Below are 112,036 nucleotides of genomic sequence, written 5' to 3' on the forward strand. Positions count from 1 at the left end.
CAGCTGTGCACCACAGACTTCCCGTAGTGGAGGATGAGGCTGCTGGGGACCAATAGCTGCCTTTTTTGGGGGTCAAAAACAACCCCTCTCCCCCTTAGTCTGGCAGTGGACTAGACTGAACAACTCTTATGTCCCCCACCACCTCCACATAAACGATGCACTCTTGGTGGTCTGTTTGGAGGGCTGACAGACTCGACGTTGAGGTGCAGGTGGATGCCGGTGCAGCGACAACCCATCCCGGCATGCCACTCGGAGCCTTTACCTCCATGCTGTGCGGTGACTTTGTGTGCAGCTTTATATGACAATTGGGGGCAGATTCACCACCGGATATATTCATTATTTTTGAATGAATATCCTTGATTTTCTATAATGGCTGAGACTAAAGCAGGTGTCATTTCTAGCCAATAGTAATAACAGCTGTTGCAAACACATCGGACGAGCTGTAGCAAGCTGATTGTTAAAATGTTGTCTTTCCGTTTTATGCTGGCCCGTTATAAAAAGAGGAGCTTGTAAAAATGCCTTCGATGTGAAGTTGATGGATACACGTTGTGCTAAAAACATGATGCTAAAAGCTTCATATTCCAGCAGTGAGTTAGTCCGACATGCAAGAAAGTCCAGCCGAACCCTGTTTAGCCGCCAAGCGTAGGCTCTGTGTTTACATACTTTGACAAGCAAGACAGAAGGTAGACATTTTATTGTTTGTATTTCCATCAGTATGCTTCACTTTAACATTAAAACAGAAAAAAAAACAAAAAAACTTTTTTTTGAGTGAATCCCGTGTTGTTGAATCAGGTGCTAGTTTGGATAGCCTCTTGGCGGTAGTTAGTGTAGTGTGGACCAATACAGAGCTGCTAGTTTGACTCCAACCTCTGACCGCATCCGCTGGTGTCCACAAAAGAGGAAAAAGGATGTGCTACTCTGAGCGGAGATATTATTTTTTGAATCATTTTGAATTTTTGAATCCCACGAAGTATGAAATGCTCCTTGGCTTTGAAAGTAGTGCAATTTTTTGATGGTGAACCAATTAGCTTAACATTTGCAGTTTAAGTGAATAAACCCATTGAAGTATATTTGGTTGCTGAAAGGTTGTATAAAAGACCCCATCGTCCTCCAAACTCTCCGTTATCCCTCTTAATGCAGCCCGTTGCACACTGACACTGATTTCCTTTCTAAATGAACTTAACTGACCGTCAGATTTATGCTGACCATGAACTTCTGTTTTTGTCTTCTAAAAATGTCTTATTTTCATCCGTCCCCTTTCTAGTGATTTTACACAGAGGATGAGACCATTTCAAATATTTAATTTCCAAAAGTTGCTTCTCCGTCAAAAAAAAAGAAAGACCTTCACTACTCTTTTCTTGGACAGTGTCATTTAATGAGAGGCACTTACATAAGACTCGAGCACAATTAGGTGTTTCATGACAACCCTGGGACTAAAATTAATCTCTCAAACGAAATTGGTCTCAGGACTCAATATGTCACCCACTGGGACGCGACATTTCTATTCATTGACCCTCCGTGAATTAAAGCTCATTTCCTGAAAGTGTAGCTTTGCGGAGGCTCCCGCTGCAGGGATGCAGGCTTTCAACCGTACCAGCTCAGAAAACCTTCCCCTCTTCCCATTTGATTCAAGGATTAGATCTGATTACAGATTTGAGCTGGACTACCTCTGCGACAGCCGTGCAATCTCCTTTTCTCTGAGTCTTCTTGTTAAATTTACATAAAGTTGATGGGATTTTTGGATCAAGATTCCCCTCATTCTCCCGTCTTTCACGAGCACGAGGATGTGTTACAGCACAGTTAAAAAGAAAAACAACTGCAGTCATACAACCGGGAAGTTATTTGTTGATTGATATATTATCATCAACAACCGCTGCTTCAGTGAAATGGTCAATGATTGGCATTGTTAGCTTTTAAAAATCCTTTAAAATGACATTCAGCTATTGTCATTGGCTTGTACCTATCTACAAACAATACACTGGTTCACTCAACACATCTTGTCTCAAATGTCATGTTAATACTGAATAAAAATTACTACTGTTCAACAACAAGACGAAGACATGTTTTTTCTTTTTCGCTTTGGTGGAAGTGTATTGTGTAAGTGTGTATGTAAACATAGTTTTGACAGCAGCTCTCAAATGAAGAGAACCATGTGCCACACAAGCAAAGAAATAATACAACCGAACTCCTTACGCACCCAGAGTCCACATCTACTGAAGGACAGGTCGGCAGCGATAGAAAACAAGTAATACATAGTTTTGTTTTACGTAGTCATGAAAATATCTGTTTTTATACAAAATTAAATACAGTTACAGTATGTTACAACTTTTTTTTTTTTTTTTTTCTTGCCCATACAGGTGAGCTCAAGCATGACTACAAAGCCTCTGGAGAAAGAAAAAGTACTAGATTTCGGTATTCGTAAGGGGGCTTATACATGTGCAGCATTTGGCAAAAACAACAGACACCCTTCAGCAAAGTAAAAATCACCAGGGTCACCAAAAAGCACAGGAGGGAGTACGTGAGGTAAAAAGGGACGAGTGACGGAGAGGAGAGAGAAGAATGTCACAAGTAAGGAAGGAGGCAGTGAGGCAAGATGTTTTTAAGATGTCCCCGTCCACACTATTATTTTTTAATCACTTCAGATGATACTTGGAAAGATCATGTGTCTAGTTTTGTACAGGTTGCGCTCAGAATGTGGGTAGCTCTAATCTGAGTGGAGTCTCCAGTCTGCCTTTTATTAGGGGTATGACGTAATCACGAAGCACGGGCTCCGACTGTTTCCTCTGTGAAGTTATAAGACAGCAGTGACTTCACCACATCTCTCATAAATCCTTCTATCATTCAGTATAACACAACGAGTGCACCACCTGTTGCACGAGTAACACTGTGACCCACCACTGTGGCCACGGATATACAAAAGAGTCGCTTATATTGTACGCCGAGCACATTGTCCACACATTCTTTATTCTTCATGTCCTTAAGTTTGAGAGTTCGGTCTCAGCATTTTTGTGGTCTCAGGGTTTTGGTTGAGGATTTTGGTTCAGGTCTCTCAGCAAAGGGAAACAATCAATAGCGGGAGCACTGCAAGGGTAAGAGCGAGCCCGCGAGCCGCGGGGGGATGATGGAGCGAGGCCCGTCCAGACAATTGGTCATCACACTCCCCGGGACCCTGGCAGCGAGCTCTCTCGCACAGGACGCCCGTGAAGCCGGGGGAGCAGTGGCACCGCTGATGGTGGTGGCACGTGCCGCCGTTCTGACAGCGCAGCATCGCGTTGTCACACACCCGAGCTGAGGAGACGAAAGCAGAAAGGGCAGAGGGGGGTTGAGGAGAGGGGGAGGGCGGGGGAGGGGGGGGGTCGAGACAGGAAGGCGTGATTAATAGATCACTCAATGATAGGTCGGCACAGAACATCAACAGGCAGGTTCACAGGGCACAAGCTGCCTCTTCCTGTCCTGTCTGCATCGCTCTGTGTCCTTAGAGCACAGCTGACACGTTAGAGAGGGCGAAGCCAAGGACTTCAGAAAGTGTGCAAAAAGGAAGAGCAGACAGCAGGGCACATATTAAATGAACAGTGGAGCACAGCCAGCCGCCTGTGAAGACACTAATACTGAATGACTGTTTATGACAAAAGAACACGGACATTTTATGGATATTTTTAGGCGCACCAAAGGGACTTTGTGGGGAAAATAATCCTGGCAAAACAAAAGAGCAAACAAACCATGGCACTGATGAGGTGAAATTAATGATTAGCGAATCAAAGGTTTGTTGCCACAGTATTGTGAAGCAGCTCCCTGTGTGATGAGAACAGGAGAACAGAGTGAAGAAATGGGATGGATACCTGGCTCTGTCACACCGCCACAACCTTTGATATGCAAATAAGCATTTCCAAGGAATTCACCAATTGCTGTTATTTTCTTCTCTGCGGGTAACCTTACAAACAATACAACACTGCTGTTAGAAAAAAAAAAAAAAGATTTAATTTCCATGACTGCATTGTTTTAGTGGCCATCAAACATTCCTTCCTTTTTTGAGTAAGATTACGACTACATACGCAGATATTCACGTTTCTAGACAAAAACTCACGACTCAATTATCCCAGGAAGCTTCTCTGCTGGCAGAGGTGAAATCCTGGAAGAGGTAATATTTGCCAAGAGATTTCAATGTAATTGGATCTCTCTTCCCGCATAAATAGTAATCACATTTTGGGGTTTTCAGTAATGTGGCTCATGCATCAGAATAAACTCAACAAATAATCATTGCTCATGCCAAAACTGATTAAGAAGGCGTTGGTATTGCATTTAACTTCACGATATTCCCACCCACTTCACAGACACCTCTGCCATTATGTGCTTTAAAATGGAAATTCCACTTGTGGACGCAGGGTTTTATTCTCAGCATGCGATTGTTCAGCAACTTTTTAATGAAGTGCTGTAAATTATGTGCTTTCTTCGTCTACTTTCGGTAATCCTGAGAGATTTGCTATGATACCCTTGGTGTGTTCAACTATTTTTTATATGTATATAGAAATTTCAACAATGATAGCATCATAAGAGCAAATACAGCAGCTATTCCAGTCAGTCAAACTCCTTACTTAAAATGCAGGTGGTCTTTTAGCTGTGTTGCATGATATATTTCTGCCGGCATGTGGAAATAGTGAATCCGTAGCAAAAACTGTTCAAAATCAGAGACTGACATCAAACCCTGACATTTACCACTCATGGTTCAGATAGATACAAAAAAAAAAATTCTGCAACATAAATTCTGAGTCATTGCCAGAAATATATAATGATCCTCATAATTAGATAAAAAACAAAACAAAAAATACAGCCAGATATGCAAATAATGAAGAAGCTGTTAATTTATTTTCATCTTTCTTTAAAAAGGCCAAATCAATACTGAACAAAACAAAGAATTATGGTGCCGACAGAAGATGTATTGATATTGAGAATTTTGGACATTTTTGTAATGAGTGGGGCTTTGAAAGAGGCTAGATTAGTATATTATTATTAGGTGTATTAAGCATCAGACTTTAAAATTCTCTTATTCCCCTTGAAAAAAGCCATGACCAGGATGTACCTGCCCATTATCGTCGCTGATTTATGCAGGATTTTACAAGAAGGCATAATTTGCAACTACTGAAATTAATATATACCTCATATAAAAATCACCGGGGAAAGACACAGAGGTTTGTCAGTCTCTGAACACTCTGCCCCCCCACAGAGGACGGTCTCACTCCTCAGAGGACCGTCTCACTCCGCAAACTCCACTGGATGTTCTCCAATTAGTGATGACATTTTTCAAAGAGAACTGATTGGTCAGTAGTCGGTAATTTCGTATGTTTTAATCTGATATCTCCAACATAACCTGCTCCGAACCAGGTAAAATTTGCAGCATAGATTACCATGGTGATCTAGCTATATTAAAAGAGAGCCACCTTCGTGACACTGACAACCCCGGCTTTAGTCTCAACAAACGTCTCTAAGCCACTAATCTCGCTTCGTAGGACACCCCTCTGGTCTAGAAGTATCTGTACTTTAATTTTGCATGCATGAAAATGGACTCCTGAATTATGGAGAGATGCTGCCCTGTCCTCAGTGGGTTCAAACATTAATGGCCTTCTGGTGACGCCCGAATCAGCGATGTCTAATCACGTTTTGTTTTTTTTACATTTTAATTTTTCCAGCTAATGAAAACACCTGCTCTGTTTGTTTTGGAAAAGACTTCCATGGGATCAGCTGAGTCTCAAATTGTCAAGTCTAAACATTAACACTGTAGCCTGTGGCCGAAGGATAATCTGTGTCCTCCAGCAGGCCCTCAGGACCATTGTCTTTCTAAAAGCATCTGTAGCCCAATTAGTTTGCTTATGCAGAGGCTTAAGCCTGCGGTGCCTTTGTGGAGCCACATGGTGGGCTATCTGAACAAAATGCAGTGGAAAATAAATCAATTATTTTGTATCACTTAGACACTGGGTATGTGTGAAATAATAAGAGGTCTGTCAGTTGACATGTTGGGTTATCATCTATTATAAATTAAATGCTTTGCATTCTTGTGTATGATTCTTCTTTCTTTCTTTTTTTTGGCACTTTGCGTCCCCATTTGTTTGTTTTCAATAATGACGTCTTTTTTTTTTTGTCATTTAAACATTCCACCCAGTGTGTCATACATTGATGTCCTTCTAGTTAAACTGTGACACTTCAAACTGGCTATCCACTAGTGTCCGACTGTGAGTATATACACCGAACGGGTTGATTGGCTGAGTGGCTGCAGGTGAGCAGATTAGGGAACTGGGAGCAGGTGAGGTGGGTGTGGCTGACAGAAGACAAAAAAGAATTGAAGGGCACAAAAAAGGCAAAGAAAAGAAAAAGAAAAGTCAAGGTAAAGTAAAAACAAAAGAACACAAAACTGAGGTCAGGATATTGTGCTGTCTTTTGAACTTTATACCGTATGGTGGGCAACACTGATTTTCTACATGCTGAGTAATTATCAATATAAGACATTTAAACCAATTTTTTAAAATTTAATTTCAATCTAGATTATTATCCTGTATTAAAAAGATAAAAGTGTGCACGACAAGGTGTAAAATCCAACCACAGTGAGGAAGCAGAGCCTAGAGATGTCTGGCCATGGTGACATGTTGTGCGCTGAAACTCAAAGCTGTAAAGAACAGAATCGCTCCTCTAATGTGAGCAGAGCGCAACGCCATGCCAGTAATGACCACTGCAGACAATTAAAAACAAGATTTCAGGCATTGTTTTTGCTCCGACTTCAATTTTTTAAATATTTTCTCGCATTGCCATAACTGTTCGTATCGCTTCATCTGGCTCCGCCATCGCTGCTATTGTTAGAACTACATGTAGAAACAAACGGTTGACTTTGCACTTAGCCACTCCCACCAGTCGCTAATTGGTTCGCCAGTCAGAGTGGCTGAGCAGACCTTAATGCCAAACAGGGTTTCCAGACTTTACTTACAGTGACGACTGAAGCTATGAGCAATAGGTGGGTGGAGCCAGGCTAGGTGGGAAAAAAAACTAAAACCAGCTTCAGTCTACAAATTTGTCTTTGCTTGTGACATCACTCAATGTTGGTACTGGCAACAAGTGAGGACACAGCAATTCCAGTTGTGGCTAAAGCACCCAAACACTCTCCCTTAGACATATGTGCACATCACACCTCTGTCAGATGTGTGACACTTTAGCAGTATAACTGTTATGAAAGATCCATACCTGCGCCTTGGTGTTGCACGAAGCAACGTGGAGATTCTCCACAGCAACAGCGCAACGGTGACAGGAAGGACAAACAGCTGAATTATATGTCATTCTGGTGTTTGTGTGACTGGAGGCATGATGCAATTGAAAAGTATATATTTGAAATGATATTTTTTTCTCCTGCACTGTAACACATTCAGTAACCCACCACTACATTTTTGTGCCAATTGGGACATATTCAATCTGCTATGATACTGAAATTTTGGCTGTAGTCGTCCTTCTTTTGTGTTGTTTTTTTTTCAGAGGATATGGTAGTCTGTTTATGTACTAAACGTACTCGGGCAGCTCTCTAATCCTCTCATCTCTGTCAACTCTCGATATCCTCAGATACTCCGTGACCGAAGTCTTTGAGATACAGAAAAATTGCAGCGTGATAACAAGTTGAAAGTCATAAATCAATGTCTTGGATCATAGCTCCTGTCACTCTTTTTTGTGGAAGATCTAGATCTTACATGGTGGAAGTGAGCTCTATTGAATGGTCAACCTTTTTAAATACAACACTTCATATCATCAGATCTGACATTAATGAATCGAATTTTGTTCATGAAGCCTGGAAGGCAGTATTAACGATCCATTATTTTAAGAAAGAACCTGCAGAGATATCATTTAACATTGCATTTAAAAAAAAAAATATATATATATAATCAAATCATATTTGTAGTGATACATTTAATATTTAAAAAAAGGCCCGTATAACTATAGATTCACCAACGCAATTAACTATAACTGGAGACAGTTTTCAGATACAGGATCTGCTAATTATATGCTCTGAGACAGAATACTGTTGCTCCAATTACACTCAATCAATATCTTTTACCATGATGTCAGTGTAAGCTGAAACTTGTGTTCAGCCATGCCTCCTGTTATCATATTAACACGAAGGCTGCATCGTTAGTCAATGATTCATGGCTCTGAAGTTCAATATAAACTGTCAGCTGTGGAGTAGCACTTGACAGCGGTGGGGATATAATACCACATCTGAAGAAAGTGTCTGAGTTTCTTTTTAATCAATTATTGCATTTGTTAATGTTCATCAAGTCAGAACTGGAAGATTTTAAAGTTGGCTTTAAAGAACTGCTTTAAATTTTAAAGTTGAAATGAGAAGACTGACACCACCCTCATGTGCCAACAGGATGTTAGCGTAGTGTAGTAAAAGACTGAAGAAGGGGAAAGAAGCTAACCTGGCTTTGTTTTAAGCTAAACATCTATTACTTAATAAGCTTACAGGTTAACATGAGTAATCTTGTTTGTTTAATTGGTTGTGGTTTTACATGGTATAACTATTTGTTGGCAAACGATGGCACACAATAGAATTTCCCGAGTTTCCCCTGGGTTCTTCGCTATTTCACAACTTTTATTTGTCAAGTTAGAGCTTGTAATGACCCACAATGTGCTAATTTCTGATTACTAAAATTAAGCAAGGCAGTGAATAAACATTTTACAAAAATGTCTGAACTAAACTCACTAAAAAAAACCCCTGCTTTTTATAGTCCTTTAAAAAGACGTATCCATTATTTAAAACCTCACTAGTTTACTGGAAATGTTCTTCTACACTTCCCGGCAATCTTGATCCTCGTCCAGGTTGAGATTTTAGTAAGGTATAACAATAAAAGCTGAAACATATGGAATGATTGTGTTTAAGCAACAGAAATTAACTAGCTACTGTTCAAGTAAAAACATTTTTGCCTCTCAGTTCCACAACTATGAGGATTTGCCACTTTTTCTCCGGCTTATTTAATTGTAGTCTGTTGGTCAGCTGAACTTAAAGATGTCCCCCAGTTTTTGAGGGGGGCTTTATTATTGTTATGAAATTGTTAATGTCAACCTATCAATTGAGTACTATAAAAATATATTATTTACATGAATTGATAATAGGATTAATTCAGTTGCAGCCCCGCATGGTGCATCAGTGCATGCTAAATAAGTTCCTCATAATAATTTCAGAGACACTGCTGTTGCAAAATAAATTGTCAGTTCTGCACTAAAGGATTTTATTATAAAAACATCTGCTCACGTTGGGTGTTTGGAACAAGTGACGCAGGAGGAGAAAATGCAGTAAACCTGCATGAAAAGCTTTTATGAAATTAGTACCGTATATTACATTAGATTGACTGTGTGATTTGACACTGATGGAGATTACACCAGGGAAGCAGAATTAGTAGTGATTCACTATAGTGCAGTAACCGGCATCTCTTCACTTCCGATCGCAGAAAACATTGAAGCATTTTCGTCGGTGCATCTCACTTGCAGCTTTGTGACTCCAGAAAAGAAAGGGAAACACTCTCCCTTGATTGTGGAAATCCTCAAAGTCGTCTTTTAATTTTTTCTCTCCTGTCTGTGAGAGCAGTGGTGCAGATGTGACTTAACACTCACTACACAGGATATCTGGGCCTGAGGATTAGCTGGAGATAGCTGGAGATCAATCTACATAAACCCCCCTGGAGCCTCTTCTCTCCTTCTCCTCTTTCCTTTTTTTTTTTTTCTTTCCTTCCTTGTGAAAATGGCAGAAAGGGTGCACCCCCAGAGAGCATTCTGGGTAATTAAAAAGAGGGCATGATCAAAGAGGTTAGGAGGCTATGGACTCAGTGAACATGAGGCATGTGGTCCATTCCCTACAGTGTTCTCACAACAAAAGGTCTGCCTTGTAAGGACCAGCGTGTGTTTGTGTGCATGCAGGATAAAAGCAGCTGGGCTTTGGGAAACCAACCTACTGCAATTTGCATAATCTACATTACACTTTTTTTTTTTCTTCTTTCGCCAAATGGCCGATCAATAAGCAGTCAATTCTTTCTATGTATTAGGAATGTCATGCTGAAGTTACAAAGCCTATAATCCTACCTTGGTTACGATTTGCAACACCAAGAGATGAAGCATTTGCTCGATCTGTGTAAAAATGGGAAAGGTTATATATTACACTGGGTTGTCATATAATTCATGCTGTGATGTAGTTAAAGGACGGGGACAGCATGCATAGATTCTAGTTTTTTACAGTAATGACTTGACCTGGCTCGATTTATCTCAGAATTATTGAAAACGTCCTCTCATATATTTGGAGTAACGTAGAAGAGTGTGCATGCAGCTTAGATGAATTTTCCACAAGACAAAAGGCAGAGACGTGTATGTATGGTGGCTGCTGTTGTTATTTAGTGTGCGGAGTCACCTTCAGGCATCAACATGCATAAGGATGCGTGGCTGGCAACCACGCCTTCACAAAAAAAAAAAAAAAAAAAAAGGTTTTATTTTCTTTGGCTTGGGGCAAATATCTGTCTGTGTGCTTAGAGCAAATATTCTAGTGTGGAAAGGAGAAATCATTCTCTGTCGTGCTGTTACACTGGCCACACATGCAGGCCTCCTGCAGTAGTTGATGAACTATTAAGTCACAACAAATGAATATACAAATAAATGTTTTAGAACAGTTACAAAAAAATAGACTTAATATTTCTGAACCATTTTGCAAACTATGTTGCAGAGTTTTAACAGTTTCTTCCTACAAGAAATATTAGAAATGGCCTGCCTTAAAATCAATTTCCATTCATTTCTATACAAGATGAAAGCCAAAAATGTCTTTCAAACTAGTTTATAATAAAATTAAACACACAATTTTTCAAGCTTTGTTGTAATGAAGAACTGCTCATTGATTTAGTGCCATTTGGAAATAAATAAAGATTGTTTTCCGTTTGTTTTCCAGAATGGCAAGAAGCTATAAAACAGGACAGCATGGCATGCAAAACAATTAGCAAGAGTGAGAAATATAAATGATTTGTAGTAACTTGGCTAAACAATAAAATTTGGATGTAGTCTCCGAAATTTTGTTTGTGAGATACAAAAAAATAGACTAGTTTGAAATGCAGTTTATTTTATTTCTTGAATTTCTTAAGAACAATTGTCACGATTAGAAATGCACTGGAGAAAAGTAAGGTTTCCTGTCACCATGCATTGCTTGACTGCAATATGATTGAATGTCTTGTTAGGATGGATTTCCTTTTTCATTGTGAAAAACATGCTGATCAATGGTAATGGAAATGTACAGCACAATTTGTCACACCAACATCATCAGTCAAACAAGAGTTAGTCATGACTGAGGGAGGAAACCATTAGTCGGCATGCCAATTAAAAAGCTTGATCAACTTACGCACTGGTCCGTGATTACTGGGAATACCTGCGGAAAGAGCAGAGAAATCACGTTTTATCAAAGCACTGACTCATTCCTGAAACTGATGTCATGACTTTGTGTGGGGAAAATTTATTTGACTGTGTTGATTGCCCAGCAACACTTATCCAATTGGTCTCCACTGTTTCCGCTGATTAGCAGCAGTAATGGCTCGGCAGAGAACCAGACCACTGCACTGGTCCAACACCCTCCTTCTTCTGATGATAATACCAGGTCTGCCAAAATGTCAACACAATCAAAACTCTAAATATGGAAAAAAAAAAAAATACTATCATCTGTGTTTTCATTCGTGCCTGGAATAAACAGGTTGTATTCCTTGTCTGTTCACTACTGGTCGTTTTTCTGTACCGTCTTTGAGTCTTAAAGTCAAAGAGGCAACTGTAACTGCAAAAAAAAAGTGTTGTGATGGACTTGGATATTCGTGTGTTTGGGATCTCAAGTAGAAAACTGATATGAAGCCAACCAAAGAAATTGAAGAGTAGCAAAAGTATATATTCATGTCAAAAATTGTAACACAATTGGACTACAAGAAATCTCACATATCTGTAAATTAAAGACAATAGACTGAAAGGAAAAGTAAAACATAGATTTCCAAGCATTGATTCAGCCAGCAGCCTCTGTCTGAATCGCATGTGTTGTCGGTGTCTGGCTGCGGATCCACTGTCTTTGTGTGATGTTAATGTCATCAGCAGGCGAATCCTACCCTGCAATTAGTGCAATTTCTGATCCCTTTCACAAGCTTTATCACTTTGTCTTCAGTGATTACATTCCGCTGTTTTTTTTTTATAAAATATTGTTTGCACCCATTCATCACTTCATTACCCGTCGGGGGCCGTTGCACAACAACTGTTGGCAAGCGCACGAAACACCGCAGCAGCAGGAAAAGTGCAGATTTAAACTCCAATTGGCCAGAGAGCGAGCAGGCCGCAATTTCTAACCAACAGTTGTTCTATGTGAGAAATGGAGGGCAAACAATGTTGCCCTTTGAAGCCCAAATACATTCTACAGTCTGATCAAACCCTCAGCCACAACGCCTCTTAACCTGTGAACCTGCTTTGGAACACAAGATGAGTTGACGCTCCCTGCGAAGTGGACTGTCAACATAATTTTTGAAGTGATTCCTCTTCGGCTCGGCAGGCAACCTCCTGATATTTCTCCTCCCTTTTTGGGGGAAAAATCTGGGATTTGAATCACTCTCAGTTACTCTCTGCAGCTGACAGCTTTGAGCCCATAGCAACACCGGGCTCCATTTTGGGCTCTAATTTATGAGATGAAGGGTCACGTATGTCCATATATCTGCATGTACTGGGATTTGAATATGTAATAGACCCTGTCCTGTTCCTACCTGCGAGATAAATGACTTCCATGATTAAAGAGGAAGACTTGATGACAGATGAAAGCTATTAAACCATAATTACATTTTGCACTTTCAGCATATTTGTCTTAATATGAGGCCAGTATGTTTAATATCCTCATAGGAAATATGAGCTTCACATAATAGATAAAGGCATGTTATGGGACCCAAGCTTTACTTATGAGAGAAATAAGAATAATTCAAGACAAAAGTGTGCTCGTTCAACACCTGGGGGACCAATAACGTTACGTCACTTCCATGTGCAACATTATTACATTTTATGCCACTGCCAAACAACTGCTAATATTGCCTTTGATATGGCTAGACCTTGGTTTCATCAGTTCAGTGCAGATGCGGCCAACTGTTGGATTTTTTAATAATGGCCTGTCAATCTGACAGCGAGCACCACATTGCAGGGAGACTCATAACGCAGCAGAGGTACGGGGGTAAATCCAGCAATATCACCTTAGAGTTCACAAACGCTTCCACAAACAGACTCCCACACAAAATCAAACGTGTTGCATGTGCATCCACGTGCACACACACCCACGCAGCCTTTGCGCACATACATGCGCTTACAACATATACAACACATATATTCATACAAAATGACAGGTTAATACTCCGATTCTTCAGCAACAGATAGCCCTAAGACGAGCAAGAAAAGCTGCGTTACCTCACACATTTTCCAACACAAAAACAGTGGATCAATAGCAATATCATATCTCTGTAAAAATCTAATCTAAGCACCATATCTGAGAATTCTAGTCAGGCAATCAAACCGAGCATCTGAAAAACCTGCCGTCAATCCCAGCAGACTGCCACCATGAGAGTATCTGACTGCAAAGCTGAATCAGTGTGAATGGGAAGGGGGGGTGGGACCAGAGGGCTAGATCTTCCACCATCTGGCCTCGCCTGGCCGTCTACCACCACATCCCTGAGTGGCTGTATTAGATTTATTGAGGCAATGAGCCCCCTGCCTCAGGCATGGGATTTGATAAATGTGACTCAACTCCCGTCCAAGATTATAATGGGGATAATGCAAAAGAGCACCTTCTGCCTCAGAGATACCATATTCACTTGTCACGGAGTTGAGATAGCGATACCAAATTCAATGTTAAAGCAGGAGCGCTGGTTTACGTTCATTTAATACTGTGTGAATAAAACATCAGACAGTTGACCAGTGAATTTCCGAAATTTCCAAAAACAAGCAGGCAGAAGCACACATGTGCAACAAGTCCTTATGTCTACCTAACAATAAAAGGTCATTTGTCCGTGATTCATAACTGTTAAAATTCCTTGTTGGGGTTTTACAAAACTGCCTCGGTTTACCACTTTTTTTTAAAGCCTTTGATAGAAACTTGCAACTTCATTACAGCTGCATTTTCACTGCTGAAGATTGTCCGATATGATGTGACCTACAAGCCCTCTTATACAAGGGTGGATCAATAAGTTCCGAGACTGCTACTGTTGTGCGCGCATGCTGAACAGGACCGCGACATGCACAGAGCAGGAGGAAGATGTAACCCTAATGAGTAAGTGGTACAAATTTCGTCATTTGATCAAAATCGGCACCAGAGTTACGCATGTTTTAGTGAACGCTCTCTGTCTCTGTGGACATGAGCGGAGGGCGCAAATTTGAGTCAAACTCAGGAAATCGTCAACGGAGACCCTTAAAATGCTTCGGGAAGCCTGTGGCAATGAGGCAATGAGCCTGGAGAGGGGTTTTGAGGGACATTTGCGTTTCCGAGAGGCGAAACGTCACCGTCCAAAATGTGCATCAGGTCAGGCGCTAATACCTGGCAGGTTTTCTGTGACATTCGTGGGGTTGTGAACCGTGAATTTGTTACCCGGGGTCAGACTGTCAACAACGAGTTCTACTGTGATGTTCTGAGGCATCGGAAGAAAAACATTCAGTGCAAATGACCTGAACAATTGCACTTGGGTTCTCCAACATGACAATGTGCCGGCTCACAAGTGTCTCGGTCACAACAGAACGGTCGTTGCTCCCACTTCTACACGCCGGATTTGGCTCCCTGCGACTGCTTTCTGTTTTCAACAACTTGTCACAAACTTTGATGTGCGCTCTTTGCTAAAGTTTAAGGTGCGTAAAACACCGCAGACGCACGCGGACCACTGCGCACAACAGCATATGTAACTCGTTGGCTGATTCTGATAAAGAGACAAAATTTGTACCACTTACTAATCAGAGTTACACCTTCTACCTGCTCCGTGCACGTCACGGGGATGTGCACCGTGCAACAGCAGCAGTCTTGGATCTTATTGATCCACCCTGGTACAGTAGGTATTTTGCTAAGTCTACCATCCATAAAATCAAAACAGGATCTGGAAGACAGGCATCCTGGAGGCAAAGGGATGAATTGAAAAAGTGGTAGAAAAATCAAGGTTAAAGAGGGAGAAAAAAAAGGTATGATGTTTCATTATTGCAGGCGTCATCAGATATCAGTGAAAGCAGTAACAAGACTGGAAATGATTTTTTTTTTTCAGAAGCCATCGATAACACTTTGTAAATCATTTGCATGGCAAGTCCTTATCTACAGAGCATTAAAAACACTCGTGTACTTACATATATTTGCAGTTCCTTTGGGTATAGGGAGGTAGGAGCCCACACTCCAGGCTCTTCCGTGGTAGTGCCTCTTACAGCGGCTGCAGTCTGGCCCTGTGGTGTTGTGTTCACACTCACAGCCCAACTTCCCCTTGTCAAACACACAGCTGTTGGCATGCAGGTTGCACTTGCACCTGAGACAGAAGGATAACAACAAAAGACAGAGAAATAGGCATCATTCTGCAACCCATTGAGTCAACAGCTCCTGGAGGAAACACACAAAGTCCGCCCTTGTAGCAAAGTTTTTTTGTGCCTTTCAAATTATTTTAACAGGGGTAAATTGAAATCCTGGTGAGTTATCTGACCCGGATCGTTCCTCCACAAAGCTTCATTATGCTCTCCTTTTAAAAAAACAAGGGCTCATTTGTTGCTGCCCCTGCTGAGAGAACAACGATGCAAGTAAGGTCACTTTTGCCACTCCGAGAGCTAAATGAAAGGCACTCTGTAAGATTCATTAATTGAGCACAAAACAGGGATCTGATGGAGATGATAGAGTAAAAAGAAGCTGCGTAGCTTCAGAATTCTCTTTTTTATTTCTCTTCAAAGTTACTCTGTTATTTGGCATTGGTTCCTTCAGGCAGGAAACCGTACCAGTTGGCGGCGCTGGTTTATTCGACCGAACTGCGGCGGAGCTGACAGATGCTCCTGAAGGGAAAAGAGAGAAGGCTTGATGGCTTTCAACACTCAACTAAAGCCCTTTTGACCACATGGAACAAGCGCTCTTCCAAGCTCACGAGAAAAAAGAACAAATTGGTTGCAGTTTGAGTCTCTAACGTGAATGAGCGGAGAGTGAATTGCATGTACTCAGAATATAACCTTTTTCATTCCAGCGACAGTTGTGTTTACTCCCAGTGAAGAGCTCTACCACTGGTAGAACAGGCTGTTTGTTTGTCATATGAGATATTACGGTTTCATATTCCATTTGTATTCCAAATATAAATCACTGTATTTGATTTTACTCCCAAGAGGGTAAAAGGTTACAACTAGTGACCTCAGCTTCTTGCAAGGTGCTGTGTGTGTGTGTGTGTGTGTGTGTGTGTGTGTGTGTGTGTGTGTGTGTGTGTAGGGGGGGGTTGATGCAGAAACAGTTGGGAAGGAGACCATCGAGTGGATCTGACACACTAGACCTCCCCAGAGGTTCGGGCGGCTCATGGTTTCACATCGTGCCTATGTTTGTTTTTACAAAGTGCTTCCGAGGGAAGATTTCTCCCATTTGAGACCGAGGAGCCGGGTATCTGTTGTCCACAATCGCTGGTGAACATGAGACAGAGAAATGACAGCGGCAGTCAGAAATACATCCATTCTAATTGACTTCCTGGCCTTACTTTGACATCTCACATTAATGACAGATAACTGCGGGAAACAAGGGGAAACTAGAGCCTGTTCTGTACTGCTGATAAGCAGCTCTAGAAAGTCAGAGAATAAAGTCTAAAGTAGATTTCTCCTACTTTGAGTACAAAGACACTGGGGGCTCTTTTTTAATGATCTAATGTACACGACCTAAAGAACATGGCACAAGAGCATTAAGGGTGTGTCCCAATCCTCTTTTGCTAATTTAATGCCATATAATCTGAGCTCAAAGTAAGGCACATCATTTAAACGGGTGCTACTTTGTGCCCATAATTAAGGTGTGTTTTTGGCATAACATTAAATTAACCAATCAGATTGTCACTTCTCATTCCCTTCAAGAGCCAGGTGTGTTTGCACGCAGCAGCAACCAACAGTGGCGTCACCCGTTGGTTTGTGAACTGCCATTATGTAGCTTTGCCTTCGAAGTTTGCCGAGTTGCCATTTTGCTAGAATGGAATGATTTGGAGCAAGAAGTGACCATATTTGGACGAGCTATGAGTGGCCCACCGATATCGGAAAGCTGACTAAACCAAAGGCCTGTCAATCGAACAGACACGCCCCCCCCCCCCCTCTCCCCCCAAAACACAGTTTTCTGTGGCGTAATTTGTAATTAATGACAGACTACCAGAAAACTAATTAGGAGTGACTTAAGCAAATGACACCAAAATGACTGTTGGAAAAACATTTTTGACTTTGTATTTCATGAGAGAAGTTGCATTTGAGTCTATTAAACTGGAGGCTTTTGGAGCCAACATAGCAGCACCCGGTGGTATTGCAGTTTGAGGCACTTCCGCCTTGGCCTCATTTTTCCTACCTAAAAGCTACACCTTTTATATACAGTCTATGTTCTGCACAGCAGACTGCTACTCTGATGGCGGATTTTCCAAGTAGGAGGAAAGAACGCTTCGTTGAGGGTACGATAGAGCCCTTTATTTTAATTGCACTATTTAGTGTTTATACACCTATAAAATGATTGAACTGTTGATGAAGACAATTTTTCATAAATCTTTCAAATAGATTGTGTGATATACAGTTTAATTATACCAAACGGATGCACTTGCAAATCCGTTGTAAATTTAAATTAGGGTTTAAAATAGTTAATGATTTCACAAGGAAACATTGTGGCTCGTTTGAATAGAGTAGAGCCCAAGGTATCTCTCCGAAAGCTGGCCCTTCACCTGCAAGCTTTGAGGCTGGAACCAATCAGCTCCCAGGAACACATTCACAAAAGACCCATTCAATCTGAGTTGTGGCATAAAGGAAGTAAAAAGGATTTCTGAAGGAGCATTGAAATCAATATGACAGTCGTGAAACTTTTACACACCGATTCTGATCCTAACTTTAAAAAAAAAAAAAAAAAAAAAAATTATAGCACCTCTCACAAGAAGATTTAGACACGTTTGAATGAACACAATGGCCATAAAACTGATTCAAACCTCCTGTGCTCATGCAGAAATTGTACTACATTGCTGCCAGAAAAGATGAATTGTCATTTTCAATGAGATGAATTTACACAGCAACAAAAGTTGATAAGGACGACATTAAAGTTGATAAAGCTAAAGTTGAAAATAACTCCTAAATGCTATCTATAACCACTCCCTCCCTATATCCCATCCCATCCTCAGGTTAAGTGCTGTCTCACAATATTAGCAGCCATAATGGATGAGACCGAAAACTGGCCCACATTCACAGCAACTAAATACTAGTGCCTCTTACCACGCATTCCCCATAGTCCTTAACTTTTTAATCAATTAAAGTCCCTGCTCCATAAAATTAATGACTGGGTGTAGCTCTTCTGCCGTGCAGACAGCAGCAGCTCCCCGAACTCAAGAGCGATGAGATTTGACCTTCCACTTAATTAAAAAACAGCAAAATCTGGATCATCAGGCCTTATCGGTGCGGCGAGCAGGCTGATAGAGTGGAGGATGTGGACTCAGGGGAGCTCTGGGATGTGATGCTTTTGCCGTTGGCACTGTCATATTGAAATCAGAGAGGTTTTCTGTAACCGGTTCCTGTCACAAGAGGGAAGAGATTCCCGGTATGTGCAGACTTTTGAACCAACACCATTACAAAGACACATTTCATGAAGTTTTAATGACTTTTTTTCCCCCATGTACAGCCCAACAGCAATTGGTATTATTCATTATCCAAACAAGTGACCCACCCTTCAGGAGACACTAGGGATCATCCAGCCCCACTGTCCTTCCCATAAACTGCATTTATTCAGCCAGGGGAAAAAAATGTGCTCTTAGACACAATGAAATGAATGCTGTTTTTGCTGTATGAGAAAAGACTGTTTATGAAAAAAAATGGATGTAGCCTCGGTGATGTCACCCATAAGTGCCCTGGAAAGCAGTTTCCAAACTTAGCTGTGGGCGGCTCTGGCCGTCCCCATCTTGGCATTGCCTGACTCAGCATTTCTCCCTGCTAATCCAAAAATGGGCAAAGACTAGGTGCGTGGAAAGAGCTGAGGCAGAACCAATTAAGACAGCACCCACCTGTCACTCAAAGCAGCCACGTCCTTAATTATGCGGGACTTTAAGCCTTAATACAATGTAAATAGATGAATTTGATAAAAAAAGTCCCCCCCCCGCCACAGTTGTACAGTTGTCACAAACAGGAAAGTTAGTCATAGAGGCCAAAACCTTTTGTCGCACTGAGCTGTCAACATTTTATGTTGTTTTGTGTTTGGTATTGTTTCTGCCGAACAACTGAGCATTCTAACATGGGGGTCTCTTGTCCTTTAGTTCTCTGTGTGGAAAGTCTAACTACATACACTGCAACTTATCAACTAACTACCAACTGCTTTAAATGGTTCTTTTTTTTTTATATGAATAAGCCTCCAGTCCAGTCTGCTGCAGATGGTGCCCACTGAAAGACTGAGTTTCCATAACTTGCATGACGTGCCAGTAAGAGTTCAGCAGCAGTGAAAACCTTTCTAAAGGAAGCTGATATTGTGTCTTTCAGACTCTTTCATTCTTTCTCGCCTGCTTGAAGTTTCCTTGCCATTACAGAAAATCAATCAATCATTCAATCAACTTCAATCTTAAAATTTTTCAAAAGTAAACATACATAGAATTTTAGTGATCTGTACTTTTTGTCAGATGTTGGGCGCTGACTCAGTTAGTACCCTGAGACAGATCTCTGATTTATTCTGTTGAGCCATTTTTCTCACCTGAGATGATAAAAAAAATTATGATTTTATACAGCTAGTGTCTTCTATTATTCCTCAAATTCATTTTCCACTCTGATTTCTGTGTACAAATCTGGGCGGCACTTAGGTGCAGACGTTAGCACTGTTCTGCCTCACAGCAAGAAGGTTCTAGGTAAATTCATCTGGGGCTTTTCTGTGCGGAGTTCGCATGAGCTGCCAGTGTCCGTGGGGGTTTTCTCCGGGTGCTCCGGTCCCCCCCATGCCCAAAACCTATAGAATACATACTTTTTTTTTACCACGACTGATGTGTGTGCCAAGTTTCAGGAGTTGTTTTAGGCCTCAAAAATTCCCTTTTTTTGTAATAATAATAATAATTCCTTGCATTATAATAGGACCTTTCCACCACTTGATGTTGGGGACTATAAAATTGAAATGTATCAGTTTTATCAATCAATTATTATTCATCAATTTGAATAATCCAACCCTTGGTGCCCAGTCTAATTATCATGAACATTTAGTTATAAATCACCTTCTTTAATCCTCACACTGAAAAAATACGTCATGATGTACTGTTTCTGACTCATGCTGCATCTGGAGAACAATGGAGATACTGGTCTATATTATGACCAAATTGCAGCCTGTGGATGCTACAAATGTAAAAATAAACTAATCTGTACAGTGAAGTAAGGTGAGATTTGGGTCTAGTTTGTGTTGATATTCTGGATCAGACAGCAGCAGTGCCCTTTGTCTTCTCCTCTGGCTGCTGCTTAACCTTGGCTTCTCCTAGCTGCTTGGCACTGTGTTGACAGGCTCGCTATGTCTAACACAGCTTTTCTTCCTTGTGACAGCTCCGAGCATCACTGATTCAAGACAAGAGAGGAGCACAGAACTCATTAAATAAAAAGCCTAAGCCTTTTTTTTTGCAACTATCAAGTTGAAATTTCCTGTGTTCTTAAAGAAAAATAACCTCATGCCATTTATTATTTAAGTTTTTCTTGACATAAAATATTGCAATTGGCTGTGGTAAGACAAGAAACTCCAAAAAAATATATTTTTAAATTTAAAAAGAAACCCAAAACAAAAAAAACAAACAAAAAAAGAAGCTTGGCTGAGGTGGAAAAGTTGATCATTTAGAACAAACAGACAATGAATACAGTACAATGAAAATAGACTTCATCTTTACAATCATACATGAAGCATGTGGCTGAAACACCAACGATGAGACTGTAAAGTATCTCTACTTAATACATAAAATAAACATACAATATTTCAATCTTGTTTTCCACCTGGTTTCAAGGTTTGACTGGCACTCATTATTATGTAATCTTTTTACGTTTGTCTGAAATTGTTTAACGGCACTCGACTGGAAAATTAGAGCAGCAGAATGCTTGCAAGTGTGATGGAGAATTTTCTATTGCCAGTTTCAGTTCAAATTTGTGTAACAATAACTTGGAAAGCTGTCGAGCTATGGCTTACCGGACCACTACTACTGCTACTAAATCTCTGCTCTGAAAAAGTTCTCGAGGTGCATTGAATTTGGTGACCTTTTACAAATCCCAACATAGCTATGCTAATTTAGGTCCAGTCAATCAACTGAAAACAGCTGTGTGGGTGTGCAGCAACTGATGTTCATAATTATGGGCTTTAAAGAAGAATACAATTATTGAATGATCTTGTTCTGATTTTAAGTTTAAATAAAAATGTTTTCACATCTTTGTTATATAAAAGCATTGTTCTAACAGTGTGTAACAATTGCTGACTAACATGCTGACTATACGGTATGTGCCTTGTGTGTCATGTGGTTCGACAGGGGTTCTTTTGCTGCGTTCAAATTGGATCGTATTTAACGTGCACATGAGAAGATTCAATGTGGTGGACGTTTATGGAAATGACGGAGGCAATGAAGACTCATTTTTAGTTGGAAGCTAGTAAATTCTCATTTTAGTCATGCAGAGTTTCTCTTCATAACTTGGATAATAGCCAACATCTGAGGAAAACTTTGATCTTCCCAACGGCCTCATCTTTTCCCTCTGTGACTTTGCATTTCCTTCATTGCGTTACCCGCCTGTTAGCTTGCTAAATTGTTAGCCCCATGGGGCTTCTAGACGCCGTCCATGTTGCCGGTTTTTTTTATGACTTGGCCACTTGAACGCCAAGCATACGGTGCACACTCCCATGTTGTAGCCACAAACTAACGAAGTTCCATTTGAACGCAGCAATTGTCTTTGGGGGAAAACGATGTAATTGCACCTGTAGGGTATAAATGCTGAAGCTTCCACAGAGCAAGGCCATACACTAAGGTTGGGCTGGTAGTAAGATGTTTGCCTGTCTGTTTGTCTCCACTGCTATGAAGATAATATGAATTACATATTATCTACCTTTGGGAAAAAACACAAAATGTTTTCTGAAATGAAAATGCATCCATTGTCAAAAACCTGCAAATGTTAATGTCGACACTACTTTCTGAAAAATGTCTAAAATGTCTCCACAGTATCTCCGAATGGAAAGCCTTTTCATTCTTTTTTCATTAGAGATTTAACCCATGGCCGCCGCTCGGACTGATAAGACTGAGCAAACCAGTCTCCCTCAGCTTTATATCTCACCTGTTCCCTCACTCAAGTCACTCATGGTCAGAAGCTGTAATGTGCCTCCATGCTGTATAAATACATACTGAGGCTTCCTGAAAGTTTCCTCGACAAGACACATGGAGAGCCTCACATATTCTAACCAGTGATAGCTATGACAGATATGGAGAGATCAAGGCTGATAAGGGAAACTTTGGCCTTGCTGGAAGTTTCTAGAATGTCAATTTTGTTTCCTGGACAACCCTGAATAACCTGCCAAGACCTTACAGGGAGACAGAGGCTGTTTGATGTCTTTTGTATGAAAGGAAATAACATTGTGATACATGTGAGCTACAGGAGTACCAAAATGGAAGAATTTAATTTAAAACTAGGACTGTCAGCTGCCATTGCATTCACTAGAAGTGGGATTCTGTCCCTTACCGCGCTGTCATTCAGTAAAACAAGCTTCAAGGCAGTTCCAATCTACTATAGGAAAAAAAAATTGTTTGTTTCTGCCTGAGAACAATACTGCTAAGGTATGGACAAGTCCTCCAACCCACACGACCATGTAGGCAGTTGTTCCTACCCTAACAAAAAGCAAAGGGAGCTAAACTAATCCCCTTTGTTTGTGTTTTTTTGTGTGTCCGCACAGAGGGAACTTAGCACCTTCTAAGTTCCTTTTATTTAGTTTTGTGCGTTTTTTGCTCCTACCCCAGAGGAGCTACTTTCCCAGTTACAACAGGAACTGTGGTGATGTAAGTGTACGGTGATTGGTCGAACATGTGAGCCAATGGAGCACAGGCAACTGCCATTTTTTAAAACTCAATGACAACTACAGCTACAATCGAAGCCCTATACACAACAGCTAAGGAAAGACATAAAAATTGCAGCCCATGTGACATAGAATTGGACTGACGATGACGGTCTTATTGATCCTGTACGCATTGGAGGAGATACAGCAGGATTTCTGAATCATCGAAAATAATTATTAAAATCTTCGCAAGCATGTCTGCCCAACTTGTTGCGTTAGGAGGACACCACACCACGAAGCAGTGCCGTGAATTTTCAATGTTATTTTGAGGGTTCCAGTGTGTTTACACTTTTGGAATAAACAAAATTATGAATGTAAAATCAAATATCATGTGATTGCATGATCATAATGATGGTATACTTGTAAACATTTCCCTAATTTGATGTGTTTGGGGTTCATAACATCGAATTGAATACCGTACCTAAACTTAAAGTGAGTGCATCCAGGCTATTTTAGAAAACTCTATCACACACAGCTGCTTGGATAGGGGAAAGAAAAGTCTCCTGGGTCAACAACAGGAATCTGAGCAGGAACAAAGCAAATCCAGCTCACATAATGAGCTTGACAGCACTTCTTTACATTGACTCCTTTCACATTTCAGGTGGCATTGACGTTTTTTCCTGAGGAGAGGAGAGAAACACAGTCACCTCATTACAGCAGCCTGTGTCACCGTGAAATTGAAGAGTCCGATTAGGCTTGTTTTCATCGCTCTGCGCTGTGGCCAATTTTGTCATTCTTCGTGGTGTAATGTAATACATATCAAGCAAATTGTTTGTGTCCCCCATCGAAAATATAAGGTACCCCCGCCAGGGCTCCCCAAATTGTTGGAGAAATATTAGGAATGGATCACAAGTTAATTCCCCCTGCTCCAATTTTCTGCCGAGGTGAAATGAAATGTGAATTTGCATGGCTTGGGCCACTGCCCCTGAAAGCCTGTGATTTGTTTCAATGACAGGGCCTATTATTGAGGTTGTGCATTGATGTAGGCATACAGTATGGTAATGTCTACCCCCCCCTAATCCCACCTCAGTCCTCATGGTGGAGGGTTGTATCATTCATGATGTGATGTAAGCGGCTGAGACAAGGAGGAAGCCTTGAAGAAATCGGCAAGGGGAAGATTTATTAATATGGAAATCAGAGGATGTCTGCATGCTCTACAGTGTATGTGTGTGTGTGAGCATGGGAGCATGCATGTGTTGCTTTCTGCTTGCAGTCACCTACAGTATCAAGAGTGGAAGTACAAATAAGACAGAAATATTTTCAGAAAAGTAGTTCGAACACTTGGAAGGGGGGGGAAACAAACTTTGCATCTGCAGCTGTAGAAAAAAACCTCACATAAACCCCCACACACATGTATACAGCACTCAGACTCAGGGAGCCACAACAACCTTGTCTGTTCCATTACTGGAAAAGCTTGATCATACACTGAATGTAGCAAAAGGACATGCTGATGATTTTACTATTCATGCCTACTGCCCCTCCAGAGACAGCTTATGTTGATGTACTTTCTCTGGCACCCATATATTATTTACAAAGAAAGGCTAGGCCTTAATGAGTACTAATTAAACACTGGAGACTGGGAGATGACTGGCAGAAAACATCGCAGCATGTGACAGACATCTGGTGGAAGATAAGTGAGCAGGCGTCGGCAGAGTGGGAGCGAACCTTACGGTGGAAGCGGAGTAATGCTGGGGTTGTGTGAACCTGCACTTGAACCTGACTTTCAAACTCTGTCAATCAAGCTGGCTACAGCTGTCATGGTTCACAGGGCACAGGCTTAGAGGATTGGAAGTGTATGTGTGTATATGTGTTTGTGTGTGTGTGTGTGTGTGCCTGTGTGTGTACTTAGCGTATGTGAGAAACTGGAAAAGAGCCAGTCAGTTTGTGTGTATACAATTTGCGTTAGCTTGTGTAGTTATGTGAAGGGCAAGTTTGCAATATAGCCGTTTACAGTGGCAACGAGACAGATTGGCTTTGTGTTTACTTTGACTTTCTGCCATTTCAATCTCTTCCCAACTCGTACATTTTTCTCAACTGCTAATTGATGGACAGTGTAAATCAACCATTTAGTCGGATCTTCATCCAACAGAACCACCAGGACGTTTTATACTGGCCAACAAAAAATCCACTTATATTCAGTCATGTGTAGAAAGCGGCCACTGCAATTATTGTGATCATCTTTTAAAAATAAAATGACAGAGATTCAGTTTTAAAAAATTCACCTTTCATATTTTACAGAATGAAGTTTTTTGATTCCCACATTCCCATAAAATCGACTTTGTCCAAAATGATGCTAGTTAACTATTCACATGTCTCAGCAGTTTTATATTTTAGCTAAGGCTCAATGTGGCTCAAGATGTCCGGTTACAATGTCCTTTTTATTTTTTTATTTAATTTTTTTATAATCTGTAGAGGTAAAAGATTGCTCAAAGCTCTTTACTGTACTGCACTTCTTAACCATGTACTGTATACATGGTTAACTGTCTGGGTGTGGTTTAAATACAATTACGAGCACACCTGTTTATTTAAGTCTTTGCCAGTGGCTGTATGAGGGAGCTGCAGGCATCCCCTCACTAAAAAGGTGCACAGCTCATACGCACACAACATACACACTCTCAGATATCAATTATTTAGTCCAGTTATTCTTTAGTGATTCTTGTTAATGTCCTAATCTGTTAAAGATGGATCCTTTTTAGCTGATGCATTAGTTGGATTGTTTTCAGTTCATGGTTTGTTTGCCATGCGTTCTAGTTCGTTTCTGATCACTCTCTCTGAGGTGACTCCCTGTGATCAGAATCACCATGGAGGTTTTCTCATTAGTGTTATTAACAAGGACCTAGTGTGTCCAATCAGCCTCGTTACAGGCAAACCAAATGAACTGAGGAGAGGGGGGAGGTTTGAAAGGAGTTGGGTTATGTTTGGTTTATTTTTTTTGCTTGTTTTGGGTGTAATAAATTAGTCTGAGTAAAATATAAATATTTATATGATCTTTTGGTAGAACTTTGTAAAAGTAAAAATCAGCTATAAATTAATTGCAGCACTCGTCGTAGATACCACCCCTTTGGGTTTTTTTTCGTAATAGTAGATGTTTGTGCCTTTATAAACTGGATGGTTATCAGTTGTTGTTTTTTGGGCCTGGTTGTGGGTAGAGGGGAATCTATGTTGAGCAATGCTGCAAGTGTATCTAGTAAGAATTCAGTAAAGACACAGTGCTCTCCCAAACTCTGGATGCTGTGCTTCTTCTTGCTGGTTGTACATCTAAGTAGCTGCTGCCATCCTCAGCTAAGTGAGGGCCATTTTACAATCGAAACCTTACAGGTTGATTGAAATAAACAGCAGGCTCTTACAAAGAAAAAGCTTCCATTGGAGGCACACATCCCAAAAAGAAGGGAAAGAGAAATTATGAGAGGATGAGGACGCATGCAAAAATTCTTTAGGCAAAAGTATTTAAGTTTTATACACAGTAGTTGGAAAATAAATCAGTAATATCCCACCCCTATTTAAGGTGACAAACTATTACACAACCTACAGATTTACCATAATATCAGCACAAATTACTGCTTTGGGCTCCAACTGAATTCGCTCTTGGCAGAGCAAATGTGTCGAGCACTTCCAAATCAGACACACTGGGATGTTATGGGTGTGCACAACCTACTACAGTATTTGTCAGCAACACAGGCATAAAATGCAGCGATTGCAAGACGGACTGAACTGAGAGCCAACAAATATTTTTCCATCAAGCTACTCAACAACATCCTTTACAAACACTAAAGAATATCGATCGGCTTCCTTCTCCTTAATTCTGTCCTGCATTATAAACTTGCAAGCTTGAGAGGGAGAAGAGACCTGCAAAGACAGTGAGAAGGCGATCTCTTCAGGATGGGAGCAAATGTCAGTGGTTAAAAACAAGCGAGGAAAATGTCCTGGCACACAGGAGACAATGTGGCAAAATGCCATCACACTGCTTTTTCTTGAATTTCTGTGCACGGCCCTTGGAGAACACAAACTGTAGATATCCTCGGGGTTTAGATCTTCTGTGCGCGGTTCAGTGAGGTGCGATGGCCCTCATGTGAACGCACTGCGGAGGAGCTACAAATTCAGACTCCTTTTTAAGTGGGAGATACAGTTGAAGTGTGCGATACGGTACTTTTTATGAGCTCGTGATTCCCACCGGGGGAAGGAGATACAAAGTTTGTCTGTGGCTCCAGGGGGAACTTCGGGGAGCATAAAATAACAGGGAAATGTTTCAAACCTTATCTAAAACTATTATTCTTTTGGTATCCAAATTGGCTTTTGAATATTTCCCGTGTATGCCTAAGAGGGAAGGTTCAGAACAAAATGTTTTGTTGTTGATCTTTGAAATTTTGCTTTTGTTTAACATTTGTCGGCTTAGAAAGTCAGTGGGGACTAAAACATCTTTTTAATTTCTACAAGCCTGCAGTTATTACATTACATTACATTTCATTTAGCTGATGCTTTTATCCAAACCGACTTACAATGAGTGCATTTCAACCATGAGGGTGCAAAACCCAGAACAACAAGAATCAAGAAAATACAATTTCTTCAAGAAAGCCAAACTACAAAGTTCTATTAGCAAGTGCCATTTTAAGTGCTATTGAAGTTCAACTATTCAATTTATCCGAACATTAGATACTCTTACAACCCAATGTGTTACAAAGCAGCATTTTTGTACTGGATTGCACAAGACAAACTCTGTATATTTTCTACGGATGCTTCGAGAAAGACTGTAGAGATGTTAGATTATACAACTCCAGACCCCAATCCTGGAGATGAATCACTGTCTTTGCAAATGGTAATTCTGAAATAAGCTGCACCCACTGTTCAAACTATTGCCTCTGGTGGGAAATGTTCAGTATTCACTAACTGGATATTGATGCATCATTGGTTAAAATATTTTAATAATATTGGAATAAAAATCAAATAGTTCCAAGTGAATTTCAAATAGTAGTTTTGCTTAAAAAGCCCATTCCTACTTTTTCTATCTTGGTGTGGACTTAACATTTAATGCACACTAACCCATGGCATGTGTCACTGTGAGGACCAAAATTGAGGTCCACACAACTTTATAAAGGCTTAAACATTTAGGGTAAGGGTTAAGGTTAGGCAATCAGTTCTGATAGTTGTTGGGGTGGGGGGGCTAAGGAATGCATTACCTCAATGGAAAATCCCAATGTGCGTAGTGAAACAATTCTGTGTGTGTGTGTGTGTGTGTGTGTGTACTCTATAGCAATATACCACATTTACAAATAATTGACTCTTAACCTGAACCCAAACTAATTCCAATGCTTTAATAAAAAAATAAAAAAGCAGTTACATTAGAGATTGTGATGTAGCTGCTTTTTTTTTTTTTTTTTTTTTTACACTCAATGCGTTTGTATGGTGCTACAGAGATTTCCTGTCAACTTACAAATTACTAAACTCTGAACCATGTTGGTTTTCCTTCCACAGTCAGTCATCAGCCTGTGCCCAGTCTTCATACCACACCCACCTCACCTGCTCCCAATTATTCAATCAGCCCACCTGTTTCGACTCATCATCATCATCATTATCATCATCATCATGTAACACACCAGCTCTTCACATCCACTCTTTTTCCATGTTGTTTTCACATCTTCAGCCAATTTTTCAAGTCTTGTTCTGACTGGATTTGTTCACTTTGAACTGCCAAACTTGCCATACTGCCTAAAGCTCCTGTGTGTGTGTCTGTGTGTGTGTGAGTGCGTGCCACTGCAAACTATTCCACCTGCTTTCCTAGTTTCAGTCTGCATTTGGATTCCTCCTCCCTACTTTCCCGACACCCCACTGCGACAGGAACACGACTTTGAAAAACACCAGTTTGAAACAAACTGGGATTGGTGGTGAATTTACAAATAGCTATAACCCATTTTTGAATCCCGTTCAGGAATAAGAATTTACTCAATGAGTAAGAACATGATGCCTGTGCATCACTACAGTTGCTCACAAAGGTTATATAATGGGACGCAATATCAGATTTTCTGAGCTGCTAAAATTAGTTAGCATTTACAGAGAAGATACTCAAATTAATTCATACGGCAGCTAAAGTGGTGACGCTTTCTTTGACATGAAAAACATGCTTGCATTTACAGGACAATTGGAAAGGGGAAATCCTTTCAATTTTGCTTTAAAAGGTAAACTCACTCTATTTATGCATTGCTTTTGTACCGCAGCAATTTACAATGTGCCTATGCTTACACACTTATAGCAGTGGAGGCGCAGTAAGCCATTATGGGCAATAGGGGTTTAGTGTGTTGCTCAAAGACTCTTGACCATGGGCAGAAGGACGTGAACATTTCTAGATCACCTTTTGAAGAAATTGACATGTATTTCATATTTTCTATTAATTTGAAATTTGAAATCAGTTCTGCTGCACTTTTTGTGGTTCTGTTTCATTAAAAAGGAAGTTTTAATCAGCAAACAGTGATCTTGAATTGCAGTCCACGCCATGAAGGACCTGTGGACATGGTGGCTCTTTCACGTTACTTAGACACAATGCTTTTGTATACTGGTCAAAAAGGAAATTGAAAGAGAAACGGTGACCTAAAAAAAAAAAAAAACAAGAGAAAAGGTTAGGAGAAAAATAGGGAATGACACGGGGAATGAGAGAAAAAGCACATTAGCACTTATGGATTAGCTGCCTCTTATTCCCAGGCCCCACTGCAGCCCTGCAGATGTGCAGCGCTGACCGCGCAACCAGCCGGTAGCGGTCATGTCTTAATTAACAAGCAGACATCTGATCAATAAGTGAGGAGCGATGGAAAGGGAGACGTGAAAGGTGGGACAGCCTGCACGGTTCAAGGTTTTTATTTTCTGTTGATGGGAATAACATTAGAAATCAATAGCACAGCTAGCTCCGCCACATGCTCTGACTTTTTACTCAGGAGAGGTGAAAAAGATATTCCCCTTTCAATCCTTTTGTTATTTCTTCTTTTTACCCATCACTTTTCTGTCACATAAATCATTGCACAGGAAGGGGTGTGTGTGTGTGTGTCTGAGTCTGAGCCCTGTGAAGTGATTCTTCTAAACTTGTGTATTGTAATAATTCAGATTGTTGAAGGAAATCTAGGCAGGTCTTTTTATGCTGTCCTCGATGCCAAGTTTGATTCATTACAGCTTCGTATGCACAACTTGTTAAAAATCACAAATTAACCACCCTGTAGATGCTTTTTCTTTAACATATTTACAGTTTTGTTTGCATTCATTAGATTACTTGCAATAGTCGTGGTATCCACTGAAGCTGTAGCAGTACGGTTTTATGAAAATTAATGTACATTCAATTAAAGCCAGGAGTATACCAAGATTTATACATGGGCATGAAAAAAAAATCAGATGTAAAAAGGAGAAAAAGGGATTCGATGCTTACTTTAAATGTAATGTCAACAATGTCACAATGTTGCAGCATTGTATGAATTGAGTTTGACAGGCTTTGGTCTTGGGAGTATCTTTACTAGAGCATAACTGCTTTTGGTTTTATAGACATACTGAGCAGGTGCATGGGTGTTTGAGCATCTGAGATGTGAATGGAGTATTTAGAGAAGTCTGAAGCCTGAGCTTTTACATTACTTTTACATATGTTTACCTCATTATTTTAAACTTTATCCACTTTAATATGAGCATCAGACATTGTAAAAGCATTGAAAAGCATAATAGGTCCTCACTCAGTTACACCATGTTTGGTGCGTGTGCACTCTTCTGGCCTAAAAACTGCACAGCACCTGTTACTGAGACAACAAGCTGCTGTTTTAAATGGTTATTCTCTAAAAATGTGAAACATTAATTAGCATGTTGCAAAATTTTTTACAAACAATGCAAAGTAAATCATCCATCTCACATTATTTTACCCAGATCATTTGTTTTCTTTTAGTTTTGTAAAGCACGTCTTGAAACAAATCTGGTTAAAAACTGTGATTTTATTTTGTTGTAATTATTAAACTATGACTTTTGAATGAGGAAAAAAAAAATCATTCACTCGTCATTGTGGAAGGATTATTTAACAATTCTCCAGCATCCATCCAATCAGAGCACTGACATCACATTCATATCTGCAGGTAACCTGACAGTGGAAATAGTAAGTTGTGTGTGAGGGGAAGTTTATCAGTATTTCTGGAGTATTCTGGGAATTCTCAGACAGGATGGCCATTCTGTGATAAGGCTTTCACATTTGGTTGTAGCCAGAAGGCTGCCGAGGCTGGTGGAAACTCTAATCAGTCTCTCCCCACCTGCCTCCATCACCTTCTTTCAAGTGAGTTACTGATCCACCTCTGGACAGAAATCGTATGTTTATTTTCTTTTCTTTCTTACTGCAAACTTTTGGTCTAAAATTGAATTTGATGCCGAGGGGCAGGACGGAAAATTGGGCAAAATAGCTTATTTTCCCCACATCCAACCTTTTGCTACTCTTTCTAATGAATGGCAAAATAAGATATTTATGGGAGATGCTATTCTGTGCTGGGTAGCAGGCCTTGCAATTTAGAACTCATCAATTCATGTTTACAGCACAAGCGTGAATATTGGGAGATGGTGTCTGACAGCAGCACGTGTATATCTCACATATAGGGCAGAATTGGGAATATCTCACTCTACCATTGTGAAAAAAATAGCTATGACATGTGATCAAAGACAGCAAGCATCATGAAGCCTTGTTAAATTTTTTGCAGAGGGTGCCAGCTCATCCTCAGCGAGTAATTTGTTCAGATTTTCCAACCAGCAACCAAAATACCGGAGATCTTTGAAAGTGTGTGTTATTTAAAGCAAAAAGTGAAGCTTGCTCAAAAAGTAAACTTGAGAGATTAAACCATAAATCTACTCTTTATTAAAAAGGGCAGGGCTAAATTTGGAACCGCAGCCTAGCAATTCTGAATGTCTTCACGTTTCACTGATGTGTCCCTGATGATTACCATTTAATCAGCTGCAAATGCTCTTAATTACAAGATTAGTCTCCTACCAATTAGCCAACGTGCTAATGGTTCTAATCTGCCACTGAAATTGACTGAATTCCAATTAGGAACTAACTGTTTCAATTCACCTAAGGCCCATCTGATGGGTCATTACCAACCTAGTTACCCTCATATAAACCAACTGCAGCAAGCAACACAGGTCCCATTTGGAGAGCAGCTGTGGAGGCTTTACGACCATCATGTGAGCAATTTCCATGCGTCATGAAATGACAATGTTTCCATTCCTTGAAAATCACAGAGGCATTCTGATGACTCACTGATGAAACACTGCAACACTGCAAGCTGTGTTAATTCACAGGCACCGGAAATGCCTATTTGTGCCTATGTTGCAAAAAAAAAAGTAGGTTTTAAAATTTGAAGTTCAATAAAATGTGAGCTTTTACTTCAAATGGGGATGGAAGATTATTGAGATTGAAACACATTAAATGTAATTTTGTTCTGGAAAAATGCATCTGGCCAGTGAGAAGTGGCAGAGACAACGTTGTTGACTAGTTAGTGAAGCATTTAGCAGTTAAACACATCATTTTAAACTGAATGCTAATGTATCTAAGCATCTGTTTGGGAAATGTTTTCTGATGACTCTGCCAAAAGGACCTTATAAGCTGATGGTACACTGTGAGTAGCATTTGCAGCTTTGTCCTCTATCCTTAAGCAACAAAAAAACAACAATAAAAAAAACAACTAAAAAACGAACACTTGATGCATTTTTAATGGAATGAAAGTCACATACTAATTCTATATGACTTCGGGCTGCCGTATATTTTGGAGCTTTGGCACAAAATTATAAAAGGTCAAATACAATTTTATTTAAAAGTTGTATAGCTAGAAGCTGAGTTTGTCAGTTTGGAAATTTGGCTGATGGACAGACAAGAAGCAGACTGCTAGATACTTCTGCTTGAGATCTGGAAGACTAATATAGGAGATTTTAGATTGTGTTTTTAAATTGTGGATCCTTGTCTGAAACTGAACGGGAAACTGTATTTATAAATTAAAAGATGAATACATTTAATATTGATTAAAATTTACAGAAATATTTATAATCATGAAAATTTTTGGTAATTAAAAGTAAATATATTTGGTTGCTTGTAAAGCAATGCTGAAAGGGAAGTCAAAACAAAGTAAATTCAATCCTTGGTTTACTCCCTGATTGTGATATTATACAGTATAATGGGATTATGAGACATCTGTGGAATCTTGATGCGTCTGCAATAAAAAATGTAGAGGAACACGCATTAAAACTGTTCCCTTCACTGGAAGCAATCTCAGCTCCCTGTCCTTGTCAAGTTAGCCTTTATAATAAATAATTTAGAAGACTAAAGTTCAGTATCACCTCAGGCTGCTCATTTTTCACCCAATTCGGACTAATTTTGAAAACATTTTGGACTGGATTGAACTTTTTTTTTGTCATCCAAACATTTTGTGCGAAGAAACACAGCCAAGTTGTGAATGGTAAAATGCAGAGAGGTATGAGGTCTCTGTTTTAAAAATTCAACCGTCTCTCATCGTTGTACAAACTCCCTTTAATTAGGAAGCCTCCCTATCAAAATGCATCCAGACTTCTGTTGATTCATTTCATTCATATATGGGCAGTAAAAGCAAGAGTTTTTTGTTTGTCTCATGCATGCATGCAAAGATGCATGTCCTCGCAGGCACTGGCGATGCCAATGGCTTCACAGTCAGGTGGCGGTATTGTAAAAAAAAAAAAAAAAAGGCAGAGAAGACATACACTGCAAGCTAGTAAACATGCATTTGTTATATTTGTTAGATGTGAGGTTGCACTCATTTTTTTTTTTTGTTGAGTGAATTGATTCTTTGTGAAATAATACATCTGTATTATTTTTGATTGATGATGACTGGTAGAAGACAATAATAAGGGCCATCTTGTGGAAAACAGAAAGCAATTATGTTTGATTTTGTAAAACTTTGCACCAAAATGGAATGGTCAAAAAACCTCCAAGATCATAATCTTATTTAGTTGTTGGTTGGTTGGATTATAGATGCAGCTAACCAGGTGCCAAATAGAGTCAATAGTCAGCATCTTTACAATCGTACTGATCACCTCAGCAGCTGATTCCACTTTGATCCACCTCTCTACTTCATGTTCTAATGCACTCTTTAGTATATGGCACCCCCACTTAATACTGATATTCTTTTATAATTTTAACACAATTCTATTGGTTCATCATCAATACTGATCTGATTTCACACAAATGGAAGGTATGTGGTGGAATCTGTTGTGTATTGACACCTAATCACAGAACTCTCCTTTTGAACAAAGACTAGTTTAGCTTACAGGAAGTTGGCGTTTCTTTTTGTGACAGAACTCCATTGTGGTTTTAAGGAGTGCATAGATCCAAAAAATGTGTCTCCTGCCAGGTTTTATGCTATTCCACAGAATGACAGTTGAATATATTGAAAAAATGAGCCAACAACTTTGAAATATATATTAAAAAAATCTGCTGTGTAAATGTTTTATATGGGAGGGAATTGGAAGCCAAAATCGAGATCTCAAGGATACACACGATGCATTTTGGGAGAAACAAAATAACTTTTGTTTGTTTACCAAGAAACTCAGCAGGCCGGCTTTAAATAGGTTGTGAACAGCATGCTTCTTTTTACTTAATAATTTAAGTCTTAATCTACAAACTGAAGATACTTAAACTGAGCTCAACATAAATATTTATAAAACATTTATAAAGTATTCAGACCCCTTTAATTTTATACATTTTATAGTCTTGTAGATTTAAATTTACATGGGGTAAAAGTGACATATTTTCCCATCAATCAAACTCAATAGCCCATTCACACTGCATGTCAGGATGGAAAAATAAGCTACAAAATCCCAGAAATTCTCTGTAGACCTTCATTATAGAATTATGATGAAGTATAGATCAGGGCAAAGGGATAAAACCATTTCTAAAGCTTCAGTGCAGGAACATAGTGGCATCAACAACTGTGAAATTTGGAACCAGCAGAACTCTTTGTAGAGTTTGCCATCCGACCAAACTCGGAAAACGAGCTGGTAGGTCCTTGTTCAGGGACCATCTCAGTTGCACTTCATCAATCAAATCTCTATAGAGCAGCTGTACTAAAGTCACTCTGAGTATCAGACATGTGACAGACCACTTATAGTTTGAAAAACAGCATTTAAAGGACTCTGAGAGCATGAGGAAAAAGATGACCTAATGCAACAGAAGTTGAACCCTTTGGGCAGAACTCCAAGCACTGTGTCTGTCTCATCATCTGGCTAATACCATCCCTACAGTGTTAACATGGTGGTGGCAGCATCATGCAGAGGGAGTGCTGCTCAGTGGCAGAGACAGGGATGAAGGTCAGACTTGAGGGGCACATGAATACAGAGAAGTCCTTGAAGGAACCCAGAGACTGGGGGGGACCGTTCACCTTTCAGCATGACGGTGAACCAAAGCAAACAGCTGGAACAACTGTGGAGAGGCTTCAGGACAAACTTTGAGTGGCCCAGCCAAAGCTCAGACTTTCAGAGACTCACCTAAAGCTGTAATGGCTGCCAATTTGTAAAAATGTCCCAAAAAACCATGTTTTTTTTACTATCATTATGGGTTATTAAGTGTGGAATTGGGGGGGGAATGACCGTTTTATCTATTTAAACTGAAATCTTCAACAAAAAAGTGCAAAAAATGAAGTCCTTGATTTAGTTCAAGCAAAAAATGCAAATGCAAGCAATGACAAATGTAAATTGATCTTACCTGCCCTGCACTTTGATGTCAGAGATTGCGTAGAAGTATCTGGACAGGTTGTTCTCATCCACCATGGTGGCTCCAGTGGCTGGCTTCAGCAGCCTAATCCTCAGATCAGTGATCGTGAAGAAGTCCCTCAGGTTCTTGGTGGTATCCAGCTGTCCATATAGCGAGGCCATGTTGTGTAGTCGAGGCCCGGCAAACAGAGCAAAGCGGTCCTTTATCTCAAAACGTACCGTCTTGTCGTTCTTCCACACGTAGCCTCGGGAGTAGTCCTCGGTGCAAATGATGTCCAGCAGGGTGCGCTGGGTGAGGTCGCTCACTGTCTTGGGTTCCATAGTGAAAGCATCTAGGCAGTCAGTGGCGTAAAACTGGTAAGGGGTCCAGGTCCGGCCGTAGTCGAGAGACTTTTCCAGGACCATCTGCTCCGGGCGGCCTGACTCGAAGGTGAGCACGATGTCGTCAGTTAACTCGATTGTTTTGTTCCATGACAGCGTGATGTTGACCTGCAGAGGCTTTGGGTATTTCTTCCATGACGTCGATTGCCAAAACGTTGTGGGGTTGCGACCCTCAAAGTCAAACATCAACTCAGGGGGATGAGCCAGCTCCTCTGTGGCAGCGTCACATTCATTGTTGCACATATAAGGATTCTCCTACAGGAAAACACAATTAGATACCAGTAAGACACACTGTAACCATAATATTACACTATATTGTTAATTAGAAATGTAATAGTTGATTTCACCTTGGGTTAGATTTTAGCATTTATAACATCAAAATAAATATGCATCCAGTGAGGCAGTACATAATGCATTTTTTTATATAACAAACAGTAGTGCGCACCACAAAAAATGATAATGGCATCTGCAACAATTTAAGAAATGTACAAAGGGAAGTAGAAACGAGAAAAAAAATAAGATTAATGAAATGCAAAACCAATAATAAAGTTACGCCTACAGGAATCAAACCTGAAAACTGGCTCATTAAATTAAGCTTTTTCAGTTTGCTGATAACTGTGTTAATGTGTGTTCAAATTGCTTTTTGTGTTAGACTGCTTGAGATTTTTCTTTTGGATCGTATGGAAAAGCTGCTTCCCGTACTAATTGAGGAGTAAGTAAACCTATAGCAAACTAACTGACACAAGTTTGATCAGCATTAATCAGAGTGGTAGTAATAAAATAATAAAAAAAAAAAAAATCAAGTCAAAGGTTGAAAATATCTGACATTTTATTTTGTCAGTTTATCTTTGTCCAGAATTTCTTGTACAATCAACCTGATAGAGTTAAGATGTTTACTCTGGTTTTAAGAAGGAAAGCTTAGCAAGTAAAATCTCAAAAAAGGGAGTCAAATATTTATTTTTGTATGAAATATTCAGTGGCAAAGTGGAATCCTTGAAGACTTGTTAGATACAAAGTAACTTGCAGCTACCATAAAAACACTGATGCCTCTGGCAGGTGGGGCTGTTGGTCCACTTTATATGGGTTTCTCTGCTTATTCTTCTTAAAGCTGTCTGCCTGTGTATTATCTGCAGCCATCTTCGTTCAAACCTGGACCAAAAAAAGCTTTATAAAAAAAATAATAAAAAAAAAGGCTCATTTTACGCCGATACTATTGTGCCTCTATTGGTTTATGCACGACGTTCATCACGTTTATTGGGCCGAAACCAGCGCAAACAATTCGGTTTGGAATGACGCTTTCCCGACTTCTGCCAAGACAAGGTAAGCGACGAATTCATGTTATTTTTTTGAGACAAACAAATGTGTGTTTGTTATGAACGCTAGGCTAGTTTAAGTAAATGGGGCTGGATATCGAACCGTCGGAGCTTACTTTTTTTGAGCACTGGTGTTTCTGTTTAATTATAGAAGTGACTTCTGAGTTAGCCGGTGGATGACGGCCAAATGGTTGCTTGTAGTGACGGCGGTTGTTGAAAACACGAACAGGACTCCAAGGAATAAGGCCCAAAATCAAACGCCAACGAGGCAAATAAGTATTTAAATACCATAGTAAATTTACGGAACTTCATTAGTGCAATGTTTTTTCTCCCGCACCCATTTCTGGACCCTCAAAGTCTCGTGGTTTTTCCAAACACTAAAACAAACTCGCAGCACCCCGTCGTTGACAAAAGAAATGACCAACAAGTTACAACCTAGCCTGTACAAAACAAAACATCAGTATATGCGAAACATTACACAAAGTGTCCTACAATCGTTAACATTTAACTTAAATCACTTTTACATACATACTCATCTGTGTTAAATATATACACTAACCATTGAAGGAAGTTCCTTGTCATTGACGTCTGAATTACTTAACTTCACATTTAAATTCTGGAATTAAAATGAAGAAAATAAGCGTTCTTTAATAAAAGGCTACAGACAGAGGAGGAAAGAAAGAGGTGACGTATTATTTATAGGTTATTCTTTAGACAAGGACAGTAACTTGGCAACTGAGTTTGAGTTGATTCCCGTGCGAAAATAAACACTTTTATTTGTCACCACCTTTTATTTGTTTCATCTTCTCCATCCTGCCAGATACTTGAGCTGTCAAATTGCGATATATATTATTTGTTTTACTTGTACCTGCTCGTTTTCCAGGCTTTACCACCTTTGTTGGGAAAACCCTGCTTTTCCATCGCCTCGTGGGCTTGTTATCCCATCATGATTCCAACACTGTCCTCGAGAGCCTTTCTCTTAACATTCAGGCCAATGTGTATTTTATAATCTGCGCAAGCAATGTTGTTTCTCGAGCTGCAGGGGAGACAGTGACCCTCTCATTTGAGATTACACTGTGGAGCCCATATTCTCGTTCAGCGCCATTCCTGCACACACTGCCACCGGAATTGCACGTGTAATTGATATTCCTGTGTGGTATTTCAGCAGAGATGGGAGTGGAATCCCGATGAGTGTTTCTTATGAAACACGCAAAGGGACATGCATTTTTCATGGGCCTGTGTCTGCTCTGTACCATAGACATGCAGTGAGTCAGAATGTTTGCGCGAGCATGTTTGTGGGGAGGTAGAGAGGAGCTCTTGATGTGTTTGTGTTTGTTTGTGAGAGGGATAGAGAGCTCTGAATGTGTTTGCTTGTGTGTGTGCACATGGTGTGTGTGTGTGTGTGTGTGTGTGTGTGTGTGTGTGTGTGTGCGTGCGTGCGTGCGTGCGTGCGTGCGCAAGTGTGAGTGGATGGCAAAGAGTGACAGAGACAGACACAGACAGAGACACAGACAGAGACAGAGACAGAGAGAGAGCTGAATCGGGGCCAGAGAGCACAAGCCACACTCCAATTGACATTCCTCTCACCTCTGTTCCAGGAACAATGAGGTTAAGTGCTGATGAGATTCAGATCAACTGTAAAGCGGTTCGATAATCAGCAATCATCTGACACTCCACACGGAAAATTGTCTAAAGGTGAGATCAGTTCTATCTGCAACATTAGTCACTTATCGGGTGCATTCAACCCAGACTGCCACTTTGTTGAGTGAAGATCACTCACAGGAATACTGATAAGCGGACGCCATTGTATTTCATTTGAAAAGACCAATAGCTGCTTTTTGTCTTTGAGTAAGTACCCTAAATTCATCTTGCCCAAAGGAATAAAATGTATTTGATGCTTTATCTTCTTCACTGGAAGATGTATGGGTGACTTCCCTGTTTTTCGATACAGATCTCCAGAGGCCATTTTATCTACTGTGGGACCGCGATATACTATCATTGACTTGCTCCTCAGCTAAAAGCGATAGCCATTCCATGAGGTAGAACAAGACTGAGGGATTGTGGGTCACTGGGCCTGCTCAGCTGGCTCAAAGGAGCGTTGCATGATCCAATTAAGAGGGTAATAAGGGTTATGGTGCTGAGACAAGAGTGTGAGAATAAGAGCGAGTGGGAGGGAGAGAGAGAATGTAAGCTTTTTCGCTGTGTTTTTAAGGGAAGCTCTCAGTTGCTAAAAGTATCTTCCTCTCACGCCCATGCACACCCACACTCATGCAAAGCTAACACGAAGCTTGAAAGGCCACACTGTAGCCTCAAACCAGAAGCGCAGAAAAAGAGATTTGAAAGCGAGAGTTAAGGGGTAATAGGGCTGCCTGAGTTCTGCCACAGGGACACTAAATTGTACTTGAGTCAACTGTTTACCAGCGATGTGTGCTGAGGCTCGTTAGATTCCCTACTTGTGCTTGAACAGCCTTGGAGGTCTGCTTAGAGCTCAGACCTTGATGGTACACGCAGACAGATGGAAGGAGAGCCACTCGTTGTAAGAGAGTGATTTCCCCGTTGACATTCAAAAGCGTGAATTTTCACTTATATTTGTTTCATTTGTTCTCACGCTTTGGTTCGGGGAGCAGCGGGGTGGCTGCCTTCGCATCTTCCGAAATGGGAGCCTTGCTCACAGATGATATGACGAACTTTGACCGTAAAGTCCGTGGCTAATGAGAAAAAACTATTTCCTGACAGAACAGTGAGAAGCAGAGTAAAGAGATGCTTTAAAGACAGAACGAATTGCCTCATCACGCCAGCAGAAGAGTTCAGAGACTAGTGGAAAGCAGCCATCGATTCAATCCATGATCATTTTCTTGGTGCCTGCCTCGACTTCAGGCCTTCAGGGAAGTGATCATTCTGATCAAGGAGCCCGTTCGCATATGGAAGCTGGCTGGGGACAAACCTTTCATAAAAGCGCCGTCTATCATTAATGACACTCATTTTTACAATTGAATATTAAGTTACATGTACGGTATTTATTTTCTCCCAGTCAACCCCACCACATTGGAAGAGAATAGAGAAAGGTCAGGACCTTTTAATCGGATTTCCGGTGGTGTTTATTTAACAACAAAAACAGTGCCTTATGAATATCAATACCTTCTCTGGCCATTTAAGACCAAGGATTTCAGTACTATGCCAGGGGGCAACTATTGAAAACCAAAAAACCCTCTCAACTTTATCCTTTTAACTGTGATCGTTGGCTGCGGAAGAGGGAAATAATCTGCAGAGGATTTGAAAGAAACACGACTTTTGCATCAAAATGAGATATCGACCAACGGAAAAATGGGACCTCGCCTAGTAAATGAATTGCTGCAATTAAAATATGATTTAGCATAAATTATTATTGAAGGCATATCTCCACCACCTCAGTTTTTGTTGATGGCATTTTGCCAATATGTGTATGCTTACACGTACAATTTATTTTTGGCATTGTTGTTAACATATAACATATTGTTACCTCACGTATTATTTGAGCCTCGCTCCGTCTGCAGACCTTATTTTGTGCTGCTTCATGAAATACTGAATCTCTCAAGAAACTACCTTACACAGTTTGAACATGACATTTCTGGTAACCCTTTTTCCACAACATTCCTGTTTTCACGTCACATATTCTTATTATCACTATATTCTCTTTTAAATTTCACTTTTTATTTGTATGTTCAATGGTCCACATCAGTTCATGCCATAGATGGTGAGCTGTCGGGATTTCACACCTATTGACATACACTGCAAGATCTTCTAATGGCCTGTCTCTTATTGGTATTGCTGTCATCTCTATTGCTGCCATAGCTGCTGTGTAACAGAGACTAGCTGGTTTCCATCAATGCCATATGATCTGTCCGGGGGCAGTGAGTTAGTGCAGGAGGCCACAGCAGCAAGTCTGCGGCTGGTCACAGCTAATGATGTCCTGAACTCTGCAGCCTATAAGGTCAATCCAATACCATGGAGTCACACAGTGGGAGAGGAAGAGAACAGGGAAGACAGAGAGTTGAGCGGGGAATGCCCAATGGCATTTGCTGGAATATAAAGATAACAGGACACCCAGCTCTTCTGATTTTCATAAAGGTTTAGTGGATATTTAGATGTCATTTCATCGTTGTATTCAACTGTTTCAATTATAGGAATCAGTAAACTGTAACAGAGTAAGCAACACAGGACTGAATATCTTTTACACATTAACTATATCCATAAAATCTTTGACACCTAAATCTGCACAAAGTATGGGAACATCTATGTTTGTTTTTTGAGTTTTTTTTTTTTTTTTTTTTCCCCCTCGGAGCTACATGACAAGAGTAAACATCGGAAATTGTGGGAAAATATATTTATACAAAAATCCATGCAAATACTTAACACACTAACTTGCGTGCACACACAAACACATGGTCACATGATGTGGCGTGAGCGAGGCAGATGTTTAAATGAATGACACATGGCCTGTGAGATTGACAAACCGTAACCTCCTGTTGATGTGCTTTTTGACAGAAGATGCGGCTCGGCAGATACATTCTCTGGCCAATGACAGCTGCTGTTGAATGATGGGCGCAGGCAGGCCAACCAATCAGTTTGGCTGACAGATTCCTGGACCCGGAGCTCAGATCACAGATTGACCTGACTACGGTTATCTACTCCAGCCGCCTTCTTTAAGGCAAGCTTGTTTTTTTCAGATTTGTGACATTTGAGCTTTAAATGTGAGATGCGCTTGCTGCTTTGTTTCTCCAGAAATTGCTTTGAGACCAACAACTTTGTTTTGTAAATGCGTACAAAATTAATCTACCTTGACTTTTATTTGAGTGACACACCCTTTTCAGGAAAAAGGAAGAAATATTGTGCTATCGGTTGCCAAACAGTCCTGGGGGAAATCTATTTTGTTTATTTCTGGTGTGAAAAGAAGCCCACGGCATAAAGAGATCATTCAGTGCATAAATTGTACAGCAGTCTATTTGCAGCCACATGAACGTGAAGATGATATTTATACAATTTAGTTTTTTGGTTAGTTGAAGCAATCTTCGGAAATAAAACTGTAGGTCAATCATTGCTTATTCAGTTTTGGATGGTGAGTTTCCCCCACCCTCTATGCTTAAATACACAATATTACATATAACATACCTACATGCACACAAGGTAAATGGAAAATATTTGTGTCTTGAGCCTTTGGCTTTTTTTGAGGGAAATTTCTCCCTGGGGAAAAAAACACACCGATTTAATCAAGCTGTACCACTGTAAGAGCAAAAATAATTAACCTTAGTCATTGGGAGAATTTAGTTTCTCCCTGTCTCTATTTCCAAAGAGAAATAAAACAAAAACTCCAGAGAAAATTGAAGGTTTTTACCTCAAAAATTTAGTAATATCTGTATAACAATGAATTAGATTCTCTGAACTTTGACCTGTTATTCTGCCAAATTTAATGCAACAGAAATGAAGCACAATGTTGCAAGAACCAGATGAACAAAAGAGCCAACAGTGTATTCAGATTATCTAGTAAGGCTGAAAGGAAGTCGGTTGTGACAGAGGTTTAACATGGACACCGCCCGTGTCCATTTTCTCCTCCAAATATGTTTGGCTTACCCGTGAGCTTGTTCTTGAAATATATGATCAGGTCACTTCTTGGTGCTTTGGATTTTGTTGAAGCATAGTTCCCACATTCCAAATTTTCAGTTCTTAAACTAGTGAGCACAATGCTGTGATTCGCAAGAGGCTTCAGCCAATTTCATATACATACCATTTGAAGTAAAGCTACTCTGTGAAGCCTGCAGTAAAATCACTGACCTGTGCGCCAGTTTGTGCTGAACACTCAGAAACTTCCTTGACTCAGAGCCTCTGTGGCTGTGAGAGAAGTCTCTCCCACTGGACCTGAGGTGTTGCTGGATTAATCAGCCCATCATCCTGCTCGCCCTTACACCTCCTAACCGGCAGCATGACACCTGCAGACCTGTCGCTGGCCCAAACCCCCTCTATCACACCTCCGGATGTCCATTCCCATTCATGGGGTGCAGAGGAGGAGCAATTTTGACAGATGACAGTTTGGTGATATCACTCGGCGGTGATTCACCGTTCGGGGAGTTGATCCCAAGAAAACCAAAAAAATGATGACTTGAGTTGAAGCACCACTTGATGAAATCTAAAGATGCCCAGCAAAGACCTCAATAAATATTTAACTTTCAGGCAAACTCTTTGTCCTGCACTCACGCAGTACCGCAATGTAACTGAAGATGGATGGTACATTCGTGGGGATGCACAGAGGACAGGCCAAAAGTAGGAAATCCGCTTAGATCTGGGTCAACTTTTTAGAAGATGGAATGCTCAAGTGTATAGTGAGGACCGAGACCGGGTGTTGATCCTTTCAGGGCTTGGTATAAGCTGGACCGAACAGACCGCTGAGATGAGCCATGGTGAGATATTGGTAGTCAGAGCGTTGGCAGAAACTCAATAGAGCTTTAATGACCTGCAGTCAGGGCCAGCAGTGGCTTACAAACAGAGCCAGGCTTTTCATTCTTCTGACCTTCAGAGGAATGAAGGACAGGCGGATTGCACATCTGACCTGTGAGTGCTCCATCATATCATATCCCAGGTTGGAAGGTTATGAACATCAGAGACCTGACAACACACAATGGCATTCAATATCATGCATGTCCAAAAAACACAATTCTTTACATGATAGTTATCTTCGTTTCCTTTTTATCTAGGATATCAAGCTGACTTCTATCATGCTTTTCTTCAAATTATACTTGAATTACATATAAGTTAAATTGCAGCTTAACATTTTGCACAACATGCTGCTGTGTTTAAGAAATACACATAGCTTTTATATTATGTTACCTTTTTCTAAATGAAATACACTGCACATGCATTTTTCTCAATCATTTTGATATGTTAATTCAAATAAGGACTGTTTAAAGCGTTCCGTATGCCATTTTCCTAGTATTTGACTCGTAAAGTTTGGGGACTTGCAATACGCCTTTTAGTTCTAAGAATCTGTCTTTTATGATCTTGCTCTCTATGATCTTGTTTTTGCGTGGCGTGGGGGAGGTATCGGTTGTTCGTCGGATTTCCTCTGGGTCGGGCGGGACCTCGTTCCTTCGCCCAGCTCAGTCCCCCTGTAGACGGCGGCCGCTGTTTTGGGCCTCGCGAGATCAGACCACTCTAGTCCTGCCTGGGACGTCAGTGAAGAGCAGTCGGCTTTGCCCTGCTCACTTTTTGTGTGCCTCTGACACCCGGCTCTTTTTTCCTCCTCTGTAGGGGAGCAGGCGGAAATCGGGGGGGATTAGACCTATTGTCTGCAGTTGTCCATTATTACGTACGAGACAAAAGTAATGAGTAACGAGCTCATCTGAACATTAGTAATTGCGTTGGTCATTTTTAATTTGTTACATTACCAGTTACCCCCAAATAGTAGAATTACAGTAACACGGGCTGTGAGAACACGAAACATCATGTATTTACATTTGCTGTCAGGTGTCTGTTGTTGAGCTATTAAGAAGAACTGGCAGCTTATCTCATTTGTTTTTAATTTGTCTGTGATGAATGAGGCCATTTTATTGAATATACTTGAAAAGTTTAGGCGCCACTGACATGGGAGGGTTTTGTCATCCTGTCAACAGTAGCTTATAAAACGCGTGCATTATTATTGTTTGTGGCAACTAGGCGTCTCTGATATCCTGTATGAGGCTGCACACGGCGGACAAAATGAAACGATGCGCATCACATGGTTACCTAAACAGCACATCAGAGGGTGCAGAGGTGCTGGCTATTACTTGCTATTGGCACAGTCGTCTGATCAAAATGCAAACACGAACTTCTCCCGGCGCTCGTGTTTCAATTTGCCACATGCCAAACACCCCGCCCTTTGGAACACAGCCCTCGCCAAAGCAGTCCCTTTGAGGGCTGCAGCACAGCCAGTTTGGCCTTTTGAAGTACACTGCTTGGCAAATCAACCGCGCCGCGATCCAGGGCTGCAGCCTTGATTGGGATTCACAGGGCGTCGGCAGACGAGGGGAAACGCACTCCACATTAATTAACACCTGGCCTCATTATCTGTCCCATGTGGCAAAGCTCCACTGGGGTAAATTTAACACCGCCTTATGATCATGGGGGGAGGGTGGTGGTGAGCTTTCATGTGTGCACTCTTGATTGTGTATACGAAAATGTCTATGTTTATGTATGGAGCGCCGAATCAAAGTGATTTGTACACGTGCATTTGCTGTTTTTGTGGGTATGTCTAGCGGTGTGTGCACACACCTGTATATTTATCTGGGTATTGGTGTGTGTGTGTGTGTGTGTGGTAGCAGGTTCCTGCTTCTGTCAGCTGGGTTGTGTGTGGGATTAGATTCCCTCTGATGTCAGGATTCAATAAAAAGCTTTAACATTGCTATAATGAGAGGATGTTTAATTCTCTTTGGTAGCTCTCTCTCTCTCTCTCTCTCTCTCTCTCTCTCTCTCTCTCTCTCTTTGCTGCGCTCTGTATTCCAAAGCAGCCGCTGGATAAAACAGTGCCCGCTCTGCTTGTGTGGTAAAACTTTGTTTTCCTCCTCAAGAGACTTTGGACAGAATACTTAACACATGCTGATCTTTGTGTGTGAAACAAACATATGGATTTTACAGGCTTTGTTTTGTTTTGTTCTGCAGAGAGCATGGCAAGGTGGTTGGAGGTTCGAGTCTCACTGGCTTCAGCTATGCAAAAAGTATTTATGCTTATTCAGTGAAGAACTTTGGTCTGACCCATATGAAAAAAAACTAGACTTTAAACTGAAGTTATGATTTAATACTACTGCATAGTCTAAGTATTTTGTAATTCCATTTTTTAAACAACATTGTATTTATGCAGCACATGTGCTTTGTTCCTCTCAGTTTGGTCCGTTTATGTTCTCCATGTCTTGTGTTTATGTCTTATTTTTAATATGACGGTGGTTACCTGCTTCTTTATCAGCCCGTTAAGTAGCTGTTATCAGTTCTCATCTGGACCATAGATATGGCTGTTATCAATGAGAGAGTACCAGCGACAGGCATATCGGACCTTTGTTGTCATGGTAATAATACATATTTAGATGACGTTGTGATACAGTCACAGTTGGTTCGGTTTACGAAAACATTATGGTTTGGGTTAAAATAGGTAAATGTTGACTTCTGTTTTCACTTGAGACGAGGACGGCGGTCTCCTGAGGAAAAGTGTTGTGTTCGATCCATCCAAACACCCCTAAACCTCCCTTTTTTTTGACTTTCTCACTATCTGTTCTTATCACCCCCAAAATTATGCATCAGACTGGGCAGTTGGATCTGTTGTAATTTGGTTTGAGTTAAAACATGAACTTTGTTAAGATTAGAGGATCTTTGTTGTCATGGTTATACACACTGTATAATACAATGAGGTTATGGAGCCTTCATCGTTAAAAAAACCAATGCTTACTATCAGTTCTCATAAACCCGTCCAATGTTTTGTCGACCCATTAACCCACCCTGATCTCCCTTGATGACCTTTGTTGCTCTAACAACATCACATGACTGCCTCCTTCGCTCCAATCAAAATTGCTACGGCATCTAGAGGGATTTGTAACTTTGAACGTAACATTTTGAGGTTGTATCTTAAATGACTGAAATGATTTACTCTCGTACAATTTCTAGAGGTCGCTTTATATTAAATGTAACTGTACCCAGAGTTTTACTGTCACTGTGAGGTTGCCAGGCAGCCAGCAGAGACATAATGAAATGAAAACATTTTAGCCTGAACTTTATTATAAACATCACGACTGAGCTGTTATTTAGGATAAACCCATCTCCGCGAAGTAAACAGGCTCATGTGGTTCAAATCTTGATTTGCTTTATTTGTTACTTAAAGCTTATAAATTGGTAACTAAACTGTTCACACAAACCCAAATAGTTGTAATTGATCAACTCATTATCACTCCTATTGGGCTCTATATTTTGTAAAACATTTAAAATAAGTGAAAGTGTGATCCGGTTGTTACTGCAGAATGCGTCCAATCTAATTATGCACTAATGAGCTGCCCTAAAATGGATGCTGTATTGATTATGACTCTAGTTTCATATATGCAGCATTAAATCACATGGGAATGTGTCAGATATTCTACTTACACCGTCATTGAGACTAAAACGCTGACTCAGCTCAAAGCCATTTACAATGAGATGCAAGGGTCATCACAGAGGAATTGATAGAAACTGGGACAAAATTGAACGACTGAAAGAAAGAGCGAGCGAGCTTGAGACTGAAATTGCTGCATTGTTCATCAATGCGTTAGCTCATAGCGTGTCAACTCATCCTCCATCTTTTCAATCTGCATAGTTATTAGAGGCTTTTATTAATTTGAAATGCCAAAGTGAGGAATAAAGCATTACTGAAATGTCACCCTTTCACTGAGCATGATAAAATCACACCAGCCACTTTTGGAAATGCACATTCTTCCCTGCTATACTTCCATCCCTACCTCTCTCACTTCCTCTCTCTCTGCAGCACAGTCTCTTTCACTCTTTCTCTGAGATCGATATGGCCTGACAACATGATGACTGGGCTTCCTAAGGGGAGGTGGGTCGCAACAGTTGCCTGTCATCTCGCCACTATTTCTCTCTTTCATGTGTTGCTCCTTTGACTCGGTGCATGATTTCTTTCAAAAAGAAAAAAGAAAATACTGCCTCTTTAAAGTTTGACCTTTTCAAATTTTATTTTTATTTAGACTTGTGTGGGATTTTAGAGGTAACACAATGTTGATGCGATGAACATATTAATAGCTTAAAGGAGTAGGGGGGGGAATAGTCGATGTTGTTTGTGCTCTTCGTGTGGAGTTGGACTTGGTTTGTGTTTTGCCCACTGAATGGAGGAGGAAACAGTTAGTCCAGCCATGTCCAATAAACCCCCACTAACATCTCTAAAGCTCATAAATTAATACATTGTTTTCTTGTTTTGGTTAAAGCCGTAGGTTGACTTAGTTCTTCTTCTGATATCGTACCATTCAAATATTTGGTAGAGCCAGAAAGTAATTGGCTTGGCCAAGCAAAATGGAAACGGGGCAAAAACCTTACCTGGCTCTGATGACGGGTTGAAAAAAAAAATCTACTACTAAAATACTTGACTCTCCCTAAAATCACAGATTGTCATTTTTACTTGTATTTGTTCCCACAAGAGTTACAAACAAGATAAATTGTATAAATTTGACCAAAGACCAACAGATTTTGGTCAGACAATTTTATTGATGAAATATTGGCCTATCATGGATATATGGGTGTTGCTGTATAAGTTGGTCAATATTCACCTATATAAAAACTCCTTTATGATAAACTGTAAAATATCTAGCCTCCTTTATATCTCTTTGTCTCGCATGTCAGAAGTATTTGTTAAGGGATTGAGGGATCATCTGCAACTGCCCCAAACATTGGTAAAGTTCAGGCTCTAAATTAAAAAGCTTTGGAGGGTTTCATAGGCAGAATGTTTTAACTTCAGACGGAGGTTAGCAAGTTGTTTCCTTCCAATTTAAATTCTTAGCTAAACAATTCAAACTCAGAACTGAGATTGATTATTATTCCGATTGTCGGAATAGTTTGTACGATTGGTTCCATGAAAAGGTAAAGATAATTTTGAAAATAAAAAAAATTAAGAATAATTTTCAAAATAAAACTACCCATTTTAAAGTGGCGTTTTTTTGTAACCAGTCGAAGGCAAACTTGCGCAATAATCGGGCTGTTTAATTAGCATATTGATGTACCACACCTGTCAGGTGGACAGATTTTCTTAGCAAAGGTGAAGTGCTCACGAACAAGGATTTAAAAAAATTTGGGAACAAAATTTGTGAGAAATAAAACTTTTTTTTTTTTTTTTTTGCATTAACAAAGTCTTAGATCTTTTACTCATGAAAAATGGGAGAAAAAAACAAAAGAGTTCTGTTTATATTTTTGTTGTATTTATAAATAATGTTTGTTTTTTTCACTGGACAGATATACACATTTTAGGTAGTTGTAGTGATTCTTATTAAACTTTATTCAAGAGAAACTACAGGTTTATTTTAACCAACAATATTCTTATTGTGGCTGCCAAGCAGCATTCAGGAAGAGATTATCTGGAGAGGTTTCGTGTTAGGTGAATGTGGCTTTTTAAAATAGCTGCAGGTGTAATGCAGCTACTGTATATGCCGATTAACAGAGACTTTGAGGTTGAAGCTTTTCAAAGCGTTCCTCTCCCATGAGAGCACTGCTTGATTGCTTGACACTCTTCAGTCTGGACGAAATTATAGACGGTGTCTTTAGGGAGGTGAAGTCCTTCACACACACATGCGCTTCCATTCCGAGAGGAAAAAACAAAACCTTTGGCAGATGGGTGATCCAAGTTGAGTTTTTTGGACACCAACAGAGAGCCAAAGAGAGCCCGCCAACTTGCTTTTGAGTAATTCAATTGCTGTATCTTTTACAAGAATCCCATTCAGCTTGTCAAGAAGAAAATGATGTTGAATGGGGATAAAAGCACTGAAGGCTGTGAGAGTGAAAATAACTAAATTTAATGGTTAAGGAATTGCTTCTATTTTTAAAATTACAGTGTGCAATATTCAGGTACCCTCTTATTTCTTTATTGAAAAGGTAGCGGAGCTGAGATGGATGCGGCAAACCAACAATAACAGGAAGCTCTGAGGCAGGATTCTATGAAGGTATTTTTGTGTCTTTATTATGCAAGCTAAAAAAAAATAAAAAAAATTTGGAAGCAAAATTCTCGCACTGCAATTAAAAATCAAGTTTGTAAGTAAAAATATATAAACTGCCGATTACATTATTTTAGTTGCAAACAAATTTGCTCTTCCAGTTTTGGTCACAGAATTAAGAATTTTGCTCATGAAAGTAGACTTTTTGGCTGCAAATTGAAAACCTTTGGTCACAAGTCAAAAACTTTTGCTCTCAAGTCAGAAACTTTTGCTTTCTACAAGTTGAGTTGGATGTAGTGGGCGGGGCATACGCTGGAGACAGGAGTTTTTATTGGTGGATTGACTCAGGCCCACACATTATAACTGTTTTTTTTTTTTGTTTTTTTTGCTTGCATAATAAAAGCACAAAAATACCATCATAGATTGAAACTACAATTAGCGGCGATCACTCGGTCGCCACAACAACATCATCTCTGGGAAAGCACTTCATTAAGAGCTCTGAATTACAGATGCTTTCTAAGAACAACTGTGTTGTTGATAGTGCTCGGCACTCCATACTGAAATATTGTTTCCTGACTACTGACTCACCATTGAAACATTCATACTGCAGCAAATTAATTAAACGTGAATGAACTATGGGCAGAAAAGAACTGAGTCATTTCATGAGCGAAGAGGATTTCCTTTGAATCATTCCAAAATACCATCTTATCTCTTACAATTTAGGTCCTCAGGCATAGCCTCTTAAATGCTAACGAGATTCATCTGTGTCATCCTGCTTTAAAATTCAAACCTAAAGGGAACAATAAATTGTAATATGTAAATATATGTGTTAAATCTTTAGACATTGAGTTTGAAAAGATCAGAAAGATGAGCTAAGAAGTTGGAATGCAGTCAATTCACTTTTAATTTCCTTATTTAAAATGGTGCAAGGGAGCTCTTTTTTTATTCGAAGATTTAAATGTTAATTACAAAATGTGTCAACTTAAAATGATCTACTACCCAAATTAGAAATACTCGAATAACAAGGACTCACAAATACAATTATTTTACCTCACCAAAAGTAATTACAGACTATTACAGAATGAGAGCACACAGTGTTCGTACCTGAGAACTGACAAAGAATTGTTGAGATCTTGTAGTTTAGACCAAAGTGGTGGACTGATCTAGCATGTCTAAAAACACAATATGACATTTTCATAAACCTTTGCAGTACAATTTTTCTTATCCTGACATACTTAGTAAGAATGGAAGCTTTAGGATTTTCACAACACTTGGAATAAGAGTCTTCGAAATTGTTTGACTGTATAATAATGATAAAATATGTTTGTGTATTTCTTCTGAATCTACTCCCTGCATTGCTTGAAATACGTGTGCACTGACCCCGACTGTGTGAAGTGGAAACGTATGTCACATTTTCACTTTCGTTTCAAACACAGTGGATAAACATGATATCAAGAAACATCAACATGACAGTCTTCCACGCCAAGCAGCTTGGTTCCATCACGTCAGTGAAAGTAGCCGAGTGTGAAATGCAATAAAAGAACTGAACAATATGTTTCGCAGACTGAGAATTGTTTCTAAAGCTATCAATTTTCAATATAGATAACCTAGATAAATGGACAGTGTATGTGGATAGCAAACAGTCGGAATTTGAGCTCGGAGGAAACGGAAGGAAACCTGCAATGATTATCATTTGTGCTGATGAAGCAATACAGCAAGGTAAAAATATCCAAAACTGTCTTTTGTCGAATGAAATTGAATGTAATTATATATGCTCCACTTCAGACAGAAAACATGCATTCAAATGTTAAGCTGTTCAGAAAGATTCTCTATTGGGACCACAAAGCCCATGACTTTCTTTTATATCTCCATGCATAATTCATCTGTCTTCGTATTTACAACCATCTAAGAATTAACCTGTCACAGATCCCGGGGAATAATGCCGTCATATCTCGATCTGTCAAGTGCTCACCTCATATGGAGCATCCAACCTCAACATGTTCAAACAAGACGTGGATATTATGCATCATCAGCCGACAGAAAACAAGGGACAGGGAAATTAAAAAAACAGGAGACAAAAGAGGTGGCAGGCGAGCGAAAGAATAAATGATGACTCTCCCCCTCTCCTGGAGTCAGGGGACATGTTGCATGTCATCTCGGTGTCTTGGTACGCAGTGGTGCGGTGATGATGTGCTGGGCAGGGCCAGTTCAGAACAGAGTCAAGGGCACCGGGGTGACGGCAAGTTAAACGCTCCAACTGTTCCCTGTCTCCAAACAAATATATGGATGAGTGAATTTCCCACTGAGAGGGAGGGGTGCAGAGATCAAAGAGGGACAATGACAGTTTCAAGTTTGACCTCTGAACTGCTTGGTTATTTCAGCAACAAGAGAGGAACACACAGTTCATGATATCGATGCTCAAACTGGGTTGCCGCACACACATTTGCCATTGGCAGTTTTACCATTAGTTTATTTAAGAAAACAACAGCGGTAAGGAAATCCAGCTCATCAGTAGTGATGCGAAATAATGAAATGAATAAGAAACCTCAATTTGCTACGGAGTAAACTAATGTCTTTACTTAAGGGACTATCGAATGTGTGAACAAAGGACGGATTTCAGTTAGCCAGTTAATTGATTATCACTTTTAACACTCAACCCTGTCTAAGCAAAACTATGTTTTTATGCTACAAGTTTGCAATTGTGATGTTATTGTAATTTGGGCTACCCAGTGTAAAGTCCTTTACACGTTGATTTATAAACGACAAAGATCTATTCACAGAGTATTTTGCATCAGATTTTTCATACTGGATTGATGTGAATTTTGCAATGGTTGCAACACTCATTTTAAAAAAAAAAAAAAAAAAAAAAAAGGTTAAAATAGATTCACAATAGCTTATTTTTCAGAAAAAAAATAAACTATTCAGTGTCATCCAGTGATAATGATCTTATCATGGTTGAATAATGAAAATTCAATTCTGACTTGGCACACAAATTATAAAGCTTTTTATTTTTAGTGTTTTGCCCAAGCCACAACCTTTCCCCAACCTCTGCCAAGTATTTTCAAACCTAGGAACACGCAAAACTGTCGCAGTTTACCCTCCTAGAACTTTACTGCATTGGGGGAAAAAAAAAATCCTTCCAGTGAGCTTCATTTAGTTGGTAATTAATTTTCCTCGAACATTGTGACTGGCAAAGCAAGTGAGCCATATAAAAACTGATTTGAGATGGGGTCATCTACAGATTCATTATTTCTGTCAATGATGTCGTAGCACACGTATGTAGCAAAGGTTGCCTCCCTTTGTCTCGTCTGTAATCCATGACTCTTTCCAAAGTCTGTTACGTCAGTTTTTGTGGGCATGTAAGACCGATTGAAAGTTCACAATGACTCCCGTCATTGCCAGCAAAGATAAGTCTGCTGCATTGACTGTCAATAATGTGGCAGTCTCAGAGCAGCTTAGTGGGAGCTCTCGACTTGTCTTTCCTTCCTAAGCCTCAGAGAGGACCGTGTGGCGAACTGGCAGCCGCTACTCCTTTCATCCATTTTGAGTGAACTGAATAAAGTTCAGGGGAATTACAACAATCTACCCAGTTAGACCCGGAGTAGCTGGCATAAGTATGGTTACTGAATCAGTCTCAGAAATGTTTACACAATTGCCAACGTGATGTGGTTGAATCAGCAGGACTGGGGATAGTGCGGCACATGTGGGCAGATGACACCTCATTCAAAGCTCACACTCGTTGATTTAGATCAAGTGCCATATCCCTAGATGTTGTGGGAGGACAGAGTGCTCTATTCTTTTTCCTCGAAGATCTTCCCTGCCATGTTTCAAATCACCAAACCACTGGGTTCTCTAAACAGTAGGGTTTAATCCTAAAACTGCTCCGCCATGGCAGTTGCAGTGAGAAATGCTCAACAGGGTGGTCTGTTTAACAAAACAGAATGTATTTATTCAGCATGTCCAGATTGAGAAGATTTTGTGGCAGCCATCTGCCCAATGCTTGTTTATGTTTTGTGGAATAAACATGTCCATGCTTATTACTTAGCAACTACAATTAATTTAGTTAAACTCTGAAATGCATGAAAATGAAACCTCTTCTTCTTGGTGAAGTTGATGTAATGGTCTGCCACTTTAGTGGATTGCTATTAAATCCACCTAAAGCCTACCTGATTTGGACATAAGAGACTGAGAGAAGTGCTGTAATTAAAAACACTCTCTGTGTCTGTTCACCATATCAAAAACGATTAAGAGAAGTTTTAGATGCAGACAGCTTTCAGCAGGCGTTCTGCTGCATTTAACAGCTATTCTTCTTTAGAGCCTGTGTGGTGCAAGAGTGCAATAATTGTCCTGCCCTCTACCATTCAAAGGGTCTAATTGGATAACTTATATTAATACGGAATCTTAAAAAAAAAAAAAAAAAAAAAAAAAAAAATTCCTTTCATTACATCAGGAAGCAAGTCTAAGAAAGGTTATATAAATTCCAGAAAAGTAATAACAAGACACAATGTATCAATGTATACTTAATCTAACCATGTTACTGCCTTCTGATTGTGCAGTTTTACAGAATAAAAGTAGTTTTAGTTGGCACACTTCCTGTTCTAGAGTAAAAAAGGACCTTAAAGTGATGTTGAGTGATACTGAGTGACAGTGCCACAGTGCACCGCAGGAGAACAGGCTTAATACCAACACATTTTGAAGAACCCCTGAAGGTCTGCAGCTAAAAATAAAAACAAGGCTAGCTCCTTGACGCAGAACACCTGTCCTAGACGCTGTCCATTCTGGACTCTCTACGTTGCTTATCCTAAACATTCAAGAAAAAGCTGGCCGGAAATTGAAAGAGGGTTTTCTTCAGTCATTTAAGTTGTAAAAGAAAACCATTCTCTCATGATGAATGCCCTTTTCTTGCGCACAAACAGTCCTAACTTTGTTTTACAGAGGTTAATTTGGACAAAAGGGAATCATAAGCACGGGGCGAATGGGAGGGAGGCGGAGGGGGACGACGAGCCACCCAGGATTCTTCGACCATCCGCTATGAGGCAAACCAACTCCTGGGGAAACTGATTAGACCGGGGCTCACAACCGCAGGCAACTTAGTGATTCGCTGAAAGAGCTCATTTGCATGCTCCTCTTATCGCCAACAAACTCTCAGGAAGCACCGGTGGATAAGGTCACTGGTGTCAGACTGCCTGTGTGCCAGCTGAGAATGTAAACAGATCAAACACACAGCAACCAGCTAAGCGAGTCCAGGAGGAGGCTGTGTTCTTGATGATCGGGAAAATGATGACCTCAAATTCATGTCGGATGACAGAACATCCTGGCAGTCAAATCCAGAGACATCTCAAAAATCACACGACGGCCTTTTTAGCCAATTCACTGTACAGCTTGAATGTATTCAGAAACAGAAAAACATCATTAATCCTTGAAGGAAAATTGATTCATATCAGTTGCTCAAGACTGTGGAAGTTGGAAAATTATGCTGCTTCAGGGGAAAGAATTTGAATTGTATACTTAGAAGGCCTCAGTAAGGAACGACCTCCTGTGATGGTCAGTAGAGCATGTAATCATTCTGTGTCTCTGGCTGAACATGCTCCTCTGACTAACCAAAGCACTAGAGGGTGGAAGACATTGTCCATGATGGAGAGAGGTTTTGACACCATCCTCCTCTTAGCAGCTGCATGCAGATTGTCCTGTTGCACCCCAGGACTTAGCCGGCCTTTTGAATAAGCAGGTTGAGTCTTTTGGTGTCGGCCACCTTTAGGCTTTTGCCCTAAGCAGACCACAGCATAGGAAATGCCACTGGCCACCCTTCATAAAACATATGCACCATGGTGCCATATACATCAAAGGGACAGAGTCTCCAAAGGAAAAAGGGCTGTGTATGGCCCGTCTTGTAGAGAGCTGCAGAATTTCTGGTCTGGTCTAGTTAGCTTTTCAAGTCAACTCCCAACCTCCACCATCTCTGCTGTAATATGTAATAAAGAGGAGTGAAAGGTATTCTCGATGTCCTGAAGTTCCCCATCAGCTCTTTTTATTTTGCGGACGATGCATACATTTGGAGGCACTGCGGGATCGTAAACGCTATATTCTATCGATGAGGTAGACGGGTCTCACAACCAAGTGACAACCCACCGTCACGTCACCAACCCATTTTGTGAAGTGCCGTTTTAAAGCTTCGGGTCTGGCATAGTGAGGAGTGGATCTGACTGACAGCTCTAAGACACTATGCCGGTCTGGAAACGTGACTGCACCCCAGACTTGTCATTCAAACAAGGCACACCCCTAAACAAACCTCTGTGATTTGCTATCCCTAGAAACAAAGAAAAAAGGAAATCATTACGATAAATAACGTACAAAATTGTGACAAGGCATCTTTAACTCTGAGCAATTACTGGTGAAATGAAAGGAGGGAAAAAAAACCAAATCTATCCAACCGGTTTGTCTCTATTTTGCTCTTTATGCCCCGTGTGTTATGTTAATGTTTCACATTCAGGATAATCTACTGGGCCGATAAAGGTTTCATAGCTTGTTTTGATATAAAGCTTCATAGAGCTTCACACACGGCTGGAGACGAGGTCCTTTTTCATCCTACAGTGGCATTAAATGTCTCGACGCCATCTGGAGTTGCGAGAATAAAAACTTGCCTTTTTAAAGACGCCCATTTTAATTGGTAAATATTTACTTGCAGGAGCTCTCAGCGGGCACGCACACGACTTCTAATGAAGCACTTTAAAGCCTGTGGGCTCTTGCTGCTTGCTTTGAGCGTGATCCTAAACAAACGCAACCTGGGGTTGAACTCCTGATAATGGTTGATAAAGGACAATGGAACACAACACTGAACAGTGCAGTGAGCATGCAGTGCTCGTACAATCACCCTATCACTGTGTGTGTGTGTGTGTGTGTGTGTGTGTGTGTGTGTGTGTGTCTACAGTCATCAGACTGATATTGAATGACTCCCAATGAGCCCTGAAAGAGACATAAAGCAAATGTTCTTGAGATGGCAGAAAAGCAGGATCAAAAACCCTTTTGCAAGAATACAAAATCTTTGGTGAGTGAGCATGATAAAATGCAAAAAGTGGGTCTTTTTTTTCCTCCATTAAAAAAATGGTGTTCTTTATGTCCTTTTTGAGGCTCTGCAGCTTTTCATGCACGAGGACAACTATCAGTATTGTGAAGTTCACAATTTTCATTTCAAGTAGAACAGCCGTATATTGTGTCATTTATAGTTCAACTTCTAGCACCTGTTATGTGCGTGTACCGTATACGTGCATCTTCGTGTATGTTTGTGCTTGAGTATTTATACAAGTGTGTACTTACACGTGATTGTTTGTCTACGTGATTGTTTATGCATGTAGATGAATGAGTCCATATGTGTGCATTAAAGTGCATCTGTATGTCTTGACATCTGCTGGTGCCGGCCTGTCCAAATTCATCTCCAAGATTTGCATATGCTGATGTGTGTGTGTGTGTGTGTGTGTGTGTGTGTGTGTGTGTGTGTGTGTGTGTGTGTGTGTGTGTGTGTGTGTGTGTGTGTGTGTGTGTGTGTGTGTTGCCACTGCAGTTACAACTTGTATCCTAATGCACACTGGGTGTATCTGTACATTAATCTCTGCTGCAGCGGCAGCACATTGCCTTGTATGCTCTGCTCTCTATCCCTGACCCAGTACGCTGTGTGATCCTTCCTACAGCCTCGTTTGTCTCCATCAGGGGACAGGCGAGGCTACGACTCACCAAAGCGCAGTACGTTTCTGGTGGATCTCCGCACGTGATATTTGGGGGGTCGAGGGCCACTCGCAGGTACTTTGTCATGTCGGTGGCTTCCGGCTGACAGGCCATGTAGTCCCACGCCAGGCCCTCCTCTGTATAGATTTGGGACTTGCACACGTCATAGTGTCCCCAGGCCGCCGGGTAATGTTGCATAGCATGTGCCACACTGGTGCACACGGCCTCCAAAGTGAGCAATACTGGCCAAAGCATCGCTGATCTTGTTCGTTACGGTTTCTGTGGAATTCCGCTTTTTTCTTTTTCTTTTTTTGTCTTTGCCGCTGCCGCTGCTGCTGCTGCCGCTGCTGCTTCGTCACAGAAATGACAGTATCACTGAGAATGTTCTAAATTATTTGCAGCTTTGAAGCATTGGAGCATTTGGGAATTGTGGCCACATTTTGCTACTTTTGTGTGAGCAGCTTCAGGCAACGATTAGCCCCCATTCAGTTCTTTTGTCCGTGATTGCCACCACTTCTGTCCGGCTGATGAGGTGTGTCAACAAGTGAGCTTCTTCACTAGTGTTGATGGTGGATGAAGGGGTCAACAAACGGTCAGATGTGATGTGTAAGAGGAGTGACACTCCTCATAAGTCAGAAGCTCGATGTTCTGTCGGTTGTGTTCTTTGCTCCTGGTAGCATCCTAAAAGACAGAACATAGAGACAGTTTGATGAATTAAATGAATCCCAAAAACATTTTAGAATAATAACAGGCTTTAACATAGCTTGAAGGCACATGTGAATAAGTGTTGCATCTCAATACCTACTTCCACACACACACACACACACACACATGCACAGACACATTCTATTATAAGTACACAAACACAAAACAGGCTCCCACTGTTTTTATGTATCCCTCAATAATAACTTTGCCAAAATCACTGGATACAATTCAAATTGTGCTTTCTCTGCAAAACCTAATCTCAATTGGATTTTCATACAAAAAGGCTCATTTCCATGTGTCAAGTCACTGCATTTACGTTATTGCTTTTTTTTTTTTTTTTTGATTCGTGCTACTTTACAGCGGAATTTGGAGTACCGTTTGTCTGAACGCATTTATTTTGGGAAATATTAAACTAAAGTTGGGAGACAAAAAAAGGTCTGTTTGAGGGAAAGTACGTTTCTCATAGGCCATCTGACTGATGGCTTGTGATGGCTAAGTTATCACCTAATGGTACCTGGCAGCAGTCAGTGGAGACCTACACGGTCTCAGTGTCTGGGGTAGAAAGTGTGTGCAGTACTGAGGGGAAAAATAGAGCAGGTAAATACATCTGCCTCCAACAGAGTAGCACTTTAAACAGGAGTTAAGTTACTGTTGACTGTGCTCAGATGGCCGGAGGTACAGGAAAATACATTTTAATCAAACCCTTTCCTATATAGGGCGGAATTAGACCAAACATGCAGTCAGCATCAGTTAAAGCGCCTTACAAGTTTCCATGTTGTGCCACATCAAATTGATTTTGACACTGATTCAGAAAGGGGAAAAAAATAAACGAAATTAAAGGATAAACCATCGTAGTCACAGAATATATCCACTCAAGCAGCTGAGGGTTAAATTCCTCACGCGAGGGCAATTTAGCGTTACTTGTTGAGGTAAAAATGTTACTCATTGAATTTCTCTGCCCAGATTCCCCCAGCTGATACATGAAGTTGAACCAGTAACTTTACGGTCAGCTGCTTCACTCTCTACCCTTCAGGCTACAGCTGACCCCCCCCACCCTTGTGACAGACAGTCATGGCTGAAATAAAAAGATGTTTAGGGAACCAGGGCTTTAAAGAATGTGGAAAGTTTTTCATGTTAAAATGGGGTAAGATACTGAAGGTTTTTTTTGGTCCAAAAATTAACTTTTACCAAAAGGTTATCAATTCAAATGAATAAATTCAGTAATTTAATAATAATAACTTTTAGATTTGGTAAAGAGAAACTCATCCTAATAAGAAATGTCTCTGTACAATGCCTGTGTGTTTGAACTCGTGCGCCAACGTATGGAGGCATAACCGTTTAATATTTTCATTTTGTCTTGCACTGAAAGTCACATCAATTTTAATGGGTTTTGACCACATTTAAGGCAATTATGGCGTTCCTCCTCCCAACCTAATGCCCCCTTTTACAAAAAGTGACTACAGGCTTGAATACATTCCAGCAGTAATGAAAGATGTTCGCCCGAGCCAGAGAAATTATCTGCGGTGCTATTGAGACTCGGCAGACCTTTTAAAGTGAGCCATATCGGGAGGTGTGGATGGCAGGCTTCATTTGGCAGACCTCTGGTGGGAGAAAGGAAGAAACTAGTAGAAATAAAGGCGAGGAGGCATCATTTTGGCTCTTTAAATGTGCTCATGTCAATCAGCGAGACTCCTAAGACGAGGCCAATTTCAAATTTCATAACGTGGCTGGAGCTCTGAGTGATGAATAACCCATTCCTTTCACGGGGAAGCGTGTATCAAATTTTATAAATATGTGTCAGTCCCTGATCAGAGATGCGTCATGGGATGCACCGCTCTCATTTCGAATGCTCACACACACACACACACACACACACACACACACACACACACACACACACACACACACACACACCTTAATACCCCATCACACTCCCTCACCCCCTTTCATAATGCTGAGGTTGACTTTCATAATATGGAGAGTCAAATTAGGTACCAGCGGCAGGGTGGTGGAGGTCACTTATCTTATTTTTATTTAATAGGGTACATTCAAAGCTAATAAGAGACAGCAAATGGAGCTAACCATGGGAATATTGGATTTAATTCATAGACACCTGGTGTAATGAAATCTATATAGATGAAAGGAAGGTATCAGGATGCTCAATGAACCTCCGCAGACAGATATCATTCAACATCAGGGGGCTACTGAGGTGTCGGTAAAGGCAAAAAAGGCTTCAAACACGAAGCGTTTCAAATCCTTGTCATGCTAAAGATAATTTTTCTGCACACAATACGTGTCCTCGCACCATTTAAAAAGCCAATTTCATCTGCTTGTATTTTTGAACATTGCTGAAAGAGGTAGCTTTAGTGTGTGAATCACTGCGATTCGTAACATTTCTCTGTGCTCTCCTGGTTCTCGGTTCTCGGCGGGCTTATGTCCCTCATAACATCAAAATCAGCACACAGGAAAGACAAAAGACACGGAAAACCTAAAAATGCAATATACAACCAAAATGTAAATCTTTTGCTCTTGTCTCCCCCGTCCTCACGTCTCTACCTCATACTCAGTGGTACTAAAAATGCAAAGAGAAACTTGGGAATATCATAATTTTACTCCGAAAAATATGAGGTCAGATTCTATATTAAAAGTCATCAATATTTGAGCAGCTCTCCGTATGCAGGGAGAGAGAGTGCTTAAAGCCTAGGGTGACCACCTCACCCCTCTCTCTCTATGCCCCCCCCACCCCCCCCCACACTTCCTTCCTCTCCCTCCATCTCTTTTCCTTCACTTGTTTTTGAAGCCTCTGAAACACCCCCTTGTGTCCGCTTGCATTCCATCCCCTGGGCAGCTCAAGCATAGCTGAGTGTTTTAAAAGTCAGCAGGCAGTCTTGCCCCGTGGCTTATATTGGTTACAAACTCCCAGCCAGACTCTTAAAAAAACCATGGCGGATGTATTCCATTCATTTTCTAGTAATCCCACTTAAGTGTGGCTTTGGTCTGTGTCTCCAAGTGTGGCTTTCTGAATCGCCTCTTGGCTCCCATGATGGGGTTAGCGTGATAGAGAGCTGTCCGTGGTGCTGAACATCACAGCTGCTCGTGTGCTCCACACGGATTGTATGGACTGACACCACTGATTGAAAGATAACTCTTTTATTGATTGTTAAAAGAAAAACAAAAGAAAAAGACACTGACAGGGCCGGCTGATGCTCGCTCTGTGGTTTATCTCGCAACAATTGCCTATTTTTCTTTTCTGTACTAGATGCGTACACGTACAATACCTACTCCTTGTGTTTATTGATTTTTGTTGACTTCCAACCAATAACTTCTGATCTGTCGCCAGTTTGGGCAGACTGATGCTTTGTTTCTGGCTGACGAGCACAACAATAAATGGGTTAATGCTTCCAACGTTCTCCCAGCCAAGAACCAACCCCTGAATATGAGTCACAGTGGGATCGACTGGCAAACAGAAGCATGTCTGTACTGGAACACATTTCTCTTCTGATTGTCACTCCTCTCTATCTGGATCCCTCATTCAGTCTCTCTCTTTCCTTTTTTAGACCTTCTCCATGTCTTTGTGTCTCTCTATCGCTGTGTCTCTCAATCGCAGCCTTGTTGATCCATATGCACATACAACATAAAATGACTGGCCCCAAAGCCGCACCTTTAACCTCTGCAACTGGAGCCACATTAGCGAACTTGTTATTTACAGGAAGGACTCTCAGGGGTTTTCTGCAAAGGATGTGGTTTACAGTGTGCTGGTCCCAGCCACAGCCAGCCAGGCAGGCAGGCAGCCTGCACCACTGTCACACATGAAATCTGCTGCCATCCATTATTCAAAGTTCTCCTCCTGAACGGCTAACACGTAAAAATGCACTGCATGTTTCAAACATTTATAAAAAAAAAATGCAGGACGTGTACGATTCATGCCATCAGAAACATAGGGCAGAGAACGAAGCAAAAGTCTGGACGAAAAAAAAAATAACATATTTAAAATGCAAAAAGAAAACGTTTGACAGAACTTGTGGAAATCTTGACATTTAATAGAAGCAGTGTTAATTATGTTCTTGGTCAGATTTTGCGCAGAGGCGAGGCACACCTAGATTTGACTTTCCTGACCTGCTGCGCAACAGGTTGGAGTGACATTATTCCGTAAATTGAAGGAATGAGGATGGTTGAGGTTCTTGTAAATTAACAACAGCTTCAGATAAAGGGCAGATTATGCAAATCTAGATTTACAAGATCGTAAATCTCGCAAAATAAAGAAAGCCTTCTCAACACAGTAAAACTCTTTGAAGAGGAGAGACCATAAAACGCAGGACACAAACGGCGATTTTTTTTTTTTTTTAATTTTTTTTAATTTTTTTTTCTCGTGATTCATAAAGCGCTCATTCCCTAATTATTTACCCACTTCTAACGTGATTACTGTTTACTTTCCGCTCAATCAGACAGCCCAAATATTATTGCCTGGTTTGTAGCGATTATCTTCATTATGCAAGCGACAGCGTGCAAAAGGGAAAATGCACCATCTGACTGCTCAAAGCACAATACTCACATTTAAATGCGCTCCTGGGACAAGCTGCTCATTCAACAAGTTATTTACCGCCACGAGTACTTGCAGAAAGACTCATACGCCTTTGACTCGTTCTTCTGTTTCTTATTTCTTCTGATTTCGCACCAGATGGATCAATAAAAGTGATGTGGGCGCAGAAAGCGCGCATTCACACGGAGAACACTACGTTTTTTTTTTTCTTAGTCCCAACTTTCTGTAAACTTTTGCGTCTCACTAAAGCAGCTTTTCCTTCCGAATACCGTTCCGGGATGCGATGTCCAGATGTTGTTGTTTTTTTTGGTTTTTTTTCCCGCTCTTACAAACGCCGAGTATCGACCGGTGTCCACACAGGCTGCTTGACTTTACGCAGCGCTGCTTGGCGCAGCGTTCATCGGAATGGCGCACGACAAATACTTCAAGTAGCCGTTAAAAGGAGAATTCACAGTGGTTCCAAATTCATTTAAAGTCCATCAACGCGTGTTAAAACATATCCCGATGAGGAGCAACTCTTGGGGGTCGTTTCTGTAGGTTATATTAATGTCTCAGCCCAGTCGAGTTGTGGACGGAGCAGGAGAGAGAGACAGAGAGAGAGAGAGAGAGAGATAAGCAATCTTCCTGAAATGGAGTCACTATGTCCAGTTACATATGAGCGCTCCGCCGGGTCCTAAAGATAATACTGACTGGCTGGTATACCCCAACTTCAACCGTTGTTTTACGCAGCTGGTTCTGATAATTAATGTTTCTGCGCAAAATACATGCAACTCGTTCCATGAATGAAACGAAACAGGCGACTTTATTTTGCAGTCGTGTTTTTTGAAAAAAATCCTGAAATTCTATAAAACTGCATCAACATGAAAGGAAGAATTCTAAACTCTTAGCACGACACGACTTCATTCATTAAAGCAGAATCTGCATTGGCACTAAAGTGGAGTCATTTATTTCGAAGTTGATCAATAATAAGGTTATAAACAATTACAAAACCAAACAGCCGCATTCCCAAACGCATTAATGCCATTTGGAAAACATAACTGTCCAAAATGTTTGACTACAGCATACAGGAAAAGTGACGATATTTACGGTATCACTGTTTTAAATGTTACCTGCTATTATCGTGCTAATCTGACCAACAAGTAAACTCCCTGAGTTTTTATTGTCACCGTGGCCATACGCGGATCGGAATGCGTGCGGAATATATCAACCCACCAAAACTTAACAGACGCGAGACCTCGAGGCATAAATTCAAAGTAGAATACAACCAGAATGCAACGTAAATATCAAGAAATAGGATCGGAAAAGAAAGTGAAGAAGATCTATCTCTGAAAATACAGTATCATTTAATCGTTCGCCCTCGCGCTGATTATTACCTCTACAACACCGCCTCAGGACTCGATGCTGTCGGAAAACAACGAACAACAACAACAACAAAAAAAAGATCTTACCTCGCGTCTAAGAATGTGAGAGATTGGAACTGCGCCTCCAAAAAAGGACCGAAGCGGTGGTGGGGGAAAAAAAACAACAACAAAAAAAAAACAACTCTCCTGGCCGGAGTTCGTGGTGTAATTATTCGGTGAATGTTGTGCGGCAGAGCTGAAAGAATAACTACAGTTAGGTGCGTCAAGCAGGGCTCCCTTGGCGAGAAGTCACAGATGTCACCCTCTCCGCTACAGGGTGCCAAGCAGCACGGCAAACAAGCGCGGTGACAGGTCGCTTTGAATACGCATTTTAATTGTGGTGTAATGCCAACTGGTAAGAGATTGCACGATAAGCGCAACCGCGCCCAGTTGAAGGTCACCACAGTAATTGAGTAGTCCGTACCCCATGTCGGTGCAATAAAGCTCTCAAAATACTGAGTTGTAGAATCAGAAACTCTAGCCCTTTATTCTTCATTCATGTTTCTATGGGCGTGCAGAACGATTGTGTTCTTTCAAAGACGGAGGACCCCCCCCCCGTTGCTGTTGTTTGTACATCGTTAAATAAGTAGAGCAAAGGCGAAAGCTGTCCTGGGAAGTAATTTAATTTTCTCACATTTTAGAGTTTTTTTTTTTTTTTAATTTTATTTTTTATGTCGTGTGAAATCTGATAGCACGAGTTTTTAGCACCTTGGGCAGTTCTGCGCCCTGTAGGCAAATTCACCAGCTGTTTGGGTAGATTTTGAATGAAAGTAGAATATTATTCAATGAAATGGCGGTTTTAAAGCACATTGTAACAGTTGTTTGGTAAAATTGCTTGCAATTATTATATTTATGAAAGCACATGGTAATCAGTTTGCTCCAGTACTGGCGGTCTCCCTTCCTCTCATCCTTCTATCCATCCATCCAGTTGTCCTTCCTTCATCCCTGACATTAATCATCCATTCATCCGTCTAATTTCAAAATTTCAGAGTAACCGCATTTGTATGAGCCATCTTATTTTCAAGGGATCTACTTGACCTTCATTCCTTCTTTGTTCCAGTCATTCCACCTCTTTTTCCACAAATCAGAGTACAAAAAGTCTAATTCCCACCATTCTTTTCCCTGCTCTTCATTACTCCTTTTGTAAAATGTAAGCTAAGCAGTTAAGTGTTTAAAATGGTCCCAAATAGCACCACAGCCCGTATTGATTTCTTGCAAATTAATATGCAATGAGAGACCTGTAATCCCATTAAAAAAGTGACAATGCCATTTCTGTTCTGATAAAGGCAGATTTTGGTCGGGGCCGGCGCTGAATGACAACAAGTCTCTCATCGCCACTGAGCTAAGTGTCTCGCATTGCATCAGAAGGTTCAGCCTTTGCTTGGAGCTACTGCTGCACTTGACATTTCCATTAAATCATTCCTCCTGGAAATACTACTATACCACCTTGACAGTAACATGACTGTCTCTGGCTAGATGGCTAGATGGATAGATAGATGGATAGATAGATTGTGTTTGTAGTTAATTTAGCAGGTATTTGGTTTTAAACCAAAGCACTAGACGATGGTGCTACTGTGTTGTTTCCATTAATTCTCAAGTGTCTGGATAAAATTTCTTTCCTCTGGGCACCATAAATGTTTTATACACGTTCATGGCAATCAATTTATAAGTTGTTGAGTTACGTCAGTCTGGACTTAAATGTTGGACTGGCCAACCAACATTGCCATCATCCAACATGCCGCTGGGATGCTTCTTTGTCTGCGAAAAGTGACTTTATTGGTTTCCATCTTTGCTTTCTCATTTTTTTATTTGAACAATAACAGAGCCACAACTATTAGATGTAGTTCATTGAATATCAATGTTGGCAATATACAATATATCAGGTCGGTGAGAAAAAACAATGCAGTAACCCCCTCCTGGTCAAAGGCTGCAGGGTCAGCTCAGTGAATCCACAAAGCCTGCTTGAAATCACATCAGAGAGTCAGGGATTCCTCCATAGCTGCGCCACAGTTTTTTTTTTTTTTTTAGCCGAGTGCTCTGGTGTATGACGAGGATACAGGGAGTCTGCCCTCTCACCCTCCGCATGTCCTTTCCCTCGGTGCCACCGAGAGCCCCGGCTGACAGAGATGGAGGGTTTGCTGTTTGATTCAGCTCCCGGGGGTCTATTGGTAGTTTCAAAGTGGAGTCCACCTGCCACTGCTTTAATCATCCGTGACCCCAGCTGCATGTTGGAAGACCACAGAGGGGGGGAGGGGGGGGGGGGGGGGAATCAGCAGCCTCGTGCTTGTGTGTCTGTGGGTGTTTGTGTGTGAGCACTCAAGAGAAAGAGAAAAAGAAGGAAAGACAGACGTCAGGAAATGACAAAGAAGCATTAAGACCCGCAGAGATAATATGGGTAGAAATAATGAGTCGGTTGCGAGAAAATGTTGAAGTGGCTCAGAGTTACACTGTTTCCAGCTTTGGGTTTCTTTTCCTCATGAAGTGTTTATATCTGGTTTAGATGCATTATTAGTGTATTTAATCTGATTTTTCTCCAGAGGTGGAGCAAAGTGAATCAGCATGCAGGCACAACTTATGGCTGCCAAATTAATTCAATTTATTCCAAAGCCTTTCTTAAGGCCAAAGTTGTAATTATGGCATGCAATTAGAGGGGATATAAATATTAGATAACTTCCCCAAGTCCCTGTGAAAGTTAACCCAAAAGTTGTTTTTTTCAGGTATTGGTGATTTACATAAAGATCTCCGAGTGCTTCTGGCTACAATTAAAGTAAAATTCTCATACAGCTGACAAACATCACTCATCTATTGTAGAGTTCGAGTGAGAAAGTTGTTAAGACGGATTGCGTCAACAGAAGCCGGCTGATAATTTAAGTGAAGCTTCACCTTTTGAGGTGACGGGTTGAGCAACTGCGTGATGGCATGTGACACTGCAGCTTTTCGCCAAGTGTGGCGTAGTTGTGCATTTGAGTGGGTTGTTACCACACATGAAAATTTCTGTGTACAAGGAATATGTGACACTTTTCTGGAGAGTATGCCAAAGCCACTGCGGTGCAGCTTAGAACAGGAAGTGATCAGGGTAGGGAAGGAGATGGGAGTGTGTGTGTGTGTGTGTGTGTGTGTGTGTGTGTGTGTGTGTGTGTGTGTGTGTGTGTGTGTGTGTGTGCGTGTCTGGATGTGTGTATTGCGGAGAGAAATGCTCATTTGAGACACTTCAGTTTGTAAACATCCGTGTTTACTTATCTGGTGAAATGGAGTAGATAAAACTTTGTGGACTTTCGCGGCTATCCTGAAATTCTTATTAGTATCAGTGACCAGTGAACAAAGTTAACGGTGTCACCACAACAGAATTATCAAAACAAAATCCATATGTTCCTGTCTGGCAAAGTCTGCACTGCCTACACCTTTAATTTGTTCAGTGATTCAATTAGATCTGTTGTTGCACTCATTGGTCACAGTTTGTAGAAACCGTTCACCAATCACAGCAGAGCTTTATACACATCATTAAAAAAAATAGTTCCTACAATGCTGGCTGTCTAACTAGCTTCCATGAAATATACCAACACAAATGTGGCCGCAAAGTTGGCATCAAGTATGGATCAGATTGACACAAATGGTTGGAAATAACAACCTTAAAATGACGGCTCTTATTAAATGCTACTGCAGCATCTAATGTCAGTGCAAATGGATACTTTACTTGACGAAGGATTCCTGAGGACAAAATAAAGCAACAAGCCTTTCCTTAAACTTCTCTCTCTCCAGTAAAACCTTCGTCCTCATAACTTCCGTGTGACATCAGGGACAAAATCCCATTGTGGTAGTCAGTTTGTTTTCTGTGAAAATTCAGGTTTTTTTTTTGGAATTTGGCAGCAAACCTTGGTTGGAAATGTGAGCAGTTCGTGCCGGAGTGGTTCACGCAACTGGAAGTGCTGTCACATGTTGGTGCAATGTTGCTCCTGCGTTTTTGGTGTGAAAACAAAGAGTCCTGGAGGGCATTTTCAAACCTTGAAAGTCCGGACCAAGATCCAAACCGAGGCTAATGTTTTTGTATACATTGTAGTTTTAGTTTCATGCAGCAATTTTGTAGATGCACTGAGGAGCTTTGCAGGACGTACCTACGTGGGCTGTGTCTCCTCCAGTACTTCACACCAGTTTTAAATGGACAAATGAGCATTCTTGTTGCGCAGAAGTTACATTGTTGCTGACAGGTAGAGGTGGAGACTCAGCAATCCTGCGAGCCTTGGCAACTCTGCTGAGGTGTCCCGTTATACAAACTTAATAGACAAGGCTGAGGCAAAGAACTTAGTAATGCAAAGCGGACTGACTTTTGATTTTGTCTGGCTAAAGTGAAATACTTTTTCTTCTCACGTACTACCACGACTAATTTGTATTTATTTTCCTTGTTTAAACAAGTGACAATATCCGAACTCAACTTAGTTCAACAAGTTCAAAGCATCCAAAATTTTTATTCACACTGCAAATGAACCAAACCATGATTCAGCTGGATCTGGACCCAGACCACTTATTTTGGTTGGACCAAATTTTGGTCCAGGCTGTGGCCTCGGGCACTTTTCATACCTCCTCTTTGGTTCGGACCAAACTGCAAAGTCTGAGGGCTCGGATCAAACAAAAAAGGTGTGAAAGCACTCTAAGACGGTCTCGGGCTGAACAAAAAGAGTAAAAAGAAATAGAAAATCATTTTGATTGTCAGGCTACCACATCGTCAAAACACCTGGTAGTTTCCCGTGGCAAAGAGCATGTCTGCACTTCATGTTCCCCTGTCATTGCTGGTAGTTCTCTGGATCTTTTCATGGCCGGTTGATCCATAATGCACCACTTGACCCTTTGAAAACCTTGGAGTATCTCCTGTTGCACCAGTCATATTCCTCACTTCCTCACTTCCAACAAATCGTACCAACAGCACAGTGCTGTAACATGCAGTGCCAGAGAAGCTGCCAATATCAATAAATCTAACTTGGATTACATATCAGCCGAAGAACATTACACTATGTATTATTTATGTTTGAATAAGTTACTGATTTAAAAATGATTCATGCAACAGCTTTACCAAATGGGTCCATCTATACCGTGAACAAACAACCCAGTAGCGGGAAAAACACTCCAGTCTATATATATATATATCAATCCCCATTTGACTGCAACAGCGCATTGACGGAACCACAACCAATGTGAAACAGAGGGTACCCTTTCGGACGACTGAAAACATATAGGGGCGTCTTGATTTACGAGTGTACGCAATCATTATTTACTTTCTGAATATAGACCCAAGACACTCAAAGATCTTTACTGAGTGGGTGGCGAATCTGCATTCTTTGCCAGGTAAGATAAGATCTGCTCCAAAACCAGGGCATACATGCAGCTGGAAACCAGAACCTCTAGCCTTGGGAGCGGCGGGCAACATGCCAAACTCTCTGGGAGCTGTGCTACATTTCACAACATGATGGATGGCGCAAGTCATTTTTAACCGTAACAACAAATCAGTTCATCAACAGCCCTCCTTAATATCTGAAGAGGAGATAAAAGCTTTCTTTTAGGACCAAAGCTAAAATTTAAACTCTAATGAGGTGATAACTGTGAGCTATTCCCATCTGGACGATAGGCCAATTGACACATTCAGATTATTTCCTGCCCCTTCTTCTTCGGTAGACAGATGAGCTGATGCTACCGAGTGTTTGATTGTGGCTGCATGCACTGCGGATGGCTCATACTTGCCACAGGCTTATTCAAATTTTCATGAAAAGATAACCTTGAATAAAAAATTGCGTTCATATAGAACCAAAGTGCTTGAGGTGTCACAAAACAAGCCTGAAAGTAAGAAAATAAATAAATAAATAACGCAATCTTTGAGGTGAAAATAACATCCTACTATAGATTGAACAAGCTTTTGCATGGTTGTTCATTTTGCTCTTTTTTGAAGCAGTAAAGAATTAATTCCGTTAGCTTGAAGTTTTGATTCGCATGTCTACAACAACATAAGAGCGCCTTGACATTTATTCGGTATGGCATGCCAAAAAGTCCAGAATTCCCTGAGGTTCTTTTGTTGTGTCTTGACAAGGTTTTGGCTTTTTATGTGGTGCAGAGGGGAGCTGACATTTCCTTGCAAGATTCCTGGTGGATTGACATGCTGATGAAGCCGCCTGTATTCTACAGTACAGTACGGTCTATTTATATTTCATTTTACAAATGTGTAACTGCTGACCATAACATGGTGGCGCCGTGGCTCGATCTTTGCGAGGATGACATTTGGTGTGGTTAATGCCTGATTCCCGGGAAAGCGTCGGGCCAGTTGTGTAAAGTTTATTAAATCACAGCTTTGTCGGGGCGAAGATAGTGTTTCTTGGCTCGACATTCACGTCTAGGAGCTTTTTCAGTAGTCGTGTGACCACTTGCATGCTTCCCAGAAGGCGGATTTAGATGGAATATATCCCAGAATCAATTATCTATAGATTACAAAGAACGGTAGTGCTGAATATGTCTTGTGTAGGTTCTCGGGAGACAGTCAACAGAGTGTAACCAACCAGTGCTCGGCGCGTGTTAACACAGTCTAGGACAGATTAATGTTGCCGGGGTCATTAATTAAAATTCAGTGCAGTCATTCATTATTCTTTGTTCATGACTACATGCGTCTCTATTTTACAGGCAGTGCGGTGAGGGTGTTATCCTGCAAACACTATTAATTGATTGGAGTTTTCTTGCGTTCTGCCTTATTTATCACCCGCACTATCAATTAAGCCTCCACAGTCAGTTACTCTCATATATCATGCTATTTGTGTCTGTCATGTTCTGAGCGGTTCATTATTTCCAACATGGACCATTGGCAGCCAACAAGGTAGTCATTGACCTCTACCTAATCTGCTTTTGATTGAGGGTAACGTCATTTGATGTGGAGACTGCTTGCTAATATTTTAGGTGCACTTTGAGAATATTGATTCAGTAGGGTTGCGTACAATCTAAAATATAGTCCACTATCTTGATTTCTGCACGTAAATGCTTGACTAAACATTCGCTCGCCCATGTCTAATCTGTTTTTCAATGAGGTTAACGCGTTGGGATGTTAAAAACCACAGGGACTCATGCTGCTCGTGAACTGAACTCGGTTGCTTCAGCATCTATATTGTCAGGAGAGAAGAGATCACATCTTCAAAAACTCCAACCGGCTCGAGGAATAACACTGCTCCCACTAGCTCACCCAAACTGCACACAGTTCACTTTGAAATTAAAACAGCGGAGAAAATGGCTTACTGCTGTTTCAAAGATTATCCTGCTTGTCTCGAGCCACAATACAAGTCAAGATATTATTATGTCGAAATGAATGTGACCCAGGAAACATTACCTACTGCACATTATATAATAGTCACGAATTACCCAGCATGGCTCCCGTAGCTTCAGGGATTTGGATTCCAGACAACCTTAGTTGTCAAGTTGCTTCTCAGAATAAATCCAGTTGAGTTGGAGGTGACACCAGGTCCACTACAATTCAAATTATGTCAAGACACACGATGAATACTTTCTCCATACAGTAAAATCCCCACCTGCGGAGTATCTTTATCGTAAACATGGTTTGACGGTTCTTGTATTTTTCACCTAATTAGTGCGTGGGAACTGAATAATAAATCAAATAACTTTGGATGTCAAACACATCTAAATGTTTAAAGAGGAAAATGTTTGTATTTAAGAGAAAAAGGTAAAACAAACTGCAGTATTTATGTGTTGCAGTCAATGGCTGGAATATTATTGAAATATTTTTTGTCACAAATTTAAAAATGAATAGACAGCACCAGTTATCAGTTCAAAAGAAGCCAAGATATAAATAGATGTTGAATAACCTATATTGGGGTTGGGCAATGTGACAATTTAGTGTACTTTGAGATGATGGAAAAAGAGATTTTGCCATGTCTGTACGTGAATGAGTTTATTCATTCAGCAGGTCTGAATGAATGAGCAGATCTGTTTAAAAAAAAAAAAAAAAAAAAAAAAAAAATACTATTTAAAATTTAATTGTCATGTCATTTTGGCATCAGTATGAGGTAGAAGTAAAAACATCATACTCAATCATACAGGGGAAAAAAAGAGGGTAGAGCCAGAACGTCAGTTTTTGTCCCCTGCGCTGTAACGTCTATTGATTTTATATCTGAAAACTGTTTTTGTACTTTGCCAAAAATGGGGAGTAATATCTTTAATTTGTCAAGTAGTTGAAGGAGCAGTGCGTAGGATTTGCTGGCATGTAGTGAGGTTGCAGACTGCAACCAACTTAACGCCCCTCTCTTCACCTTCCCCTTTCAAGCACATAGGGAAATCTGTTTTTGGCTACAAAACTATTCAAAAAATATGAGAGACCCTCTCTAAAGCCACCGACGTTAATTTATCTTCAACTGCTTTTTAATTGATTTCACATAACATGTCCTAAATCAAAATAAATATCAACATACCAATATAAATTGCATACGTGACAAAAGATTTTGTTATGCCCAACTTCCACTATCTGCACGTGTTCATGTGCATGTATAGTTCATAAAGGCGTGATAAATTGTTACTAATGTAGCTTAATAAATGTTAATGTATCATGTAATTGCTAATGGTCAGTTACAAACCATTAATGAGACCCAACGTTTAGGTTGCCAGGTTGTTCATATCCCCGAACCATTTATTTTAGATTTGATCAACATTCACATTTAAAGATCTGACTGTAAGAACCGTTTGTTAATTACGTGATAATTCCAAACTGCAGATGACGGTTCCCATAAAATTATGGCTAAAAAAAAAGAAGCCATAATTTAGACAATTTGCGTCCCTTTAGTGACTTTATTAACATTTATAACTGCTGAAGGATGGTTTTATTCCATTCTTATCCCAATTACCTTTTTAATTATTTTTCAACAGCATCCATAATGGCATCTGCTTATGCATTCACCAATTCACTGCTAGACTGGAGTCGTAGAACAGTTGGATTGTCTTAACTCCCAGTATTAACAGGCATTGACACGCCCCCAGCTGAGGTATTTCATCAGAAACTCGGGTGATTAAAGGAGAGGGGAGGCAGATTTTCGATTGTTGGAACGTCTCAGCCACAAGTTTTTTGGAGCATTGCGTGAGCATACTTTTATGTGGAAGATAACTGTCATCGCATATTTCTTTCTGCCAATCTCGTCTCCCCAAAAAGACGATATTTTGGGAGATAGAGGTACTGTATTTTACAGGCATACGCCCATAGATTTCTCTCTTCTCTCTCTATACTTCCCCGCTTATATGTATGGTACCTTTTATTTATTCCACCCACACAAGCAGATACATATGCAGACAAGCACGCTGACACCAACACGCACACACATCATTCCAACAGGAGTACACATATTTGTAAACAGCGCACTCAAACAGAGGCACCCTCGTCAAACGTTTCCTGTTGTTTTCTCATTCGGGTTTGCCGTGCTCCTTGAAGTAACCTTTCTCATTCTGAGAATCTGCAATGCAGGCTGTCTTCATTTAGGTGTTTGTTGGGTGGGCAGGGTGGAGACTGCATTATTTATGATGAGGCAAACCGGCAGCAAGTGATAGGCACCAAACAGACACGAGAACAGCCAATTGTACCAGAGTGAAGCAATCAAACACGGCTCCGGTGCATTTAGTGATGCCTCATGACACCTCTTTTCATTTTAAACATAAAACATTGCATACCTCCCCGCTGAGAGCCTCGGAGAGGACAAAAAAAAACAAAAAAAAAAACATGAGGCTTCACAATTGGGAATCCTAAGGGAGCTGCCGTGATATCTACCCCAAATGTTGGTGTAAAAGTGTTGCAGCTGATTTGTTGGAAAAGAAAAGAGTGCGGGGGAATCATGATAAACATTTCCCCAGATGAACAAGGACACCTCTATCTCCACCCCTCATCTGCAGGAAGCGTCATTTTCCACCGAAACAACGCATCGCATCGCTGCTGAAATAGGCAGCCATCTCCTGGATATAGACAGATCGAATAAATTCATATTACAATGCAAATAGCACCTATCCATTATCATCCACTCCTGAATCCTCTTAGTTTGTCGGGATTCACATTAATCTCAGAATCCAAAGAGTAGCTGACAGACAGAGACTTACTTGTGATGTTCATGTTGTGGAAAATGAATAAGGCATGAAGGCGAAGTGTTTGGGTGCCGACCAGGCTTGGTGGAGTAGACAGGGATGGGCTGAAGAGATGTGGAGGGTGGAAGGAAGAGCGGGTCGGGGGTTGTTGTGGGAAGGAAGGCGGCGTGGAGGCCACAGGGTCCACAGGCCAGGTCTGCCGAGAAATCCTCTATTTTTCTTCAGTATGCAAGGCAGCTGCCGGAATCCAGCAAAACTTCTTAAATATTAAATGCCAACCACCTGCAGTTTTTCTCTCGCTTTCTGTTCAATAATGGACGACAGCCGTCGAAGCTGTGATATTTCAATATGTGAGAGAGTAATGAGTGCATAACAACACAAATACGTAAACAGCAAACCGTGTCTATGTATTTATGAGTATATAGACTCTTATTGATGAATAATAATGCAATTTGCATCTCTAGTGAATCACCAGGTTTCCATAATATCACAAATGGACCTCAGGGAAATAGCCAAGAGTTTTTTTTAATTTTATTTTTTATATCTATATATCTTTTGATGATAGAAATACAGAAAAAATAAAGAAAAAGAAAAAAAAAATCCCCATCAGAGATGTGGCCATGAAAGAGCAATAACCCCGTTTGTGTACATTTCACTTAATTACATAACGTGGATTTTGCATTTGACAAATAGATAGTTTGTTAATCTTTCAATTCCCTGAATTGACTTCAATCCCCAAAATGGATTTGGGTATTTTTCTTCAGGCCCAGCGCTGGCCTAATTTCCTGATCAAAAGAGTTCTCTGTTCCTGTCCAGGACAGATCTGGGATTAAATGGCTATCTTTGATGGCTCACTTAGCAAAATTACAACCCTGTCTCCAAAGATTACTCTCCCCGCTGCTTTCTTTTTTCCCCAGTTGAAAGACTTAATTTTGAGATGTCAGAGCATTTCGGTGGACTCAGGATATCATCTCAACCATTATGTATTTCAATTAGATAGTGACATCGAGGAAAACATGCTGAAAATGTGTGCATTATATTCAGAAACATATTCAGATATATGTTGGGTATAACCAGTTAGGAAAATAAATTAAACATGCCCAGCAAAATTTCCCCTTGATGGTAGCCTCAAGTAAAAGCCAGAGTTAATATTTTAAATATTTAACACTTCAATACTCACAGGTCCAAAGGAAAGAGTAAGTTCTGAGTCCAGATTCCAACTTTCTCTGGAGAATAACCGCACTTACTGCCGCCATTTAAAAACAAAACAAAACAAAAAAAACAGTTCTGGATTTGATTTGTCATGCCTGTGATCAAAACTAAACTCTAATTTATAGGAATAATTTAACATTTTGTGTAACCGGCGAGCCCACTTTTTTGCTAAGACTGGAGGCAGGGGTAAACATTAATTAATAAATAATAGAAATACAAGAATTAACATTTTGTATCTTAAAATTCATGCACAAACTAAAGCTACAACCGAAAACTAAAACTGTTTTTTTTTTTTGGGGGGGGGATTGGGGGAGGGCATTTCATTATTTTTCTGTAGCAACACTGAAAAGAAATAGAAGTCAGGCAGGATTTGGACCACAAACCTTGTGGTGCGTGGTTCACATCCCCAGTGCTGTAATTATTTTTTGGCAAACAACAGATGGGCCAAGTGACTTCCTGGAGTTTTCTTTTCACTGTAAGGTTTCCTGGAAAGTAAACTGCAGTAACAGCAGATTAATCTAGATACAGTGAAATATTTACTCGCGCTAGACTTCAGATGTGTGGGCAGCATGTGTTTTTTTGTGTTTTTTTTAAACTGGGCTAGTGCTCTCTCTTTGTTTTGTAATTATTATGTTAAGCTAAGCTAAATGGCTTCAGGCTTTATACATGAGCAGCCACGTATCGTGGCAGAGCATGTAATACATTCATCAGTCCACGAGAGGAGACCATTTCAGTGTGACATTTTGCCTCGGGTCAAAAAAAAGAGATCATGTGACAGCGGTCATTAGACGACGTACAGCAGTGGTACAGTCTGGGTGGTGATGCAAGGTCGGGGTGGTTGGATGGATTTTCATTGAAAAGATCAGGATTCATGTCTGTTAGAAAGTGATTTCTTTCAATAAATCTGTCCCTAAATCTAGCCAAGTGTTGTTTTTTTTCATAAACTTAACCATGATTTTTTTTTTGTAGCTTCAGGTGATAGTGACAAGGTATCCTGTAGTAGATTGATGAAGGTGTTGCATACTTTAGCATCTTTGCAGCCATACATTAGCATTACATTTGCAGACTTGCATTTCATTTCTTTTTCTTCACATTTGTTATTTAAGCCGTTCCTTGTTGGATACTCCTCTTTGTCTTTCTTCCGCTCTAATGGGAGAGCAGGAAACTACGACCCCGGGGGGAGGTTTGACAACTGAAATGGAGAATGTCATTTAAAGAATGTCAGAGATGGAATGAAGTCTGTCCATACCCCTGGTGAAGCTGTAGACAATGACTGTATAGAGTGCAGTCTTCATTCTCAGTCAGCGCAGCGACGAGAGGCCAACCTATGGAAACGAGTCTCCTTAAGGCTTTATTTCATTCTAATATTGAGAGTCGTCTTGAAGGTTTGGCAACCGGTGGGAGTATCATGGTGCACAAAAAATTAATACAAATGCAGCCTTCGTTTAACAATTTCTTTTCCATCAAGCACTGAACTGTGTCTCCTGACCCCCTGAGTCTTGGCTAGATATGTGCATGTTGTAGAATGCATTCTTTATTTCATTGCGCCTATGTGTCCCAGCAAGTTAAGTAAGGCATTGTTCAGCCTCACTGTAGATGGGGACGTTCAAATAGCTATTGAACTTTGTATTGACATCATATGTTGGAATCACAGTTTTAAGATATTATAAGCTGCGCTTAGTGATCAAATATGATCAAATTTGATCTGGACTGAAGCACTAGGCGCACCAATACTACCGTCTTCCTCGAAAAGAAATCACTCTATTTCTGTGTAGTGACACGGCTATGTTTTAAGTTAAGTTCAATGATCTTTTGCAGTCATATAAATATCGGCAATCTGGTGTCCCGGAGAAGTGACGCAGTTCAGACGATGTCGATATCGTGTGTCTTTTTTTCTTGTCAGGAGGATGTACATTGAGTGGGTAGTTCGATGTTTGCTTCCAGGTTCCATTCAAAAGCCAGGATAGTTATTTGTAATACCGCGTTGCAATGGTGACGACAGTTGCTAAACTTTAAGTAAGTAGAAACTGTAACGCACAACATAGTTAAAGTCATCATTTTAACCCAAACAGTTATCTTTTCACTCACCCTAACCAAGTTGTTTTTGTGCATAAACCTAACCTGGGGCGTTAATTTAGGAAACACTCCTGTGGGTCGTATTTGGTTGAATAGGTTGGAAGACTTGTTGATTGCTAACTTTTAGCTAGCTGCAAACCACCATGAATATGCTTGCGAGTTGTTGTCCTCAGAGGATGAAGCCTACAGACTTTAGGGTTTCCCCCGACATTTCTTTTTGTCATCAACAAGTTGAGATGTTTTTTTTTTTTTTTAGTCAACTGTCTCTACAACCATTGGTGTATTGCCATTAAGTTTGGTTCCAATATTCATGGGGCCGAGAGGATTCATCTTAAGGACTTTGGTTTTCACTCTGGTGCCACAATACAGTTCTATACAAATGGTCTCAACAATTATGTGTTGGATTGTTGGGAGTGTCATTAGAGACAATCATTGTGCCCTAAGGATGAATCATTTTCATTCATCCTCACTGGCGCCAGACTTTTAGTTTGTCGGATACTTGGGACATCAGCCTCAGTTGTGGCTTCTGGTCAGAGCAACATTAATCATCAAATGTTTACATGCCAATATACTAAATACTATTATTTACATGCCAATAGTCTAAATACAAAGCACATCTTGTCTTGGGTACAGCCTCACAAAGAACATAAATAAAATAAGAGTTATTCTAGAAAAGTGGATTTTTTTTCTTTGTGAACATCTCCATCAAGAAATAACCTTCAAACAACTCCAGATGTTGCCCAAACATTGTGATGAAAATCTACTTTTAGATCTATTCTTACATGTTCAATTCTTAAAAAAGAAATCCTTGGGAATCAATTCTTTTATTTATAACATTCCCATCCAGCCTATTTTTATGGCTTTGAATATAAAACTTGTGTGCACAATTTTGTAGCTATAGTTACAAGATGTAGTCATAAGCATCCCATAAAATGTTATGAAATTCTTGTCCGTGCCAGAGAACATTTTTCTGTGTTGGTTGCATCTAAAAAGTTAGGCAGTCTTTTGGGATATGTGGTTACCTGCAGTGTGCACACAGTACAACAGTGTGGGTGTATAGTAAGAAGCAGAAACAGACGGGAAGTAGCACAAAAATAAGGAAATATTTTCAGTAGGGAGGGACACTCGTACATTGATTAACTGTCAACAGCAATTCCACATGGAAAAACTGAAAGCAAATGCTTCATTATTGAGATGACTGGAAGATTAAACCAGGAGAAAAAAGATGAGTTCATTTTTTTTCTTTATTTTCCACCATGTTTTAAGTGCCATGTTTTCTTTTCTACCGAATCTTTGTTTTGTGCATCATCCATATTTTTCCAGGTTTGTTATATTATAACTAAATCAAACCAAATTTAAACGAGGCAAATCCACAAATTCTTTCATACTGTCAAGTGTGGTTACCACAGAAGGTTCTTAGATACAGAACAAACAACAAACAATCTCAACATGTTAGATAGATAGATAGATATATACTTTATTAATCCCTCAGAGGGAATTTTTTATGTTACAGCAGCATAAAAAAAATGCACATTCTATATAATAAAATTATATTAAATAAACTAACCTAAACAAAACCTCAACCTAAACCTAAACAACAGTGCAATGAATTAGAATAAAACAACATACAAAACAGCAGTGCAAGGGAGTTATTGTTGTGTGATGGATTTTGCCCGAGGTGAGTTATTGTACAGTCTTATTGCGGTCGGCAGGAATGATCTCCTGTATCTGTCCTTGTGACAGCGGAGCTGGAGGAGTCTATTGGAGAAAGTGCTCCGCTTTCCCAGCCAATGATGGAGCCGGCCTTCTTAACCAGTTTGTTAAGTCTGTTGGTGTCTCCGGCTCCGATGCTGCTCCCCCAGCAGACCACGGCGAAGTACAATGCACTGGCCACAACAGACTGGTAGAACATCTCCAACATCTTGCTGCACACATTGAAGGAGCGAAGTTTTCTCAAGAAAAAGAGTCGACTCATCCCCTTCTTGTAGACAGCATTGATGTTGGTCGTCTTCTTCGGTACAGGAACCAGGCACGACGTCTTCTACAACACCGGGACTTCCTCCTGTTTCAGGCTCAGGTTGAAGAGGTGTTGTAGGACCTCAGCCAGCTGGACGGCGCAGGTCTTCAGGACCCCGGGGATGATGCCGTCAGGTCCTGCAGCCTTGCGCTGGTGGAGTCTCTCCAGCTGTCTCCTAACCTGGCCAGTCGTCACAGAGAGGGGGACGAGGGGGGGTCACGGCGTCAGTGGTGGAAGAGCCCTTTGATGTTAAGGGCTCTGTGTCCATGCAGCTCACCAGGGGGGACAGAGGGAGGAGGGGGGGGGGGCAGTGGATGTGTTTGGGAGGTGTGGTGTGTAGAGGAGACAGATGAGGGCGGTGAACTAAACCTGTTGAAGAAACAGTTTAGCTCCTTGGCCCTCTCCAGGGAGCCCCCTGGTTGTCTCTCTCTCCCCTTGAAGCCAGTAATCTCCTTCATACCGGTCCACACCTCCCTCACATTGTTCTGCTGGAGTTTGGCCTCCAGCTTCCTCCTGTAGGAGTCCTTGCACTACCTGAGCTTCTCCTTCAGGTTGCGCTGCACTCTCCTGAGCTCCTCCCTGTCCCCAGATCTGAAGGCTGCTTTCTTCTTATTAAGAAGCACCTTCAGGTCACTGGTGATCCACGGCTTGTTGTTGGGGAAGCAGTGTACAGTCTGGGATGGTACGGTGGAGTGTTCACAGAATTTGATGTATTCTGTGATACAGTCCGTCATGCTGTTGATGTCCTCCCCATGTGGTCCACACAGCACATCCCAGTCCGTTGACTCAAAGCAGTCCTGCAGGGCGTCTTTAACCTCCTGTGTCCACCTCCTCACAGTCCTGGTGGTTACAGGCTGCCTCTGCACCAGAGGAACATACTTTGGTGTCAGCAGGACCAGGTAGTGATCCGACCTACCAAGGGGTAGGGGGAAGGGCAGTAGCACTGTATGCATCCATGGTATTAGCATACAGTAGGTACAGGGTTTTATTGTTCCAGGTGGGGCAGTTAACATACTGGTGCAAAGTTGGCAGAGCTTTATCCAGACCGGTGTGGTTAAAGTCTCCAGTAACTGCCAAAAATGCACCGGGACGCTGTGTCTGCAGTTTGGACACAGTGGAGTGGATGGTGTCCACTGCTGCCTCTGCGTCAGCTGATGGAGGAACGTAAACAGCGATAACAATGGCGGACGAGAACTCCCTCAGCAAATAATACAACGTTGACAAAAGCTTGGAATCGCACCTATGGTGGCTCGGGAAAAAAATACTTTCCTCTTAGTACATTATATCTCAATAAAAGAAAAGTCAACAATAACTCTTTTAATGGAGTAGTCCATCAATTCTGCCTCAAACTGTGTCTCCCTCAGATGTGTACTTAAAACTTAATCCCATTTCGAGGGCCAATTGTGAATGTGGCACACTACTGATGGGCTATAAAGCCTTTTCTTAGGTCAGGGTGATAGTGGTAACAAGGCCCAACAGGGTACTATTAGAGTGCATTTCAAATGTCACCATTATGTCATTCTGTTGCCTGACAGCTGTGAATGGCAGAGACAGAGAGGTCATGACGGGGAATTTCATCCGCTCTCTGACGAGGGGTGAGCCGAGACATGTGCACCTCTGTCAAGGCAATCCAGAGCTCGTCTGACAGATAACTGATACCTGGGCTTTAAAAGAAATGAGTATGAGAGCAAGTCTAGGGCATCATAATCCCTTTGGAAAGGTTTTCCATCTGTCACAAACGGTGGTGACCGGGCTTGGGTAATTTCCCCACAGGATTTACAGAGAACATTAAAAAAAGGAGCCGTGTAATATTCGCCTTACCTCAGAGAGGCTGGCAGGTAGAGAGCAGCAGCTGAGCCCGGAATATGGTGGGATATGAGGATCCACACTTTTCATATCCCACCAAAAGGCAGGGTCTCGTTTTTAATGGCTCGTTAGGCTTTCATCTGTGGTTAGCTATTGTTTGCAAAGATCAAAAATATATATTACTTACGTCTCGGCATGTCGTTATGATTCCGCAATACTCTGCTGATTTCAAGAAACTGTAGAAATGCCAACATAAAACTCTCGTGAAGCTTCGGTACACCTGTGGCTGCAACTGTCTAATGGATCATAATCTGTATATGTTGTTGATCATGGCCTCTTGAACCTACCAGTAGATTTTGTAGCCCCATACTAGTCCATATATTTAGGACAGATAATAACCTCCTATTTAATAGGCTACAGTTAGAAAGGCTTTAATGGTTATTTACACATCTAGAAAACAGGAAAATGATCAAATGCAGAGAAAATATACATTTCTGTTAAATACCTTCATCAGGCGTAAAATTCCCAATATTAAACGTCACTCATACTAAAGCCACGGGCTGCAATAACCAATCAAAAGAGAAGGCAAATCACAAAAACCTGAGACAATTAAAGATGCAACAGTTGATTAAGATTTTCTTTAAACTAGAGCAAAATAAGAATGTCAAGAATAAAGAATACAAGTGAAGGCAGGAAAAAGAAACAAAAACAAAAGACTGAGGCAGAATGCATAACAATCTAGTTTGAAACTGGAAACATCTTAACTACCTTAAAGAAAAAACAAACCACCCATATTTTAATAGTCTACTGATAAAGCTATGGACATAAAACTCCTGACAATGATCCATTGAAACATTGCAACTCCAATAAACTAATTTCTGACAACTTTTTCTTTTGCATAACCAGTAAGAGAAAATTAGTTGAATGGCAGAATGTGACGGGAGCTGTGATCAGCTGCAAGATGCTGGAAATTAAGATGTAGGTCCTGTCAAATTGCCTGTGGGGTCAAGGGTCACTGGAGCTCATTGCCCCTGACAAGCTTCTGGCTTCTGTAATTGGATGCTGCATCATAAATGGTGTTGTTCCTCAGAAGGAAGGCAGCACTGCTCTGACAAGAGACTTGGCTGCGGGTTATGTTAATAGACCATTGCTTTCTTGTGTCCAAAGAGTTTTCTATGAACAGTTTATAAGCTGTCATCAAGAAAATTAAAGGAACTGTTTGCCTTGGTCTGCAAGTTTTCTGTGACATTATATGGTTTTGACTTTTCAATTAGTTCTTTGTTAATGAACCCAGACCAGAAATTGCATGCACGTTACGTTACAGCACCCTTGTTTTATGTTATACTGATTTTTCATGTACATAAATAGAAGTGACACTGAAGGTCTCACACGGTGTCCATGCTAAGAACCAGGAGACCTTTGTGTCTGTGAGAATATGCCATGTGTTTCGAGGTGTTGTTGTACTGTATACACCTGCCAATTTTGCTTACCACCACCAACTGTTTGGCATCTGGGAAAGCCGGTGGTTGGCATTTGCTGCCTTGGAGAGGGTGATGTGGAAGAGACCCGCGGGCCAAGAAAGAGACCTGTGGGTGTGAGACACAGATGCCTGGGCCTACAGAGCTGTGCACCGAGTCAAACCTCGTGTGATACACTGTATGTTCCCACCGCCTTCGCCGAGAGGCAAAACTACGTGGGAAGTGTCACATTTCCCTGATGGTTGGTATGTGTCAGGTACAGTACTCTGTGCTACGGGGAGAGAGATGAAAGATGGGGGACTTTTGTATATAATGTGATGCACTGACAGCAGCCCCGTGTCACCTGGGCTGCTGACCACTTGTGACATGGCAGAAAGAAATGGTTGAGTGTAACGACTATTTTCGAGCAGCCCTCCTGTAAAAGTGACACTTTTCGAGTTAAGTGCTTTAAGCAAAACACCGCTGCCCTCTTGCCCTTTGCTGAGCAACTCTTTGAGTGAGATCGTGGCTGTAAGAGGGGGAGCCAAAGGCTGTGTTGTAAATCGCAGCATGCTGGGCATCAAGTGTTTATAGTTGTTCCAGAGAGAATGGGGTTAGTGTGACATTGCAATATTTTCAACCCAGTAAAAGTGTGTAATGCACTAGCCAGTCCACCAGAGAACGGTGTGTCAGTGTGACAGTTGGCGTCACCCGCAGCCTGTATATAAAAGTGGACGTAGCTTCCAGGTCTGAAAAATGAGGCCGAGGCCGATGCGGAAGTACCTTAAGCTGCAATACCACCGAGGGCCGCTAGAGGTCGGCTCCAAAAAGCCTCCTTCTCCATAGACTCCCATTCAACTTTTCTCATGAAATTCATGGTCATTCAATTTCTTCCACAAGTTATTTCAGTTTTTCTAGCTAAAGTCACTCCTTATTATTTGTTTTATGGCAGTCCATCTGAAAATAATCCTGTTATTAATGAGAAAATTTGCCTAAAAAAGCCTTGTTTTTGGGGGCATGTCTGTTTGATTGACAGGCCTTTTTTTGCAGCCAGACTGGGGAGTTGGACGTTGTTTTGTTGGATTTCCAATTAGAGTCAGACCCACCGCTCACTCCTCCCCTGCTCATCCAGGTATGGTCACTTCTGGCTTCAAACTGGTCTGAACTAGCAACATGGCGACGGCCAACACTTGAACTCGAGGCTTCATAGTGACCATTCACAAACCAGTGGGTGACGTCACTTTTGGTTGCCGCTTGGTGTCAACTTGCCGTGAAAAGTAGACTCTCGTGTCATGAGACAGGTCATATGACAGCGGTCATGTAATGGAGGTTATTTGATGTAGTACAAAATCACTTAAGTCTATGAAGGAGACTGGTTGGGGTGGTTAGATTGGTTAAACAGTGGATGTCGTTTTCTAACTCTAATTTGAAGGAATATGCAATTCTCTGGCACCCCTTTATGATGTCATCATTTTAAGAGGGTAGTGATGCCTTGAGCTTCACAGGAATATCCCCCAATAGAGTCCAGACACTGGTGGTGGTGGTAGAGCAGGGCTGAAGGATGATGCTGAGGATCTGGTTGGATGTAATATGGAGCAGGATTACTGATGATGAGCTCAGTGGAAGGACCCATGGACGCTGGTCCTGATGAAAACTGGAGGTGAACGAGGTGGAGGACGGTCGCATCCATCTGACACTAAAATGTCAGCTGACAGCAGCAGAGAGAGGAACGGTTTTTAAATTACAACAGCAAGATGTTCGGCAGAGACAGATGTTGTGGCAAGATCTGATTGGTTCAACGGGGAGAAACACATAGATAGACACTGCAAGAATGAATCGATGTTCTCAAGCAGTGGTTCTCAACCTCTGGCTTCACTGTAGAGTGAAGGTGTTGCAAGATATTTCGCACAATAAGAATCCAAAAAGGAGCGTGTCGTTAGTTGTAAATTCTGTAAGAAACAACAATTATTTTTGGTGGATTTCTGGCAAATTTTACCTTGCTGTTCCTCTAAACTGAATTAAAGTAAAACTGGGAACAACTAAATGTTTTTTTGCACAGTAGCCAATCCATTACAATATGCTGATAAGAGGGTGAAAAGAAATCTTTATTTTAAGGGGGGGGGGATAACCGAGCCTAAAAGGTTGGGAATCAATAGTGTAGACTGGCATCCTTATGTGGCCACTTTATGTGGGTCTCAGTCACTGTGTCAGTATTACAGCATGAGGCACAATTGCTGTGTAATATGTGTAAAAACTGAATCTGGGTTACACTGCACAGTAATTATTCAGAACCGACTGGAAGCCCTCAACTTCCCTGCCATCCCACTAGTCCATAGCTTAAGAGAAATGAGAAGCGCTTCCCTTATACTGTACTGATAGCTCCCGTATTTGAGCTCATCCGCACTGGCTGAACAAGTACATGCAGCTTTTTATAAGTCGTAGAGGCAAGTAGTTGAATAGACGGCGCAACGTTACATGGCTTCACCTGAATTCAATGAACCAGGTTTATAAAATGTAGCCGTCAATCTTTTTAAGTGTACTCCTTGTATTTGCATGTGTTTTCACTGCATCTATTAGCATCTCTCCACTTTCTGAAGGTATACGTGTTCAGCCAAGTGGAGACTCGTATGTTTAAACGTGCGTTTTCGCCTTGTGATGAATTGGCAACCTGTCAAGTGTGTGTCTATGTTCCCAGCCTGCTGCTGGCATGTGCTCAGGCCTCTCGCACCTGAAAAAGTTGCATAGTTGGTTGGAAAAAGATGTTCTCCCTGAATTATTTATCTCGCAGCCAGAACGTACCGACCATAATTTAGAGTCTCTAATACAAAATATAAAGTCCCCGTTGTTGAATTGATCAAACACTTCTTTCTTACCTGTTCACTCTTTCTTCCTTCAGCTAAACAAATGTAGCTCGGAATAGCAATGAGAGCAACAGTGCATGGCCTTGAAATTATGCCCGTCTGACGCTCACCCTCGAGACACAGTTGAACAGTTCAGAGCTGAACCAGAGCGGAGCAGCGCGAATGAATATGCACTTTGACTGGGTGAGTAGAAACCATAACCCCCTCAGCCGGGCTCGCTGACAGCCCCCTGCTGTTCAGCAGTTGACTTGTGGCAGCTTACAAAGTTTTTGTTTTTATTATGGATGGTACATTTTGGTGGATCATGAGCTGAGCCACTCTTAAATGAGATGAGCACAACTTTATTCAGTGATGCTGTTGAGGCAGATCAGCACCATTTACTGCTTCGTTATTTGGACCACAAACAGGGAAGCTATTCGTGCATAGTCTGCAAAGTTTACTTAAATAGCTGTTAAGCATCGTTACCACACTTTGTTCAACCTCTTAACTCTAAATTTGTGCCGTTAGGAATCGGAGCTTTGCTTTATTTTAATCCTGTATCTAGTGATTTGCACCTTTTGCAGGCGAATGCAATTACTGAGCTGGTAAAAAAAAAATCTACGGGTGCCTGCAGACCGACAACCAATGTGAAGAACAGTCATATGTAAAACGCAGGTGCTAATGAAGACGACACAGAAAGTAATTTAATATATAAATAAAGAAATCTCTTTCTAAATAATATTAATAGTCGCTCTACATCTAATATATGACCGTGGTTGAACTTTAACACTGTAGATCATGGATATAACAGCACAAACTTAGCCTTTTAATTGAGCTTCTGTAATGTGACAAAATAGTTTCTGAGTGAAAGTGTACTGTTGATGCAGGGAAAGTAGAATATGGAGACTGAAAGATTTGATTTGATCGTTCTAAAGTGGGTGTTACTTAGTAAGCACAAGGCCTCCGGTGATGAACAACATTCTGTTTGTTCTCGACTGAGAGGTGGACAGTGAGGCAGAAACTGATATATTTAAACTCAAACACATTCTCCCAACCATGTCACTGCTAGTTACTGGAATCCAAGAGCTAGCAGTATGAAAGTGCAGACAGGATTTTGGCAAAATTGATCAGTTTAGCGTAAAAAAAAAAAAACAAGAAAAAAACTGTGTGGGTAAGCTTGTTAGCATAAACTGTGGGAGCCGGCATGACTAGCAGGGTTAACAGCAGAAAGCTGTAGAAGACACAACTTCTTCTGCTGTTCATGCTCTCACCAGCGGCCGACCAGAATGTCGGTTGTTTGTACTGTTTTGCTGTGTTTTTATTATATAGTCACTATTTATTGAGTAAAAGTTCAATCCCAAACCTTAAATAAAATTTATTTGACAAGAGTATTAGAGAGTTTCGTGATTTTGCACGTCAAAATGAGGTCAAACTCCACAAAGTGAAAGTGGAGGGACAAATCTCGCGTCACCCCATTCAGGAAACTTTTCTGCAGCAGATGAAATGGGTGTGATCTTGAGTCCAATTTTTCAAAACTTTTTTCAATTTCACCGTGTCTGTAATATAGTGCTTCCACAGCATTGCGTTGACACTTGTTTACATTCCGCCTACGAGATAAAATATATATTTATTGTGAAGCGGTGCTTTGGTCCGTAGCAGCATTTTTATTCCTCTCTTAAACATAGAGCGCCTTTACAGTAAAATGCAATTTGACTCACTGTAATGCACTGCACTGTACAGTCTGTCACTATGACCAGCAGCTCAGTGGAGCGAGAGGAGAGAGGACCACAGGGGACTTGGAGGGGAGGACTGGGTCTAAGTGTTATGCGGAGACAGGCAGTGACCTCGTGGGAAAGGTACACACCATCTCAGTTCATGAATTGGCTCCAGATGGGAACTGGCAAGTGGGAGAAGCGGAAGAGAATTGTATCGACAAGCTATGCCTGGGCAGGCTCTGAGCAAGGCCATTAGCCATGTTGCCGAGTCACCAGGGAAAGCGCCGTCAGTTTGAGATTTCACTTCACCTCAGTGTTGATGGGAGCTCTCTCGGCCCATCCTGCACGGTGGCCAAACACTGCGGCAACACCCAAATCAAGATGCTGATGGAAAAAAAAAAAAAAAAAAGCACCACAAAACTCAAATAATAAATAGCTCTAATGTGGGGAACAGGTTGGGATAATGGTCTTGTCCTTCTGCTAATCTCCCTTTCTTTTAATGAGATAATTCCAAAGTCCTATTAACTAAATGACTTGTTCTGTCCTTCCTTAACTTTTTCAAATTCACACCATCTATTGTTAGTACCTGAAAGTTGGGAGGCCATTAACACCACAGGGCTCAGCAGGAATGCGGCCTGTACTTTGTGAGTTACCGTCTGGCTGTCTTTAGAGACAGGAGACGTAAATAACTACAGAAGTGTTTGCTATGACTGATGGGAAATTTAAAAAGTTTAACTAAATCAAATGTAAAGAAAAAAGGGAACAAAGAAAAGACAAAACAAGAGGCCTGGATATTTAATCACAACAGCCCACCTCCATGTTAATCTCATGTTGATACCTGTTTTTATAAATAGATAACAATGTATTGATGTTCATCTGTATGGTAGAAAGTTATAAAACACACAAGCTGGCTCACGCACTGAGGCTCAACTCTGTTGATAAATCTGTATGATGCTTTGAAACTTGTTCAATTTTACAAACTTGCCGGTGCTTGATTCAAGTAACATCCGCTTTTCTCAAAATCTGCCATAAAACATGAAGCAAGGATTAAGGATTGGTAGCCATGGGAACCATGGCATTGATATAATCTTAAAATCAATCTTAAAGCAAAAACGGCGATCAGTCATCCTGTAAACGGGGTATTCTGATCTGTTTTCTTGTTTGTTTTTGCGACAAGTCAAGTTGTAGGTCCATTGAGGAAGTTCAAACTTCCCTCTGATTAGTTGAAGAAAAAAAGATTCAGTGAATGTGTTGCAATAGTTTCACATGTAACGTCGTCGTGATGAGGGGGTACCGTTAGCAGTGGAAAAAGGAATCTTGAAAAGTACCTGGTTCCAAAAGTGAGTAGAGTAGAGTGGAGTAGAGTAGAGTAGAGTAGAGTAGAGTAGAGTAGAGTAGAAACTTATCACCTTTCAGCGGGGATGTTGGCGTGTCCTCCAGTGTGTGTCGGTGCAGCATGTCATCACAGTTGTGTGCAGTTACAGGTGCAACACGGCACTTCTAACCAAAAGTGAGAGTCAGACCAGCCTCAAAACTTTCCCTCAGTCAGAGAGACCAATGAAATTCCACTTTTGTGCCCAGTGTTGAGTCACTCTTTAATTTGATCTTGGTTATTAAAAAAACCCTCCTCTGCAAAAAAAAAAAAAAAAATCCTCTGCAAAGCTCGAATTTCGGTCCCAAGAAATAACCGAACTTTTTTTTTTTACTGAGCAATAATCTGGCTTTGAGAAAGCATTGGTTGAATAACTAAACCTTAATACCTGCAGCTGTAGTGATCATAACTCTTTACTCCGTAGAGAAGTTACTTCCAGTATCTTATGCAGAAGAGTCTGTAGGAGGTATTTATGCCTCAGTTTTACTGCTGATGGAAAGATTTGTGCAGGATACTTTACCTCACACTAAGATCAACATTTCAATTCAAATTCTATTCACTGTATTTGCTGTTTCCAATCAACTTAAACATATAGTTTGTCCTCACCAATACTTAAGGCACGGCCTCAACACATTTGAGAGTTTAACAAGATGTTACAGGCCATTGCCATGCTGCAAAGTGAGCATCTAACTGCAGTCCCCACTTTTTGACAGCAGTGACAGACTGTGATGCGACGCGTGCCTAGCTGTGCTGAGAGAGGCGTCTATTCTGATCAGCTCCACTCGGAGCAGGATATTTGGAGTGAACACTGTCAAAACCCTCTGCAGTCCCCCTCTCAGCCGAGGACAGCCCGTGCCACAGCACATCAGTCAAAGACGGGCCTCAATACCTCCGTTGCCACGAGAGGAAATTTGGTGCGAGTGCGTGAATGCATTAAAAGAAAAAGTTTGCAGATTACATTTTTCTTTAACACGTAGCAAATACATCTGGGTAGACAAGCCTCAACCAATTTCGACCCCTCCCTACTAAGAGTTGTGAATTGAATATCAGCAAGTTGAGTTTAGCATATTTTTCATGAGACCTTTGTTGAATATTTGTAGCATTTTAAATGGTACAGAGATTTTGTTATTAATCACACAATCCCCAAAACTGCTTCTCTGTCACGGTGACAAACAGTGAAACCAGAAGTGCATTTACAGCACATTTGTTTGTGGCTTCCTATCCATCCTTCTGCCAGCTTCTCTCAGTGTGTGTGTGTGTGTGTGTGTGTGTGTGTGTGTGCGTGCGTGTGTGCGTGCGTGCGTGTGCGCGCGTGTGTGTGTGCGTGCACCAGAATGTATTATTCCTCCTCTTAGTTGTCTATCACCACCTACAGTATGTGTTGGCGTGTGCCCATGTGTATGCATGTGTTCGCTGTCTGACTCCATAAGCCAGTGCAGTCGAGGGAGTTGTCAGAAGGTGGTTGCCCTGGTTTCCTTCGCAAGAAAGATGAGCATCTCCTGCATAACCCCAGAACAAAAAGGCAACCTGCCTGACTACAGCAATGAAAAAGTAACTTCTTAAACCAGTAAAATTCCCCACCGAAGCCAAATAAAATAGATGGGATCTGATCCTACGGAGACCAATCAACACCTGCTATTCTTTTTTCTGTTATGTACCTTCAAAATAAATCATTCCTCATCTGACTGGAAGCAGCCATTGTGACCGAGGATTAAAACTCTTCCACAGACTTGTCTGAGCTTCTTGGGGGCAGTTTGTTTGCCGCACTCCCGTCTGAACTCTCTCTGCCAGCTGATGGATTTTGCAGATCCAGCGCACAGCCTCCTTGGGCTTCACTAAATGAATTAGGGAGGGCTGAGTAGCCACATTTTTAGCTTGGTGCACTAGATGCACATTATCCTGAGCTGTTGAAAGCCTAAATACCTGCTGGGCCTCGCTATGGCCGTTCGACTGCCATCAAGTGCCCGCAGAGAGGTCGGAGAGGGAGAGAGACTGCACAGGATAGAGAGAGCGCGCAGGAGAGAGTGGCTGATGACAGCGAAATCGATTAATTGAAAGAGTGGACAACTCTTGCGCGGATTGAGTTTCACTGCTGTGATAAAACAAAGTGCACATTATGTTATAAAATGAGTAAAAGAACGAGTTAAGCACCTAGAGGCCCAGCGATGAGAGCGACTGCATTCGCCGCCTCACATCTTTTATAGCTGCAGAGGCTCCCTGCGCTTTGCTGCAGCTCAGACAGACGCTGAGGCACCAGAAGACGTCTTTGCTTTCCTTCCCAGGAGATTCACGTCCTCCATCAATATTTAAGTTTGTTTATCTTTAGCTGTTTCACTTTATTGACCACGCTCAGGATACTCTTTATTTATCTTTGTTTTCATAGCGCAGGCACCAAGATTGTGTGCAGAACTCTTCTGTTAATTCAGTTTTTTTTCCGGCGACAACAAGAGCACAAAGCATTATTTCACTTGCTTTAGCCTTCACTCTTGTATTTAATTATATTACGAAAGCTATGCATTATATAACACAATCCATATTATGCTGCTAAAGTATAAACTCACGGTGTTCTCTTCGTCTCTCTTCTCTTCATGAACACCAGCATTGCTTTTTTACCTTGAATATCTGTCGCTTCCCAAACAGCGGAACATTCACTGCACACTTAGCACGGCTGAAGCCATTATCAGCAGCATCATTAAACTCTGCCGTGCAACGTCATCCCCTAATAATATCATGTTTAATGCTCAATTATTTGAACACTAATGATCTATGACAGCCCTGGACCTCTTACAAGAACCTCATTGGTTCGCTGCCAGCTTTTATCCACCATCGAAGTAGCGCAAGATATCCAGATCACAGGTGCACTACATCAGTCTCTGCTAGTGTCAATGGGATTACCTGTCCTCTCTAGCCTGAGCCGTACACTGGGAGGGATAGAGAAAAGAAGCTGGGGAAATAGGTCAAGCACACTGATAAGGGCAGGTGTTCTTTTGAAGATGTCTCTAAAGTCTCCGGGGGACCAAGTACAGCGAAACATTGCTCCTTCAATAAAAAAAAAAAAAAAAAAAAAAAAAAAATTAAAAAAAAAAAGAGAGAGCTTCTGTTAAAATCAGTGCAGCCACAGAAGGGCCACTGCTCAATAGATCTGTTCAGATCATATCTGAGCGCTGTAGTTAATGGAATTTACAGCACATTCCTGTAATGATCCACCGAGCACCACCTTCTTCCTCTCTTCCCTTCTCTTTTTTCAAACACGGACACCAAGGAGCATGAATTGTTTGTGTTAAAGATGCCCTACCTTACAACTCTTAAAAAAACAACAACACAGATCCTAAAGGCTGTATAAAGATACAGACAAGAAGAACTAAAGAGTTTGGATAAATATCTGCTAAAAATGCTCCTCAAATAATTTCTTGCTAACGTGATTCCAGTGTGAAGAGATGGAAGTCAAAACTTACAGTCCTTGTGCTTTGCAAAGAGGCACCGTAGTGACCAGTAATGCTGTCACTGTACAGTACATATTGGCTTATGAGTATTCTTATAAGAGACTTGGAAATACGTAAACATATTCTTTAAAGTTATTATTTCAGATCTAATCAACATGCCTTCTGTTACGTTATGGATTCTGTCCAAACATGTTTTGGTCTTATTTTAGTGTGTTTTTGTGCACTGATGATTATTAATAACATTTGACCTCTACCTCCTAAATAAAGACGTTTAGATAATCTAGCTTATTAAGATCCTCTACGATTATCTGTCTACTCATCTTTCCTGCCTTGATAGTGGTTCTTTATCTGGTCCAAAACAAACGCAGTATTGTAGAATAAAGCTCATTTGGATTTAAAATCAAATTAAAGTCCATTTAGGCATAAAGAAACCGACATCCTGTCTACAGTTCATCCTCAGTGCCAAAGTCTGAGACCCCCTGATGTTATTGCAAACCTTTCTGTTGAAGCAGGCTTTTGATTAAACCCTTCCTAACAACAGGAATGATATATAGGATTTTTTTTTCTTAATATGCAGCATTCCACTTTAACTAGACAAGTTCTCAGGTGTAGCCAGAGGGATGATGTCATTGTGATGAAAGGCAAAGTGGTCATGTCTTTCATGTCGGCAATCCCTCCATTAAATAACAGATGAAAGAGCAGCTAAAGAGAAAAGAGAGCTGGTCACGCCGGATCGAGAAGACAAAGCTAATGCTTAGAACAGGATTTCAAGGACAGGTGGCATTGTATCTCCGCACTGACAATGAATCTGTCGACACCTCTGTCATCTTGGGAAGTAGCTTTGACCTCGGTGACGGATTTTGCATTTGGCATCCTTTTGACTTTCCTCCCAATGCCAACATGAAATAGAATCAAGATACTTTGAAGTTAGGTGTCAAAACACAAGTCCTCACTTGCTAGTGAATAAGTTATGACAGTACCTCTTGTGGTCAAAGTTTTATTCTTCGAGGTTTGTTTGGAAGTTAAAAACACATTTGCTTGTCAGTTGGCACCCACTTAGGAAATTATATAATAACATACAATTTAAACATTACGATTATGGTAATTTACTTGCACTGTTGCCGAAGATGAGAAACTATCACAGTTACAACTTTGAAGTTCTTCTTTAGTATATGCTGTACTAGTAGCTTATGCGCTATGTCATGCTTCTACACCACCTCATTTCAGGCATCATTCGCAGCTATAGTTATTATGCTATGAATGTTTTTGGAAAAAATATGTGATAAAATGTATGTCATAAAAAAAAAAAAATTCTATTTTAAATGAATAGACAAACCTTAAGCTGGGAACTACTGGGTTAAAACTATGCCTAACAACTTTTCTATACAATAATATTATATCAGCCACCGAGGGACTTTCTCTGCAGAACAATGGTCACAGAAACAAGCTGCAGTTTCCGTTCAATGGCCTGACAGAGAAATTTAAAGTCACCGGAGCCAGTCAGGTGCTGCTTTATAGAGACCTTAACCGGTAGGAAGTGGCACGCACGGGAGGCAGTCAAACAGGCAGAAGAGACACGGCATCCTGCTGTTGGCTCTGTGGCAGCCAGGCGAGCAGGTCGTTGGAGCTACCGTATACGTAAGACCTCGCTACGACAAAGCCCCGGGGGAGAGAGAGATGTCAGCTGATCCCGGGGAGAGATCCGTGCGGAGTTGGAGGAGTAATGCCGCAGTAGGACAGTGGCCATGCGCAAACAGGGAGCTTGGACTAATTGAGACCATACAATTGCACATGATCACCTGGGAAGTCAGGAGCAGCTAGACTCAAGCTTTTGATCCAGTCAGAGTAGGATGTCCTCCCAAGCCCATCCAACCTGTATTGCTGTGGGTCGAGCCAGCACCTCAGCATGCCCACTGTGCTTGAGAAGAGGTAGAGGATTTTTGGAGCACTTCTTGAGCTGCTGCCCAAAAGCCTCGGTGGATGGAAAGGTACAAGTGGAGCAACGACCAGGTGAAGTAGGCAATAGCATCTCTACTGGAACCCAACAAAGCAAATATCGGCGTCCATCAAGGCGCAATATCACTTTTCATCAGGGTGGGATGAGAAGTTCAGGCAGAGCTCAGGGCCTCAACTGGGCTGCCAGCCGTAGCACGTGACTGGCAGCTGAAGGTTGACTGCAGCTGAAGCAAGGATGACATAAATTTGGTTTTCATATCTGACTGTGCTACATCAGTGGTTCTGTAGGAAGTCAATGTACCCTGGGAACGCTGAGGTGAGTAGGCCACAAGCATAAGAAGACCAGATACCTCAACAGAAAACTGAAAACCAAAACCAAAAAGCGTTTAGGTGCCTGTGGAGCAAGCGGGAAGATGAATAGTGTAGCACCACTTAGTCGCAAGGCGGGGACTGATCATTGTCAGCTAGCTTGACTCTGGGTGCATCACATCAAGTTGCACCACCTGGTGTTTTGAGAAACTATAAATACGTGATAAAAAAAAAATCTGCACTTTTATTCAAATAGGAATTTGAGTGCACCTAATCGAGAATTCTGATCCACTGGTTGTCAGATATAAAGGATCTGAGCACTTCTTCCATTATAGATGGGCTTTTTCCGCCAGTGTTTTTCCAAATACAGTATGTATAGCAGCTCTGCGAGGGTCATAAATGGGTAAATCAATCATCATGAATGAGGAACAGCTGCTACGTAGATGAATTATTCCACCCACACACCTACTGTTTAGGTTTCTGGAGGCATCATGTACTGACTTCAACAAGATGTCACTGACAGGAAGATAGCCACTTGACAACAGCAGAGGGATACAGGGTGCTCTCGCTCCCCGTTTTGCTTTAAAAAAAAAAAAATCTTAACTTTTCTATGCAGGCACTCATTCATAAACAGCACAGGGGAGGGTGTTTAGCCCATCTGTTTCTACACAGAAAAAAAAAAAAAAAGCCTTACAACTCTACATGGATTCATTATATGAATTTCAAACAAGCTATCATGATAGCGTATAGCGGTTTAGCTTGCCAATATCTAATTGTCTGTTTCCCCAATGTCACTGGATGCTGGCGTTTGCTACAACACCCCATCTCCTCATCTCAACATTCCCAGCCCGCCCCCTCATTAAGTGAATCATTTCTTGGGATGCTCTAATGGCTTCTAAATTGTTTATGGGGCAATTTAATTTGTGTGTAAGGTATCCTAATAAACACTCTTGGCACACAGACAAGTAATTATACGTTTGGCTAAATAGATAATTGAATGGGCTTGAGGATAGATTAGTGCGTCTGAGGAATGTTGGGAAATAGAGTAACTTTTGAAGAAATGCAAGCCACTGAATTTACAGTAATTGTGTTGCATAGCATGAGAATAACCTAAGTCTGATTTGCAGGGAAATAAAATTGCTTTTCTTTTAGCAAATTGAACACGTTATTTTTCTTAGGTTTTGTAAAATATTGTTTGTCTTTGTCGTGTTATCTCAGCAAAGAGCGGCTATTGAACCACTTTGAGTTGGTATTTACAAAAATATCAATCAAGGCTGCAGTACTGTTGTATATCCTCATCCAATAACATGAACACTCCCTGGAAATCTCATTGTTTTGGTCCACACAGGGATACTAACCTCTGACAAAGAGAGTAAGCTTTTGCTATCGAGGTCAAGCACAATATCGGGAGCAATATAGCCTCAACGAGGCTATAATGTGTTAGAAATTGAATTAGGTGCTTATTATTACTTTAGGGCATTGAATCACAATATGTATTCAAACATTTTATCGACCAGACTAGTAATGTCCTCAAGTAAGATGCCTGAATGATTAAATTTGTAAAATTGTAGTCAAACCTGCAGCAACATACATGTATGCACCGGCATCTCCCAGAGGGCTTATGATGATGAAAGTTTGAAGCTTGAACAACAACACTGACCATTTCCAGTGGTGACTTGAGCCTTCAATGGGCTTTTCCTGGAAGTTTTTATCATTGGAGCATCAAACAGCCCGAGACTGTGTCAAACTGAAATCTCTACGCAGCAGAGCCTGAATGATTTATGCATTTGTCATTTCTCATTTGTTGAAACAAGGTGCCAACGTTTTTGTTCCATTGCGCCAGTCAGGCCTTCGGAGATGAAGAGGTAAGGATGGAGCAAATGTCCTTGAAGAGAACAGCAAAGTCAACCAGGCAATTTGTTTAGGTGCACCTATTTTTTCAAGTATTTCCCTGTGAAGGTGTAGCGGTTGCAGACAATCACCTGGTGACTCAGTTGTAAATCTGTCCTTCGACGATGTGATATCACTCCTACGCTGTAAAACAGAGCGAGGATAGTAAATGTGATTGCATCTTAAGAGGAAATATCTCATTTTCTTTTAAATGTGCCCACCCACGGCAGACCCAGTCAATGCTTTGATCCACTCTCTGCTTTGATCAATAATTACCATATTGGCCTGAATTTAGGACAACCCTGATTATAAGACACCAGCCCCACCCCTTTTTTTCAAACATCAGTTTTTTTAGGAAAATACTTTTTGAAGATTGAAAAATACTTTTATACTTTTCCTATTGGAATAGAGAGTCCTCATCAGTGAAGCCCTTTCTGTTCTGAAAGTGAGCCATGACATGCGGTCATACGTGAAGCCCACATTTGTAAATCTATCAGTCAGATATGCACATTTTCCCATCAGGCTCTTGACACTGTCAGAATCATTTTGTCTAACAGCCTTTTTTAGCCTTTTTTTTTTAGCTCATCATCTGTGACAGTCATAATTCTTGGCTGCAGATGATCATCATCTGCATAATTCTTTCTTTGACTGCAACCAAGTGATAACCCGCCCTGGCGTCGACCACTGGTTTCTAGGGACACTATGCATGTCCACCGATACCAGTTAACTGACGGCACCAATACTTATGAAATAATTATCAGAGGGACTTCCAGAACCCTGATCAGAGGGAGTGAATTTAGTTATTGACATCATAATGACCTATTTACAAAAAGTGTACAATTTTATTTTTACAAACAAATGATTTACGCTATTCGAATGGGAGTCTCCAGCACCCCTAGTGGCCCTCCATGGTATTGTACTCTAAGGCACTTGGTCATCGGCTTAATCTTTCAGACCTGCAGACTTTATCAATTTTTATATAAAGTATGATTACGAGATTCGAATGAAACGGATAATTCAATACTGCTGCTTGTAAATCTGTGCATGTTATTCTTATGTAAACCTGTTTTGCACAACTTAGCCGTGACACTCATTCAATTCTGCTGCTTGCAAAATAATGTATATCCTATAAAACTGCAACTTTGTCCTTTAACTCATAGCACATTACAGTTAAAAAAAAAAAGCAAGGTTAGAATTTGTAATAGTGAAAACTTGTCAAACAGCAAACGTAAAAGAAAATCACAATGCAAAATATAGCTCAAACTGAGGATTGAACTGCTTGTTTTGCTTCAGTCCTGGTGCCATCATGTATTTTCCTCATACAATGAATCACACCCCTTGTGGACAAACAGATGGACCCTAAACAGTTTAGTAATTCAGGCATTCATGAAATTTGTTATGGGAAGGATATTGAAAATGCAAAAGTCCAAAGGAAAAAAATTTAGCTGGGGGGGAAAAATTTCAGGCTGGTGTAAAATGACAGAAACGTGCTGAACTCCAACAGAGAGTGATGACTTCTCTTAAAGTCAATACAAACCATGTAAAATTAAATATGGCGCAGGATTGCCTCTGGTGGCAAGAAGTTATATAAATGAAACTACCATTTTAATCAGGAGTATTGCTGTAATATAATATGTGGCACCAGTGGTAAAAAGATCATGTATTTTTAACATAATGAATGTCATAACTACCTGAATGACTGATATATTCAGGTTCTATTTAGGTCACTCATCACCTTCAGAAGAAATAGCATTTCAAGTTTAAAGTGATTAAATCACTTCATGCATTTGTTGCGTCGGAAATGTTAATATCTTGCCGTGTAATTTTAATTGTATGTGCACAGCTTTTCCTTTGTGCCTAGCTTTGTCAATAATTCCAGTTTTATGACATATGCAAGGGATTTGTTTTTTCCGCAGCTTAACTGCTTTTTACATGTTGTTTTGTGTGCTTAAGCGCAGCTATTGTGCTTGGATTTGGTGTCAGATCAGCGATTCTCAATGGCCGGCTGGACAACTCATCCTGACAGGCCATTCACTTCAGAAGCCTCTCTCCCATCTCATCAACAAACTCCCATATCAAACTTTCCATGCAATGTCAAAAGAATTCAGAAATTATTTTGTCATGAAAATCAAAATGGTTCCAAATTTCTCTGTGTAGTAAGTTTTTTTATTTTTAATTTTTTTTTATTTTTCTTGAGGCATCGATAACGCAAAGTCTCTTTTTCTCGGCCTCTATCTCTCTCCATTTCTTCTACAGTAGTCTTTGTTCAAGTTTTCTATGAAAGATGTATTCACCTCCAAAACTAGAAGTCTGATCTGATCATGCAGTACGATAAACAGCTCTATTTCAGCTGTGGTCTTTTCAGCTATAATGCTTTTTTTTGTTGTTGTGTGAAAGCCCCTTTATTCATAGACAGACCAAAGTGATATCAGACTCCCATCAAATTACCAATAAGTCAGCTAACAACACCTAAATTTCATTGTAAGAATTTCATAGTAAGAATTTCATTGTGCGGCGTAATCGCCTTTTTTTTTAATACTGTGAATATGGCAATAAAATTCTCTTAATATCAAAGTACTTTATAGTAACTGTAATGACAGTAACTCCTTACCAGCCAACAATGGGTTGAAGTTATCTTCCTAGTTTCCTAAACATAGTGGCACCTACTGAGTGAATAATGCACCGAGTGCATGAACACATGCTTGTTTCGACTGCTGCGCGTATTTTGGACTCAAAGTTATTTGAAATTTGGTCACTTTAACTTCTGTGGCATTCTATGCATGCAAAAGACACAAGGAAGCACTGTATTCACGAACCAAAATCTTGCATATTTTCTCACAAACACTCGCACAACTTTTGGGCAAGCTTGGCCTCATCCTGTCAGCGCAGGAGCTGACAGACAGGCTTTTGCTGTGTGTGTCAAAGGAAGTGGTCCGGTATAGACTTGAGGGATTCACTAACTGCACGCTGAACAGGGGAAGAAAGACGGTGAGAGAGAGAGCGAGAAGGAGAGACGGACAAAGCAAGAGAGAGAGTGACAGACACAGAAAAAGAGCGACTGAGAGGCAGAGGAGGAGTGAAGCGAATGTGTCTGATGTGGAGGGGGTTTAAAGTGCCTCAGGCTAAACCACGTGTGAAGATGGCAGGGCCCGAGAACTCCCTGCTGCTGGGGAAACAAGACAAAACAACAAGCCCAAATGTATAAACTTTAACACCCTGTCTTTCCTTGTAAATGCATGAGCAATACCCAAAGCCCACTTTGACATTTCACTAACTCAGTTTGGGATAGAGCACTTTGAACATGTGGTTCAAATGCAGGTACGGTTGGATGGGGCAACACTAGGTTAACTCTAAAATATCTTGTTGATTTTCCATCACAATGTCTAGAAACCTCAAGGTCAGTGGATGCATAGATTAGACTCATAATACCTGACTTTCTTACTAACAACCTACAATAACATGTAGAGGGCCCATTTTTATGTTTGAGTACAAATTTGCGCCAAAACTAAAGGTTATTTTTGAAGTTGAGTCATGTGAATAAGGCTTTTAGCATGACTTTTTAAAGTAAAATAAGGGTTGCTTAACCCCAATCGACTGAATAACGATTGCCCAAACACAGTATAGCTCTTCAAATGGATCTTTCAACATGCTGAAGCAGTGTGCAAGATGTTGCAATTAGAGCGATACTTAGAATTTAAATGATGGTGCCTTTTTCTCTGCTCTTTCAAATACCAAAATACTAAAGAGCAACGACGAAAGCTTTTTTGGAAGCATTTTTTGATGTCCATCACACGCCCGTCTGACAGCCGACTTTATTTCTTTATATAGCACAAATCAAATATCAAATGCAACTCCAAGTGCGGAGCAAAACATAAATGAGAAGGGCAAAAAGAGACGGAGTAAGAAAATTATTAAATTATAAACAAAAACACTTTTATTTTTTAGCCTTGCTTTTATTTAGTGCGTGTTCAAAAGTTTTCTTTTAAAGACATCCAAACCCTCTGTCCCCCCTCAGGTCCTCCGACATGCTGTTCCACAAGCTGGGATCATGACGGCTAAAAGTGGCCTCGCCGTGGGTGTTAGACCGAACCCTTGGAACAACCGGGAGACAACTACCAGAGGATCTGAGGGATCAGGTGAGTACATACAATATCTTTAAAGCATGACAGGCGAGTAGTCTGGAGTGTGACCACCGAGTGATTTGTAGATCATTGAAATACTTCCATTCCTCTAAATGCCCATCCGCACTGTGGTCACCCATGTTTTTTTTGTTTTTTGTTTTTCACACAAATCCCTTCCTATTTGTATGTTCTGAACTTTTTGATGGCTCCCAGGTTCACTTGCAAAACAAAAAAATTAACAAATCCATCCATGAAAACATTGCTGGTTTTGTCCTGCTGGCTCTCTATGAAAACGATTTACTATCATTTATCTATTTCATTTAAATATCATAAAAAATGTACCTGGTATTTCTGCTGTTTGTCGGCCTCGTGACCTCTCAGCTCCTCTGCGCTTCCTGACAGTTGATTCCAAGGACAGAGACGGTGAATGGAGGTTGGAGTCGGTGTGGACTGAATGTATTGAACACTTCAGTAGCAATCAAGCGCAATTTACGACTCACTTTTACTGCGGATTTCGAGTTAGAAACACATTAATCTGCTCTAAACTGCAATGGTTAGCATGCCCGGTGTATAGTAGTTTAGTCTCCACAGTAGTGACCAACCAATCACATCATTAACTACAGATGTTTATTTGTGGTGTTACAGTTTACATTAAATAATTATTATGTACTATGAATTTAACAAAGTCATATTAATGGCTCTTTTACAGGGTTCTCAAGATTTTTTATTTTAAAACAGACAGGGAACATTCACTTAATTATCATTAGCTTCAGTCAGCCAAACCCATAGCTTGATTTTGCCTCCCTCTGTCTGAAATAAAATGCTAATTCTTTTAGCAAAGTTACAGCAAATTCCAAGTGATAAATTAATCTGCCACAATTATCAATTTAAACCACAGAAGTGAAATAGATTTTGACACAAGTGGCACCAATAAGTTGGTAGAAGGGCTTAGTCGATTGACAATTAAGTACGGATTTACTTTTATTTAAAGTTGAAATGGCTGAATTGGATGTGGACATATTTAACAATAATTGTAGGGTATATCCTGCAGCATAAGAGAATCAAAGAGCGTACAGTATCGGGGCATTCACAGAACATTTCCCAAATTTGAGACAAGACAGAGAGACAAGATACTTTGAAAGTCAAAAGGCTAAGGGCATCGGAAATGACTCCAGCACAATAGTAGTCTGTTCAATGTTCAATTATTGCTGATGAAAGGGACATTTTGTGGGGCGGACATCAGAGAGTGGGATTAGTGAAAGTGATTTCCTTGTCCTGGGTTGTTTGACAAAGTCTGCCTGTAATCCTCTTGAAAACTTTGCCTGTCTTGGCTTTTCCTGACCGCTGGCTTTCCTCTGAGCTGAAGATGACACACAAAAAGTAAAAAAAAAAAAAAAGAAAAGATGTCCACTTATGGTTTAAGAAAAAGTAACCAAGGCCATCCACACACAAAACAAATTAAATATGAATGTATTATCACTGCAACTGGAAAATGAAGCATGACCTACATTTTAAAGCTCTACATTTGTGAGCCATTTGTCACTGTTATCTATCAAGGGTTTTACTTCTGTAGAGATTTATTGGATTAAGGACAAGTTAAATTGATTAATTTTGTATAAAAGAAGCATATAATAAAATACTTAAGCATTGATGAAATGCATCATTGTCCTGTAGCTGCTAATAACAAACCACAGTACCTGGCAATTTTATGCACATATTGTAATTTTTAAAAATGATTATAAGGGCAGCGATCTATATTATCTACAGTATATGCACAGCTGTGTTTGATATTTTCATAAGGAAGCCATGAAACAATGCAAATTCTTACACTGTGACTATAATGATTATTAAATGAATGTTTAATATGTACATGAATAGTTTGGATATTGCTAAAAGCACTCACGCTTCCGTTTCTAGAATCATAAATGCATTCATTTTTAAACAAGGGATTTTTTTAGGTATTCTTTCCAAACATAAGCTCTTTATCTATTAAAAATGTATCCAGAAGCATTACATTTTGAAAATCTAAAATGAGATTAGTTGAAATTATTCAAATCTAAATTCAAAATCTTTTTTTAAGTTTTTTTTAAAAATTATTTTATTTTATATTTTTGTGACTATGTCTTATCCAGTTCCATGATCCAGCGAAGTGGATCCAAAGACATGAGGATTTAATAAAACACACCAACATTTGGCAGCCAGTCACCATTTGAATAAGGCAGGATTATAAAGATGGAGCATGCTGGTAGCAGTGAGATCCTGACTGCCTGAGGCTATCACTGAGGAAAGATTTACCCCATAGTGTCCTCTCTGACAGGGAATGAAGAAAATAATACCTTCTTTCCATTTCACATGTGCATGTATGTTACAAACCCAAATACGGGGCGTTCATTGACTGCAGTGGAGACTTGCGTTTCGGTTCAGTGCCGAAGCAAGATGTTTTCTTTTCTCACAGCACAGTGGACGATAAGGGCCAGCATTACACCAGCATTGTTCCAGTTCAGACAATGTGTTGACTGACCACAATAAAACGCAGGTCATCATAGAAAAGGATGAGCTTTAAAATGATTTAAATGCGGGCATGTTTTTGCATATTTTTGAACCATTTCTCTTGGAAGGCATGTGTAATCTTGCACACATGGCAGCAATTGACAGAAATAGTTGTGTAAAATGAAAAAAAAAAATGGAAAAAAAAGAGTGAGCTTCAGAAGTGCAGGTTTTTCATTTTATAACATTCTAAGATTTACATTTTGAATGTTGTAACATTTTTCGATGTTATATCAAAGACCTGTTGTGATGAAAATCTGAAAATCTTGGTCAAATTAAAGCAGAACACGAGTTGAGGTTGGTGTTGCTTTCCACAGCAGGAAACGACTCTTGATGGAGAAGTGAAGTTTGATGCTGAACTCGCAACGTTTCTTCTGGACTGGTGAGTAAACAGCTGTTAATGCTAACCGGTGGATCTGTAGCGGTAGCTTATTAAGGTAGCTAATTGTATAACATTACTGACTGTGTTAATATGTCAACTGTTTTGTAATTTGCAATTCAGACTAGCTGCATGTCATTACCTCAGTTAGCATTATCACTTAGCTATCTACCAAACCAGGCATACTAACTATGTTTGGACAATTAAAAGAGAGATCAGCTAATGACAACACAAACCAGACTGAAAAATATTACATAGGGATTTGATGGTTTTACAGTGGTTGTTTTCTTGTTACTCTGAACTTGCTAAAACCAGACTACTATGGAAATTACATTTTTAGTTAAAGGTACTGGAAAGAGTGTGGCCATGGAAATTCAATTATAATACAAATATAGTTGAGTTCAGTCAACTAAAATGCTTAGTTCTGATTAAGAAAAGATTGTGTTTACGGTATGAAAAAGAAATGCAGCTTAATTCTTCGACAGTGACTTGAACTCTGGACTCCTTCAATGTCACACAAATAGCATAAACAGTAAAAGTCCGTTTCCCTTAACAATGGCCACAGTTTTTACTGTATTTTTAGTCCGGATACAAATTTGCAAAATGCAAGTCAGATTAAAACAAGAATAAACCCAGGAAGAAGGCATTTCTCTGCACAGGGGCCCGCATTAAAGTAATAGTTTCATTTGATGTAATAGACACAAGCATGAATGGTAAAAAGCCTTGAAGACAGTACCACCAACATACAACGTTAAAACATAAAGCTCAGTAGCTTTTCTGGCAGTTGTATACGTTTGATGTTACAGCTGAAAGACAGGTCTATGATTTGCCCTCAGGGACTAAAGATTGGTGATCAAAGCTTTGCAATTCTTCACTCCATGACTTTTAGTGTCATCCTTCACTGTACGTAGATGTGAGTTTTTGCATTCATTCATAACGTGGCCTCAACAGTAAATCTATTAAACACTGAAGTTAACAGCTGCGACTTAAAAGGTACATGCTCAGCCTTTGTAAACCACTGGAACTGGAGAGCTCTGATTAAATTTTGGCATAAATAACATCTATAACACTTTTAAGAATACAGACTGAGCATATCAAGAAGACCTCTTTTAATCAAAAACATAAAATGCAAACCTACTCTTGCTTCTCTAAAATTATATTAAGAACCTTATTTGCCTGTAAATAGAAAGAACGCTGTCCTTCAATTGAAATAGATCCAGCCGATATTCATTAAAACTCTCCAAATGATATTAAGAGCAAATCTGCAATGATGAGGATGTGTCGTACATTGTGTCAAATTATTTGAGATGAAGGTGGATAACTGGCATTTTAATCCAGTGTGGAGATTAAAGCAGAGACGGAGTCTGGGCAAATCCATAGCTCTCTATTCGCAGAGGTGTGCTGGCACCTGTGCATATGTATAACCTGTTTAGTATTCCCAGGCAGGTCCGGTGCATTTTTTTCAGATGCTCATCCCTTTTTCTCTCCATCTATTGAATTGTAATAGGATATTTAAATTTAAAGAATGATGTTACACATTAGGGGCTGAAGAAACAATTCCCTGTCGTGGCCATTACTCCACAGACTAATGGGGGAACACCCTGCTGAGATATACAGCCCAGTGTTATCTGGTGACAAATGTTTGTTTTATGCATTGTGGTTTACACACGAGTCATGATTTGACCCACACATTTATATTTTCTTAAACAAACAGGGTTTAACCCGCATGCGCTGAGATATGAAAAACTTTGACCTTACAGCTACAGTTCCACATCCATATATATACACTTTATTTGGAAGCATCAAACCAGCAAAAAGATGAATAAAAATAGATATTTGAAACCCATTTCCAGACTTATAAAAGACAATCACAATATGTTGAAATGCCCCAGGACTTTCTTCCAAAAGGCAATTTTCTAACCAATGCTGAATTAACTCTTGCAAGAAGGGGAAAAAAGCATTGAAGTGTAAATTTCCCAAACTCCCAAAATATATCTGGCTCATTTTGTCTGTTATAGGCAGATATCCACCCTTAAAGGTGTACTTCACCAGTCATTGACTTTAATGTAGTCCGTTTTAGAGGTATGTCTTAAATGATATAGCCATAGTAATTGATAATAAAATGTGACTCTATGCAGGTTTTCGTTATGTGTATATGTTCCGGTGGAACGATGTTATATATTTAATTCAGCTTTGCTGCCACCGACAGCAATTATTCTTCTCCTGCCTTCTTTACCTGTTATTTCCTCTCAGTAATAATCTTGCTGTGTATACTTCATACTTCACTTAGAAACACTCACATTCAGTGCATCTAAATTTTAGGATTTTGACAGGATAATGGTGTCTCAAATGGCACACTGCTATTCTGCACTTATTGGATACAACTTTAACGTTAGATTACATCACCCGCCAAAATATCTGGCAGTTTTATTGAGTTATTTTACCTCGAAATAAACATGTTTTTGTGCCATCTGTTTCACAGACGCAATATAAATATTGATGGTTTCTATACAATGTACAACGGCAGTGTCGTGTACTGAGTTAAAAAATTAAACGCTTTTGTGTCGACATGTACAACTTGCTTGGCCGCCATTTCTCCTACGGAGCCTTGAAGGCGACTGTTGAGGGTGTCCGGTGTTTCATACTTAATTTGTGGACCGCTTTGAGTGCACCACCCGGGTACTTAAAGTAAACTGAGGGTTTTCATACTTGACAGTGTGAACGCACTTGTCCACTCAAAGTAGTAAGTTTAAGTATACGTAAATATGCAATTTGAGACACAGTCCTTGTGTTCATACTGGTGGTTTGTGCGCGAGCACCTGGGAGGCGGGAAAGTTCCGATCCCTGAGTGGGAAAAATACCCTTGAACACCTGTCGAACTACGAAGATCCCACTGGGAGAGCTGAGAGCTCTGAGAAGTAGGTTTGCCGTTACTTGACATGGCAGCTTTTGTGGTGAAAGGAAAAAAAAATGTACATCAAAATGAGTGGAAATGTAGTGTTCAAATGCTATTAACCTCTTGAGTTCCACTTTGGCACTGTGTTGGTTTATGTAGTGGATGATAAGGTTTGTTTGCCAATTTTCTGTATTCTTACAGTAGAAATAGAGCATATTTTCTGGCAGCAGCTATAAAGATGGACGTTTTTAAGGGGGAAACTTTCCCAATTAACAACTGCCTGAATGTTTTACTTCTCCTTTTGGTTCAGAACTGTTGTTCCTCACCAGCCCACTAGTCCTCACCCATGAGTTTCCTGCTCTTGCTCATGAACCTGAACTCGTCACCTGCTAACCCAGCTGCTCCTCTTCAGCAATTAGTCTCAGTATTTATAGAGAACTCAGCTGCTGTCTATTTGCTCGCTCCTTTTCCGTGTTGTGTTAACTGGTCAGTCTTAATTCTGGTCTGCCTCCACACATCGTTTCTCATGAACATCTGCTTGCAACCCAAATCTGCTTTGAGTTCTGGCCCTTTCTTTTGCCAGCTGTATGCCTGCCTAACAACCTAAAGACAGATTTTACCGCAGCTGTTTTGTCTCCTGATTCTTCTCATTGGTTGAATTCTTGGCAAGGTTAGAGGAAATCTTTGCTTAAGAATTTATCAAAATAAAACTGAAAATAGGAAGAGAGTTGGCCAATGCTTCTGTTAATCGTGACTGTGAAACTGGAAAATATTAACATATTTGTTAATGATTGTGAACAGTACTTATAATGCCAATATAGGAATTCAGTGGCGGACCTTAGTCTGGAGGAACAGTTCTAGATGACAGGTGCTAACAATGGATCGTTGTGTGACTGATGTGTAAACAGGGACTCAGTTTAGCAGATTAAAAGATTAAAAAATAAAATATGCTGACATGGGTCACCAAATATACACGAGTAGCTGTCAATATACCTGGACCTTAACTGTCATTCTCTAATTTGAGAGTCTTGAAATTTAATTCATACTTAAACTCTTGCATTTAAAGTATTCTGAACTGCATGTGTGCGTGGTTCAGTATTGTTTGGAGAGTCATCACCTTTAATAGGCTCACTTGCTGGTTATTTAATCAATGCAATGACAAAGAAACTACCTTAACATTTTTATTTTATTATATAGTATTTTTCTTAAAAAAAAAAAAAAAAAAAAAAAAGAAGTCGCCAACAATTTTCTGTTTTAGTGAAGCTTAAACAAGCCTTCCAGAAATCCTTTTGTAGAGCTTCTTCCCCAACAGGTATAACTCCATCACAAAAGACAAATATGTGATCAAACATATGAAAATATGAAGAAATTTGCTTTCTGAATTGACGAGACATCTGGGATAATTACCCCAGTGCCTAAGCGAGCTAACAAAGGGCTTTTATTTCTGTGATGACACCCAGGTGATGCAGCTTCTCCTCCACCTTAATATTGAAGACGAAAAGAAGAAAAGAGCTAGAAGGTGTCACTTTTTTAAAAACATTTAAAGATCAGTAGAAGCACACTTCATTTGAAGCTGCATTATACATGTCGTTGATCAAATTAACCAAGGACAATATTATGCTGTTTAAAGTATTTGAGTTACATTCTTCTGGATAGAATCTTTCAGCTAATTGTTTGTTTTCTTGTCACCTGGAAATTGCATACTGAAGCACTAACTATTGTCATAAGCTGAAAATATGTAAATGTTGTGTTTAGTTTTACATTTACCCAGATTTTTTTTTTTAAGATGGCCACAAGCAGATATTAAAGAATTAAACAAAAATTAAACACGTGGGGAGATTTGACATATGTAGTACAGTATGTTTTTTTTTTTAATATGGTCTTTGTTTAAATCATATTTTGCTAATGGCAAATATTTATAAGAATTAATCACAGTTGCACAAAAGCATTCACTGAAAATAATGTGGCAACAAAAAAGGAGAATTGTTATATCTGCTGCTGGACTGTGTTGAGACAGTAGCGGGACAGAAAATGAATTGGTTCTCCAAGGAGTGAGTAGGCAGGGGGAAACAACTTCTATTAATTTACATAGTAACACAATCCACACAATAAATAGTGGGCTCTAATTATCACTAGAGATAAACAGTAGATACACAGATGCATATTCAGCTTTAAATGACCATTTCCATTTATCTTTCCCACAAGTTGTCTTCAGACATTGTTTATTTGCAGACGCAGGTGTTTCAAGTTACTGTAATCTGTCTGCCTTTTGAATTCCTTTAGTAAGTATATAAGCATACATGCTTTAGCATAATGATGACAAAATGTGTTCTTGCAATTTAGCAGTAATACAGAAACTGCACAATACCTGTAACCTCATGAATAACATTGCAACATCTTAATTAAGTTTAAAATTCACAGCATACTTGCTATGCAACTCTGTGACCTGAACAGTTGAGTCACTGTCAGGCTGCAAAAAAAAAAAATTGAAATTCAGAGATCACCAATCTCCACGTCTTGCGCTCCAAATATGTCACGACCAAAGCATCAGGGAGCCTTCGTCACATCCATCTCCCACACAGGAGTCAACCAAACTACAGGGAGGCTTTGTAAATTTGTCAGCATGTGAGACAGAAACTGAATTTTTCAGTGGTAGAATACATGATGATAAATGATTGTATGAAAGATAAACCATCTTTTGTAAAACGATCCAAAAAGGTTTGTGTGGAAAAAGAGAGCCTTGAAAATGGTTGATGTGTGCTTTGGCAAAAACACTTGTGCCCATGTGTTTACTCTTGGCACTCATAAGTAATACGCCGAGATAAGACACGCAGTCAACAGTGCAGCACTAAAATGAGGCTTTATGTCTGCAGCCTTTAGTTTGTAATGCAAAGATGCTGATTTCTTTACCTTTTTTATGCAATATAACACGTGACACAAAAGGTGACAGTACAGAATGACAGATATTGTATAGTAAGGACAAAATGGAAACATTACTATATAAATGCGAGAACTACATATCATATTATCCCATGTTTGGACACATGTTACTGGGTGATGTGCAGTGCCATGTGTCAAGTTAATTTGTACAGCACAAAATGCCACAGCATCCCTCATCTTTTCATTGTCAGCTCTTTGATTTAGAGAAACTGCTCAACAAACACCTTCAGTTGTAAAGAAATAGGAGAAACTTCAGGATGTGCAACAAAAGAAGAATCCCTCTGACTGTAACAGTGCCACACACAGAGTAAAAAGATTTAGTTTTGCAGAAGTAGCAGTCTTAGAATTACGTATGTGGAACCAGTTGCATTATTAATCAAATAAAAAAACTATAAATTCAATACTGAGTATAGTAGTAATAAATATTAAGTGTAAGAATGTCCTAATGTACAAAGTGCTATTACAATATGGGATTTTATTCCTCCAAATTAAACCTTTAAACAACCGTCCCTGGAAAACACCCACTGGGCCAGAACTAAACCCACATTTCCTGCATTTGGTCTTAAGGCTGCGGCCGTACGTTTTCTTCCTTTCACTGGATTGTTAACTATTAATTTGGTCTTACACTTTCTATTTTTTCATTTTAATATTGTTTTCCTTTAGTAATATCTCCTCTTGTGTCTGTAAAATCGACTGTGCTTATAATCGTGCTTGTATGTACCGAGCATCAACTTCTTCATTTGCATAAGTAACTTAATCACAAAAGAAGAACAAAACACAATACGAGCTGTTTACAAAGTGTCAAGCAAGCACTGATTCCATAAAACGCTGTAGTGTTCAAAAATAGAAAGGGGACCAAAACTGAAACACTGAAATGTTCTTGTACTTACTTCTAGTAAAAGAAGCTCGTGATTGTATTGCCTCTAAATTTAGCTTTCACACATTTGTTTCCAACTTTATACACTATTAATCACTTAATCACTGTATAATTCAAGATTTATGGGACCTTTTTTTTTTTTTTTTTTTTTTTTTTTTTACTTATTGAAATTCGAATTTTAGCATAAAGCCTTCATCACTAGAATAAATTGCACAATGATCAACAGGTTTGGCTTCCAAGTGGTTCAACATTTGGAGCCATATGCGTGAATCTTATCATAATATTTAGCCAGGTTTAACGGCAAATATGGCGAAATCTCTCGACAGCCCTGCAGCATCCAACCAACAGAAGGTGACTAAAAATGAGAATTGGTGCACTATTTGCTAGACTCTCAAAATCTTAATGCTGATTGACAGCCATAAACACCTACATACATAAAACTGAGTTCAAAGGGGTTCATTTGCATCCACAACAAGATGGTTTTTGACAATTTCCCAGCTGCTCACTGTGGGAAACTTTCTAGAGATAATGATCCTCCCTGACAGATTTGGTGCAATCAAACTTGTTTCTGCAGGTTCTTTTCATTGTGCATACTCCACCCTAACAAGAACATGTTCAAAGCTAGGAAGGGAGAAGGTGTGGAAACTTGGAGGAAACATGTGTGTCCAAGAGAAAGTGTAAAAAGATGGCAATACTGGGGTGAGTTTGGGAAATTACAGAACAGCTTCCGGTAGACGCAGCACTCTAAAAATGTTTGGGCACAAGGTCGTCATTTGGGGAATTATACTGGGGTGAAGGATTCAATTTTGTCCAATAAGTTTACATTTAGGATTTTCCAATGACCAGCCCTGAAAGATAGATGTAGCTGTCAGCAGAAGCTGTTTTTTTTTTTAAGCCGTCCAAAGGCAAAGAGAAAACCAGGCAGGGAAAGATAGAAACAGAGACAGAACTGACAGATGGAATGAGAGACGCCAGTGATTCATACCATGTCAAAGAGCCTTGTGATGGAGAGGAGGGGAGAAAAAAAAGCAACCTCAGCCCAAGAACAGTGGCATTGTTGTTCTCTTGATCATTATTCTAACCACATGTTGTCTGCATGTTGATGCGGTGCAGTGTTAATGTTTGAGCCAGGGCACCTTACGTCTCAATTTGTAACGACAAAGGGTAATGGCATGAATTGCGCTTGATGTATTTGATTGCCAAGCATATAACAGTGGGGGAAAAGGACGTGTGTGCATGTTAAGGTTATTTCGGCATTGTATTGCAGATGATCATCTAAAAATACAGTGCTGCTTGTTATTTAATGTGTGCTCTAAGGACAAGTAAATAAA

General features: G+C 40.4%; 1 protein-coding gene across 3 annotated transcripts; it reads right to left on the minus strand.

Annotated features, from left to right (window-relative positions):
- Nucleotides 1-679: 679 nt before the first annotated feature.
- LOC138203173 (netrin-G1-like) lies at nucleotides 680-65,017 on the minus strand. 3 transcript variants are annotated; one of them, XM_069157872.1, is made up of 7 exons: nucleotides 64,806-65,017; nucleotides 58,122-58,793; nucleotides 36,018-36,661; nucleotides 15,379-15,551; nucleotides 11,399-11,425; nucleotides 10,105-10,149; nucleotides 680-3,288 (listed from the first exon to the last, which is right to left on the minus strand). In XM_069157872.1, exons 2-7 carry the CDS (start codon nucleotides 58,365-58,367, stop codon nucleotides 3,050-3,052), a joined length of 1,374 nt encoding a protein of 457 aa, XP_069013973.1. In that variant the 5' UTR covers nucleotides 58,368-58,793; nucleotides 64,806-65,017; the 3' UTR covers nucleotides 680-3,049. The 3 variants fall into 3 exon arrangements, with proteins under 3 accessions (XP_069013973.1, XP_069013972.1, XP_069013974.1); XM_069157871.1 differs by lacking the exon at nucleotides 64,806-65,017 and adding an exon at nucleotides 63,370-63,957; XM_069157873.1 differs by lacking the exons at nucleotides 10,105-10,149; nucleotides 64,806-65,017 and adding an exon at nucleotides 63,370-63,956.
- Nucleotides 65,018-112,036: the final 47,019 nt, after the last annotated feature.

This window comes from Embiotoca jacksoni, unplaced genomic scaffold (assembly GCF_022577435.1).
Source record: "Embiotoca jacksoni isolate LCO1_2020_lvr unplaced genomic scaffold, fEmbJac1.0.p SCAF_22, whole genome shotgun sequence".
NCBI classification, from domain to species: Eukaryota; Metazoa; Chordata; class Actinopteri; family Embiotocidae; genus Embiotoca; species Embiotoca jacksoni.

Bases quoted from the DNA above. Each gene is read 5' to 3' on its own strand.
- LOC138203173 (XM_069157872.1), bottom strand. From the start codon at position 58,367: ATGCTTTGGCCAGTATTGCTCACTTTGGAGGCCGTGTGCACCAGTGTG. The intron at 15,552-36,017 runs GTAAGATCAATT...CTTCTGTCTCAG, and splicing joins GACATCAAAGTGCAGGGCAG to GTGCAAGTGCAACCTGCATG. The intron at 11,426-15,378 runs GTAAGTACACGA...CTCTTTCCGCAG, and splicing joins CAAAGGAACTGCAAATATAT to GTATTCCCAGTAATCACGGA.